Genomic DNA, 121,916 nt, shown 5'->3' with positions numbered 1-121,916 from the left:
GCTGCAGTGTTGGGAAAGTTCTTGGTGGGTTCGACTGGGCAGCTGTCTGGGCTGCGTGTAGAGGGGGCGAGGGCCCTGAGCTGATGATGAGCTTTTCCAGCCTGACTGTGCCATGATCACCCAAACCCTCTCTGCTGCATTTCAGTTCTAATCTGTAAAACATCATAATAACAACAGTAGCAACAACATTAACGTAAGTAGGGACAAAGTGTTGAAAGGAGGGGGTGTACCAGTTGTGTCGTCATTGTTGGGACAAATTTGCGCGTTTTCAAGGGATATTTCACGAAAATCCTGTCCATGTATTAAACCACATCGTTGATTTGTTGGTAACGTAATATTAACTCGGCGAGTTAAAGCTGCCCAAGACAAGCAGTTATATTTATCAGTGCATGCATCTAGACCTGAGTCAGTAAAGTGGTCAATACAACATGTGGGCGATATATTCGATCACTCGTGCTGATGTCGGAGTCATGCTGCGCACACTGCACGCTGCACACGGCACACAACATCTGACACCCACCACATACCCGGACTGTACCATGTGAACAAACCAGCATGATTAGGTTAATCCATACCAAAATGAAAACTTTTTTCAAATTATTTTTTGTCAGACCATATATATTACCGTACATGCTGTTATTCTCGTTGATTAGTAACTAGGATGTTTCGTGATTGTATTTCACGAGATGCGGAACTGAACACATTTCTAGTGCTGCGGTTTCAGTTAACCTTGTACACCCTGAAAGACCCGGATTGGGAATGATCTTCAGCAACCCATACTTGTAATTGGCGAATGACAGGACCGGGTGGTCAGACTCACTGACTTGGTTGATGCTCGTCACTGTTTCCCAGATGCTCATGATGTCAATCACTGGATTGTGTGATCTATGCTCGGTTATTGACAGACAGCCTGTATATAGCTCAAAATTCCCGAAAATTGGCTTCAGTAAGCCATGCTTGCTAAGAAGCGACTAACAGGGGGTCAGACTCGCAGACTTGGTTGACACATGTCATCGGTTCCCAATTGCGCAGATCGATGCTCATGCTGATGATCATTGAATTGTCTGGTCCAGACTCGATTATTTCACAGGTCGCCGCCATATAGCTGGAATGATGCTGAGTGCGACGTAAAACTAAACTCACTCATTCCAAAATGCGTAGCTCGATGCTCATGTCAATCACTCGATTGTCTGGTTCAGACTCCATTTACTTACAGACCGCCGCCAAAAACATAAAATAATGTGGCGATAAAACAAACAAAGAAGGATAAGGATGTAAACATTGTTTATATGTATATTCAATAACACTAGTAGCAATAATAGTAAAGTTAATAGCGAACTCTTGAAATGTTTGAAAAATAACATTTCTCCTGTAGAAGTGTTTCGTTATCTCCCCACTTCGCATCTGAACCTATCCCCATCTGGCACAAACGTGCACCTGTGTTCAGGTGTGTAAGGCACATGCTGATACAGGCAAACCGCTCCCCGGGACTCACCCAGCTTGTCATACGATCAGCAACATATAAACAATAGTACATCACGATAACGTGCAGATTCAGGTTGAGGTGTTATCAAAGGGTCACCTGAAACAGACATCATAGCAGACAGTGAATTTGTCGACACATTTGCTCACTTCATTTGTTATATATCGAGACTGAATGAAAAATATAATACTCAGAGCAATTTTAGAAGTTCTACAAGTTGGATAGATGAAGAATGAGGACTATTTTTTTATGGATATACAACTTCTCTGCTCTGTGGTAACTGCCGCGTCTCCATGTAGGCGACGCGTGACTTCTTTAAATGGCATTCTAGAAGTTGGGTAGATAAACAGTGAGAACTATTTTTTAACGATACACAACTTTTTTTTACAATGCGAATGTAGCCCTTGCTTTTTCCTTTTTTTATCATACGACGGAAATAGCATGGTTTATCATTTTCCATTTTCTACCGTTTGCTATATTTTTTAAGAAATCAATAATTCTGTAAAATATGTTCCTTTATACAATGTACAAATTGGATAAAGTTTGTACTGTAATGCATAAGCATGAAAAACGCACGTTTTATTGTAAAATAAAAATCACGTGTAATATGCCATTTGAGCCAACGTTTCCGAAATCTGTGTTTTCAAGAGGCCTGTCTGTAACGTGTCTGGTACTGGTATTCTTGTTTTCCACGTAATGTGACCTTTGGCTTCATCTTGTCAGAGTAAAATGAGTGCATGAAATGGGTGTGGTTCTGGATGAAGTGGCCCTAAAAGTTCTACAGTTACCAAACCTGTACATGACGCATATTGTTCGCTCACAGCAAAAACGTCCACCATTATAGTAAATATATTTGATTAAAATAGTGAAAATGTAAATGAAAGACATTCTGATTTAAACGATCAAAAAGTCAGCAAATTGATCAAAACAATGAAAAAACAGTCTGTTTAAAATGTTAAACAAAGTTTTGACATTGTTAAAACAATCAAAATGTCAACACACTGTAAAAAGCGATCAAAAAGTCAGCACACTCTTTAAAACTATACAAATAGGTAAACACGTTGTTTGAAACGATTAAATAGTAGACACTGTGATGAACACTCATTAATTCAGCACAATTAAAAACATAACAGACCAAGCTTGAACATCAACCTCCGTTATCAGTAAACTCTGTTAAGTAGACAGCCTGGTGTTTATATTATCGCTCCGTGCCTTTATATACCATTACCCATTCGTAACTATTCTTCTCCCATGCACTTTGCCGGGATGACACGAGTAGTTACGAATGTAGCAGAACCATTGATGTCGGCCCGAAACGTAGATAAGCCAATTTTACGTGGTTCCGAAACGGCACACAATTAAATTGTCGAATCATGGGAGCATGATTATTGATCGATTAATCGCAAATGTTTTTAACTTGACGACACACCCTTGCAACGTCATTATCACGGTACATCGTATCCTTTCCTGTCCCTACCAACCCATTTCCGTCACATAACTTTCCATCTCAACCGCGTGCAGTATTTCTGAATTCATCTGTCAATCTCCGTAAACATTCGTCCACTTTCCGTAACCTCTAAGACGATGTACGGCTTGAACAACACGAGTTGGTCGCGAATAGGTCACGAATGGCTGGTCAGGAATGATTTCGGTGACGGACTAGGCCGAATGTCACCGAGCGTTGCTGAATGTCCGTCAGTACGACGATTCTGCTGTTTCGGAATGATACGAGTGTTAACTAAATAAATGTGTATAAATTGATTTATTACATTTGGACGCGATTACAATTTACAATGTACAAACATTCATCTTATCAGTGGACACATTATCTTACCTGGGCAATAGCAGATCAAAACATTGTCCTCTTACCAGTTTCAGTTATTCTGAGAGATCAATCCGCAATCTAAGGCCAGGTTAACCCCTGTCGATACGATAACGCATGTAAGTAAATGTTGATCTTAATTTAGATTTAGAATAACTCACACAAGTTCAACATAAATGTCATGCCTACTGGAAGATCACTTGTTTAGTATGTATCTACGCCCCTGGTGTATGCCCATGACGTCGATGACCTACGGGTAACACGGACTACGATCGTAGAAAACAATGACGGCGTTCCTGGTTATATCTAACTGTATTCTAACACTGGCTGTGTTTCTAAAGGTAAGTTATTGTTGTCTGACATTTTCATCCGTAAATGAAACGCATTAATCTTATGAAGGTTAAGGGGAAAGAAGATCATCGGTCTTATATTTCTATATGAAAAGGGAACCTGACAATAAGCTATATTAAGGTTGTCGAATGTAGCTGGTAGACCGAGGGTTTCATTCCCCACATGGGCACAATGTGTGAAGCCCATGTTGGTGTCCCCGCCGTGATATTGCTGGAATATTGATAAAAGCGGCGTAAAACTACACTCACTCACACCTGAAAGCGTTACCACGGCTCGCGACTGTAGTGAATCGGATAGTGGTTCGTTTACAACACTAACACATTGTTTCTGCAGACATGAACAGTTTGCATATTGTATCGGAAGAGTTCGCTACTACAAGAAATGGATGTGAACAATAACAGCGACATCTCAACTAGCGACGATTACATGGGAGGTTTCTCCTTCCGCTACGTCTGTCATATGTGACGTAGCACATAAGCCCCGCCCACTAATGATTATTCATGTTCAATCGGGACTTAAGACCTGTCGGGGTTTAAGGGCCGCACAATTATGTCGGTACGCCTGCCTGAGTACGTCTATCCGTACTACGTTAGTACGTCTGACAGCGGGCGACTCCATTTTACTATAAAGAGCTACCGGGCTCTTCACAAAAAGATCATTTAAAGGGAATCCCATTCAATGTCAGTGCGGCACCGAATATATCACGGCGTCCCAGCTTAATGTGACAGAACATCCCGAAGCAGGTCCGATATTTTACCCTTTTGTTGAAACTGTGTGGTGCATTCGGGACCAACTCGTGTTATTCCGGGACAAGTCGAATAGCTTGGGGATTACGGAAAGGAGCTGTTCGGCGCCACTCGCCTCTTTCCGTAACCGCCAAGACAGCTATTCGGCTGGTCCCGGAATAATACAAGTGGGTCACGAGCAGGTCGAGTGGTGACGATGAATGGTGCCGACAAAGCTTGAAACAATCGGGGCGAACCGAGATTCGACCCGACAGTCATAGGTTTCTGTGTGCCAAAGGAAGGCAACGCTCCACAACAACCGTATTCCTTCTATATACAGACCCACCCAAGACAGTTTTTTTTTCCTTGGAGTAACTGTAGAAAGAGCGAAAGAATACAATACTATACTGAACAGCAAAAGAAACGCATTTTTCGAAATAAAATGAAATCCCTTACAAGTAACCGTTCATGTTTATATCTTGTATTTAAAGACTTGACAAAAAGCCAGAGTTGCTGTTAGATACAGAATTAACTGCCACGTTTGTAATATGATGTTGAAAAGTAATGTTTATTTACATACTTAAACATTAGGCAACCTAGATAACGTTGCGTGCAACGTACGATTGAACAAGTATATCGGGTCTTGAAACCAAGCCGTTTCGATTGACGTGTCGCATTGATAACGCTGTCCATCAAATGATAATTAGAACTGTCACAACTGAGTGAGATGTGATGAATAGAATATCATCACATTGGTTCGGGGCACCCAACAGTGTGTATTTATCGTCGGGTTCTCTGATATTTTATGCACGCTTCAGTTATTTACTGAAAATCGCATACCTCTTTTTCTAGCCTCGACGTTGAAATACGAGCGTGATGTTTGAGTGAGTGAGTGAGTTTGGTTTTACGCCGCTTTTAGCAATATTCCAGCGATATCACGGCGGGGGACACCAGAAAATGAGCCTCACACATTGTACCCATGTGGGGAATCGAACCCGGGTCTTCGGCGTTACGAGCGAACGCTGTAACCACTAGGCTACCCCACCGCCCCACGTGATGTTTGAAGAGTTACTTCGGCAATTACTGTCTGAAATACTGCATCGACCGGGACGACACCTTCGGCCACTTCACTTGCGACGACAAGTGCAACGTCGTATGCATGTGAAGCACACGGTGCTATAAACGGTGTTGTTTATCGGACTTAACAAGATGCTACATAAAGACATTCTGCATTCAGTTGAGTCGAGACTTAAAAAACCCGTGCATGACATATTGAGCTCAGGTCGACGCAATCAGACTGCGGGGGATAGCCTAGTGGTTAAAGCGTTCGCTCGTCGCGTCGAAGATCCCGGTTCGATTCCCCACATGGATACAATGTGGGAAACCCGTTCCTGGTGTCTCCAGTCGTGATGTTGATGGAATGATGCTGAAGTAGGCGTGAAGAACAACTCACTCCCTTACTCCTTTCAGTTGGGATAGTTTGTTCGTTGTTTAATGCCGTAGTGAGCTCTTTCCGCGCTTTATGTCCGCTGTCTGTCTGTCAGACAACCCAGTGATCGACATCATGAGCATCTGGGATACGATAGCACCGATATTTATGGGATATGATTGCACCCTGACCACCCGATCCCGTTAGTCGCGTCTTACGACAAGTATTGGTTGCCGAAGACCAGTTCTAACTCGAATTGTTAAGGGCGCAATAGGACGACATGCAATCACCGAAGTCTTCAAGACTAAATTCTACACAGCGCTGGCTACTGGAGGCTTCATTCTTGCCTGCAATATCCACATATGGGCAGCGAGAAAATTCAATATAAGGGTGTGTCGGTTACACTAGTGGTCAACAAGTTGTTTTATTTGTTTTTTTTTTGTTTGTTATTACTAATATCTGCATAAACATTAACTCATTCACTTAATCCATAACTTATAAATGTGATAACAACTTTACTAAACTGACAGAGGCGGTGGGGCAAAGCTTTCTTTCGTCACGCCAAAGCCCTGTTCAATTCCCCAAATGAGCACTTGGTGCAAGCGTTAGAAGTGGAAATGTTAAAGAAACGACAGTAAAATATCAAATGTCGCAATACAAATATCTTTTCTATCAAAGGTAATCTGTGCGATGTTACTGTCAAAACACCTTTAACGAATACCACAGCAAGAACAACACAATTTCAACAAAAAATTGAAATATCATACAACGCAATTCAAACGCCTTTTGCATCATAAGGTAATCTATACGAGATTCCAGTCATAACCCCTTCAACAATAACTCCGACTACTACAACGACCACTACGACAACTGCACCAACAATATCACCACTGACAGTCCAGAACGTCACAGTCTTTCAACCAGAATGGACAGAATCTGTTGCCAGCGTGAACTTACTGAATGTTTTTACATTCAACAGCTGTTTGAAGTTGATGTGTATTTACTGGTATTAAACACTGGAGGATCTACCTTTATTCTTCCTTCCTTTGGCAGTAAATAACGGTGTATTCTTCACGATATGCGGTTCTGACTGAGAAAAAAAATGTCAGAGATTATTTTTACTATCTATGGCATCGTTAGACTATGGGTTTGTCAAAGTAAACTCTGTAGAAATTTACACTTTAATTTCCCTACGATTGCACTTAATGAAAAAGCAGGGGTAAGTATCAATTTTATTTTTTTAAAAAATTAATTATCTCGTTACTCGAGGGTAATTAAAACGAACCCGTCAGCTTTTGGTACCGTGTTTTTCACAAATTACCTTTCAACTAAAAACTGTCTCAAAAAAGTAATTGTGCATACGCTCTGTATGTCTTATGATCCGCCTAAGGTTTCAATTTAATAATTTCATGTCCATTATTAGAGATTCTTCATAAGAAGCCACCATACGAACATATGAAAAATGAAATAGTTATACAAAGGAGTACATTGATATGATAGAACAGCCAAAAACATGGTGTTACAAACATGCATCTTTTTTGCATTGTTATGCCTTCAAGCAAAGTTATAATCACCATAAATGCATTTTAAACAAGTAGAATTATTGAAGTCTTTAAAGGTCCGGGATGAAGCATGTGAATACATGATTAGAGAATGTCAGTATTCACCATCCCATCCTGACGTGCCAGATACACCTAGTCCTACTTATGTGCCATAGTCTGGGTTCAAATCCACGATCACTGGGTTAACACACCATTTTGCAAACCATATGTATTTTGAGACGGCCCCGATTTAACTGCCATCAAAAGGGTCTGAAATTGTCACGGGAGATAACTGTTTGCAAAGTTCTTTTGCAGACCTTGGGGGCATTTATTGTTCTTTAGGTGAAACGATAAATTCTAATAAGGGTTTTTTTCACTTTGCCTCACGCTTAAAAAAAGTTGTAAAGTCTTTTGATCATTTGCCAGACATCCTCAGACAGCATCGTTTTCATCTCAACACTTATATAGTGACGATCGATGACATCTCGCGTGAAAACCTGTGCATGTACATTTCACGCTGACACACACTTCTCAAAGTTGTTGGCTTTTCCATCACGTATGGTGTGAATGTCACGCAGTCACATAAGCTCCACCCACTGATGAAAATTAATACTTTCTGTGCACTTAAGACTATTGTGCACTTAAGGGCACCACACACGTACGTTAATCTCTTACGTAGGACTTAGTATCTGCTACGTAGGAGATAGTAAGTCCTACATAGGACTTAAACAACTCCTACTTAGGACATACTGACCGACTGTTGTACTTTACTGCCCCGCGTTCGGTTTGCTCTATTGTTACGTGTTGCAGTTAGTTCACTGTTACATGTTGCACTTTGTTACACTTTTCTATTATGCGCTGAATATTTCAGAGGGCGTTGCACATTAGTCATAATCTACGTGCACAGACGTGGCTTACACTATAATGACAATCTGTGTGTACGTATTCCCTTATACGTATACAAACAACTATAATGACAATCTGTGTGTACGTATTCCCTTATACGTACACAAACAACTATAATGACAATCTGTGTGTACGTATTCCCTTATACGTACACAAACAACTATAATGACAATCTGTGTGTACGTATTCCCTTATACGTACACAAACAACTATAATGACAATCTGTGTGTACGTATTCCCTTATACGTGCACAAACAACTATAATGACAATCTGTGAGTACGTATTCCCTTATACGTATACAAACAACTATAATGAAAATCTGTGTGTACGTATTCCCTTATACGTACACAAACAACTATAATGACAATCATTTGCCTTTTTAAATTCCGTATTGCTTTACGCCGCACTCAACACTTTTCCAACAAGTCAACTTCCACCAAGAGAGAGAGAGAGAGAGAGAGAGAGAGAGAGAGAGAGAGAGAGAGAGAGAGAGAGAGAATACCCATAACCGCAATTAGATCCAGGCCCACGTCACGCAGAGGTAACACACACACGCACTCACGCACGCACGCACACACACAAATATATATATAGAAAAATAACACTGTGTAGTAACACTGCGTTAGAGTCATGAATATGCACTGACGTGCATTTCTCAATTAATAAACACAATTCATATATATATATATAAGGATTACTCCGTGGCAGATAGCATGTCCTACGTAGGGGATAGTAAGTCCGACGTAGAAGGCAGTATGTCCTGTGTAGGAGATAGTGACACCCAAAACTTTTCACCGGGGCCCTACTATGCTTCCCTACAATTGTGATATGAACAGAGTAATGGTTTAAAATATTCAGGAATTTTATGTTGTGTGTGCCAAAAGATTGATCGACTTTAGTTTTGCTATGAGCAATAGAGGGTTAAGAGGGTTAAGAGGGTTAAGAGGGTTAAGAGGGTTACCTTTTCTTGCATGAGGATATAATATAATGATAACATTAATCAGTCATACACACAGATTAGGTAACCACTGCTGAACCCCACACAGACCACCCCATCTGTTGTAGACTGTAGGATAATAGGTGCAGCAGTTGATTCTGTACTTCTGTTCCTGTTCATCATGAGAGTGCCCACTGGAACATAATACAGGTGAGATAACGAGAAAACATGCAAAAATTGTTTAACTTGTTTAATGCTTACTACATGTATACAACTACTGGATGAGATAACATTCAGGCTTACAAGCAGCTATGTCTGTATAAACTCATCTAGTTAGTCATATGTCATTGGTGGTGAGGCATTTGGGGATAGTGGCATTTCTTCTGAATGATGCAGGGGCTGTGAGGTAGCCTAGTGGTTAAAGTGTCTGCTCTCCATGCTAAAGACCCAGGTTCAATTTTCCCCACATGGATGAAATGTGTCCCTCACCATGATATTGCTGGAATATTGCTAAAAGTGGCATAAAACTTCGCTGACTCACTTTGTGTGCTGGCGATTAGGTGCCTGACTCTGAGGGTGCGGGTTCGAATCCCGAATGGGACTCCACCAAAACAGTACTAGAATTTGTACTTTACTAAGAAACTGAAATCCCAAATATGACATATGTTGCATTTGACCACTTTCTAAATGGCATTGTGTAATCATAGCTTTCGACCATGGGAGCCGAGCCAATTTACACCTATCAGAGGGGTACACGAAGTATGCAGTCTAAACTACCAGTTGTCTGACTTTCATTTTCATGGAAGTTGTGGTGGCTAAGCGGGCTAGGCGGCTGACTTTGTGTGGTGGCGATTAGGTGCCTGACTCTGAGGGTGCGGGTTCAAATCCCGGATTGGACTCAACAAAAACAATACTAGAATTTGTACTTCACTAAGAAAGTGAAATACCAAATATGACATATGTTGCTCACTTGGAAAGATGCAAAAGTTTCAAATGAATCCAGGGTATCTAACACAAAAATACTGACATAAACTACCCTGCATTGTCGAGGATGGGTCACCCATTGAGGATGATCTTTCAATTACAGTTAACTTTTTGAAACAATGCAGCTTGTCTTCAGAATCTTTATGCTTGTGTTCAGAATCTTCAACACCATGAACTGATGTGATACTTGTTTCAAACCACATGCTGTCAATATTGCCTTTCTGGTTGAGTTTACACTGTGTTTTGAAAATGTTTCCTTAACCTTCACTATTAGTTTTTTACTGAATGAACATACTCCTTTTTCACTGGTAAAGTGTATCTACAAAAAAAAAACACCCAAAGGATCTTTTAACAAGGATCTTTTAAGTACAACCTGGAAAAGTCAAATCATAAGTTAGCTGAGTCATCTGTAACAAGAGACACCTGGTCTTGTACTGGAGGTCACAAGAGAGACTTTCAAGACACATGTGGTCTCACCTTAGGCAAGTGAGCTCGTTTATCAATTGCGTGAAAACAGACTCATTATTAATAGTCATTATAGTATTATTATTATGAGCCAGCTAGGTGATCCATATATTCCTGTCTGGTGTCGTCATCCTATCACATCATGTTGGATTCAGAAACAAATGGGTTGTTCCATGGGTAGTGTGTTCAGTTATCACATCATGGTTGGGTTCGAATCTCACATGGGTTATACGAATTTGATAAATATAAAGAAGCATGGCCAAATTCAGTCACATCTGGCATGTCTAGAATACAATCGCACAAAACCTTAACGCTAAGGTTGGTAAAGCTTGTTTGGACAACTGCACCATGAGGAATACTGACATCTAAAAAGTGCACTGACTTGTCAGTAAACAGTTTCAATTCCACTTTTACAAACATAGGACCATAATCACGGATTCAAACCCACCCCTCTACCCGGGAGCTAATGGACACAACTTCACACAATAAGTTGCAATATCACAGAACTACCTGCTTCCCCTTTCACATACAATGGAATATCCAGTTTCCGGATAAAAATAGTTCCTGTGAACAGTCTCAGTGTGAAGTTCATCTATCAATAATGCAGCTACAAAAAAGACAAAACAGGGAAAATTGATCGTTTATTAGAAGATGACAAGAAGAATGATATGATATTTACAATGACCTCATACGAAAATGGTAAACATAATGTGTGTATCATATATAATATATGTGCATAACGTGATTATTAATATCATATACAGACAGACCTGAACAGTTTGACCATCTTCATCTCCGTGGTCCAAGCAGCTGCTACAGCTCAGCACAAGCGTCCATTACACTTACTCTTTCAGTTCTTAGTACTGGTTAAACATGAATTCATAAAATGATTCCAAAGCATACATTTTAAAAAGTATTTTGAAAATTGTATCATTTGGTGAAACAAAGTTACAAAAGTACATTAGACTTCATTCATTAGTCCATGACTAATTCCTTTTCTTCTGTTGGGTCTTTGTTAATTTTTTCTAATCAGCATATTTTCTAAACAAGGCATTTATAAGTACCATAAACTGGTAAAACTGAGATAAACATACGAAATATGTTTAAACATTCACATTTCATACTTTCAGAGTTTTGTATTCCTTAGATTAGTGACAAGACTGGAATTGTCTCAAAGTATCATTTCTTCTCTTTATTCATTTTCTTTAATTGGTTTGAAATATACAGCCCAATTAGAACACAATGAAATACATGCTGGTGCATTATCTGTAAGATTAACAAGGATTCATAGGTAGAGAATGACCTACTAATGAACCAGTATTAGATGAGCCCTGACCGGACAAATGATCCTGTTTTGCATATACAGGAAGGCCCTCCTGAACATTCCATTTGAAAAATGAGTGAAACAGGTTGTTGGCCTACAACTTGACAAATTCAATTTCCTCATGCGAATTGTGTCTGCGGGACACATGTTTAAACAGAAGTGGCATTGAGATCATGCCACGGTCGGCGTGCATTGCACGTGCTTAATCCCCAATCTACCTCACGTACCTGTAGCAACCAAATGTATTTGTCTACATTCCCTGCCCCGCTTACTTGTCAAAAAGATGGTCACTGCACAGGTTCATCTAATACATGTCAAGCAGTAGGTCATTAGTTGGAAGTGAAATACCAGTGTATGATCAAGACATATCAATGAATCAACTGACACTACAAATGAATAAACATTCTACTTTACATATTAATATTCACTCACAACAGAGAAGAAAAATGTATGTTTGGTCCTACTTTTCATGTACTCCAGTGCCAAACACACGCTGACTACCAATCTAAATGTAAATATGAAAACAAGAAAAATCCCTGAGGTGTAACAGTTTCTTTACATAAATTCAGGATAATTCATCTTCAAAAGGCCATAATAATTATTTAATAATTATAACATATATTTGCTCAGCTGACATAAAACCCAACAGACACAAGCAACTGGACAGACATAAGTGAGACCTTTGCGACATACAATACATGCAACAAAATAACCGCGATGAACATGGCAGGTTTTTTGCTCAAGCTAATTTGATGAAAATCTTAATTCATTTATAATGTCTCACATCAAAATACTCCAAGAGAACCATCGCAATTGATATGTCTACTACCTGTATGAAAAAAGTTAGAGAACATGTAAAACATGAAAGAAAACATAAGTCAAAGGGATTTTGGTCCATCTCTACATCAGATATATCCATTTTTATAAAAATTACACTTGTGATCAAAGACTATCGTAAAAGTATTCATGTTAACGTTTATTGATATTAACATCTTTGGAAGCATAACTGTGAACTCCTTGTTTGAAGATTTTGGTGCACTGGTTTTAAATTGGATTGAAGACTGACTTCACAGGTTTTCTGAAATGTAGTTATTAAATTCAGTTTTTCTGATCTTTTTCTGATGAAATGTCTTGTCGTCTTCAGATGTACAGCAGCTTAAAGCGGAATTCAATTTGAGAAGAACATCTCCTTTTGTCTTGATATGTTATAAAGCAATATCAAGCTTTACTATTTGTTAAATATGATATGTTATGTACACAACTATCGATCAGTAAAATCATTTATTCCAGATTGTACTCAAGCTCTTTTTGTGGATAACAATAACGTTTTTGATTGGCATTCTACAGTTACTTTGTGTATGTGTATTTAAATATCTGTTTCATGAAACAGTTGTATGATGGAACTGTTGTATCATGAAATGTTTGTATCATGAAAATGTTGTATTGTGAAATAACTGTGTTGCAAAACAGTTGTATCATGAAACAGCTGTGTCATCAAATTCATTTGTAGTTGTATCATGGAAAGTTGTATCTTGAAACAGTTGTATCATGAAATGGTTGCATTATGAAACCAATGTACCATGAAAAGTTGTATCATGATGAATGTTTCATTAAACAGTTGTATCATGAAATAATCATGTTGTGAAATAGTTGTATCGTGGAACACTTGTGCCATGAAACAGTTCTACATGTATCATGAAATAGTTGTTTCATGAGACATTTGTATCATGAAACAGTTTTTCCCCTTGTTTCAGTCTTGAAAATTATATCTTTAAGTGTTCATAAACAAGGTGGGTTTTTTTCGCCTTTGCATAAAATGAATATAAAATTTATAGAACATGCTGTTCCTTCAAATGCGGTTTTGTACCAAAGAAATAAGTTTCAAGTATCTCTTATCTTCCAGATGTGATACGACCTCATTTGTTTTTAATTCGAAAAATGAAATATTCATAATAGGCACTGTTCAAAATCAATAACATCATCTGATAACTGGTTAAGAGCCAAGCTATGTAATACCACAAGCAGCCATTTCAGTACTCTCACAAACTCGCAACACGTGCATTCTTACTGCGTATAATACATTTAGTAAAAGTACCAATAATAACTAAATTAATAACTTGAATGAGACACATTACAGCTGAAATAAGATTTGTTGGTTTGATAGTACGCTGATAACCGAATATTAATAGCCACTCAACATAGATGACTTCACATAATTTGATAAAGTTTTCAACGCTGTTATTTTGAATGGCTGACAAGCTGTATAGATTTTTCCATCTTGTTAAATCTGGACTAACCATTCTGCTATTTTATAAGCCCCTGGGTAATGCTCTTTGCTTACTGGATATGGAAAATTCAATGTTATCAATGTACAAATATTTGTGACAAGCTTGTCATAAATTAATGTGTGTATCCCTGTCATATTTTGAGTATTATACATCTCAGTCTTGTACATTACAGTCAGCCTCATGAAATGATACTGGGATATGTAAAGTGTGATGAGATTCTTTCTTTTCACATGAATTAGTTAGGAGTGAGTGAGTGAGTATGGTTTTATGCCGCTTTTAGCAATATTCCAGCAATATCACATTGGAGGACACCAGAAATGGGCTTCACACATTGTATCCATGTTGGGAATTGAACCTGAATGGAGTGGACTTCTAACAGCACAAGATAAGGCTAACATGAATGTTTTTGGCTCTTTAATGACGTTTTGTACAAGAGCATGTGACCCTACATGATCTTATCTGGTGATGTTGGTAAAAACAGTACACATGTATGGTAATAAAATCATCTTGATCACAGACTTGCTCATATTTCCATGTTCTTTTCAACTCTTAAAACTCTTTTTCACTCAGTTTGAATGATGATGTGCTCTATCATGTCAGAAGTGAAAAATTAGCCAGTCAAAGGAAAAAGTATAGTGATCTGCCATTTTGAAAATGTCTGCTAACTTTCTTACCCACATCAAACTTCCACTATCATACCAAAGGACCTCAAACCTACCTCATACTTTCATTATATGTATAATACTACTTAAAATGCAGTTAAATAACATTTAACATGAGACATGCAAAACACGGGGAGTTCTTTTACTTTTTCTTGCATGTATAACAGAGATGGGTTATGCTATGAACACCAAGCCAAATTATTTTTACAAGTTGTAGATAAAACATTAACATCAAAGCAAGTTTATTACTCAGATGTTCAAACTGTTAAAATTGTCATAAATACGATAACGTGACTTGTAGATATTCTATCGGTTGTCCCTGAGATAGTCAACATTTCAGCGTTACCAGTCTATCCGACCACACAGTACAACCAAGACTTCTGCCAATAGTGCTGAAACTGTTACATAGAGACTACAAAAAAAGTGTCAAGATTTTTTTATAGCATTTACTTGGTTAATGGAACCTCAAGACTTAAAAATTGTCTCTTTTTGAAGTCTGTTAACAGGATGTCAAGACAAAAAAAATGCAAGTAGGTTGATCTGGAAATAGATGTAACTCGATGAACAGCAAAAAAAACCACTTAAAGTAGATGATGGTTAAATGAGAGCTGTTTTTCTCCATCCATCAATTATACTAATGTACTGAGATGTCTAATTTTGTTTCTAAAAGTGTTCACAAGTTTAAAATGACACTGGTATTAGCAGATTGATATGTCTTTTGAAGAAAAACCTCAAAACACAACTGTTAATTAAGTGAAAAGTAATGTTCATGATCACTTTGTGGAACAGATGTCTCTCTGTTGTATTACTTTGTGGAACAGATGTCTCTCTGTTGTACTACTTTGTGGAACAGATGTCTCTCTTGCATTACTTTGTGGAACAGATGTTTCTCTTGTATTACTTTGTGGAACAGATGTCTCTCTTGTATTACTTTGTGGAACAGATGTCTCTCTGTTGTATTACGAACAGATGTCTCTCTGTTGTAGTACTTTGTGGAACAGATGCCCCTCTCTGTTGTATCAACGGGGTGAAACTGGGTGTAATGTTGGGTCAAAGATTATTGTATTTATATGGAGATATGCAAGGATGCCTACGTATCGCTTTTTACAAGTGTAGACTCATGGAAGCTACATAGTACCAAAGTGAGTGTAGTTTTACGCCACACTCTGCAATATTCAAGCTACATGGCAGTGGTCTGTAAACAACTGAGTCTGGACCAGTCACTCCAGTGATCAACAGCATGAGCATCAATCAATCAATTTGGATATGTTATGTCAGTCAAATTGGCGAGTCTTACCACATGAGATCCCTAAGGCACCAAGCCTCTGTACAGAATGATATGCAGACACAACTGAACATTTCAGGAAAAAACATTCCATCAAATCAGCAAAATGCATCTCAACCAAACAATAATTCATTAGATCACACACATGTGTTCGATAACATAAGAAAAATTCTGCCAAGACCATGAACATACAATATGTGTTGTATAATCACAGCAATCATCCAGGTACCTTCCAGTTACCTTAAATAATCAACTCTGGAAAGAGATCTGGTGATTGATAGTATGAGCATCAGTTCACAATATCCTTATACATTGATGTATGATTGTTACTTACCATGGACACTAACCAATAAGTTACCACTGCCATGCACTTCAGCAAACCATGCTTGTTATAAGAGGTGATTAATGGATTGGGTGGCCTGGCTTGCTGACTTGACTGACACATGTCATCATGCCCAAATTGTGCAGTACAATGATTGTGGTGTTGATCACTAGATTGTCTAGTCCAGACTCGATTATTTACAGGCCATCACCATATAGCTGGAATAATGAGTGTAGCGAAAAATTAAACTCACTCATTCACTCAGTGAAAGAATCCTGATAGACAGACTAGAAGACTAGATAGACTAGAAGACTAGTCAGTTTGTACCTCCACTAAGAACAGAAGATAAGCAAGAAATTCCATATGTGATGAAATTCAAACTTCTCATTAACACAAGCAGTTCAGATTCACAGCAATAGAGTAATCCCTCATGACTTCAAGCAAGAAAATAATTCTTGGAGCAAAAACATGTTTTCAATTAGTCAATGGTTTCAAGTAACGGTTTACACAGACACCTTGTCTGACTAGAGTGTCCACAGCATTGTTGCTCCAGGCTTGTTAAAACTTCAAGAGTAACTGACTCATCCAAAGGACATTCCAGCTTTGAAACTAGACATTCTGTACAACACAAAAGTCATCACTATCAATGGCCATGCGAAACAACACATGTCCATCACATGGATGTTTAGATCTGATATGATACCACTCAAAGTTAGATCTGACTATAAAAAATACCTGTACAGGTCTGTCAGGTGAACCTCACAACTCTGATCCCCTCAAAATGAAGGATGGGTTCTTGAGCCAGTCAAATGTCAGTTGTAAAACTAATTAGCTTCATTTACCACCTGGACATTCATAGTTGGAAGTATACTACCAACTAATATAAACATTTGATGGTGTATACTTTCATGTGAAGATGCTATACTCAGACGTGACATGATGTATAATGCATTCACAAATTTGATATGCTTGTCTCCGAAGCCTTAATTCTGACTGTCAGATTGGAACATTCATTTCCTGCAACACCCTCTGAAAGACTCCTCAGATAACACAAGCGAATTTTGTCAGAGTAAAAGATTCTAATTAGACTGTACACATCCATGACGAACACAATCCACACAAGATCTTTTGAAACAATGCTCGCAAAGTCAATCAAGGTAAGAAATAAATACATAAAAATCAAAACTGATTGTCCACGTGATGAAGTGATGATCCAATCTCCAGTTCCTTCAACCTCATTGAAGAAGTCACTTCCTGTCAGCATGGTCAGTAGTAGAAAATATTCCAGAAGATGGCGAACACGACACAACCGAGATACACAGCTAGAGCTATCCACCATACATACTGTTCATGTAACTTCTGCTCAAAGTTCTTGAGCACCACCAGTCCTATAGTTAGTCCTGCTAGCGCCCCCATCAAGTGGGCCACATACCCAACAGGGGGGACAACTTCCTTATGAACATAGCGATCCCATATTGCAAAGCCTACGTCTGCACTTGCTGAAAGAAAAGCAAAAGTACCATCATATATCATTTAGAACATTTCTTCATTTAGAATGTTCAGTAAGTGCAATGGTTTCAGTTGCAATGTGATATTTCAATGATTTTGTTTGAATCAATATGTAAAACTGCTAGTTCACAAATAATGTACCATGCTGGTTTTGAGTTTTCATGTTTTCTTAAAAGAAACATACCATTGTCATCTCTTTTGATAACTGAGATAAAACTGAGTGATAATTATGGTGATCACTTGTATCTATCAAAACATATAACAATAATGTACATTATAGAGAATTAATTCCTGTGAATGGACATAAATGATGGAGAAAAAACCCCAAAAACAACAACTATGCATGTCCCTCCATAGTTCTACACACCTTTAGCAAGAACACTTAATGATAAAAATACTGAAAATTTGTCCAACCAAATTCAGTCACTAAACGGGTGATAAAAGCGCTACACAATAAGACTGATAATGTTAGTGCACTGTTAATGGTGCATATATGTTTTAAGATGTGATTTGAACACAGCAAGACGTCACACAGTTGTGACATATGCCACAACCCTCACTCACCTATAATGAGAATAGCTGCCAGTTTCAAGATTCCAAGCTCCATATGAGTGTAATTCTGTAAAACAAAGAAAGCGACGTAAACTTCATGCCATTCTAATCTATCAAAGGGATGAAGTCATTTCTATAATCATAAAAAGTCTCTGCAGGAAGGAGAGTCTATTGTCTGATTTTGTCTACATGATCAGTGTCCATGATTCACTGTCACAATATGCTTGAAAGTTCTAGGATTCATGAAAACGTGAGCATATCCTGACTTGCTGTCACAAACACATGCAAAGCCAAATCAATTGTTCACCAGAAAATAATACACAAATATAGTAAAGTCTGACTGGGGAAAAGAATTAGACAGAATTGATGTAACAAATTCAGTAATGTCCTCCACATGTCTGCTATAAAAATCCTGCTAAGGTTTGCTAATGTATGGACTGTTGTAGCAAACATTATGCAAGAATCAGTTGATGCTCTTTGAAATATTGGCAGAAAAAATTGCTCAGTCATGAAATGAAGACAACAAAGGCTGGAGCTTGTGGAGCATTGATCAACATAAAGGGAAAACTGACAACCAGTAGATTGAAGTCATGCCTCTTGTGATACATTCTGGAGTGTAGTTACTTGGAAACTCGATGATTTATATACTCGAAGCAAGAGTTCTTGGCCAGATTCCCTCATTCTGATTCTGCCCATTTAAAGCAGAAATTCTGACTGCATACTGAAGATCAGGAAGTAGGAGAATACACACATATATTTCTTGCATGTCCTATTAGGGACGCTGGGGTAGCCTAGCGGTTTAAGCGTTACCTATGAAGTCGAAGACTGGTTCAATTCCCCATACAGCTACAGTGTGTGATGGCCACTTCTGGTGTCAGCCATGCTATTGATGGAATATTTCTAAAAGAAAGGTGAAACTCACCTACACTCACTCACTTAAATGCCCATTCAATCCTCAAGTCCAATGTTTGGTCACCTTCTCAAAACTGTTGTCAGTACATTGTAACTTTGACACGTACAGCCAATGCCAAACAATAGCTTGCCGTAAAACAATATAGTCAAAAACTTTCTTACCTTAACACAACCAAGACCAAAAACTGGCTTACCTCAAAACAATGCAAGCCAAACACTGGCTTAAGTTTACACAACCAAGACCAAACATTGGCTTACCTTAAAACTAACACGCCAAACACTGGCTTACCTTTGCATAACGATGACCAAACACTTTTTCATCATCATACAACCACGGCCAAACACTGGCTTACCTTTACATGACCAAGGACAAACATTTTCTCACTTTCACACAACAAAGATCAAACACCAGTTTACCTTTATACTACAACAGCCAAACAAAGGCTTACCTTTACATAACCAAGACCACATACTTTCTCATCTCCACAGGACCAAGGCCAACCCTGGTCTAGGTTTAAATTCACTCTACCAAGGAAAATACTGACCATTACCCAAACAAGGCCAAACTCTGGCTTACAGTCATCAATCAACAGCCTAAAGTAGCTTACATTCACGCAACAAAAACTAATATTTTACATCTGACAAAATCTTGTCTGTGCAATAAACGTGGCTCAAAAACACATAATATCTTCATTAAAGCAGATGTTCACAAGCAGCTGCGAACTGACAAGAAACAACTTCAAAGGTTATTTCAGGACATGACTTCTTATCCCATTCATTTCTTCAAAACCTGATACTATTTGCAGCTGTTCAAATGAACTTTGCAGCATCAAACCCCTTGGTGAGGAACATGGAAAGTGGCATCAGATACGAAAAGGTCAATTTCATGTTTTATATTCTTTTGCTCTTTCAACAAATGGAGAAGACAGTTCCATGATCCCAGTTCTAAAACAACCAGAGTAACCCTGTGGGGGGGTTTGTGAACATTAGTTCCCAGGGGGCAGAGTTTGATTGAAGAGATGGCTAAATACAGATCAGGATCAGCCATGTGTTTGTCAAGGCAAGAAGTTTAACCTGTCCTAAAAAAATTGTCCAATGACTTAATGTATAAAAACTGCTCATTTGTCTAACCAATTAATTGTGCCTTGCATATATGACATCCAATATGGCAGCATTCTTTGCAATATGATATGAAGGTGCTGGGCATTTATTATCAATCTCACTTGTCCTAACAGTAACAGATGTGATGATTGTGTTCAGCTGACTGGGGTCTTGGAGTGTCTTATTTTATCTACATGACTGTTTGTCAAAATACGCATGTCAGGTTAGGAGACTGAGACAGAAATGTTAAATGTTGAAGAGTTCGGTGTGACATATGTTATATCTGTGACAACACTTTCTCAGTTACTTACTGATTCTACTACTTCTCTGGGCTGTGTTCCATCTGTGAGGCACCAAAATCACCAGCATAACAAAGTTAAGACACCCAGCCACCATGGCTTCCAGTTCTGACTTTGTGTGCCTGTGTGCTGATACTAGCCAGGGGGAACAACAAATACTATCAGCAGTGGACACCAGGGAGTGGGTTTCATGCACAAATGAGTGGAATAGATCCCAGACCTTTCATACAATGATCATTGCAATAACCAAAAGGCTGTCCCACCAGTCTTAACATCTAAAATAGATCTGCTTCATCAAATAGATCTGCTTTCCCTATGTGCTTGTGATATGGTGCTTGGTTTATTCACTTAACCTTAAGCACTAGTAAGGCAACAAGTACCATCAGCAGAGGACACCAGAGAGGGGTTTCACATAAAAATGAAAGGGAATAGAACCCAGACCTTTGACATGATGATCAGTGCTATAACCACAAGCCTATCCCACCGGTCTACATCTAAAATAGATCTTTCCTCAAATGAATAAAACAAGAAAACATCACAAAACATTTTCTTACAGAATTTACCTTTAGTAGCTAACATTCAAAAGTGAACACTTGTTTACATTGTATTTTCTGAAATAATTAATCATTTTTTTTCATTAAATATGTAAAGTAGGTACTTCCTTTTTCTCTATTAAGAGATTTCATGCTGCTTTCAACTTCTGTTATAAAACTGTAGTCCAATAAAGAATCGTGATATTTTCTCCTTGATGCATTCTGGCATCAATGTTGACATAATGGTCATCAAGAGAAGTGGAAATTAGTACCATCTATCCATGTTAATCCCCAATCAGTTAAAAGTGGCTACTACACTCCAAGAATGGAAATTCGGCAACTCCTATTTACTACTCTGGAAATAACACAGAATCCTTTAGGGAAACAGTTTCACTCAGAATTCTCTCCAGGCAGAGACCGAGGACCAAACAAAAATAATGTTTTGAAGAAATATCGACATCATGGCAGTCTCACCTAAGCAAAGCATACACACTTCCCTCTTAATGTAGCGTATTTTTATGCTCCTATAAAAACGGTATAGAATTATTCAAGAGTTGGCTTTAAGTACAAATACATTGTGTTATACACTCACATCCAATCAATATTGGCTTTCATTTCCTATTCCAGTTAACGCTAATGACGGTTTTCATTGCCTTTTAACTAATACAGTTGATGTCCAACTTAGGTGAAGGATTGGAGTTGGTTAATACAGAGTCTCATTTGTCTATTTCCCCACTGAGCGTGTGTTGAACTACTTCACATTAAAATGAGTGATGCTGTTTGGTATGCCAATATTTCAACATTAGACCGAGCTTGTTACATGCGAGTCAACAACAAAATCGCCTTGTCATTTACATAGTTTGGATCTTTTCTTAGTGGCTCTTGCAAAGTCTATTCTTGTTTTGCTCTGATTTTATTCGATGTAGGAAACGTATAAAAGACGACGACATTATTAACCTGCATTGGAAACAGTATTAGAAGGACACAAAAATAAATTCATTAAACAGATTGCTGAAAAAGTTTCTCATAAGCCTTAAATCAATCTCAGCGTAATAGAGTTGGAACCAATTTAAATACGGAAACTCCACCACAGTGTTGCTTTTTGCTTAGGTTAAAAGTGATTAATAAGGTGTTGTTGCTGTGTGGAACTAAGTAAAATACATGAATAATTAGATGGTCTGTCAGTTAGTGCTGCAGTCAGCAATATTCAATCAGTATGGCTGCAGTCTGTTAATAATTTAGTCTGGACCAGACAATCCAGTGATCAACGGCATGAGCTTTGATCTACTCAATTAGGATATGATGACATGTGTCAACCATGACCACTGATCCTGTTATTCGCCTTGTACAACAGGAATTGGTTTCTTTCAGGATCTTCATGGTTCCTGATGATGAGTAAATGGATTCATGTGGAATGAACACTATTTGCTACAAATTCAGACAAGTAAAGGGGCAAGAATATAGGGTTAGTATCACAGCCACATATTCTGTCTTCTACTAATGTGTTTTCACTGAAACATGTTCATGATGATGGCATCCACTAAATTTCAGCATTAAGAAATTTCCCCTTAATTTGTCATGTCCTTTCATGTAGAAATAGAGAGTGCAAAATGGACTCCTTTTGAAACTTGATCATAGCTGTGGGCCTGGTTTCATTGCACAGAAGTTTTTAATTTAAATTAAAAAATGTATTAAAAATGCTTTTGATTTAAAAGTATGTATTAAAATATTATTGTATTTTAATAAGATGCACTGAAAAACTTTATGGATAACGACTTCTTCTGTTTTATGGGTGCAACATTTTGATACAGATTCTTGTGCTGATGTCAAGCTGCTCCCCAAAACCAAAAGAAGTTGTTAACCATATAGTTTGTTCAATGTTGTACTTCCCCACTTCTAAAAAGCCACTGAAACGGCCTTAAATAATATGATGAAAATGAACTGTGAAAAAATGATACTCAGATATAGTGAGCATTTAATTGTTCTTTCATTCTCAACTAGTCACTACCTACTGACACACTAACTTAAAACATTTCCTTATGTGGAATCGTGCCATATTGCCAAGTGTGGCTTAAAACTCAACTCACTCAATCTCTCATGTGGAATTATGTCAAAAAACTGTCACAGCTCTTGATCAGTCCGAGGTTGGCATGGTTTTACAGCTTACAGCAAAGCCATTTATATTTTTTAAATATTGTGACTCTATGTACGCTTGAGTGAAAGTTTACTCTTATGCTGTTTGAATTTCAATTAAACACAGGTGTTCAAACCATCAGGTAACTAAAGACAGTAATTGAAATTTTCTTCAAATGTGGAAAGTTCAATTAAAGATTTCAGTGATTCGGTGTCTAACCCCATTAAATATGCATGAACTACATCCAAAATAGACATAGCCAGTATTGATACCTGTCTCATTAGAGCCCAACTCAATAATTTATACCCGTCATCAACAGACCACTCATTATGTTCACATAGGGAGGTGACATTCCATTCAATGAAAATACATTGATCATTTAAAAATAGGTTTGACAACATTGGAATGACTTCCAAAACAAAAATGTTCAATTCTTCTAAATAAAATGTGTGCTGGCAATTAATTCTAAATTGCCTAAAAATCAATAAAATTCCTTTGAGTGCTCTTCTATTTTATTGTGGTAAATGAGATGGGATTAAGATTGTATTCTTCTTTAACACATATTCTGGGGTTTCAGGAAGACTGTTCAGCAATCTGCTGTGTGGAGTTACATCCCTTAAGCACATCAGGACCTAAAATACTGGAAAAGACTTCTGCCTGTATCCCACCTTCAATTTCATTCTAGTCAAATCGTCTCATCTAAATATATATTTCTCATCTGATAAGGATGAGTTTTGACGTGTTTCTTTAATTGTATCTGAATATACTAAAAGACATATCCCACGTCTAAAAATGCCATGCAAAGAAATTTGTCCTCATTGCTAAAATTTGGGGGATACAAGCGGAAGTCTTACCAAATACAGTGCTAAACTATACACCAGTGGCCATGGGTTTTGTGAAAATAGTGAAGAAACAAATGTGTTAGATTACCTGCGGATTTACTTTATGTTTTATCTCATCAGCTTTTGGAATAGTGTTCAGTGGTGTGCTAAACCCAGGTGACTCATTCATCAAAAGTATTCCAGCACAACAACTGAGGATACAAACACTTGGTCATACATGTTTAACCCTAAGCAGAATCAAACCTGGATCTTCATCATTACAAAAGAACACTGCACCATTCACCTACACTTCTGCCATTAGTGCCAGAGAAATTAAAACAGGTCGTAAACCCTTGTCATTACATCTATAACTTCATCATAAATAAATCATAACTGAATATTAGCAAATTAATCTGATCACGACCTGATTAAAGTTAGAGCAAAATGCAAAAAACAAATCTTAAAAGAAACTACACATCTGTTAAGCAATTCTTTCTGCTATCAAGAACACAGTCGCCAATTTCAGAAAACCACCACCTCAAGAACGTAGGTATAAATGTAAAAACTTTCACCAGATTTAATTTGTAGGCTGTATCCCTTCTTTCAAGTCTCTAACGCAATTGATTAAGGAAAAAATCTTTGATCACTCCTGACATTAACAGTGGGTGGACTAAATTAGCTGGTTATTTCTGGGAGAGAGAGACGTCCAGGGTCTCACCAATTTATTCAAACAGGGACGAGTGAGCGCATTTTCACACATGAATGTTCAGGATGATGTAATTAAAAAGTATTTTTTGCTAAAACTTTTATGTCCTACAGTATCTTTCTGAATATTTTGACTACATTTGACATACTTTACAAATACACTATATCTAATCATATCAGTCACTTATTTTAATAAAGCTTCATCAAAATTCAATGAATTAAAATGAAATAGTGATTATTTGCTTTAATCTTTATTTGAAGTACATCATGCTTCAGATGAACGATTCCCAACATGGGTATAAAGAATGAATCCCATTTCTAGTGTCCCTTGGAATTTTACAAATATATAATAAAATCCAATTCTCTCACTCATCTGACATGAAGGATGGGTTTATTTCCAAACATTACTGGCTAAAGATGGCTGTATATCCAACACATGGCAACTTCAAAAATAAGTAGAAATAATTTTTGTAAACATTCTTACTAGATATTTTTAGTTTTGTTCTCACTTTATCTGCCATCATGTATTTGTGAGATAAAAGTCTGTAAAACAGGCTATCGCTATTTAAACATGTTATCAATCTACTGCCACTTCAGCCTGCTGAATCACAGTTACCTTCTGAGAGGTACTTCTTTCATACAAAACCAATTGAGAGGTTTAACATTTAAATTCTTAAACATGTTCAGAGGTTTTACATTTGATGAAACCTTGTTTTTTCTACCTGAGTTGAATACCACCTTCACAAAGCTGCTTGTGTTTATTAGTGAATGGTGAAATAGTCAAAATGTGTTTGACATGAAATTTGATCATGAGAATCCAATCCGCAGCTTGAGATAAGTTAACATCAGTTTTCCCTCTGAGCAATTGGAGCCAGAGATGAAAGGTTGTCAAATATTCACGACGTGGGTTGTCTTGACACTGAATGTGGTCTTTCTTTCACATGATGTCATCAAATTTATTTTATACCATGACGACTGTGTTTATTCAAGGCATCCCGATGTTATGTTTCCTTCTGGTAGTTCTTGGAGTTTAAACAGATTCAAAGTGATTTGGCATGTTTACTTTTTGCTGACAATGTAAACCTTTATGTCATAATTTAACTAGGTGACACTTTATGTCAATAAATGCTGATTTGTTTTTGAATATGAAGGTACCACTAAATACACAAAAAATATACTGAACATCATTGAAAACGCACCACCTGTAAATTTTGAAATAAGGCAATAGAATCTTTTGGAAATGGAAAATTAATGGTGGGAATTTTTATAATAACACACTAGATCGTAAATAACGCTCTACAGTAAAAAACGGATCGTTTGAACACATCATCGAACACATCACATAAAAACAACAAAATTCATGCACATCACACACGAAGGGCACAAATTGCATGCAGAAAGCATGCTGTTCAGGGGTATAAATGACCTTCGGCACAAAACCGTTCTCATTTTCGCAGTACTTTCGTAAGTAAAGTTTTTTCGCCATGCCAAGATTGTCACCAGAGGAACGAGAACAGGCCTTGGGTATGTTGCAGGTCGGCGCTTCAAGCAGAAACATTGCACGACGATTTGGGTGTCATCATTCAACCATTCTGAGGCTTGCTAACAGATACCAACAAACAGGAACCAGCAGGGACCGGCAACGCCCAGGTCAGGCACGTGTTACCACCCCTCGTCAAGATCGAGACATTGTACGGCGCCATATTCGGGATCGAACCTTGCCCGCTGCCAGAACCGCCAACGCTGTCCAGGGTCGACGTGGTTTGATCAGCGCTTCCACCGTCCGACGCCGTCTCCGTGCGGCAGGGTTACGTTGTCGACGCCCTTACGTTGGACCCATCCTGACTGACAGGCATCGCCGTGAACGCCGACAATGGGCTGAACAGCATCGTGTGTGGTTGTTACCACGTTGGCATGGTGTGGTGTTCTCCGATGAGTCGCGTTTTCACTTGCGAAATGCTGACGGGCGTCTACGGGTATGGCGTCGACGGGGTGAACGTTATCATCAGGATTGTGTTGTGTAAAACCGATCGGTGGGGTGGAGGCAGCATTATGGTGTGGGGAGGGATAAGTTATCACCACAGAACCGCTCTGATTGTTTGTCGTGGCAGAGTGAATGCCGTTTACTACCGTGACAACATTCTTCAGAACAACGTCGTTCCCTTCTTTCACCAGCATCAAGATCTGCACACATTTCAACATGACAATGCACGAGCCCACACTGCACGTGTTTCGATACAGTATCTGGCTAACAACAACATTCCTCTACTTCATTGGCCTGCATTGTCACCAGATTTGTCACCCATCGAACACTTGTGGGATTACATCGGCCAACGCCTCGCACGTCGTCCGCAGATCAACAACCTTGGGGAAAGCGACAATGCCTTGCAGCAAGAGTGGAATGCAGTGCCTCAGGACTTTATTCAGAGACTTATCCGTTCAATGAGGAGACGTTGCACAGCTTGTGTTGCTGCTAACGGGGGTCATACACGCTACTGACTTTCCATTTTGACCCCATCTTTATTTCATTGTCAGCTGCATTAAATCTTCACTGTTTTGCTTGATTGTTTTTTGCTTCTTTTCTATATCAAACATTGGTCTACACAAATATGTAAAATTTACATAGATTGCTCACTTCTGCTCTTAGAAATCCACAATTTTAGGGGTGGTGCGTTTTCAATGATGTTCAGTATAGGTGGTGGGGTAGCCTTGTGGTTAAAGTGCATACTTGTCATGCAGTAGACCCAGGTTTGATTCCCACATAGGAAAATTGTGTGAAGCTCATTTCTGGTGTGGGATGGTGGGGTAGGTGAGTGTGTTAAGCATTTGCTCATCTTGTCAAAGATCCAGGTTCAATGAGTGAGTGAGTGAGTAAGTTTAGTTTTACGTCGCACTTAGCAATATTCCAGCTATATGGCGACGGTCTGTAAATAATCGAGTCTGGACCAGACAATCCAGTGATCAACAACATGAGCATCGATCTGCGCAAATGGGAACCGATGACATGTGCCAACCAAGTCAGCTGTCTGACCACCCGATCCCGTTAGTCGCCTCTTACGACAAGCATAGTCACCTTTTATGGTAAGCATGGGTTGCTGAAGGCCTATTCTACCCCGGGACCTTCACGGGTCTCCAGGTTCAATTCCCCACATGGGTACAACATGTGAAGTCCATTTCTGCTATCCCTGATGTGATATTGCTGGAATATTGTTAAAAGTGGCATAAAACTAAACCCACTCACTCATTTCAGGTGCTCCCCATTGTGATATTGATGAAATATTGCTAAAAGTGGAATAAAACTTCACTCACTCACTCATTCACTCACATACAGGAACAGTATCGACCACACGTTACAGGGTGAATTTGGCATACAGACAACATTAAAAAGTTTTAAATACAAAAGTTTGTTATCTTATATTGAAAAATCTAAATTTGTATTGATAAGGGAAACAATTAATATAACAATATGACATAAACTCTTTACAACCATTGAGAACATAAAGCTGAGCGTTTATGGTTTCCATAAGAAATTGATGACCTTTGTTTCAACTCAGTTTATTTGTAAGCTTTAATGCTAATATCCCTGACATTTATACAATATTATGATATGGAGGATATAAATTTTGAATGAGCAAGTGCTACATGAAACTTTACTCTTGGGCAAAAACATTTACATGACTTGAAGATTTATATCTGAAAAAACGTAAATTTCAGGGCTCTTATATCAAGAAGAAATAGGTAGGTGATGAATTGCAATTTCAAGTCATTGTAAACATCTAACACATAAGCTAATATTTCATTTCGGATTGTAGCATGTTTTAAGCTTCTTAAAATACACTTGAGCATTTCTGATTGACACTTTTATTGAGCATGTATAAGTCTCATGAAAATGTCTCTCAATTATGGGCTATGGTTACATAACAACTTAAGTGGAAGCAATGGAACTGGTTAGACAGGCACTGAATCCAGTATAGATTTTAATCTGACTTAGACACTCATATGATTCTAAAGGTATTAGCTAGCTGATGGGTACCAACAGCACATTAGCTTGCTGATAGGTACCAACAGCACATTAGCTTGCTGATAGGTACCAACAGCATATTAGCTAGGTGATGGTACCAACAATATATAAGCTAGGTGATGAACACCAACAACATATAAGCTAGGTGATGAGTACCAACAGTATATTATGTGATGGGTACCAACAGTATGTTATGTGATGGGTACCAACAGTATGTTAGATAGGTGATGGTACCAACAATATATTAGATAGGTGATGGTACCAACAATATATTAGCTAGGTGATGGGTACCAACAATATATTAGCTAGGTGATGAACACCAACAACATATAAGCTACGTGATGAGTACCAACAGTATATTATGTGATGGGTACCAACAGTATGTTATGTGATGGGTACCAACAGTATATTATGTGATGGGTACCAACAGTATGTTATGTGATGGGTACCAACAGTATGTTTTGTGATGGGTACCAACAGTATGTTATGTGATGGGTACCAACAGTATGTTTTGTGATGGGTACCAACAGTATGTTATGTGATGGGTACCAACAGTATGTTTTGTGATGAGTACCAACAGTATATTATGTGATGGGTACCAACAGTATCTTATGTGATGGGTACCAACAGTATGTTATGTGATGGGTACCAACAGTATGTTTTGTGATGGGTACCAACAGTATGTTATGTGATGGGTACCAACAGTATATTAGGTGATGTGTACGAACAGTATATTACTAGGCAATGGACAACAAGGATGATCTGCTTACCAACAGTATATTAGCTAAGTGAGCTGCTAACAAGGCATAGACTCCGCCAGATGCACCCACCAAGAAGGCATCCATGTCAAACACTGACGTCCCCAGGGAACCTGCAGCCAACAACAAAGGTGTCAGTTGTAGGAGACGCTCCTAGCTCCTGCTGTACATGGCTGTTATAGTGTACGCAAGAAAACATTTTCTATACTTCATGACACAGACAACTTGATTTCTGAGAACATTTTGAAAAACAATTGACTTCATTTATAATTTGAGATTAATATTACAAAAGGGCAAAAATCTCTTTATCACATAATTTCCTTCTCAAAATAGATGAAGGTAAATGTATAGTTTTACTTACTGAGGTAACTTGAGAAGCCATAAATATGAACATACATCATAAACTTTGCTAATGGTCACATAGAGCCCAATAACTAGAAGCTACAATTGAAAGTTGATGTAGACTGTACGTCATAAGAAATGAAAAAGCTAAAGAGAGGGGGCACAAAACTCTCTCTACTCTAATAATAGTTTTGCTTTTAAAATTAAAATGTTACATTTATCATTTAGCCAGAATTATTATTTAGGGGCTAGACATCTGTCAGTAGGAAGGATGGTGCATGAAAAAGCCTTTGATGGATTTGCAGGCAAATGTTATGAAATGAAATGTTATGCAAATTGGAGAGCTTCAAGAAAATGTCATCCTGCTGAAACCAATCCCTGTTATAATACCACTATAATAAATGATTGCCTCCAACACTGTATACAACAAAATCATGACTCGTAGAATGTTTGTGCATGGTGGGTGAGCTGTCTATGGCAACACACTAGTAAGTGAAAGTTGCCAGGACTGATCCCCTCTTGTGACTGGGTATTAAAAATCTTAGCGTCAACTTTGTGTGCGGACTCTTTCAGTGTTGTCACAACCCCTTGTGTGCTGTACACAACCCTGTGCACTTAAAAGAACCCACGAATCCGATGGTAGGTGACCAGATGGTGGACACACAAACACATACAGACATCTAGTTGCATGTATTGTAACGTGCAGTATCATTGGACAAAATACTGTGACTGTGACCCAGTTCCCCACTTTGCAAATGGGTACCTTGCAAGGATGAGGTTGTGTGATAACTCGCTGTGCCTAACAGGCAGCATGGGTTGAATACTCCCTAGGGAGTTGAATATGTTAAAGTATGCCAGAAAAAGGACATCTGTTGATCAAGGGAACACTCCAGTGCATGTAGTAATTTTGTGAATGTGTGCACTGCATAAAAATCCTAAAATAATGACAATGTTCGGTATCGGATACAATCATTTGATGACTGACCTGCCAGCACTCCCGCCAGGTAGACGATAAGTATCCGACATGACCCATGAACCATCTCCAGTGGAATCCCAACACAGATCTGTACCGCCATGTTGAAGAACAGATGTATGTACCTGCATGTATACTCAGTAATGTTAACACTAGATAAATATATAAAATGAAAGGTGGTAAAAGTGACTATAGTTTTATACCGCACTCGGCAATATACCAGCTATATGGCAGTGGTCAGTAAATAACCGAGTTGATGTTGATGGAAGGGAGATAACTCTAAATCTGTTTCTTCTTGTGTCGTCGATCTAGCGACAGCTATGAAAAGATTTGCCTCCCATTCCAAGAAATAAATTTTCACAAAAAGTTACCTGTTAACATTGTGTGCAAGTTAACATTACACATGGTAGTATTAAATGTTCTAACCTGCTAATGTGTAAGCTTAACATTCTGTATGGTAACATTACATGCAGTAACCTGTTAACGTAGTGCACATGTTGACACATCTTATCCTGTGGTAACCTGTTAACATAGTGCACATGTTAACAGGTGAACATGTGCATTATGTTAGCATTGCATGTGATAACATGTTTGTACACATCAACATTACACATGGTAACATTAATTGTAACCTGTTAACATCGTGTACATTTTGATGAAAAAGACATTGCGAAAGACAAAAACTTCCAATATAGAATCTTCACCTATTATTACTATATTATTACAGGTTCACTGAAAATGAAATCTTTCTATTCCAAAATGCCAATAATGCTTGATGCAAAACCCAACACATTCTTAGAATGTCCATATTCTATTCTAGCCTGCATTAGAAGACAGACTATGAAGTATAATATATAAAAATGCTTCTTTTCCCTTGAATACTGCAATCTGTGAACACTAATGTGTATGTAACTTAAAGTCACTGCATAACTCCCAGAGAAAGCACTGTCTGTATCTTTACTGATGGTAAAATTACGATCAGTCCAGCTAAATTGAATCTATCAGTGCCACAGCCTCCAATATATCAAGAAATCACAGCATTATTTACGAGACTGTTCTGTCATAGTTATACAAGTATGTTGAATGACCATCATTTTTTCGAAATGAAAGTCAATCTTTGGTGTCAGACGTAACATTTAAAAAACCCATGATTCTATATTCTGCTTAGCATATCAAACTTAATGATCTTCTTCACTCAGACAACAATAAAACTGCCAACATAAATTCTTTAATGACCTCAAATCCTACAAATTAGTCTGAATATTGAAAGCAAATAGTATCTACGGTGGAGTCGAAAGCAACATGGCGACTGTGTCAAGCGGTTGACGACAGTTGAATAGACACATATATTATTAACAGTTGATTGATGGTGGTTTACGTTCTCAATCTGAAGAAACATCAGTGGTTGTAAATCAATAAAGACGCACATTATCTCTGTGCTTCTTTGCTCAAAAAGTGCTTTTTCTTACCGCAATTAGATACGGTTATTTGAGGTTTGATACAGTTATCTGACTGAAGAATAGTAAATGAGAAAATAGTATCTGTTTCCAGATGCATCCCTGAGACAAGATCATTGTACGGCCATATTGATGTGTTTCCTCGTCTATGATAAACACCTCATTAAATGTCTTGGTTAGCCAAGAATTTGTTCATCAGATACTTGACTGGCATTTTAGAAAATGTTTTTTGATGAACATAAAGAATTTTCTGGGTATCATCTTCTTTGTACTATTTAATAAAAAGAAGATGAACCCCCAAATTTCTCTATGTTCATGTATTCATCACTCCAAAGACCCAGCGTAGATTCCATACATGCATTATGTGTGATGCCCATTTCCGGTGTCATCCACTGTGATATTGCTGGATCAGGCAATGCAGTGATCATATGCACTAATTATGCAACTGGGATACGATGACATGCATCAACCATGTAAGCAAGTTTGACTGCCACTTGACATCTTTTATGATAAACATGGGTTTCTTAGTGTTTGTAGTAGGTTTTGCAGGAGTGTGTGTAGGGAGAAAAGTATTCATATGTAGTCCAGAAATTTTCATTACAATCATGAATCATTTCAAATTTTCTTGTTTCATATTTGTTGCTGTTTTAAGATACTTTTTAAAATTAAATAGATCAAAATCTATGTGTCCATAACACACATGCAAAATCTTCTTGCGTGTTTCTATGAATTCTTTGTATAAAAAATGAAGGTTTCTGTGTTAACGCAAACACTTGTTTCTGAATACGGATGTGGATCTACTTAGGGGAATTATTTTGACAAACACTTAATGCATATGAATTCCAAGGATAATCGTACACATCAACATTTCAGTCAGAAAATCTTACCCAGCATGCAGAAGTGTGTAAAAGAGGAAGCGCCATAGCTCAAGTCTGCGGTCTGGACGGTATATAAACACGGAGTTGACGGGCACAGGGCCATTGGGCTCGATACTGCCGGACTCGAGACAGTAGTAGATAAAGCAACCAATCTGAAACAGAGACAATCAACTCAGACACATCCATAGCACACCCACGGGATTCGGCAGATGAATCCCATCACTGCATTTAAAAGACTGGGATGGCAATCAAAGGATGCAGTGCCCCATGGGAAACCCATCTCCCAGACATTGCAGACTGAAGTACCGCATCATTACAACTCTGTGGTAAGGATCAGTGCTTACACTATCAACCACTAGTTCCTCTAGTGGTCTGCAGTTTACTGATTGTGGTTTATCATGCGATTCATAGTCAGTGCTTACCTCTATATTACGTTGAAATACAACTTTGTGAATCATGACTCTTCAGGGGTGGATATAGAAAGGATACAGAAAGGATGTAGAAAGGAAGGGTTGCACAGTTCATTTGCACCCATTTTCACCAGAGTTTCAATGGTCATTTAATAAACTCACAGGATAATAGGTGCCCATCCCTGCAAACACCCTCTGGATCCACCAATGCATTTTATATATTTAGCCAAAACAAATAAATGTACCAAATTATGAGTTATCTAAATGTGAGACATAACAGAGGTTATAGACAAAAATTCCAAGCAGGTCTTACATTTTATATGTACACTTCTCAGCCATTCTCACTTGTTAGCTGCACCTTTTCGTAGGTTATTCTGGGATAGTGAAAATACACACCATACAAAATCCAGTGCCAGTATGTATACATAATTGGATTCCAAACCAACAACCCTTAGAAGAAAAATTAGAAAACCTACATATTCAGGATTTATGTGCTTAATTTTGGGGTGACCTCTAGAGGCAGGTCTCGACAAAATATGTTATATTTCAGTAAACTTGATCAGCAATGATGATGATGACAATGACAGTGATGATGGTGGTGGTGCTGCTGCTGATGCTGCTGCTGCTGCTGTTGGTAATTCCAGTGTGCCAAATCTATGCCCAATAGCATGCTCCAAGTACTTCATTATTATCCTGGCCAATGGATATGCGAGCATTCGATTTACATTATCAACTCCCTGGAGAGAATACAACCCATGCAGCATGTGAGGTGCAAAAAGGTTAACTACCTCATTACCATCTCATGATACCAGACACCTATTTACTTCTGCATGAACAGAGGCACATTTTAATAAGGTCACTTTCCTGAAGAAACACCATATGTGCTGCAAGTGCTTACGTGGAGGTCGAGACCAATGTCCAAGCACATGATTATTGTTAAAAAGGTTTGGCCAGCCTTGAATTCTATCTAAATATAAAGCTTTGCAACCTGTCAGGCTTAAATGAAAAAATTGGCTTGCTTCGCGTCTGCAAGAAACTCTCAAGACTCCCACTGCCAAATATGGTCAATCCAATTCTTCTGTCCAAGACAACGATGCTTATCTTCACCTGATTTGTGACTTGTAGGTTGTGTGCAGGATGACATGGCACCACAAATGCGATTAACTCATGAAATAACTGTTCTGAGCTAAATTGCTAAGGTTAATCCAGTATAAGTGTAGATACCTTCAAGCAATCCCGGCCCTATAACTTGTATCTCTCAATGGTAAAGATATAGCAGTTCTCCTTGTCAAAGAGAACCATTAGATTGGGTCTATTGAACAGAGATAGTGTTCATGTACAACTAGTATCACTTAAAAATAATTAATATTGTACAGTTTCCTTTTTTAATTGCCTACTTTACAGATAAAGCTCTTAAACTATAGGGTTGCTGTCGAAATATATTAATATTTGAACACGCATGAAGTTTAAAGGCATATACATATAATATCTCTTCATTTGTAACCCACTTGTTTAATATATTTTTAAAGCATGGTTTATTGTTTTGTGTGTATGTGCATATTGTGAGAACAGGATGTTTGGAATTATGCTAAGGGCAACTTAATTATCTCTTTTAATCTGATCACTAATGTTTTAATACTTTTGAAACTAATGAGTGCACCGTAATCTTTCAGTGAGTGAGTGAGTGAGTTTAGTTTCACGCCGCACTCAGCAATATTCCAGCTACATGGCGGCGGTCTGTAAATAATCGAGTCTGGACCAACAACATGAGCATCGATCTGCACAATTCGGAACCGATGATATGTGTCAACCAAGTCAGCGAGTCTGACCACCCGATCCCGTTAGTCGCCTCTTACGACAAGCATAGTCGCTTTTTATGGCAATCATGGGTTGCTGAAGGCCTATTCTACCACAGGACCTTCACAGGTTCCGTAATCTTTCAATTTACTCAGATGACAATAAGATGTTTACATTAATAAGAACTTACATTAATGAATGTGGACAACAGGTACTTTAGACAATCAATTCTAACATTAAAAAAAAGAAATAAACCAGGATATAAGTAATTACAATGTCAAATACTTTCAGTGTGACAAGCATTCACAGAAACACATCAGTGATCTAACCAAACAGTTACTGTGGCTTACAAAATTTTTTTAGTAAACAACTGGTACTCTTTAAGTTGTTCTCTGGTCACAAGGAGAACATGGGTTGATGTACCCTCTGTGTTCCTTCAGGCTCAAGAAACATAAGCAAACACAGAGGGTACATCAACCAATGTGTCCTGAGGGACTAGAGATCAACATATTTGTCTTACTGAACATCTAAGTGTTCATTTTGAACCAAGTGTATCAGATTATAATAAAGACTCTTGAAGTCCGGCAATTTGCCAATACTGAAAAAACACTACTAACACAAAATATCAAATGACTTCCCACAGTCTGACATTTCCAAATGGCAACATAGAAAATGTCACTCACCTGTAAACAAGGTATATTGACTGTCTCAGACAATCAGAAAATGACATTTATGTGTGAGGTAAGAAAATAAATCATGTAACTCGTGTATCCCAGACATTTTCACATGACAATATCATATGTCAATAATGTATTACGATATTAGTTCCCAATTTACTATTAGCTGTACCTGTACATTGTGTACATAACCAATCATGATGATGCAGCTCAGAATAAACAATCCTACCTTTCAAGAGGATTTATGTAGTGAGAGTAAGAATGTGAATTTAATTTGACGCCTCTCTTGACAATATTCAGGCCAGTGGGATAGTCTAGTGGTAAAGTGTTTGCTCGTCAAGTTGAAGACTCGAGTTCGATTCCCCACATGGGTACAGAGATAGGCTTCACACATTGAACCCATGTGGGAAATCGAACCTGAATCTTTGGCATAGTGAGTGAACCCTTTAACCACAAGCCTAGCCCAATTCAGTGACTAAGTGAGTTTTATGCAATATCACAGCCTGTGTAGTGAGAGACTTGATAGAGCAAACAAACTTTTTACTGCAGATGCTCAGCATACATAAATGATAAATATAGGTTATGACGCGAGTGTGTTTTGGAATGGTTAATATCCAGCATTGGGAATAAACACTGTATACATAGTGTTTATTCCTAATGCAGGATACATCCCAAAACACACAAGTGTGATAACCTATTTATCATAAAATGTCATTCTTACTTTAAAATTTACAAAAAAAGTGATTTCATTTGCCATAGATCATGAAACTAAACTTAATGAGATGTGCCCGCATATCTATGACATCACATATAGGTGCGTAGTAATACGTGACGTCACAAGCTCAGTGACGCAGTATTATTCTGATCACTCATTTGACTGCATTATGTCATGTAGTTCCCAGTCAGCTTTTATGTTAAAGAGCATATTGTTGTCAACAAGTATTAACTTAGATTCAAAAATGACAACAAAAAAAAACGTGCGGAATTTGGGAAAATTTCAGTTAACTCTTTGAACATCAAATGCACTTTCATGTTGGCGTGACATTGTGCACCTGAATTCCTATGCTGTCCTCTCGCTAACACTGACAGTCAGATGGTAAACTGTTGTGGGTATCGTCGTCAGCCTATGGATTTCTATCTTCGCTTTGTAATCTACACCATATATCATAACCAGGCATGCCTTTTCAGGGATCAAACCACTGACAGTGCCGAATTGACACGACATGATCACCAACCCTTGAAGCCACGTTTGTTGACACTCTGAAAGTAGTCCCTATAATTTGCATATAATCTCTCTAATTTGCATCAGTATCCATATATGACCCCAACAGATACTGAAAATATCCATTGGCTTTATCCTGTCGAGATCACTACCCATTGTATGATAATTCAGTATATTTAAATCACACAACCTTAGGCTTATATGTAAGAGTTGTTTGCCTAGCAGTGAAAATACTAACCCAACCAAGTGAAGACCTGAGTTTGATTTCCCTACTGGGTACTATGAATTAAATCTGGTCCCCCAACCCCCAAACATGATATTGCTGGAAAAGAATGTAAGAAAAGTGCTCATTCATTTAGCATATTCATTCTGAATTACCAGTCTACTACAGAAAACAAAATATGATGTGATGCACTTCCATATGAAAGTGATGCTTTGAGGTGTTTGATGACTGTTTGACAAGTGAATGACTGGTGATTGACATTTCAGAACGGGTCAACTGCACAACTCCACACTGCTTGAGGGAATCGATTATCTTGTCTTTTATCTCTATGTTTTCGAGTAACATAAAAAACATACTGATCTGAATAGCTTTGTTCTCACATGATAAGGAAGGCAAGTTTTGAATAGAAATTAATTGATTCTTGCTTGGCTTCATCTCTTTAGATTTATTTGACAATATTTTTTTCTTATCATTTGGATCAAACGATTTTCATTTTTTTCACACAATCAATTTTGTTTATTCTTGTCCAATAGAAAAATTATTTCTTCCAAAGCTAGTTTACTTATTGTATGAAAAATGTACTGGTATAACCATTTAGATCAAGTAAATTGAAGTGTCTTTTTAAATTTTACATGGGTTTGAACTTGTTTACTTTCAACACAAATCATTCATTAGTCACACAATCATAATCAGAAACATATTTCAGAAGATTAATTTTGTTTATTCTTGAAGTAAACATATCCATGGTTCAAACAAGCTATAACAATAAACTTTACTTTAGAAAAACATGTTTTCATTTGTCATTGACAGGGCTTCAGATAATTTTTCAACATCAGGAGTATTCAATCCTGGAACAACTAGAATGGATTAGAGCTGATTTAGAGTACTGAATAGAATTGAATAGCATATCAGAAATCTGGTTTCATTTCACATATGTACCACAACATGCTACTCTTGTGTAAATAGGTAAATGCACAATAAAACATTACTTTGTAAGATAAGCACATCTGTAAATGATTCTAAGACTGTACACCATTGCTGTGTTGCGTATCTGCTACACAACATTGCAACTCTTGTGTAAATAGGTAAATAAACCATAAAACAATACTTTTTCAGATGCGTTCATCTGTAGATGATTCCAAAACTGTACACCATATCTGCTATGGTTTCTAAATTTTTTCCAACCATATTGTGCATATATTTTATCCGTAGATACCCCGATATGGCCATTATCTTGAGCTCTGGGTGACATTAAACAGTCAAATCAAAAGTGTATTTCGTGTTTAGTTCAATGCCTCAATTTTGTTTACTATCAGCAGTTCATAGAATGGAAAATACATGTTTATCTTTCATTTGTTATTGAAATCATGCTCTTCAGCATTTCCATCCTAATGTAAACCATCACACCTACCTCTATGAGTGTGATTGCAGGTATAAGTAGAGGTGGGGGACAGCATTTGTAACGGTCAGCATAATACTGGCGGTCAAGCTCATCTGTGAGGAACTCTCTGGCTACTTTGTGCACCATCTTGTCGTAACAGGTGGTGGGTGGTGGCTGAACTTGTAGACAACGACCACTAGTCCATCCATCCTTCTCACGACTTTCTACCGCAAGGCGGAAACTGGGGTTTCGGCGATTGCTCATCTGGCGACAGAGAATAACGTGTGGCGATTAAATTTGAAAAGGATCATATGTGTTTGGAAAGTGGGTGCAAATATGTGCTTTGGGAGCCTCATCACAAAAACACTACCTGTGAAACAAACAAACAGCCATGTTAAGTCATCGATAACAAACAAGCAAAGGATGGCTACAGTCGACAATCAACATCACCTGTTAAGTCGATAACCCACAAACACAACCTAAACAAACTCATCTCAAGGATTACATGCAATTTACCTCTCTCCTCATTTTTTATCTTTTGTTTTGAATATCTTAACTCAAATGGGACATTTGAATAAAAGAGATCTAAGACATGTTGGATAAAAAAGCAGCATTGTTGACAATATTGCTATGCATGCAGACAAAAACAACTGCTTCAAATTACAACATCTACAAATATTTGCTTTAATTTCAATTAAACCTATTAATTATTAAATCAAAAATCAGTCCAGAAAGTTCAACTAAAATATTTTCATTAATAAAGCATTTTCTGCTGGTATTTTCAAATTTTTTTAAACAATTCAATCACTAATTAAATTTTCAAATTGTTTATTTCTTTAAAATTTAAGCTGGGATTCACATAATTAGACAAAAAACATCACAACAAAGAAATGAGACAATAGTAGGTTTAAAGTACTGCTGCCTTACAATCACAATGTTTACAACTTAAAAAACATTAAAAAATTAAGTTTAGTTTTTAAAAATAAGCCATCATTAATTAGAATAGACAAAAATAAATACAAACTGTACTCTGACCAAATCAATGCTTACCCATCATAAATGTCAAGGTTTTAAATCCTCATGTCTGTATAATCCAAAAAAAAGAGAATACAGCTTGCCGACATCTACCCAAATCCTCAAATGGTCAAACTGTACTCTGACCAAATCAATGCTTACCCATCATAAATGTCAAGGTTTTAAATCCTCATGTCTGTATAATCCAAAAAAAAAAGAGAATACAGCTTGCCGACATCTACCCAAATCCTCCCAAATTGTGATCAGCAATATTCTCATAAGTTTGACAACCGGGAAGATATGATGCCTCTGTGTCCATAGCTCTTATCCTTATATATACCCTGAAATCTCAACTGCAATCTGTTACTGTGAGCTAGCAACGTCATTAAAATTGCAGTACTTTATTTCTATTTGTAGTTTGCTGTCGAATGTTGTATATCAAATGAAGAAATTGAGAAGAATATGCTTTCAGAAATCACACATAAAAAATTCAGGAGTTGGAGTTGGTGCCTGGTTGCAAGCTTCAGCAGCCCACCCGAGTACAGGGATGATATAATTAATCATTCATGAGGCCAAGGCTGTCACACAGCTCGGGTACTATCAGCCCCATCCAGGACCTGACAGCTTGAGCTGAAGCTATTGTCTCCTGTTTCTTGCACAGTCCTTACAAACTCATGTTGTGCAAGACTGATGTCATTCTGACCTTCCTTGGCTCTACTTTAAGGATGTGTATCAAGACAAATCACACACTTAGGTGCAACCAGACAAGCTGGTAATGTACATTGTTAATCTTTGGGGTATGTCTTAATACAAAATTATGCAGGGATAGCTTATGAATATTCTACTGTAAGGCCAATGCAAATTATTTTGTAAAACCAGAGGCCTCAGTTTTATAATTATTTTATAAATATTTATGAAACTAAAAGTGTGTTTATTGATTTTGAGGGCTTAAAATTTCATTTTTCATCATGAACACTTTCATTTCAAGAAAGAGTTTGAAGGAATTATCTTTAAATCAACACAACAAACTTTTCTTTCACTTGTTTAGTTGAAAATTCTTTGGTCACAGTAACCTAATCTACAGGATTTAAGCAAAAATTGATACAAAAATTGTAAACTATACTAGGTTTGATTTGTAATTTGTAAAAGGGTAAATAAAATACATGTGAAATAAAATAAATCTTAATCAGATAAACAACTTACACCTTTTTATATGCACTAACAGGATTATGTAGAAGATTGATAATATTCTTAAAACATAATTTAAAAAAAAAGAACTTCAGTCAAAACAATTATGACTGTGTGAGAGCATTTTGTTTAGAGCATTTTGAGAATACTATTTAATTGGCTTGAGTTTCTTCATTGATGTTTGGTTTGTGAGTTGGTTTAGAATGCAACTTCTCAAAAAGAGAGGCTTTTTATGCAATATGGCCTCAGGAGACGGGTGCAACCTGATATTGTAAATGTAAGCAATTGACATATCAGGTCTTTAAATTTGAAGAAACTGAAGACATCCAAGGAAGTTTTGCAACAGTACTCATTTCGGTCATGACTGTCATAAGAAGTTATTTTATGATGATCCACTGTAAGTATCCTCTCTCTCTCTCTCTCTCTCTGTGTGTGTGTGTGTGTGTGTGTGTGCATGCGTGTGAGCGTGTGTCTATGTGTGACAAACTGCAAGCTAATACATCTGGCTTGTGATTGTCATAAGGAGATATTTCATGACAATCCTATACTTGAATGAGAAAGAGAAAGAGAGAGAGAGAGAGAGAGAGTGAGAAAGTGTGTGTGTTTGTGTGTTACGTAGGCGGATTTCAAGAATTTCAGTAGGAGCATGGTGGATGGAGGGAGAGGGGACGGAAATGTTGAAGGAGACCTAGTCGGTCTCACAATCACTGAACTGCATTATATTCTCTTCTGCCCAGTCGTCTCTGTAATGCTGAAACCTCAAATAGGGCAAGTCTAGATTTCGTCAGGTTCAGGATCTAAAACTCCTTCCCAATTTAAAAGGAACTGTTTGTTTCTATCAAAATAATATATGTGTGTGTGTGTGTGTGTGTGTGTGTGTGTGTGTGTGTGTGTGTGTGTGTGTGTGTGTGTGTGTGTGTGTGTGTGTGTGTGTGTGTACACACACTCACATGGAAACAAATAAGGGAACTATTGAAAGTACAAGTATTATTTATTCTTTTCAAGGTTTCTTCTCAAGGTAGGTATTGCAATATTTGGGTGAAATCCTGCAAACAGATAAAGGAATACTTGTACTTTCATGTGTTCCCTTATTAGTTTCTGTGAGTATAAATATTCAGAGTCTAAACATCGGTCTATGGGAAGCTGTATGTACATACTCTTAATCCATCAGTTAGTATGTTCAAAAGAATATTTAGCGGGTGAGTACAGTTTTATGTGCTACTTTTAGTAACATTCCACTGAAGTTCCCTGGGTGACATTTGAATTTCAGACTGACTCAAGATTTAATCTTCCATCAGGAATTTTAGCATACATTTAATGTCACACGACCACATAGTTGCAAAAAGTAACTGGTAGAAAACTCATAATGAAATTCCGTCATTTTATTTAAAAACCTTTGCATGACACATGCATGCAAAATGTTTGGAAATATAGCCTACAAATAATTATATACAGAAACCTTTTTTACCTGAAAAAACTAGTGAGTGAGTAAGTTATATTTGACACCCCTTTCAGCAATATTCAGGCAACATGATGGCGGGCAAATACACTAACATATACATTGTGAGGAATTGAACGTGGGGTTCAGTGTGACAACAAAATGCTTAAATCATCGGGCTACATTATCACCCCTCTTAAAAACTAGACTGAGTTAGTTTAAGGTTAGTTTTATTTTGCTTTTAGCAATATCTTGGAGGGGGAGTCCAGAAATGGGCTTCACACATTAGGCCCATGCGGGGAATCAAATGCAGGTCTTTGGCATAACAAGCAAATGTTTTAAGCACTAGGGTACACTACCACCCGTCTTAAATTCTAGAACATTTTCAAGTGAATTATGACTTTTTATATCAAAACCTAAATAATATAAGATTCCTTTCTTCTAAAACTTGTATGATAATTTGATTATAGGAAAATCTAGGTGATCATATGTTTTTGATCTTATACATTCATCTGCAAACATTCATGTCATCCTTAAAACTGCCATTAGCAACAGTAAGCCAACACCTTCTTGTGACAAGCAAACTTTCCAGTCATCATCTGTTTGAGAACCAATCACACATTCCTGAAATGTTTTCCTTCCGAGAGATCAAGGTTTAAATGTTCAACTATAATCACTAACAACAAACTTATTTCTGCACTGAAACAACTGTCTTTGAAATTCTGCCATGTCAAACTGACTGGAAAAGTAAATATTATCTTTCATTTCCAAAGGTAACTTAATCTATCATTTGAACAGCCTGGGAAGAAATTGGTATTTGTTTTTGAAAATTGAAATAGATATATCTGTCAAATTCAAGGTGATCTACATTTCTTGAGGGTACAGGTTGAAAAGTATTGAACAATCTCCATTCAGATTCAATCAAATCAGTTCAAAAGTTCTCCAGCTTTTTCAAACAGGTAATTAGTAGTGTTGTAATTCCTGCTGGAGGGTTTGGGCACAAGAAAATACAATGTTTGATTTAAATGTACAGATGTGTATATTACCTATGAGGAAAAAGCTAATGCAAGAAATAATCTTCCTCTGCATATGTGGAATCTAGAGCCTGGTTTGTTGATTAGTTCAAAGAAATGTCACAGTGTTTCAATTTTGAGAAATTCTAGTATGTGATCATCCTATGTCAAACTTACAAATTCATTACAAGTTTTCTAAAGAATAAACTGCTTCAATGAAGTGCCTACATGCAGAGACCCAGACAAAGACTATATTGGCGCATGTATGGATAAGAAATATGCAGGACAGGGAATAATATAGAAAATGTAGCAGATATGCACCACAGCAAATGGCATATGGTCTTAGAATCATTTAGAGATGTATTTATCTGAAAAAAGTATTGTTGTATTGTTTATTGAGCTCATTATACAAGAGAAGTAATTGTTTGTTCCATATATGAAATGAAACTGACACTCCACTCAAGATTACTGACACTCCAGTAAATTCCATTCAGTACTCTAAATGTACACTTACGGTTATTACTCCAATACTGAAAACATATGGAGTATATTGAAATGTTGAAACGTTATCTACAGCCCCGTACAAGGGGTTGAAATTTGTTGCTTTTTCTCCATTTCCCTTCTTAGAATGTAAACTAGTAATATATGGAATAATTTGCTTAAACTCATGATTCATGTTTAGTAATAATGAATAAATGTTTTCAAAACAATGGAATTTGGAACCAACATGATCTATTCTGATGGGAACTGTAATCCCTGATCAGTGATTGTTTTTTTACTAAACCATGTCCATGTTGTCATAAATAATCTACATTTTGCAGAGTCATAAAAATGATTGGACATGCCCTGTTATTGGACCCGATGCAACGGACATTTTTTCCCCTCTCATTATCCATTGTTAGGCAATGACAGGTGTTTTATAAAAAGTGCACTGTGTGCAAATTCCATCACATATGAGATGCAGAGTGATAACATCAATGGCAGAGCTCCAAAACAATCTGCATCCATTGTCCAACATGACTAAAAGTTGATCAGTCATTAATAATTAATCCACTGGCCTATTTTCCTGAAGCTGTTTACACAACAGGTGACGAAGAGGAGACCAGATCAGAGTCGTTCAGGTGTGTCCAACACTGTTAGATCTGTCACTGGTCATGCATGACAAATTAACCATCAGCTGCACGGCAAATTAACCACAGATGGATAACAGTCTTCGTTCTTGTGGCCCGACAAAGAATCCACAGGCTTTCTTTGAAAATGTCAAGGTGCCTTTTCCGTTATCAATTATTAACAAACGGATGACAATATGTGTTATGTGTTGTGTTATGTGTTGACAAATGCGTCTAGTTTGACGAGTTCTCATGGTTTATCCAATTTTACACTCGGTAGATAACTAACACCAGTTGGTAAGCAATTGTGCAAGTGTTGATTTCTTAATGGAGCGTAATTTAAACGTCTGTGGACTGAGCTGATATGAGAAAAGCCATCACACGCCTGTATCTGAAGGGGGCACTCAAAACTGATTGCAGCTTTGAATTCCCTGGAACAAATCCATGTAGACTTTAACAGAGAAAGACATGATGAAGTCCCGTAAAGTGGGGATGAGATTGGCTCTGCACTTACATTGAGACCACACGTGGCCACAACTGAGTCATTCAATTAGTTTGCACCACACCACAATTAGATAAGCTGAGAAAATGGCTTTTTATCATTTGTTTTAATTTCTGTCATGTTCGAGGATAAGTGAGGGGATGTGGGCATAGAAACAGTTTAAATCGCTTTCATGTTGTCGATTTCCTTAGCAATGAAACTCATGCAATTTGCTGACGGGTGTTATAGTCGTGATTCCTCTTCAGGAAGGCGGTTTAGCAAGAAATGGATAAAAGCTGTGTACTGAGTGACAGAAATTAACAAAATATTGGATTTCTAGATTTCCAGCTGAAACTTGGACTAATTTATAGAAAAATATGACTGGCAGTAAAGCTTTTATATGTCAGGTCCCAGTCCTGACAAAAAAATTTTTTTTTTCTTTTTCATGATCTTTATTGATTTCAGTTCCATTATTCAGAATATCAACAGCCCATCCAAACACTGGGATCCATGATTCAAATTGGAGACAAAAATACACCCTGAGATATTCAAATTGATGCTATTTTCATGACTATGCACTGAGTTTTAAGGAAACTATTATTGTCCTAAAGTCTCAGATAAATATCGTGTCTCATAATTTGATAAACAAATATATTCTTTCTTTTCATTTTGGATAACTGTGGTAGGATTATCCATGTCTGTTAATGATTTATTAAATTCTTCAATCTCAAATATTGTGATGTAGTGTGGACAGAGCAAGGATAGAGTGTTAGCCTTGCGAGTGGAAGGTTGTTAGTTTGATCCTAGGTTGCATTATACCAAAAGGAGGGGCGGTGGGGTAGCCAAGTGGTTAAAGCGTTTGCTTGTTATGGTGAAGTCCTGGGTTCGATTCCCCACATGGGTACAATGTGTGAAGCCTAATCCTGGTGTCCCCTGATGTGATATTGCTGGAATATTGCTGAAAGTATAATAAAACCTGACTCACTCACTCGCACTCATACCAAAGGATATTAAGATAAAGTTATCCTGCTCGGTGCTTGGTATCAACAGAATCAGCAAGGTTTGTTTGTTATTTAACACTGAACTCAACATTTTATATATATTGTCATTCTGTAAATAATGAAGCAGACGATCTGGTGATCAACAGCATGAGCATCAGTTTATGCAACTGGGATATGATGATATGTGTCTACCAAGTTAGCAAGCTTGAGCACCTGATCCCATTGGTCACCCCTTACAGGCATGGGTTGCTGAAGGCCATTTCACAGGTCAGATCAAACAAGGGTAGTGAGTGAGTGAGAGTGAGTGAGTGAGTGGGTGGGTGGGTGGGTGAGTGAGTGAGTGAGTGAGTGAGTGAGTGAAGGAGCGAGCGCGCGCGTGCGTGAGTCTTTGTTGTGACCAGCAAACACTTAAACCACTAGGCTACCCCACCATCTCCAGTATACTGTGTCTGTCTGAGGCAGACACAACAAACTGAAGCAAGGCATTTCAGTTGCATTATGGGCATGTTTGTCAGATCCTCAAGCACACACAGGCACAAACACACATGCACACAGACAAAGACCAACAGACTGACAGACAGACATATAACGCACACATATCTTGATCAGGACATTAAATCCCATTTCACCTCGTCAGACCATAAATATTGTCATTACAGGTCACATGTTCATGTTTATTCAGTATATTCAACATGTCCGCACAAGTCACAGGTAAACTGGGTGGAAGGTTGGGGATTATATGGCAGCTTCATGCAATATTCTCAGGTCCTTAAACCCTATAGGAACAGTGTGATGAAAAATATCTCAAATTCACTGGTCAACAGTTGGCCGGCAAACATCAGTAGCTTTAAAACGTAAAAACATTTTATTACACAGCGCAGAAAAGTGAAATTATTTAACATTATACTTTCGAAGTTTGTGTTTCACTGGACATGACTAAAATTTCCAAAGTGAGACTGAAAATATATGAAGGTGATCCATTCTTGGAACCTGTTATCTGACTGGTGCAAGAATCTGTGCATCCTTGATAATGATTGGTCAGTCAAAGTTTATTACTTAAAGCTGACCATCCAATATAGATGCCATCCATTTGTCAGGAAGGGAATGATATACGAGTATCATATGACTGTGGTGAATTTGTGTTTTAGATATTTATCACTTGTCTTGGTAGAAAAATTAATTGAATATAACACTTGACACAATGTTCATGCCCCACAATTCCCTCATTCTTCCAAGTCCATAAATCAATCTTTTGCACACATTCACACACATTCACACACTCACATACACTCTCACACAATGTAACAATACATACATAAATGCTTCAGCTATGTAAAAATATGTATAAGACGTGAAACTCTTCTGAATATTGCAGAAATTCTGCAGTAATCAAAACACAAATACTAATGAATTGTGCTTTTCCCTAACCCTTGACAACTCATACCCTACATACATCCATGAAGATTCAGGTAAGAATTGGTCTTGAGCAACCCATGTTTGTCATAAGAGACAATTAACTGGGCTGATAATAAGGTGGTTCACTGACTGGGTTGACACGTCATCGTATTGCATATTGTGTAGATTGATGCTAATGCCGTTGGTCACTGGATTGTCTAGTTCAGACTAGAGTATTACAGACTGCTGCCATTTAGCTGGTGTACTGCTGACTGCATTAAGCAAGACTAAAAAAACTCTCTCCATAAGAAGACATGACATTGTAAATCACAAAACCACACTCAGGCATGAAAATGTCATGAAGTATTCTATATTCATTCTGGAGATCAAGATGGACTACTACCAATATAAACCTTCTACCACCTTCCTCAAACTCAAGTCTATAATTCCTCAGACCTAACAATCAATCTCATCATATCATCCCTGCATTTCAGGAACCGTACAAGAAACCATTCCAGTCATTCTGACACAGGAATGGGTTGCATATTTGGGATATACCATTCCCCCAAATCTTGGATCCAGCTTTAGTCCCTGATGGCTGCAAACATGTCAGACATCTAGCATTTCACTTTATGATATTAACTTTTCAAAATGGAAAGATCATCCTGCAATCTGATACCACTCAATTTTTCAGACGAATGAATGATGTATATCCAGACAGTCTTTTTAGTGTTATGAGGCATAATTATGTCTAAAAGGATGGAAAATATTTGAAACTCAAAATGGCATTAAATAGGAACACAAAAAGAGATTTGACATATTTTATGAACCATGCCATACCCAATGAAAGTTTAAAATGTCAAAACTGTGATAAAAATACATGGAAAAATATTCTTGACTACATGATTATAAACCTAGAAAGTGAAAAAATCCATATATTTACTGTGTGGGTTATGTTTTTGTGTCTTTTATGAATGATCATTCTTGTGAAAAAAGGCAATGACTGATGACTAAGGTGATAATGTTTAAAGGACAATCTCTTTCTCTGTCTCTCTCTGTCACACACACACATTCTCATTGTCCTTCTTTTTATCATACATTCTCTCTCTCTCTCTCTCTCTCACACACACACACACTGTAACAACATATACATACACACTTCAGCTATCTAAAAATATGTGTAAGAGGTGAACTCTTCTGAATACCACAGATATTCAGCAGTAAACACACACACACTAACACACACACACACAGTAACACACACAGTAACACACACACACACACACACACACACACACACACAAACACACTAAAACACACTGAAACACACTAAAACACAAACACTTTCACACCCATAGTTGCTTAAGTTCAAGATGCTGGTGACTGCTACAGTAGATAAGACAGTAATTTTAAGCCCACATCTTTTCCATCTTCCTCTCCATAGATATACCATAGATACAATGGTTTTCTAAAGCACTGTCCCAAAGTTCAGCGAAATAAACATCTAAAATGTCATTGGTTAAAATAAATATTAACACACTTTAACATGACACAAGATATAGGTACAAGTCAGAGACAATACAGGACACTTAATAACTGTTATACGGACGGGCGGGTACACACAATTAGTTAGTAGTGAGATTAGTTAGCTCAAAGCGGAAAAGTGATAACTGGCAGTTCTTAGCATCCAGCAGTTTTTTTACAACTCCACAGAAAGATCTCCATAGAAACATTTAGCGCGAAAAAACATCTATTTACAAGATGGTATGACAAGAGGAATTATTTCAACTTGTAACTTTCTTGTCTGTTTAGTATCAGCATCAATTTCATCAGTTCAAGCCTTTGGTATATGTTTTCATAATTATTTAGGTGTTTTGATATCTTTCTACAATGATTTGCAAGAACAAATACTCTTAACTTGTTTGACTGAGCTTAATAGATTCACGGTCCTTGTAAAGGTTTTAAAACGTTTTAAGTTAGTCATGTGGGAGACATTTCATGGATTGACGCATGGGTTTTAAAAGGGATGTGTGGTTCCTTGTATCTTTTATGTCAACAGCTGCCATGACTTTGCATGTGTTTGTGATGGATGTTACAGGGGGAATAATTTCATAAAAACATAGTATCATCAGTATTACATAAGAACCCATATGCTTATCGAATATAACAATCATAACATATATCCTGGTTGCATCAGATACTTGGAGTGGTAGGGTGGCCTACAGGTTACAGTGTCAGCATTTCATGCCTACAGGTTTTATTCTCTACACAAGTATAATGTGGAAAGCCCCTTTCTGCTGTTCCCTGCCATGATATTGCTGGTATATTAATAAAGGCAGCATAAAACCATACTCACTAACCCACTCAGCAGAGAGTTCTTACTCTTTCAGGAATGGTTTTGTTGCTTTTACTAATGCACAGTCTTAATTAGCTCATGTGGTACAGTTATGAAAACTATATGTAACTTTAAAGAATACTTCATAATATTATTAAAGTCATTTTGTAAAATAATGACACATAACTGGATTTAATGACACAAGGGTGAATGTTTTCAAGTGTCCAAAGATTTGATTTTCAATATGATTGTCATCGCAACCATTTCATGTTTCACGTCACAAAAATTTCATAAGGAGATTATTGGTTGTATCAGTTATGCAACACTTCACTCACTATGATTGAGTGGTTTAGGAAGAAAAGTAAAAAAAAACAGGATAGAGGGGATTAGTCATGGTTATTTCCGTTGCAAGTGCTGAAATTAAACCTTTTTGTGGCGTGACAGACATCAGAAGTTGGTCATTACAATAACAGGCTTTCACCAAGTAGTCCAACTAAATGGTAAAGGCAAGGCTGGAACTGACATCTGCCTCATCAACCTCCTGCAGGTTCATGGGTCTCTGAGACTTCTATTTCGGGGAACTATTTCTCATTTCTGTTGGTTAATCCCTGTTGGGATTTCTGAGCAGAATGGATTCCTTGTACAACTAATGAGGGTTCAGCCATTTCAATGTGTACTACAAGTGTCTACCCTTTTAATGTGATGAGTTTTGTGTCTGATGCCAGTTATTTGCACACAGGATTTCGATATTTTACTTATGTACAAAATATATTTCGGTTGCAGAATGGAATGCTTTATAATGATATTATTGTTTATGGTCTTGAAAGAAATAAAATAAATTGGCAATTGATTTTATTGAGCTTGCTACTGCTAGATGTGCAACAGCCTATTATTGAAGCCCAGTCACTTGTCAGTGAGCAAGGAGACAAATAGGTGAATAGGCATATAGCTAGTAGGCAAAGCTTTGCATAACAAGCATGGCATGTAAATAGCAGGTGAGTAGGCAAAGTATGGCATGCAGATAAGTTGGTTGGCAGGCAAAGCATGGCATGACATGTAGACAAGTAGATGAGTAGGCAGGTAAGGAAAGCATTCAGAGAAGTAGGTGAATAGGCAAAGCATGGCATGACATGCAGACAAGTAGATGAGTCGGCAGCTAAGGTATGGCATGCAGACAAGCCGGTGAATAGGCAGCTAGCCAGGAAAGTCAAGAAGGCCAGCAATGCATGCTGTCCAAGATGGGCTTTTTTAGTTTGTTCGTTTTAAACATTTTTCATTCATTAAGAAAAGGATTGGGCACAAGTTATCCAACTTAGAAAAGCCCTCTCCCAATAATTACAGAGTTCATCTTACAACAGTGTACACAGTAAGTTTCAGGAAAGATGTATAGATCCTGACAAGACATAGGCCTAGGATGAACAACAGATGAACAACAGATGAACAACAGATGAACAACTGAGAAAGTGTTTTCTTTGAGACATATAGACATGTACACATTTGAACACATTCTGGTTTTCAGTAATTGAGAGACCTGCACTGCTAAGATAAGATTAACACCAATCAGCTTTCTATTGTTAACAATATTTTGACACGCTATTTTGCTCATAGATAGTCAATTTAGAAAAATGACATCTGAGATAGTCTGATTCATTATACAGATATAGATTTAGCTAATGTAACAGATATCACCTTTCAGGACAGGCATTGAGATAATGAACCAATATCAATGTGTCACGGAAGAACTGCAATAATTATATAACACAGATCAATGATGATCAGCTCATAGATATTGACAGGTTTATTGACTTTCACCATTACTGTTCAGTCCACTGTCACAGAAACATGGAACTGAAATCGGTTTTAAGCCAAGCTGGCGATTTATTAGACATGCCAGTTGACTCTCAAGGAGGAGTTTTTCTAAATTCTAACAGTGCTAGATTTCTAAACTGTTAAGTCCTTGGGGAAGGTGATATTGATGTTCTCGCCACAAAATACAAATTAGGCTACACACTTTGTAGGTTAACTGATTTGTTTTGGAATTTTGAGACCAATGGTTTAAATGTTATTACTAAAAGTATGATAAGATTTAGGAAATATATATTATGTATTATTAGATACAATAAAACTGTATTGACATTAATTATAAACAGGATTATAACATATAGCTAAAATGGGAAAGGAAAATATCAAATCCTTCTTCCAAATATTGGAGTCATTCAGTGGTGACACTGATCTTGATATTGATATAAACACAGAATGCTGACAATAGCTGGCAACGGTTCCTGCCATCACCACATGCTGCTGACAATTCCTGGTAAGTTTTCCTACTCTAACTATATAAAGTTGACAATGGCTGATAACAATTCCTACCCTACCATAACTACACGATACTGACAATTCCTGGTAACTTGTCATGCCATAATCATGCACTGCTGACATTTCCAGGTAAGATTTCCTACCATAACTGCACAATATTGACTATCCCTGGTAAGGTTTCCTACAACAAACACAAAATGTTGACTATTCCTAGAACATTTTCTACCATAACTGGAGTATGTTGACAGTTCCTGGCAACTCTCCCTGCTACATGCTACATACTTACAATGTTGACAAATTCTTGGTAACTGATCATCTTGCGTGTTGGGTCGGTGGCCTTGACCTCCAACACTTCCAGCGTGTGCCGGTCCATCTCTGCTTGTATCTGTGGATGTTGGAGGAGACGACGGAAGTCCTCCACATCAATCTCGCCATGATGACCTCGGTCATACTGAAACAAAGGCCAACAAATATTTATTTTATATGACCAGTGATGATGAACGTTTCATCATGAAAAATCAAAGTGGTCAGTTTTAAAAATTTGGAAATGTAATTTGGCTAATTACAGTTCATTTTGGCTCATTGCTGTTGGATACGTTCGTTGGAAGAAAACAATATTCTAAATTATCAAAAAGCATCAGTTGACTACAAGATGCTGTCAGCATAAAAGGCTGCATCACGGAAAATTTCAAAAGTTTCAGAGTTAATGCTGTAGAAACCTCAACTCAGCTGTCATCATGAAAACGAAAATTTAACATCATCACAATAACACTTCATGACTAATTTGTATAGCAGGATGAAAAGTAACTCAGGATTCTGAGCCTACACATAAACATTTATCTTTTCTTTTATTCCTGTTCAGTCAGCAGCCATGTTGCAAGTTTCTCAAAGGGAGACCACTCTCTCCATACTCTAGCCTTTAAGCTATACAGCAGATATGAACTGGATAAGTACTGATGTCCCCACTATCAGTCATTTCATTGGTTTTCACAGAAACTCATACGTAACATTTAATCAATCATATTATCGATCGTTAACTAATATGGTAAATAACTTGGTGCCGCTGACCATGAAATATGCAAAAGAGGCTACAAAGAAAGAACTAATTTTAATATAATCCATACACCACTGCAATGCCTATTTGTTTGGTAATAATTATCTAACTTTGTCAGTGAGACAAGGGTTTCCTGGTGCAAGCAAACAAACATTGCAGCAACTCAGCACACACTACATAATATATGGGTCAGTACCACTTGTATTCATCGGCGCTGTCTAAAGCTGCTCCAACAAATGGCAATATGATTCCATCACAACACATTGAGCGGGGTAGTCCAAGCTCACTCAGTGAATACTACACCAGAGCCAGAAGACTTTAATTTATGCATAAGTCCACTGTCTATACACCTAAAGGGCCTTTTTACTAAGACCTGGGTCTTCAAAAGCACTAAGGGACTGGTAAATCACTAATTAAGGTAACCCAAGTTGAAAGTTAACCTAATGGGTTAATCTAATTAGGGTTAACCTTAGTAAACTTTATTATGTAAATGAAATTATATGGAAATTGTACAATATCTGAGCCCTTTTTTTATCCATTTAAAATATTAGCATAATTAATGTCATGGTGTTAACTTGCAGAGATTTTATCTGTGTATTGAGAAAAAAGTGTAAGAATTAAACAGTAATTATGCTTTTATGCCTCTTTGCCAGTACAAGGAGTGATAACTCAATATGTCTCTATAGTATAGCATATACATGGTATTATAACTCACATGTGTGCAAAGAACGATTCAATTCAAAATGTCCTTTTTTAGAGGGAGGCGAGATAAAATATCAAAGATTTCATGATTACCTAAATTAGAAAAAGTAATATATTCTAAATACAGTAAACTGAACAAAGACATCAAAGGTAGTTGGCTCCAAGTAGTACTTGACTTTCGACTTACAGGCCAATCTGTTGAGCATAACATGCACATTTGGGATGGTTCTTTTTCCACCAACATTGCTACTGTTGTTGGGGTGAGTCCCATCTGTAATTCAAATTCAATCCTTCAGAGTCAGACACTTAATCACCTGCACAGTCAGCCATCTAACCCACTCAGCCACTACAGCTTTCACAAAAATGAAAGTCTGACAACTGGTTGTCTAGACTACGGACTTCGTGTACCCGTCTGTTAAGTGCAAATTGGCACATCTCCCATGTTATTGTGCATTCACAATCAGATGAAGTGTGAAAAGTGTGATTAGTTTTGACTTGACCAAAACTAATTTAGTACTGGAGCCAAGTGGGGATTCAAACTCCCTTCATGTGTCACACCATACATAATATGTTTGACCATCCGCCTACAGTGAATTAATCAAGCATCATAGCACCCAATGAGCTTGTTTTGACTGCTATATCCCCCCTGTTTATTGGTTTCATTACCTGTGCTAATTCTTGTTCATTGTCCCAGACCTATGAAGATATAGGTTAGAAGTGATCTTCAGCAACCCATGCTTGTCGTAAGGAGCGACTATCAGGATTGAGTGGCCAGACTCAATGACATGGATGAGTGAGTGAGTGTTAGTTTTACGCCACACTCAGCAATATTCCAGCTATATGGCAGCGGTCTGTAAATAATCGAGTCTGGACCAGACAATCCAGTGATCAACAACATGAGCATCGATCTGCGTAATTGGGAACTGATGACATGTGCCAATCAAGTCAGCAAGCCTGACCACCCGATCCTGTTAGTCGCCTCTCACGACAAGCCGCGTCGCTTTTTATGGCAAGCATGGGTTGCTGAAGGCTGACATGGATGACACATGTCATGGTATCCCAATTGCATAAGATTGCTCATGCTGTTGATCACTGTATTGTTTGCTCCAGACTTTATTATTATTTACAGACTGCCGGAATATTGCTGAGTGCAGCATGAAACTAAACTCATTCTGAGTCCAACTGCCTCATGCAGTTGTGTGCCTTGTATATATACTTCTCATCACTTGGCTGTGGCCACTTTTATGTTGAAGACAATGTAAGAATCTACATCAAAATGTAGCTGTACGCAATATACATGAAGTTGTCCTCCATAAAGTTAAATATTTCATTACTGACTCACCAACTTCTAGAATGCCAATCAAAAATTCATACCTTGGGAGTCCCTTTATGACTTAAGACTGCATACCTCTACTTCCTGAAATATGTCTGTTTACTGTCTGATGACAAAGGTACACTGTGACTTGCAAATTATACTTAAAGGGACACTTTGCCACAAACCTGCTACCCATGTTCAGTTTGAGCCTAGAGTTTGTATTTCATATCCTTTATATGTCTAACTTGGGCATTCATATATGACTGAATTAATAAACTCCATAAAAAATGAGATAAACAAACCAAATAAGCTACAATCAGTTTGGGTGGGACTGCCATTAAACTCAAGGGGAATGTACCTTTAATTCAGTTATGACGTACTGGTTGTTTCAGACACTTCAAACATAAATAATAAAGCAGTTCTGTCCATGGTTGAATAAGGTCCGTGTCTTCAACCATAAATTATTTGCCTCATCTGGGATTTCAATGCTTAAAGTCTGAAAGTGATGCCAAGACGATAAATATATATGATGTAACTTCTAAAATAAATGGCTCCCTGCATCTCTGGCTACAGTAAACGCCACTGATGAAACCCACCATGTTAATTCTCCAGGGGCTACATCACACATCAGTGATCGAACACACTGGAAAGTTAAGAATATCTTAACTTACAATGAATCACTGATTATCTTGCCCAAGAGAGCCATACTAAGAGGACTTTTTCACACGTTCATCATTTCACACATCTTTTCAAGACAGATCATCTGCACTTCTGTGTTAAATGTAATAAATGTATATAATAACTGTGGACTTTTTTCAAAATAAAAAGTAGACGATATGGCATGATTGTTTCAATGAGTGCAGCAGAGTAGAGTTTGATGGAATAATGAGTGAATATTATTGGCCTATCTGTGTAAATCAGATAATATTTGGTCAGAATTTTGAACGTTCTTATACAAGAATATCTGCAAACTCTCTAGCATTTGACCTGAGACTTGTGCATATATTACCCATGCCATGCTCTGACTAGTTTCGCACCACCATATTGCTGGAATATTGATGACAGATTTCACATAATAAATAATGGAATAAAAACCAGTTAAAAGTCGCAAAAATAGGTCTGAATACTAAGTATATCATTTTAAGTGACTTTCTAAGAATGGAATTTCCTTCAGAACCTTGATGGAGACCCTTGGATCCTAAAATTTCAAACTTTGTTCTCTCTTGGTGTTGTAAGCTCTGGAATTGGCAGGTGCCCTAGTCATCATCACCACTGTAGATAGACACATGTTGATAGACATATGAGACTGTAGACACATGTATACGTCCAGTAGTGTTGTAAGTTGTACAAGTCCAATCAATGCTGCATTCATAGGCGCTAATGAGTTCTGTGAAAGCTCAATACACTGCATGGCATTGAAGAGGCAGTGCTGTAGATAGCCAGAGGGCTATGGTACATCACACAAGACCTGTGTAATAACTATGGTTGACAAGTGGCACGGTGAAGATGCCTGTTATGCTAAGTAATGTGTGCTACTCATGAATGTAAAATGAGCTCTGTAAAATGAGTTTTCTGTATACTGTTTCATGATATGGAACAAACAGTTAGAGAAGATAGACACAGTGCTCAGGCACGTTTGTTAGATGAAAGTTACTACCCACGGGTTAGAGCACTTCTTTTAATGAGAGGAAGACAATGATTTCATATGAATACACAATACCATGTAGAAAGAGGTCAAATTCAACACACGTTATATTTGGCTAAACAATTCCTCAGTAAAAGGCATTGTGTATTCATAGCTTTCAGACCCTTGAGAATCCAGGTTAGAACTGATCTTCAGCAATCCATCTTTTTCGTAAGAGGCGACTAACCAGATCAGGTGGTCAGGCTTGCTGACATGGTGGACACATCTCAAAATCTATCAATAGTGTAGATAGATGCTCATGCTGTTGATCACTGAAATGTCTGGTCCAGACTTGATTTGGCGCCATATAGCTATAATAACGCTGAGTATCGTGCTGAACAACGAACCAAATCATATACGTTTCAGCCATGGAGGCTGTGCTTCCTCATACTTGTCAAAGTATGGGTTATAGATTGCAAGCTGACCTCACTCCTGTTGAAGTTATTGTGGGTGAGTGGGTTAGATCACTGACTTTGTGTGCTGGTAACAAGGTGCCTCACAAAGAGAGAGTGTGTTCAAACTGAACTGATTGATGTATAAACCCCCCAACTCCTAAACTAAAATTGTTCTTAACAATGAAAAGGTTATACCAAATAAAACACATATTATAATGAGTTGATCTGCCGGCTAGTAATTACATCTTTGCCGTAAACCGAGTGACAGAATATCATAGTTTATAGCGGAAGACTAAGTTAACTTATGTCACCATAGTGATAATGTGTGCAAATAAACCCAAAAATATTTGCACAAATTTATATAAAAAATAATCTCAAATCATTTGTCAAGAAATACCATAAATATATATGGGTGTCTTAAAAGTGGACCTTATGTCACCATGGTGATAATGTGTGCAAATAAACCCAAAAAATATTTGCACAAATTTATATAAAAACTAGTCTCAAATCATTTGTCAAGAAATACCATATATATATATGGGTGCCTTAAAAGTCCTTTTTTGGACACTTATACAGTGGAAGCTGTCAAAACCAGTATCTGTCCAATCCAGCAAGCTGTCCACACCCGCACAAAATCTCAGTCACTTTGGTGTCTTGTACATTTATCATCAGCTCTACAATCCGGCACATTGTCTAAACCAGATAATTTCTTCAGTCCCAATGAGTACCGGTTTAGACAACTTCCACTAGTACTGTACTACTTTTCTATTATACAAATTTCACTTACAAATGTGAAAAAAAAGTGAAAAAAATGGACAAAAATACAATCAAGTTGTCCTCACTATCCCATATAATACAAAAACTAGGAAAATGTTTCAACACTCATGACTCTTTAAAAGTTTAAAATTAGTAATCTGAAAAAGGCTTTGAACATTTCCTATATGTCAAATTTCAAGCTCAAATGAAATAACACCACCATCGTGTATATTGTCAAGGTGATTCATGCCCAATCATAGTGTCCCAGCTTTCAGTGATCAATATTTGAACACTACAGATGCAAACATAAATGGCTTATTCAGTACATATCTTTTTATCAAAATGAAAAATTAGAAAAAGAAAAATCCATCAGAAACAGAGCAATCAGGCAAACAGCAAATATATGTTATTAATATTTCATTTTCTGATAGTGGTTACAAAATGGTAATAGACATTTACGCTTAATTTGTATTGCAACTTTCTCTCCCATACTAGCCTTGACAGAGTGATTTTGTTAATTCAGTGCACAACTTGCTCGACTGATGCTTGAGATCACTTAAAAATACACATGATTCAGTTTCTGTTACTCATTCACAGCCTTAAAATTGAGATCTTAAGTCAATTTTGAAGAAATATTTTAAAATGTGCAAACATCTTTAGGATGACTGATCCAAATTACTCGAGTGTATTGTTTCTTTTATCTTTTTGATCAGCTTTTTATCTCTCTTTCCAGATTTGGTTGATCATGGAACTATAGTACCAACTGCACAACTATAACACTGCTAGTGAAACAATAAATGTACAAATGGCTGTTGTATTTCTCACTGTACAACTAGTGGGACAAGGCGAACAGTTTGCACACAGTTTACAGTGGATGAGTGAGTGTGATTTTAGTGAGTGAGTTAGTTTAGTTTTACGCCATACTCAGCAATATTCCAGCTATATGGTAGCCCTCTGTAAATAATCAAATCTGGACCAAACAATCCAGTGATCAACAGCAGGAGCATCAATCTGCGCAACTGGGAACCAACGACATGTCAACCAAGTCAGTGAGCCTGACCACTCAATCCCGTTGGTCGTCTCTAACCCTACATTCAAGCATGGGTTGCTGAAGACCAATTCTACCCTGGACCTTCAGGGGTTACACATGATTTTATGTTGCTTTTAGCAATATTAAAGCAGTATCATGGTATGGGACACTAGCAATGGGTTTCACAATATGCCCAGTGGGGAGTCGGTCTTCAGGATGAAGAGCAGATGCTTTAACCAACAGGCTTACCCACTGCCTCCACTTACACTCAGAGTCGGGCGGTGGGGTAGCCTAGTGGTTAAAGCATTCGCTCGCCACGTCAAAGACCCAGTTTTGATTCCCCACATGGGTACAATGTGTGAGGCCCATTTTCTGGTGTCCCCCGCCGTGATATCGCTGGAATATTGCTAAAAGCGGTGTAAAAGCAAACTCACTCTCTACACTCTGTCTGACAAAGACTAAAAGGGGAAGGGGAAGGTGGTGTAGTGCCACTGACATTTGGACAGTATATGTACTGGACTGATTGGTCAGTTTGTCCTTTCCTGTCCCTCCCTTCCTTCTGGTTTGTCCATGCTTTTGTCCCTATCTGCCAGCTTTCTCCTATCTGCCTGTCCCTGCTTTTAAAGGCAGATGAACGACCAACAAACTGTTTTGGCTGGCAGTTCTCAAAGACATAATATGCTTAGTCATTCATATTTTGACAAGCTTGACATGTGCACAACAAACAGTGTTATACAGCATAATGTAAGTGATAGGCTGCGCTGGCTACTCAAAACAAATGATTTTCATTGGATAATGACAGAAAAATTTAAAAAGCTTTTTTGGGTTGTGAAAAACTTGGGAGATACAAAATTTGGTTTGTGAACAGAGAAAGAAAAACACATACAGCAGAAAATGATACGTGTCAAACTAATGCACCAGTAATCTTGACATTGGTAAACTTTGTCTCAGACATATTCGACTATGATCTATAGAAATATTAGACTATTTAATAGACGCACAGCTGCGCTCTGCTTTGTTGTTGGAGAACATAATGCTTTTCTGTTTTATAATAGACCATTCAAAAGAAGTAGGACATACTGTCAAGTCCAAATGAATCAAATGCTCAAATCTTGAATATTATGCATAACCTGAAGCACCTGCTTGTCCTCACCACATTGTCAACACTCATAGACATACAAATGTCTCAAATACATTGATAGGCCAAATTTATTACTTAGTCCCAGTGATTCGCCTCATCAGGACTTGACTGTATTCCATTTTGGTGCATACCACTAGCCACAGCCTATCAGAAAAAATATATATCCATACAGATGAAACATTTCCAAAAGAATGGAATAAATTGTCAAATTTTCTCTTCATTTCTCTCCATCATCTGTTTCCTCCTACTGGCTTTATCATTTGTATTGTATCAGTCTTACAGTAAATCCAATATCCCCCACGTTTTTTAGTGGTAATACAATCTTGGATATATGCAAGGAATAAAATAATTGAAATTTGACATATTCCACTCAATACTGTAAACTTTGTTTATAACCAACATGATGCTACAAACTGTATTTTTGTTATGTCAATTTGCTGTTATTTTACCTACATGCGTTATGAACTATGGCTGTAAAGAACTAGAATTAGCGGTCTTTTTGTATTCGTTACAAAACATAATTCACTATAAATGACATGGGGCAAGAAACGGATCAATATAAATATCATCAGAGTGATTAGAAAATGTACTGAACCATGCAACATAAGGTGTAGGCCAAACTTGCATTAGATCACACAAATAAGTGATTTGTGTTTTTGTATAAACTAAATGAAACATGTGATTGGATGGTTAACCTCCCTTACTTGGCTGACACATGTTATTGCATCCTAATGCTCATGATATTGATCACTTGACTGACTGGAAAAGACTTATCCTAATGCTCATGATGTTGATCACTTGATTGACTGGAAAAGACTTATCCTAATGCTCATGATGTTGATCACTTGATTGACTGGAAAAGACTTATCCTAATGCTCATGATGTTGATCACTTGACTGACTGGAAAAGACTTATCCTAATACTCATGATGTTGATCACTTGATTGACCGGAAAAGACTTATCCTAATGCTCATGATGTTGATTACTTGATTGACTGGAAAAGACTTATCCTAATGCTCATGATGTTGATCACTTGATTGACTGGAAAAGACTTATCCTAATGCTCATGATGTTGATTACTTGATTGACTGGAAAAGACTTATCCTAATGCTCATGATGTTGATCACTTGACTGACTGGAAAAGACTTATCCTAATGCTCATGATGTTGATCACTTGATTGACCGGAAAAGACTTATCCTAATGCTCATGATGTTGATTACTTGATTGACTGGAAAAGACTTATCCTAATGCTCATGATGTTGATTACTTGATTGACTGGAAAAGACTTATCCTAATGCTCATGATGTTGATCACTTGATTGACTGGAAAAGACTTATCCTAATGCTCATGATGTTGATTACTTGATTGACTGGAAAAGACTTATCCTAATGCTCATGATGTTGATCACTTGATTGACTGGAAAAGACTTATCCTAATGCTCATGATGTTGATCACTTGATTGACTGGAAAAGACTTATCCTAATGCTCATGATGTTGATTACTTGATTGACTGGAAAAGACTTATCCTAATGCTCATGATGTTGATCACTTGATTGACTGGAAAAGACTTATCCTAATGCTCATGATGTTGATCACTTGACTGACTGGAAAAGACTTATCCTAATGCTCATGATGTTGATCACTTGATTGACTGGAAAAGACGCCATTATTGCTAAGTGTGACGTTAAACAACAAACATCATGAATATTAATAGTGGAAAGTTTAAGTGAAAACAGTGTGCCATGTCCTTGAATAAACTGGACAAGGACATCATGAATATTGATAGTGGAAAGTTTAAGTGAAAACAGTGTGCCATGTCCTTGAATAAATTGAGAAAAGATTAAAAGGAAGATACACTATCAGAGATGCCAACCCTTAAGCGTTGCAAATGGTAGTTTCAAGAATCAAAATTAGCAGATTGATGGCCGAAGTCAAGATAATATGACACTAAGCAAGAGTGAAGTTTTAATTTCATGTACCGGTTTCATATAATTGAACAGGAGGAATGGTCACGTGGTTAAATCATTCCAATAAGATTATCATTTTTCAAAGCTACACAACAAATCAGTTTCAGATTTCTGATAGACAATTTTGCTAAAATTTAACTTCTGTTACTTGCAATGATTCCGGTTCATACGTGTCATTTTATGAATGGAAGGTAAGTGAAGTCCAAAAATGTATTTAATAGATCAAAATATACGCTTTTGTCTAAATATCTGAATTTCAATGAATTTTCTCCAAATTTTTTAGAATTTGTAGTGCAATCGTATTGGCATAGTTTGAGGCGAAATTTTGTAGCGGCCTGAGAAAATTGAACAGGTTGTCACTTTTGCACTATTCATGCACTGTAGGTTTGTGGTATCCTTATGAGTACTCATCCATGAGCTCCCCTGGTTGGTCATACTAATATATCAGGTAACACAATCAGTTTCAAATTTATATATATCTTGATAGTGATTGTCTAAGTATCAGTGTATACAGCATCTCGGATAAATGTTCATACGACAGGTCATTCAAGAGGAACAACCTAGATTGTGTTTCTCCTACAAATGCCAAGGTATCATTGAAGTAAGAGAATCAAATTTAAAGTGTACAAGTTGGTTCTCGGATATATTTAGGTCATGTTCGGAAACTGTTGGTCTTGTTTACTGACAAACGTAGGTTCTGTTTGATGTTATGATCACCATTACAAAATATAATTAGAAAGGATCATTGACTTTGTTGACACATGTGTAGATCGATGTTCCTGATGTCAATCACTAGATTAATCATTTGATAATCATTTGAGTACTCTACACATCATTGATACAATCATGAAGCATACAATTTTATGAATAATAAATTCTTAGAGCAACATTCTGGTGTAGACTCTTACACCATTATCAAGCTAAATGTTACATGCTTCAAAAATCACAATTGTTCGGTCCAGATTTTATTATTTCCAGACTGCCACCATACATCTGTAATATTGCAGCATCAAACAACAATCAAACACAATACATATTGTCAAAAAAATACCATGTTTAAAAAAACATTACACTGGTGCAAATATTAATTCACATGCACCACTAAACAGTGTTCTGCATCTGCAACATTGTTTGAAAGAATGCCTCAACTAAAAATCATTGACATCATTAGACAATGAGGTTTTCCTAAGTAAGGACATAATCAGTGTATCAAACTTAAGCTATTAATGGTGAGGGAGTCTTGTGGTTAAAGCATTTGCTTGCCATGCCGAAGACCCAGGTTTGAATCCCCAAATATGTGAAATCCATTTCTGGTGTCCCCTGCCATGATATTGCTTGAATATTGCTGATAGTGGCATGAAACTAAACTCACTCACTCACTCGTTATTCAACAACATTAAGAAATAATGGTGAAATATTTTATTATACATATGATATACATATTTTATGAAACTCACGTAATAATTGAAGTATTACCCTAGCTAACGCATTTGAAACAGAATCCTGTAACCAGTTCAAGAAATAAGTATGACCCACTTGGTTATATAATGGTATCTATTAATGTATCAAGGTCATATCAGGACATCTTCAACAGATGTCCATGTAATTGGTGCATGTACTGTATAAACATCAAATGTCCTGATAGGGAAACATACTTGATTTTGTGTTACTGAAAAAAATAATAATTGTAAAATGATAGCTGCAATTAATTATGTAACTGCTACTATTCATATTAAGTTAATGGAGTGAGTGAGTTTAGTATTATGCCACACTCAGCAATATACCAGCTGTATGGTGGTAGCCTGTAAACAATCTAGTGATCAACAGCATGAGCATCGATGTACACAACTGGGATACAATGACGTCTCAACCAAGTCAGCAAAGCCTGACCACACAATCCTGTTAATCACTTCTTACCACAGGCACTCAGAGTTTCAACTCGGGAAGAGGGGTGGGGGGGGGGGTGTGTGTGTTCATCTCAAAAACTTATATATTTTATTAAAAAATCTTTGATCCTTGCAATCCATGAGTGCCTGTGCCTCTTACGACATGCATGGGTTGCTTAAGATCAATTCTAACCCAGATCCTCTCCAAGAAGTTCATGGAGGAAACCCTTAAGAATGTTTATTTGCAGCATTATTAACAGAAATGAAAGTGACAAAACTCTCCATCTTTACATTTTGCCCCGTCTTAAAGAAAACACTTTATCATAACCAGAGGACCATTCAGTAATTGATGCAAGCAAAGATGTTACAACTTTTCCAACTAGAAGTCCTTAATGGTCACCATGTTAGCCATATTGAAAATCCACTTTTTTTAGGCATTTAAGAATGTAACTTTCAAAAGAAGTGGGTGATACTCCATTTAGGGGTAGTCTTCCATTTGTATGATTGTATAAGGATTTAGAAAATGATCACTCCATTCACAACAAAAGCTTTGAATTTTCTGCAGACATGCCAAATTTATGCAAGCATTGATGCTTTTATGACGGTCACGAGAAAACTTGAGATTTACAGTGAAATACATCCATGTGTTGCTGACCATTTTGGTGACAAAACATTGACAAAGGTTGTACTGTTCTAAACTAAATTAAATGCTTAACGGCCACGTCAGGAATGACAACATAGAAATGACCTGGCAGAAGTTGGAACACAAGTTCTAACACTACTGTGGCATGAACTCTCAACATTTAAGGGTCACTAATTAGCAGATTACAACCACAATACTGACAAATATTGTTGTGAGACATCGAAATGGTCAAGCAACTGGCTCACAATGTCATTTTATCAGGACATCTATGTTACAAAACCACTGTCTTGAATGCTGTCCCTAAGTTTCAAACTGTTATGAAGGGGTTAATACTCCTGGGTGATACAGGTGACAAAACCATTACCAATTTATAATAATTCTCTGCTAAAAGAGTCAAACCCTGAAGATCTGGGTAAGGACTTTCTTCCACAGCTTGTGCTTGGGGCTTATGGGAATGGGTAATTGCTGATTTGGTTGAAGCTTCTTATCTTAATACAATAGTGTAGTTCTATGCTGAGATTTATAAAATAACTAACACAATATCCACAGAAAAACAATGCTGATGACAGACTTTGATCTGGTCAGCCTTTGCAGACAACTGACACACGGGATTGTTTCATCAGAGCTGGTTTGTCTGAAAAAATGGTGAAGGTGCCTCTCAGAGTATAGTTCCATGATAGCATTTTAAAAATAACAAAATCAGCTTGTGATGAAAATTGTAAAATAAACAATGACATCATCGAAAAATGATTTAATGTTATTTAATACAATGTATGAGGAACCAATTTCAACATTTAATGTTCATTATGTTGTCTGGCCACATGATTGAGATTGTTTGGACTGACTTATTAGTTGATTAACACCCCATTAACGCTATATTACAGCTATATGGGAATAGACCAGACAATCCAGTGATCAACATAATGAGCATCGATCTATGCAATTGTGATAGGACGGCATGTGTCATTCATGACAGCAAGCCTGAGGACCAGATCCCAGATCACCAAATACACTTGCATGGCAGATATGACAGGATGTCTCAGCTGTGATCTGTGATCTTGGACCTATTCCTAGTCCTCTTTCTCAGCCTGTCACGCCATATCTATCAATTTCTGAATCAATGAGGAGCAAACATAATCTATTATTCTGATCCTATCATGGTCACTCCGGTCTTCTATCATCCTGCATACTCATGCTGTCATGGTCACTTAACATCATTGCGTGTCTTAATCCACAGATTTATGGAACAACAAATCATACGATTTAATCGAAAACATCTTCTTGTTTATTGCATGTACAAGCTCATAATGACATTTTGATGTAGCATTGCGATCAAACAATTAGATTCATGGAAGTGCCTGCTGTAGATGTACTTGCATCTTCAATGGACACTTGTGACGTCTGCTACCAACAAGAAGAGCAGACGGTCACATCAATGGAGTTGTGAGAAAAGCAATGTGTTATTCATGGCACTGCTTTGTTACACCTAGACATCTCATTGTGCTTGGTGTATCAAGCAAAAACAGTGTCCATTCATGGGCAATCAGAAATGACATTGTGATGAGACAGTGTCTAATCTGTAGTTGTCGCACATGCAAGAACAGAAGCCATATTTGATAGCTTTGGTCACACATCCTCCAGCTTTTTAGACTTCAAGACAATGGTTTCAAGTGGATGTAACTTGAGTCACCCAGTAGAAACTGAGAAGTGAATCACATCAGCCCCAGGGAATAACTGGCTCCCTGGCATCAGATGTCAAGATTTGCTGCACTGATTCTACTTACTGGTACATGGTAATCATTGACAGGTTTTCCTTGGTAGTATCCAAGGAAAGTGATCAAATGTAACATGTCATATCTGGGATACACTTTCTTTGTAAAGTACAAACTCTAGTACATGTGTAATCATGTAAATACTCAAGTCTTGAGCTGTCAATTCAGTGATCAACAGCATGAGCATTATTGGGATACGATGACAAGCATGAACCAAGTCAGTTAGCCAAACTAACTGGTCCCAATAACCGCTCTTAACAAGAAGCAGGGGACCCGGTACTGAAGAACAAATCGAACCCGGATCTTCAGTGTCTCAAATTACTATAGCTATATGAAAGTACCGGGGAATATAGTTTTAGTAGTATATGTCTGTGAACTGATTACAGCAAAAATTACAGCAAAGTAGATTTACTACTTTGGTAAAAGAGTATGTGAGTATGGTTTACACTCCTTTCAGAAATATTCCAGCAATATCATGATGGGGACTAGAAATGGGCTTCACACGTGGGAGAAACAAACCATGGTATTCAGCATAACAAGTGGATGCCTCAACCTCTAGACTACCCTGCTGCCTCTTGGTAAAAGACCATTGGTATGGTGCTAATAAACCAAGAATTGTAACCAGGATGAATCTGAGATTTGAACCCATAATCACTAGATCCTGACTTGTTTCATGACAGCAATTTTGGAAAACATACAATCCAGACCTTTACCCAATATACCCAATTCATCAGTGCCAAGTTTCACTTTTGTAAATTCAAAAGAGTTCTATTTCATTTTTGGAAAACAATTTCAACAACGGTTAATGGCACATTAAACATGAATGTTGAAAAAAAACAGATTCTTAATTTCAAGTTTGTTCATATTAAAACACTTTACTTATGCTTTACGAAAAAAATATTCAAGAATATTTATTAGTTATATATGGAACGGTCTGCCCAGTGCCTGCAGAATAAAATTCTATTTATTCTTTCCGACCTCTACACTATGCAGTGTGTAAGTCTATAATGGAATGGTCACCTCTGGACCAGCCAAACCAGCAAAACTTTCAACACTGTAAGTGCACGACACTGTAACGACGTCACAGAGCCCCATGAACTATTCCAGCCCCGGATCCCCAGTGGGTTTCTCTCAAGTTCATCCAGTAACTGACATATGGACATACTATTTATATGAAAGCATTTCTGCTGCTGTACTCCATCAACACAATACCATCTACAAAACTGATGTCATTCTCGGGACACAGACATAGAGATTGAGTGTGGTCAAGATGACATCCATTGCTATTGGAACACATTTGTAAATCAATATATCTATATATTTAAATACTATATCAAAATAAAGTGTTCAACCTTTCACAGTATTTCATTTAAATTGTGTTTCAAGCCTTTAAATTGTGTCTCAAGTCTCGACTTATTTGGTTACAAATTTGATTTAATCTAAACGTTTGCATGTTATGGTAAACTCGAGCTTCATTGTGGCACCTTCAGGAAAATATCTCAGTGAATAATTTTTGGCTTTTATTGTCATGTAGATATGGAAAGAAGACATGAATCATGTCTGGATGAGAAAGAAGTCTGACACCTTGCGTCTGGTCAATAGAAGATAATCAACACTGCACTGTTTGGACTCTATTAGGTTTGAAGAGCCTATATGAATGAAGGCTCCAGTTCCTTGCATCCAAAGTAGGATTCACTTTTCATAGAAATCACCATGTTATATGCAGTGTGTGAAGTAAGCAAATATCTGGCAATGTTTATATATTTTCTTGCACTAAGCATAAAAAGAAATGGACTATTGGTGTCCATACAAGACATCTATGACTGTTTGTTTGTCTGTTTATTTTTCAGACTCAAGTCTGAATCATCAATAGATCGACATGATGAGCACTGATGAGTTAACATTATAAAATACATCAATGATGTCATCATGTCTAACCACCCAATCCCATTTGTTGCCACCTATTGCCGCCTATTACTTTATGACAAGCATGAGCTGCTGAAGGCTAATTTTAACACTGATTTTTATGAGAGTGGATAAGCATGAATTCACGGTTGCAGATAAACATGGTTTCTGCAAGACCTCTTCTAACAGATCTTCACATGGAAGATGCAGTGCATGTGCAACATTTGAAACTCTAATCCTCACTGCTACCTTAGTGAGATCCAGCAAAGATCTTTACTGGATATACTCCCTCTGACCAACTAGAGCGATTCTGTGAAAAGAATTTGATAAAGATATTTTAAATTTGCTTTGAAGAAACTGTGCAAAGCATTAGTGGATTTTTAACAGCATGAATATTTGGTTGTACTACATAGTATATGTTATAGTCAGATTGAGAAATCAAACATTTCATGAAAAGACTAAAAATTTCAGCCACTTCATGAATTCAGTCATTTAGTGAAATGGCTAAGAGGGTCATTTTGAGCAACAATCAGCACACTTCTTGAAATTTCATTTAATAACTTTATCCACAAAAGTGGATTACAACTTCAACGTCACTTATTGTAGCCACCAATTAAAGCTACTGTGGCAACAGTTCAACTTAGACTGAAGCATTTACACCTGCTGACACTTGCTGTGTCCAGAACAATCACGCCTCACAAGCCTGTGTCCACCACATACAGATGACATGTTATATAGCTGGTTATCCTCTACAGGACTGGAAACTAATCGTCAGGTCCCCAAGTGAACTTGCACATGTCTGATGCCATGTGTTTCTGTTGTATGCGTGCAAGTTTTAGCTCAGGATCGGTAAAGATGTCATTAACAGCACTGTATCATGCATGCATATCCAGTAATCAGGATCAAAGATAATGACCTCTTCAAAACCTTGTATACTTTCTTTTGCTGGTCAGTTTAGTACATAATCAGAGAACAGTGATGAGTGCAAGGAGCAGTGATGTGAGCCAATGCCTTGCCCCTTGACGACCTGTGAACCAATTGTCGGCAGCTGCACTCAGGAAGCTATTCAATCGAAAACAACAATTCACCCATAATTGCCCGCCAATACCCTTTGTATGTCATTATTTTGTTAGATTACTGCTATTAAGATAAAAACAATTGCATTTTTCCTTGTCAGATAAAATGCTCAATTTATATTGGACATGTTGAATGTCCATTGCATTTCAGCAAAAAGTGTGCCTGTCCAAAGAAAGTTCTACATGGATCCCCGGACGAAAACAATAAAAAGTCTCCTTGGAAAATGTTTTTGACTTGGAGTCCTCTTAAGATAACACCATTGTTCTATGACCCTTAGGCCAGACTTTTTCAATAATGATTAAGCTATAAATGAAATCATCTGGAGCTATCTAAATATACTGCCATGTGTGCAGAGTTAGTTAAGCTTGTCTTGCTGTTTGAGCTATTGATTCCCTGCTTATCCCACATTGTTTAACTCATTGAGTGTCTGTTTATAACCGACAGACTGTCGGTTTAAGATATTAGATGTCTCTTAAACTAATTGACTGTTTAACCTACCGACAGGCTGCTTGACCACTGACTGGATATTCAATATACTGCATAGATAATTTACTTACTGATTAGCAATTTATATTTGCATAAAGTGAATTACAAGGCTCTGAAATTCACTTGAATTATCAGGAACACTAATGCTAATAATGTAGAATATAACATGCCTTTCAAGGCTTTGTATCCTGTTCAAAGCACACAAATATCTAATTCTTACTACCTTGGATAACTAAAGCTGCCTGAGGCCCTACAAGGCTAATAGTCACATGACTTATCCCACCGGGTACCCATTTTCTGCCAGAGACCAGAGGCAATTTTGAACAAACTCATCTACTAAAGCTAAGGCCACATACATCACATGTGCTTTGTTGTGGGGTAGGACCAAAGTCCTAGAAACTCGTCTGAGTTGAACTGCTATACACATCACCCATGTGGACCATGGCCTCTGAAGTCCTAGGTATAGGTGAACATGCTTAAAATCCAATGGGAATCAGTAAGCCATTTTTGCGAATTCATATTTGTCCTTTTATTCATACAAATAGGTTTGTAGGTAACAACTGTAAACATTTCTAATGCCAAATATAGCTACATAAAGAAACAAGAATGCTGTTTTTTTCGTTTTTGTCAGTCTTTCATGATAAACTATTTCCCAACACATACTGTTCTTGTGATTGTGTCCACTGAGTGTGACTGGAACTTCAAAATCTATATTCTCATCTCCAAAATTTCTGATGTGTTAACGTTCCAATCATTGACTTTTCACAGCAACAACTTATCTGGTAACATTCTTGCACAGAATGGATTCCTGTGTGTTAGAAAACTCTCCTCTGAAAACAGCGATAACTCTAACATGAGGACAAGAAATCACCTTGTATCACGATTTGGCTTTCAAACTGATGCATTGCTCGGAAATTGGTGACTTAGGTTTGTAAGCACATTTCCATTTCAACATGTCATACATTAAGCAATGAAATATTGACAAGAAGAAAACAGTTATGGATCTAAAATAAATTGATTTTGTAAGAAAATATGGAACTGCACTTAACAAAATCAATAATCACAGCACAAGTCTAAATGTCACAAAAAATGGATGATTATGGTGAAGATTAAAATTGGGATTTTCCATCTTGATTTGTTTATTACAATTCCTACAGGGGACGTGTTAAATGTCAACAATAAACCATAGCGTGTTGCTGTCACTTATTAAATCTTCTTGCCAAAACAAACAGTACCTCACGAAAGTAATGCCCCAGTTTCCAATTGCAAGTTAGTTGACGAACTGTCTATTTGCCAGAAAATTGTATTTATTTGATTACGACTGTTGCATTGTAATTTCAGCAGATTACAACTGCCGGCCTTATAACAAATCTTGCATTGATTTTTGCTCGAGACACCAAACTCAGACCATAGAACTTGCTTCCACTTCAAACAAATACTGCAAATCAAATTCAGAATTGGCGAAAAGATATGATCACAGCCACTGATGACAATCGGTATGCTTGAGTTTATGATGGCCTGACACGTGAGTCAGTGTGGTCTGTCAAACACTCAGTGCCCTGATTCAATGCCCCGATTCAATGCTCTGGTAAATGTGATACAGAAATTGGTTTTTGTGAGCCAGTATACTGGTACATGATGGATATCCATCAAAACATATTGATGAAGTTTCATAAAGTTTTAAGAAGTCATAATCCATAAACAGATCGCATTTTCTTTTGCGTAAAAAATGAGTCGTGGTTCACATGATTTACTACCAAGAACAAAATCCTTCCGAGACATGAAGGCACTTCAGGATACTGAGTGTGCATGTGTGTTGATACTGAGATTGGTCAGATTTCAGAAACTATAATATATTCTTTATGTAAACATATCTCATCGGTGAAAAAACAAACTGATACAGTAACTGGTAAATAAGTGTGGGTGATGTAAACATCAGAAATCAATGGATGAAATAAGTAAACTGAAAGCTTTCAAAATTTATGCCTCCATGATGAACTGGAGTAAGTTTTCAAACATGATAGATCGATCTAGTGATGTAGATGGATAAGTCACGATGACGGAAGAGCAGTTCTGAATTATATGTATTCTGTGATGCAGTTGAAAAAGAGATATTTAAGTCAGTTGGTCCATGATCCCACACGAATATCTGATAATGAGGGTAGTCAGAAGGGACTCTCACGTACTGGTGGATGTTTGCAGCCATTGATCAGCACAGTAACTGGGGTTGGTAGTGATGCTCTGTTCCAGTTTCATGTCCTTTGTGACTCTGGTGTCACCCATTGTTATGGACTGGTGTAGCACCAACAATGCCAAGTGACATCCAACACCACTAAACAACATCCAGCAACACCAACAAGATCCAACACCAACCATGGCAAATTACATTCAGAAACACCAACAACTTCAAATGCTATCCCACAGTAACCAAACAGCGCCAACCAATATCCAACATCACATAACAACCCTTAATGAACCCCGACAGCACCAAATAACAATTCCAACAACACCCTTGTTTTCTGTGGGATTGTTGGATATTTTGTTCCTATTTCACAGAATTCACTGACAGACTTTACCAAGCTGCAGTTTTAGGGAAGAATCAGAATCCAGAATTATATAAGGTTTTCACTACGTAAAGAAGTGCCAGTGACCAATGAAATGACAAGCTAAAGAAAACAGTAATTCTCAAGAAAATTACCGAACATTTAATACCCTGTTTACAACCTAGAAAAAACATATTCCATCTCTCACTCAGACACTGATATTCCCTTATGGGTAAGAATAAACATTCACTCATATCCCTCACTTCTTCATTTTCCATCACTAACTCACTCACTCACACTATGCTGTGGCATCTTCTGCCAATTCAGCAAACATTTGAATCAACTATAGCTAGTGAGACTGATGGTGATCGTTCTCCATTTAAGCACATTATACCTATTCCTTGATTAACTGTTGATTAAGCCTTTCCTCCACCACAGCATACATACATCCGATTGCTGAAAGCCAGCCAATTCCTACCATCTCATGTCATGAAGATTTCAATACATCTACAACTATTCTGAATGTTTATGTCTCACTCAGTTTACACTGTCAGTTTGCAAAGCTTTGTTATTCCATTGTTAAAGAGATTACTATGTCAGTGAGTGAGTGATTAAGTCATTCCACACTATAATGTCTCAGGACTCAAAAACAGGCTTCAAAAACCCATGTGGGATTTTACTCATGTGGAGATCTCAGTTTTCACACACAAGGACATCTGATATATCCCTGAAGTTTACATTGTCAGGGACACATGAAATCATTACATGGAACGAGTGAGTGAGTGAGTGAGGTTGGGTGGGTGAAGGAGTGAGTGAATTAGTGAGGAAGGAAGTGAGTGAGTTTTACCCCGCTTTTAGAAACATTAGAAATTAGAAATATTCTAACAACATCATGGCAGGGGACACCAGAAATGGACTCCACATCATGTGTTAAATTTACAGACTGCTGCCATGTAGCTGGAATATTACTGAATTTGGGGTAAAATTAATCTCACTCAATGACGTCAGTATAATGAATGAACATGTTAACCTTGTAAAATTGTAAAATCACCAGAAGTTCTGTCTGGAAGCTGACTGGCTGTTCTCCAGTGGGATTGGATCCTTTTACTGCTTTACTGCCAAAGCATATTGATTTATGTGTATGTTATATTTTTCATTTCTCAGTTTTGATTTGAACAGAATTGATCATTTGGGAAAGTAGGTACCACCTAATAAGAGATTAATTTGGATGAATATAGTTATTTGGGAACTTTGTTTCAGTTGCTGTTACCATCATAATCCCACTTCAGACCAAGGTCTTGTTTTATATTAAACACATTTTATCCTAAAATACAAAAAGGAATTGGACACAAGTATCTTTGAAATATACTATCCCAAAAAAGAAATACATAGGCGAGTTGTATTTGTAAAAGATCTGTTAATTACCTAGTGTGTTCAAACAATCATCAAATTATGTAACAAGTGTTGATAACATGATTTTACAAAATTGCATGAGTACAAAATCGATTTTACCCGAAAATGTTGATTTTGATGAGATTTTACAAGGATTAGAAAAAAGGCATCTCCAAAACGCAACAGAAATCGCCTTCCAGCTGGACTTGTGCAGCAAAGAGCATTCACTGCCTAGCAATAAAAATACAGATTACTTTCAGAAATTGGCATTCATTTTGAAGGAGTTTCAAGGGCAAATCACTACGTCACGTTTTGACTCTGCGACATGTCTCATCTCCATCGAAAGAATGCATGCTGGAGATTACCGATCTTCTGTTGCCTTGCGTCTGAATGTTAGTCTGAGCAAGATATCATGGCGTGCAGATTGTTGCAACTAAACAGGTATAACAAATGACAGTCCCCATTCAGGCAGACCTCGTGTTACCACTGCAGCCCAAGATCAGTACATCCTGGTACTACAGTTGTGTGATTGTACTGCCACGAGTGCCTGGACTTCGGAGGATATCTTGTCAAACAGTATGGAACTGGCTGATAGAGATTGGTCTGAGAGTCAGGAAACCTGACGGTGGGGTCGTGATACGTTATCACCATCGCCCTCAATGGCACCATTATCTAAAAGTATCCACTTGGTTGTATAGACATTACCTTCTTCTAAACTGGTGTAAAATTTCATGCACTAAAGTCTATTTGTGGATGAGTGATACATGTTTGAAAATACACCATTTTCGCAACAGATTTCTCGTCTATGCATGTCTATTTTTGGACAATATATTTCAATATGGGGAATGTGATGTTGGTAAATTTAAATGACCATTTAGATACTTTGGTTTTTAAAGTGATATAAATATATTTTAAACATAACACAGTTCATAACATGGTATCTACATATATATTTGTGTCATAGAATTAACAGACTGGAGGGTCAGTCAGATGAATAAAGTGTTTACAGGTCAAAGACAAGGGTTCCCTTCAAAAAACATGGATAAAAATATGAGGCCTGGTTTTTGTCTTCCCATCCCCTCATTAACATTGATGAAAACGGACTAAGAGTGGTATAAAATCCTTTACACCCACTCAATCACTTGTTTATTCATTCATTGATTCATTCATTCATTCATGTGTTCATTTACTCATTGGTTCGTTCAGTTTTGTAGACATAGCACTATCATGTTACAGAAATATATGGGAGATAAACATGCTGTGTTGGAAAATCAGAGGTATATTAACAAATTAATAATAACTCTAAATTTCATTTAGAACTTCATGTGTATTTCTATTTTATCACAATTGTGTCAGTAACATTTTGAAAAATACATACTGTATTGGGAAATCAGAGGTGTGATATATACAGAGAGATAATCTCATCCAAGCATCTACTGATACTACTGGTATCAATTATATCAACTATATCAAAGTGAAAAATATCCAAGTCTTGCCAAGCCAAAGCAGTGTAATGTCCTCAGGTTTTTGACGTCACAGCATTGTGAGTCATACAATTGATTAGATAAGGGCACTGTACAAAATCTACTGTCAAAACGATATCTCCGAGTAGATAGGAGATCTCCATCCAATTGATAATTAAACAATTCAAACAAAACATGAAGCAATAAATTCCAAAGCCCAAAAAATATAACCTTACAAATCAGGTCAGAAAAGATCAGAAACATTAATGTTTTCATTAAATCCCAATATACTTATCATCTTCTCAAACGGCAGCATGAGAGGGCTGAGGATCAGATTATATTACTCACTTCCAATATGACTTTTAGGTTTTTCACATATAATTATGAAATATAATGTGACAATCTGTTCTATCTGCTAGATTTTCCCACAATACTAAACTAGTTTTAATTAGATGATAAACATTACATGTTTTCAAATTTCAAATGATCATATCAATTGCTCTAAAAAGTAATTGTATGCACTGTGATATTTTTTTGTAGAAAGAGCACGTTCAGTCACAAATCAAAAGCTGGTTAACGGAGATGCCAAAAGTTGGAACTGATGAAATAGTGCTTGTTGTGGACCAAAATTTGAACACTGGAAAGTTGAAGCCATCATGCTTGTCACAGTCTTGATTAGGGGTCACTACTGAGGAGGAAACAGCTATTGCAATGGCAACATACTATTGTGATAGCGATAGTCTATTGTGACCAACTACTGCAATGGCAACATACTATTGTGATAGCGATAGTCTATTGTGACCAACTACTGCAATGGCAACATACTATTGTGATAGCGATAGTCTATTGTGACCAACTACTGCAATGGCAACATACCATTGTGATAGCGATAGTCTATTGTGACCAACTACTGCAATGGCAACAAACTGGTGTGATAGCAATAGTCTATTGTGACCAACTACTGCAATGGCAACAAACTATTGTGATAGCGATAGTCTATTGTGACCAACTATTGCAATGCTATGGCAACAGTTTTTTCTCCTTGAATTATCTCATTTGAAGTAATTTCCCACATGAAGGTATAGTTCATGTTCATATCAAATAAAATAAACACAAGGTGTTTAATAATAACTAAGAAGAAACTTGAAACCCAGATCAAGTAAACAGTTAAAACATAAACTCAATGAAAGTGCAAATCTGCACCCAAACAGTTTAAAAACCTGAAAGTGAACGAATCCCATACTGCATGTATTCTGAGCTGCACGTTTATCAATAGAAGTCAATTGCTAAACTATTGATGGTCACACATACTATCGCTGCATAGATAGTTTTTCATTTCTACCGTTGATTAATTGCTATGGGAGACTCAACAATTGCAATCCATTGATAGTTCCATGTATCTTTACAGCCCTACTCTTGATACACCAGAGGCATTTTGTCAAAGTTATTCATCATCATTTAATGTATATATAATCATACAATTGTTCTAATCATAGAATATGTGTTTATTTCATTCGAGGCTAAATTTGTCCAAATTCAGTCACACTCGTCCTTACTGGCACTCATTTTAATAGTGGACTAATTGATGATCGGGGTGTGGCAAAGTCAAAATTATTTTTAAATATTGTAATAAAAAGCTGTTACGCACACAAATAGTGGTGATGCGCCAATGCCCGAGAAACATTTCACTTTTTTATTTAGCTTATCAGGACGGTAAATTCAGATAAAGTCAATGCAGGTAACCAAGGTACTGTATGTTTTCTATGTAATATTGTTGGCTACTATAGCTCATTTCTTTATTGTATTGTTGTGTGAAAAATTATTGCTATTTGGCAGCATGCCAGTTTTACTTCTAATCTGATAGTCTAATCTGTGACAGCCAAATTAGTTTACTGCCACTTGTCGACAGATATTTCATTTGTCAAATTTTGTTTTGATATATATGTTCCCATAGTCAAGATATATTGAAATATTGCAGATGTGACTTTAAATCTTCACTTGCTCACTCTTTGATTCTGAGTTTTATGGGATGGGATTTTTTTTACCTATATCGGTTTCATTTTGCAGACAACACGTTTGGGGCTTTGTATTATTGGTATTCTGTGCTCCATCACTTCACTCTTGCTAGACAACAGCATAGGAATCTATACTGAAATGTCACATCATAGTATAATAAAAAAAGTTGTCCATAAAGTATTGTCCCTTTCTTACTATTCATCAACTTCTAAAATGCCAGTCAAATAGATCAAAACATATATGACATAGCGTGTACTTACGACCTTTTAAATGCCAAAGTAGGTACCTATAGCTCCCATTTGTCATTTTGCAATAGGTCTGGCATTTCAAAATTGTTTCAGAACAATTGTTTTTCTGCACTTTTGAACACTGCAAAGAGTGGAAATGAAAACTGTCTGGTTGTTTGGACTTTCACAGTGAACATGGTTGACCAGTCTTCTTGAATACATTGTATGTCATACTGCAAATATAATGCCATCAGAACAGCACTGCTGCTACGCTTCTTCAACCATTTTAACACACTTTCCTTGGTTCCAGTACAAAAATACGTTCCCATGATTCAATGTCACAATAACTTTGGAGTCTGCATGAGTGTGTAATGGGGAATGGACAATGTCAGTGAACATTTCAACTATACATTGACATTTGTTGATGACATTTCCCTCCATGATGGCATCTACAGGTGTTTTTCAGGCCTTTTAGGTGCGGGAATTTCTATTTGAAATTAAATTTGCTAATGTTTCAGGTAAAAGGCATTACCATTTTCTTTTGATGCTGACACAAACACCTCTGAAAACAAATGGCTTTGTCAAAAAATGGGCATGGTACTAAGAATAAGCACAAGGTCAGCATGATATAAAAAGGTCAATATGACAACTCCCTAGAATATAGAACTATCAATGCGTACATAAGTTGTGTCGATTGGGGAATAGCTCATGATTAAGATGAACATTATGTTGACAAAGACGAAGGCAGAGTTGATTTCAAACTTCTTTAGTTGGTTCCGTAAGACATAACAAACAAGCATATGTGAATGGGGTGAGCAGAGTTCCAGCTCAACCCCAGGGCATTTCCAATGAGTGGCGTAATCCTACTCACAAGCATTCCTTGTACAGTTCATGTGATGACAGACACAGCCTACGGGGAATACCAACAAAGGCCATATATGTCATCTACAGTAGTTAATGGAAGTGACTAAGAGGAACAGGGTGGTTGACAAGACAATGTACACTGCAATAGGGATAAAGTTTAAGGATGCAGCTTAAATAATAACAAATAAGTCTGATATGGCTTGGCTGCATAGTTTTTGGTTTTAAGAAATATTTGGACAATGGTTGTCCTGAATTAGACACTATAGCAGAACTATTACTCAAGAACAGATGAAACACATAAGTACTTGAAGACACACAAGACTGGCCAAATGAATGACAGACCAGTAAAGAGAAATGACTCTTCGCTACATCGCTGAACTGGAAAAGTTTACTTCGCAATGGAAATTAATTAACACCCACAATTATTCCAAGGTGTTTTTATAATCCTGTCAAATATTAAGTTGACGAGTCTTGCTAAATAATGACCCTTTTTAGGACAAATCACAGACAGTGATGGCCTTTTCATTGTAAAATGGTCAAAAGTGGCTTTTTCAAGTCACAAACCCTGACAACCCTTTGTTTCAAATTCATCAAGTTGTATGTTCTAAGTATGTTCGCGTGAAACTTGCGAAATGTTGGGTGGTTTTGCTAAAGAAATTAAAATTCTTCAAGATAAAGCTATAGGCTCTGTAGCTCATAACAAAACACAACTGAGACACTTCAACCTTTATCTTGAAGAAACAGAAGTGCTGTGGGTTCCAACACCTCAAGCCATAGATGTTTCTTATAATTATGCCTCACAATGGCAGACTGACACTGGTTAAAGGGGCACTGATGCGGAGCATTTTCCGTGGACTGGTGTAAACTTTTGTTATTGTTTTTCTCCCGTGAGTACCCGGATGATATCCCAGAATTCGTGACTGGTTCGTGACCTCTGCTGCGCAGTCCGTAAGCGCAATTGATAGTTTAATTATAGACAGATCAACTGAGGTGAAGTCAGTTGTACTTCATTCCAAATGTATTATGAAAACAAATGAAACACTTTGAAGGTTAATCATCTGCCAGTGGTAGAAATGGTAAAAAATTATTAGGACGGAAAAATAACGAAGCCAATGTACGTCTCTATATTTTGTCTCATAACCCTAATTAGTTTATTGTCATATTTGTATGATTCTGAAAATTAATAAAAGAACACACGATTTGCTTATACTCATAGTAAATTTCTAACTTAACAGCAACATTTATACATTGTATAGATTGCCAATGTGGATCCTATTTCACACACATACGCGATCTAGTGTGTGTTTTCTGTCATACAGATTCTGCTGAATGCTACAACAAATAAATTAAAACAAAATGCAAATAATGAACGTAAAACAGACTAATTTTATAGCAACAGTGTCAGGCTACTACCTTGTTCAGGAATGTATCCATCAATATCCACGTAAAAGAAATCGTATTCCATTCATCTGCAGCTGGTAAATAATCCTGCTCTGTGTCGAGTGTCTTACAACTGTCTCATTTGCGAAAAAGAAGCACATCGTTTCACGTCTTTCGTTGGTGAAAACTAGATAAACCTCTCATTGGTCTCCCAAGATAGCACACCTGGCAACTAATTGTATGATGTCCACTATTCTAAGTAATTTAGTTGACCAATATTGAGCAATCAATCAACGCAAGGGTGGTTAATTCTTTGAAGGGAGGATGTTGTTTTTGCACTCACACTTTACGACAGGGTGTTGTCTTCTACACACACTGCCTTTTGACAAATCCGCTAGAAGAACAAAAGTAATTAATCAATCAGTGTGTTATCGGTTAATCCTTTGATCGATGTTTGTTTTTGTAACTCAGCTGATAAACCCTCTTGCATCACTTACATGCACATATTACATAACATACAATACATTTGCCATTACAGACCTTAATTTATAATGTTGAGTATTTACTCCAGACAGGAGAAATGCCAAATGGGAACCTTTGTTGAGTAACCGAAGTGGTGTTGCTACTAATTATACCTGTTATAAATTCATGAATTGACCATCAAGAGAATGATGACAAATAACACGTGTAGGTTTACACCATCAAACGCGAGTTACAGCAAGGAAGATGTAATCTTTGCGTCGCATGCAGCCTGAACACACTTATGGGCCGAAACTGTTTTGAGGATACCAACGGAATTTCGTTACATAAGGAATACACACAGGCATTTGCTGTGTACTTTGGTAAATAAGTGAAATAAGTTTTTTTGACGTAAGACAATTTTCAGATTTCTCTACCAAAGCCAAGATCATCGTTTTTTTGTTTACGAATTCAAATAAATCAACTGAGTGTTTTATTATCATAAATAATAAACCATTGTAGCTACCATAGCTACCAAAATTTACGTATGCTATTTGCTATCACAGCTCAACCAACACTCAAAACTACCTAAATATAAAGCTTTGCAATCTTCCGTACTGAAACAAATGGCTTGCTACGTGCCTGTAGACATCATATTTTCATGTAACATGATTAAATATCGAGGTTAAAAACACAGAAATAGGATGAAATTGGATCAGTAAGTATACCATCCAAGCATCCGAAAAGAACTACACTGCTGGGATATATGGTTACGATCGGACAAGGAATACCATGGATATATTTAAACAAATGGCATGTGATGGGCATCCGGCCTCCTGACTGTTTAAGTGAAGAAATTTTGCTACTATGGACAGGAGCCCAGTTCCTTTGTCCGTCACGGTCGAAGGAGTGGGCGCTGACCAATTTGCGGTCTGCTTTCGTAATTAGACCGTTGGCGAGAAGCATTATTCGCTCCGCATCAGTGCCCCTTTAAGTGGCCAAATCACAGGTCCAATACTGGTCCACGGACAGTCACCTGTGAAGATCCGGATTAGAATTGGTCTCCTACAACCCAGGCTTATTTCAGTGCTTCAGGCTCCTAACGGGCACGTGACATTGAATGTGTAGATCAATGACCATGCTGTTGATCACTGAATTGTCTGGTCCCGTCCTGATTATTTACACATCGCCACCATATAGCTGGAGCAATGCTGAGTATGGTTTTTGATATTTTCTCCTTTACCACATGGTACCAGTATTTTATGGTGGAGCTTCACCTGGACCATTCAACCAACATTCTCTCTCAATGGTACCTACAGAAGGGAATGCATCCATGGCAAGTATATGAAATTGTTAACTTTTTTTCATTGCTCGCAATAGTCCATTTGGCTCAAAAGAAGACCGATGAATTGCAATGTAACTCAAAACTAAGCATAAGATACTCAAGGAAACACTGATTGTAATCAAAACATCATACCAGCTCTGTGCGAGAATGGCACAGCCAGGTGTTCGAGAAGCACATGCACAAATGCCGAGAAAGATATTTATTCATTGACCTGTGCTGTGCTGTCTCCATGCTTCCTTGCACACCTGGCTGTCCCTTTCTCTGCACTCCTCCCTTGTAACAAATAGTGAACTGTGTCAATATTTTTAATGATAGTTTGTTAAAGAACTTTTATATTTTAAGGAAAAATATTCTGCAAAAACCTCACAGAGTTGGCATGATATTCAGATTATGATCAGCGTTTCATTCAGTAATGTTATGTTTATTAGTTTTTGAGCTAGACGGCAATTCATCTATCAGCTTTTGAGCTGACTGGACTACAATATATGCAGATAACTTATAATCATGACCTATAGTGGGGTCTTCTCAGGACTAAACTCACTGACTGACTATCACTGACTCTCTCATTTATGGTACTGTCATACTGAACATCTCATACTACCAGGTACCCACTCACTGCTAGGTGACCAGATCCATACGCTAAGTCATGTGACTGATATGAATCATGTTTCTCTACATGGAAAGAATACAAAGCCATGGTAACACATCAATACACAGCTTCACTTGTCTTCCCACAAACAATATGCACTCGCCCACCTTATGATAACAGAAACAGACACAGTACTGCTTATTAAGCATTGATCTGTATGCCCATAACGTTCTGCAGACAAAGCAATTTGTTCAGCCGTGCGTTGCAGAGCAAAACAAATTCAGACAATGATTATTAGGTGGTGAGTTGGAGGACATTGATGGTTAATTAACAGACATTTGTTGACATGCTCATCTTGATTGGTTGACCTTAAACTTGACCTCCTGGAAATACACAGTTGGCAACTCATCACTAGAAATTTGTGTTGACTTATGAAAGTTTGATGGAAGTCAAACCCTTAAATGTCAAACCATCAGATATATTGATATGTGTTTGATGGTGTTTAGACAATCCAATGGAAGTGTCTTTTGCTTGTAAATATATCTCTCAAACATAAATATTAAGGATAAATTAAATATTAAGAATATATGAGAGTCTGTATATTTGATATTGAAAGACATAAGTGTGAGCATTTATACTATCAAATATGAAGTGGAGGATAATCAAACATCTCTTTAAATTCTCAAATACTAAGAAATATTAGTTTCTATTATAGGCTGCTTGCAGGGAAAACGCTACCGATGAATTTCACTTTAAGGCCAGACCAATTCTATTTCTTGTTTTACAGAATTTTGTCCTCTGAAAACCTAAAGGCAGGCAGTAGAAAAATAAAAATGAACTTTCCAAGAATAATAGTCATTCTATGTACTCTATGTACTCTATGTACTCTATGTAAAATTGATCATTTTTGGATCAGCAGTATCCCCACAATTTAGTCTGAGGTATACTGACTATGAGTTTCCTAAAGGTGATTTGAATTAGTCTGTCCCACTCCTCTTGCAGAGCCTGCCCATGTTCTGCTAACATGTCAGTCAAAGAAGTTCATCTCTCTGTGTCTGAGACATGTTCAAATGGGTAATGGTTTGTGTTCATTGCTTGTTGTGTAATTATACGACTAGTGTGCTGCCAGAGGTGACCACTGATGATTCATGGTTTTTCTTCTTGGAAAATATTCTCAAGACATGTGCCTTGCAAACAGAACAAAGGGTGATGGTTTGTCATATTGGTAATATGGTCCTGTGGCCCTTCCTTGCCCAGTAACAAGCACGCTTGCTCTATTGTAGTGAGGCCATGCCACAACATAACTGATCCGTTACCAAATCTGGAATGAGGTCTGACATTGGACTGATCTTCAACTTGATGACCATGAAAACTAAGGAAGTGCAAAGTGAATGGGGACTCATCCGAACACATGACACATGACCTGTGACGATTACTCCAGTTACAACATTATATACACCACTCAGTTGAGGGGTCAATACAACCATTTATAAGGAGTAGCACTACATATGGCTTTCCAGGAAGGAAAGGAGTGTATGTAGAGGATTTCTGATCACCTTGAATGCAGTGTCTTCCATTACCCTAATGAATGTTTCCAGCATTTTCACAGTTTCAGCTTGATTTTCGTGAGCCTTGTTTCAGATCTATCAATCTTGCATTCTCATGGACATGGAATGGTGTGAATGATCAATGTTTTGTCTTTCATTACATATTCCATAATCTCTGATCACCGACAAGCACACTGAATGCACTAGCCACTACACTTCTGCCTGTTTCAAGCATGTCAATAGTACGGCTGCAACGATTCACCCAGATCTTGATTCAATTCAGTTTTCAATATTGGATCCTCAATTTGATCATTTTCGATTCAATTCTTCATACAAGTAAACACATCGGATTTCATTTAACTCTCAGATTGGCCTTTTAGCATGCAATCCATCGTCAACGGGACGATGTCTAAAAACAATTCTTATCTGATAATTGTCTAGGCATCAGCCAATCATGTTTCATGTTACTCCATCACTCGAAACTGCTTGAGTTAAGTCCAAATTGCATTCTGACTGTGAGTAAATATTTAAATTAGGTATTCAAATATCAAATTGAAATAATGACAATGGTTACTGAAAATCAAAACTAAAGTGTCAGGTTCCATTTTCTATGATTCAAACCAAATCATTGCAGCCCAAAGTCACTCGCCTGCAGATGCCCTACTTACTGAAAACACCATACTGCAAGTTCTGATACAAACAATAAATAAAATCAAGTAGGTCACAGCTGTGTGATAAACAGAATCAATAAGACTGACGTTAGTAGTGATCAACACAGACCATTGACCTTCTTTGAAACTGTCAAATCAAGAATAGCACACTACAAAACGATACATGTAGCACACTCAAACAATCTGATTTATATTGGTGTTAAATGTAAAGGCATAAATACTGTAAATTGACAATATTTTGCAGGCAAGAAAATTTTGCTAGCATTACGAATAAACTCCAGGTATAAAACTTTCCAGGAGTAATGACATCTCTCATTTTCAATTTATAAAGCAATTATTCCTGCTCCATGTAAAAACATGACGGCCACATCGCTGTTGTTCTACTGGTGATTCGTTAATGGCAATGTACTTACTTCAGAGCAATCACTGACATATTCGTCAAGTCAGGTCTAAATGAAGTGTAGTTGACAGTAAATTGATATGCATATATATTTTGTTTCACCAAGAGTCATAATTAGTATAGCTGTACGATCAAACGTCAACAAACAGCTTTCTCAGCAGTTAAATCAGAAATAGCAGGATCACGAGAAACCTCATCCGTGACAGGTTAAAAGCTGTCTCACAACCTTAGTTATGATTATACATATTTCACATTTACAGAGCACAACCTGCTATTAAAATGACACAATATTAGAATATATTTATCTTTATAAAACATTTGTTTCAGATACATTATTAACAATAGTTTCAGATACTATATACTTAAGATCACTTTAAGAATTCATCTTGGTATATTATCAGGTACATTTAATTCATTCACTGGTAGGGGAATGTCACAGTGCACAGCACAGGTGATAGCTATTCCCAGTGCCATGTATGACACAATTACACACTGTAATCATAATTCCAGCATATAAGACAATGCCTTACAAAAACAAATTAGAATTGCATAAGATAAACAATCTTGAGTAGCAATGTTTAATTGCATGTTTTCACAAGCGATGGACACACAAAACAAAAACCACAAAGAACAACTGGCTAGGTTGTTGATCGTGCAAAACTTTGACGATTGGGAACTTTGCTGACTTAAAGTATTAGGGGTACATACTGAGGGGAATCTTATGATACTGAAAGTCTTTTACAGCATATTATTGCAACAGCAAAAATCTACTGCAACAAACTACGGAAACAGGTCTTTCAGTCTTGTTATGAAGTAACTGTCATTTGATGTGTTCATTTAATGAAACACATCCCTTGTTGGTAAGAGCACTTCTTTTAATTGGAAGAAGACGGAGATTTGATGTGCTTACTAGGGGTGACTCCTGAAGGGGTAACACGTATTGCAATAATGATATTGCAACATACTGTTGCAAGCAGTTGCCACAACACTATTGCAACCGTGATATTGCAAAATACTGTTGCTATCAGCTGTAACAATACTACTGCAATAGTTTTTCTTCTTGAATTGTCTCATTTGAAGTCATTTCCCAAATGAATGTATGGTTTAAATAAAAAAAAAAAGTTGAAGTATTTTCAGCCTCATTTAATAACTGACAAGAAATTTAAAACCCTGATCCCATTTGTGTAAGAGGTAACAGTGGCGGATTACTCTAAACCAAAGCGAACGAATCTGGTACTACCTGAATTTTGGCACTGTATATTTATCAAGTTAATTGTTAAATTATAGATAGTCACTCATGCTATCGATGCATGGATAGTTTTTCATTTCTACTATCAATTCATTGCTGTCAGAGACAAAATTGCAATCAACTGATAGTTGAATGCATCGTTACAGTGAGTGAGTTTTACACCAATATTACAGCTATATGGCTGTGGTCTGTATATAATCAAGTCTTAACTAGGCAATCCAGTGATCAACAGCATTAGCATCGATCTGCGTAACTGGGAAGCGATGATATGTGTCAACCAATTCAGCGACCCTGACCACCCGACCACGTTAGCCGTCTCTTACGACAAGCATAGTCGCCTTTTGTGGCAAGCATGGGTTGGTGAAGACCTATTCAACCCCAGAATTTCATGGGTCAAATGCATCGTTACAGCTCTAGTAAGTATTCCTACACAGGATGCTTGTCCTCAACACTTGTCTTTCTTCTTATACTTGGTACTAGCATTTCTGTTTCATTGGGATGGTTGTGTAGCCTAGTGGTTTAAGTGTTTGCTGGTCACATCAAAGGCCTAGGTTCATTTTCCACACGTGTGAATATTGCGGAAAGCAGCATAAAACAAAACTCACCATATTTTGTGGTACTCTACATTTTTGTAAGACTGTATCATCCAAAATCATATATCTGAGTTTTCTTAATTTGCAGACAGTAACACAGATGGAATCTCTTGAGTGAGTGAGTGATTGAGAGTGTTTGACAATGTACTCAGCAATATTCCAACTATATGCCAATAACTAAGTCTGGAGCATACAATCCAGTGGTCAACAGCATGAGCATTGATCTGTGCAATATTGGGAACCGATGACATGTGTCAACCAAGTCAGCAAGCCTGACAACCCGATCCGGCTGGTCACCTCTTATGACATACATGGGTTGCTGAAAGCTATGGTTATCTCTAGACTGAAAAATACAGTCAAGTCTTGTTAATCCGACATCATCATTTGCACAGCAAAATATCGGATTAATGAGGATGTCAGACTAAATGAACAAAACTTAGTTACATATATTCAATTTGTTAACAACAAAAGCATCAGATAAAGCTGACTGTCTATTAAACAGAGGTCGGATTAACAAGACTTGACTGTACTGGTTATATCTTAACTGGCAGAGAGATTCATGATGTCATTTGATTGTGATGTCACGTTATTAAATCATGTCCCATTGGTTTATAATGCAATAAAATGTAATGCACTGATGCAGTAACTCCAGGATATCTCACCTATTCATATCTCTTTTCGAACCAAGTTCTGGATTAAAGAAGTAAAAATTCTTTCAATTTCAATTAATTTTTATCAAAAAGAAAGAAGAGAGAGTGAAAGAAAAGAAATTAAAAAGCATATCTAACATGTGGTCCTCTTTCAGCGTCCCACACACCAAAGACACATAAAATGAAAATGTTAATGATTAGGAAGCTGGTACCGTGAGTTTCTTATTATATTTTCACTGGCATCAGTATTTTATCTTTGACAGGCATTCAAAGATAATAGATAAAGCTTTGTGATCTCTCTTCTACTTGACAGATTCTCTGTGAAGAATGGTCAAGACCATACGAACTCCAAATCCAGAAATATCCACTACCATGATACATGTCTTGTATAATTTTCATTTCAATCTAAGCGCCAGCTCAAGATCATGAGACAGTAACAATTTACATGTGACAGATGACAGCTAAAAAAGTAAATGATGATTAATATTTCATGTGAACTTGAAGAAAGGAATATTTTACTTCCTTTACAGGATTACCATTTTCGAATTGAAAAAGGTCACAGAAACGGATATCACCGTGATGAAAGTGAATCTTTGGAACTGGGGAGAAGGAAGTTCTGTAAAGTTTAAATTATATATGACTGGGGAAAAAAAAAATTGATGCTGAAAACATTATCAGGTCCCAAAGGAAAAGACATTATGGTGAAACTACATGTGATTAAGAATTAAAAAGACATGATTACAAATGCATTAACATCTCCCATGGGGAAAAAAGCATCATAAAGAAACTACATATGACTTGAAATGCAAAACACTTGATCACAGAACCATTACAAGTTCTCTTAGTAGAAAAGCCTTTGTAACATTGCAGCCTTTCCTACATGGCAGAAAGAATGAAACCCATTTTATATTCGGCTTGTGTAAGAAAAGTCGTTCTACAGTTGGTGTATAATGGTGTGTTGAGACTCATAGAAAGTGTTTGACTGAGCATTGGTAGCCACTGCTGTTGGCCTCAGCTAGCACTGCACATGTCTTGGGAGGTAGGCTGGCAGAATTCCACTGGGAATTGTGGAGGCAATTCTATTGCCAACATGCGTGCCACATCTCAACTTGGTGCTTCAGCAGCTCTTCTTGAGGGGAAAACTATTGTTGAAGATGGAGATTTTATTGATCATATTAAATATTTCATGCTGCCATACTATGAACAAATTGCTGAAATATGATCCGCTTTCAAAGTGAAAGTTTCGTGAAAAATGCCAAATCAATCTATTCTTTTGGTATGGTTAAATATCCATAGTTCCAGTTTTGCATGGTTCAGATCTAACAGAAAGAGTTCCAGCATGGCTGAAGATGAAGATTGGTTGTCAGGAGATGACCCTTGTTCAACTGGTGTGTCAAAACATCACAACTTTTATTAAGAGATATTTCTTTCATTCTTTAACAAACCCATAGATTGTCAACAAGTTGCTATTATTGGCACTGAAAAATGCAAATTTATTGTGGGTTCACAAAAAGGCATGGTCACCTAAATCACTGTGCAGAGTTGCTTCCCTTTGTTGTGCCAGAACCTGATGATTTACCTTAAAAGTGATGTTTGGTTTGTCAGCGCAACCATCTCTTAAGGTTTAGAATTGAATATTTTAGACTTAAGGTGACGGAACAAATTTTATGGATGATCAACTTCTTTATTTTCACAATAGCGACGTTTCAGTATGGATTCTTATACCGTTTTCAAGCATGTGTCCCTCATTCGCAAGCTCCATATGCACATGCAAATGTAAAAATACATAAGAGCCCACCTAAAGCCACATGCTTGAAAACAGCATAAGAATCCATACCAAAACGTTGCTATTGTGAAAATAAAGAAGTTGATCATCCATAAAATTTGTTCCGTTACCTTCAGCTCAGCAACTTCTAAAATGCCTCTAAAACAGTTTATTTTAGACTTGTCACTGTTATATTTTGCTTGTTCAAAAGAGATTTCCTATACCTTTTGTCATGGCAAATTATCAACCGTCAGAAATGGTAAACTTAAATGAATAAGTCCAGGAAAAATATAGGATTCTATACAAACTGTAGGATTCTCTTACTTGATTTAAGATATGTTAACCTAACTGCACTCAGTTTGTTACGGTTAAGAATTGTGGCATGACAAAAGGTTAACGAAATCCCCTGTGAACCAGCAAAACAGAACAAAGTCTAAAACATTCAAATACTATATTACTAGCAAAGAGCAAGTCATACAAAGTCACAAGTTGATTTCACAGCACCGATTTCAAACAATACAAATGAGACAAAATCTTAGGCAGTGGGTCACAAAATATATAGCAAACTCACAAAAGTCTTAGTGCAAGAGAGAAACAGTCATGCAGAATGTAACACAGTGAGCGGTCTGGCAGTGTTGATGGAGATTGATGATGCCTATACTCCAGTAATTGTGTGTCCGTGTCCCTCACAACATGACAACTAGCCTTTATATATATATTCAGTCATTTCATGAAAGCTCGAGCACATACGACCATCGTCACTCACGTGGTAAGCTCAATAGTCTCCTGGAAGTCAGCAAATAGAGAGCCAAGGGCAGATAACTCCAAAGTACTTCCGGAAAGCCTGCTGCCAAAATCTTAAAAGTGCTGACCATCTATTACACGAAATGTGATCCATCATAATAATTATTCATAACACTAAACGTTGTGACCCAATAATAATTATGACTTAATTAATAACAAAATATACAGAAAATACACACTTGTCACAGGTGCAACCGAAGATAAAAGCCAAGTTGAACCAGCCAAATTTCTTCTTACTGTGTTGAAACATCAGAGGTTTTGGTCGCATAAACATATCTGCGACAAGTGATTTGCGATTCAAAGGAGATGACCCTTGTTCAACTAGTTATTTGCGATTCAAAGGAGATGACCCTTGTTCAACTGGTATGTCAAAACATCACAACTTTTATTAAGAGATATTTCTTTCATTCTTTAATAAACCCATAGATTATCAACTAGTTGTTATCATTGGCACTGAAAAATGCAAATTTATTGTTGGTTCACAAAAAGGCATGGTCTCCTAAATCACTGTGCAGAGTTGCTTCCCTTTGTTGTGCCAGAACCTGATGATTTGCCCTGAGCAGACAGTAACAGTCAAAGCACCTACTGCTGAAATGTTACAGGTTTAGTCATAAACTAACGAACAATCGAAAAGCAATGACCAATTGAACTACTTATTTTTTAAAGAATACTTGGATCTTGTGTGAAGATGCTTTGGAGTGTAAACTTTCAAAAATTTGAAAATCAGTATTCCCTCCTCCAAATGTACTTTGAAGATTGACCATGGTTACAAAAAGTGGTGATTAATTAGTCTTTATGATCAAACATTTCTGGTACGAATTTACAAAGGCAAAAAAATGAATCGACCTATGACCAACAATTAGTGTATGTATGGTAATATGGCCCTAATCAATCTATTATTTACTCCTTAACCCTCCATGTCACTTGCTCAAACCAATTCACCTAGTGCTCCTTTGATCAAAGCAATTCATCATCTATTCCCAGCTGACCAGGATGGCAAAGGTAGTTCAAGACCCCTCCTTAATGACGTACCCAGTAACCAGAGAGTGGTCTTCTGAAACACACCATTGACATCCACCTCTGAATACTCAGTCTTTCATCCAGCCATATGAAGAGCGCCTTGATGATTGGTCTCATCCATTACTCAACCCATCACATCCTCAAATACAGACTGACTGGTTGTCTTGCATCATGTCGCCTGATGGAGCAGTTTTGCTTTCGACGGACATGGTCGTAAGTTCTAAATCTCATAACTTTTCGCAATCCATTTAAAAGGTGTTTTTTTCTGAATATTTGACAAAATTTGAATTGGTTTTTGAAGAAAGATTTTTTTTTTTCAATTTTCCTGGTTCCCTTCATTTAATTTGAATTGCTTGAAAATTATATGTCATCCATTTTGTTGACAGTGAGCAATCGGTGTTGGTGATTGATCAGATGTGCGGCACAGACCTTGGATATATAGTCTAATTACATCCATACACTGAATACTGGAAGCACTAAAAACCCACTCTGACACCCACCTTACTGAGCATAACTATACATTATAGTGTACATTGCTACACTTCACATTATACTGAAGATAGCTACACTTCACATCATACTGAACATAGCTACACTTCACATCATGCTGAAGATAGCTACACTTCACATCATACTGAAGATAGCTGCACTTCACATTATACTCAACATCACTATACTTCACATTATACTGAACATAGCTGCACTTCACATTATACTGAACATGGCTACACTTCACATTATACTGAAGATAGCTACACTTCACATCATACTGAAGATAGCTACACTTCACATCATACTGAAGATAGCTGCACTTCACATTATACTGAACATCACTATACTTCACATTATACTGAACATAGCTGCACTTCACATTATACTGAAGATAGCTACACTTCACATCATACTGAGGATAGCTACACTTCACATCATACTGAACATAGCTACACTTCACATCATACTGAAGATAGCAACACTTCACATCATAGTGAACATAGCTGCACTTCACATCATACTGAAGATAGCTACACTTCACATCATAGTGAACATAGCTGCACTTCACATTATACTGAACATCACTACACTTCACATCACACTGAAGATAGCTGCACTTCACATCATACTGAACATAGCTACACTTCACATCATACTGAAGATAGCTACACTTCACATCATACTGAACATAGCTACACTTCACATCATACTGAAGATAGCTACACTTCACATCATAGTGAACATAGCTGCACTTCACATCATACTGAACATAGCTGCACTTCACATTATACTGAACATCACTACACTTCACATCATACTGAAGATAGCTACACTTCACATCACAGTGAACATAGCTACACTTCACATCATACTGAACATAGCTACACTTCACATCATACTGAGGATAGCTACACTTCACATCATACTGAACATAGCTACACTTCACATCATACTGAAGATAGCTACACTTCACATCATAGTGAACATAGCTGCACTTCACATCATACTGAACATAGCTGCACTTCACATTATACTGAACATCACTAAACTTCACATCATACTGAACATAGCTGCACTTCACATTATACTGAACATCAATATACTTCACATTATACTGAACATAGCTGCACTTCACATTATACTGAAGATAGCTACACTTCACATCATAGTGAACATAGCTACACTTCACATCATACTGAAGATAGCTACACTTCACATCATAGTGAACATAGCTGCACTTCACATTATACTGAACATCACTACACTTCACATCATACTGAAGATAGCTGCACTTCACATCATACTGAACATAGCTGCACTTCACATCATACTGAACATAGCTACACTTCACATCATACTGAAGATAGCTACACTTCACATCATAGTGAACATAGCTGCACTTCACATCATACTGAACATAGCTGCACTTCACATTATACTGAACATCACTAAACTTCACATCATACTGAACATAGCTGCACTTCACATTATACTGAACATCACTATACTTCACATTATACTGAACATAGCTGCACTTCACATTATACTGAAGATAGCTACACTTCACATCATAGTGAACATAGCTACACTTCACATCATACTGAAGATAGCTACACTTCGCATCATAGTGAACATAGCTGCACTTCACATTATACTGAACATCACTACACTTCACATCATACTGAAGATAGCTACACTTCACATCATAGTGAACATAGCTGCACTTCACATTATACTGAACATAGCTACACTTCACATCATACTGAAGATAGTTACACTTCACATCATAGTGAACATAGCTGCACTTCACATCATACTGAACATAGCTACACTTCACATCATATTGAAGATAGCTACACTTCACATCATACTGAAGATAGCTACACTTCACATCATAGTGAACATAGCTGCACTTCACACTATACTGAACATCACTACACTTCACATCATACTGAAGATAGCTGCACTTCACATCATACTGAAGATAGCAACACTTCACATCACAGTAAACATAGCTGCACTTCACATCATGGTGAACATATAGCTGCACTTCACATAATACTGAAGATTGCTACACTTCACATCACAGTGAACATAGCTGCACTTCACATCATACTGAACAAAGCTGCACTTCACATCACACTAAAGATAGCTACACTTCACATTATACTGAATACAGCTACACTTCACACCACAGTGAACATAGCTGCACTTCACATCATATTGAACATAGCTGCACTTCACATCAGACTAAAGATAGCTACACTTCACATCATAGTGAACATCACTACACTTCACATCATACTGAACATAGCTGCACTTCACATTATACTGAACATCACTACACTTCACATCATACTGAAGATAGCTACACTTCACATCACAGTGAACAAGGCTGCACTTCACATAATACTGAACATAGCTACACTTCACATCATACTGAAGATAGCTACACTTCACATTATACTGAACATAGCTACACTTCACATCATACTGAAGATAGCTACACTTCACATCATAGTGAACATAGCTGCACTTCACATCATACTGAACATAGCTGCACTTCACATTATACTGAACATCACTACACTTCACATCATACTGAAGATAGCTACACTTCACATCACAGTGAACATAGCTACACTTCACATCATACTGAACATAGCTACACTTCACATCATACTGAAGATAGCTACACTTCACATCATACTGAACATAGCTACACTTCACATCATACTGAAGATAGCTACACTTCACATCATAGTGAACATAGCTGCACTTCACATCATACTGAACATAGCTGCACTTCACATCATACTGAAGATAGCTACACTTCACATCATAGTGAACATAGCTGCACTTCACATTATACTGAACATCACTACACTTCACATCATACTGAAGATAGCTGCACTTCACATTATACTGAAGATAGCTACACTTCACATCATAGTGAACATAGCTACACTTCACATCATACTGAACATAGCTGCACTTCACATTATACTGAACATCACTACACTTCACATCATACTGAAGATAGCTGCACTTCACATCACAGTGAACATAGCTGCACTTCACATCATACTGAACATAGCTACACTTCACATCATACTGAACATAGCTGCACTTCACATCATACTGAACATAGCTGCACTTCACATTATACTGAACATCACTACACTTCACATCATACTGAAGATAGCTACACTTCACATCACAGTGAACATAGCTACACTTCACATCATACTGAACATAGCTACACTTCACATCATACTGAAGATAGCTACACTTCACATCATACTGAACATAGCTACACTTCACATCATACTGAAGATAGCTACACTTCACATCATAGTGAACATAGCTGCACTTCACATCATACTGAACATGGCTGCACTTCACATCATACTGAAGATAGCTACACTTCACATCATAGTGAACATAGCTGCACTTCACATTATACTGAACATCACTACACTTCACATCATACTGAAGATAGCTGCACTTCACATTATACTGAAGATAGCTACACTTCACATCATAGTGAACATAGCTACACTTCACATCATACTGAACATAGCTGCACTTCACATTATACTGAACATCACTACACTTCACATCATACTGAAGATAGCTGCACTTCACATCACAGTGAACATAGCTGCACTTCACATTATACTGAATATAGTAACACTTCACATCATACTGAACATAGCTACACATCACATTATACTGAATATAGCTACACGTCATATCATACTGAACATAGCTACACTTCACATCATAGTGAACATAGCTGCACTTCACATCATACTGAACATAGCTGCACTTCACATTATACTGAACATCACTACACTTCACATCATACTGAAGATAGCTACACTTCACATCACAGTGAACATAGCTACACTTCACATCATACTGAACATAGCTACACTTCACATCATACTGAGGATAGCTGCACTTCACATCATACTGAACATAGCTGCACTTCACATCATACTGAAGATAGCTACACTTCACATCATACTGAACATAGCTGCACTTCACATCATAGTGAACATAGCTGCACTTCACATTATACTGAACATCACTACACTTCACATCATACTGAACATAGCTGCACTTCACATTATACTGAACATCACTATACTTCACATTATACTGAACATAACTGCACTTCACATTATACTGAAGATAGCTACACTTCACATCATAGTGAACATAGCTACACTTCACATCATACTGAAGATAGCTACACTTCACATCATAGTGAACATAGCTGCAGTTCACATTATACTGAACATCACTACACTTCACATCATACTGAAGATAGCTGCACTTCACATCATACTGAACATAGCTGCACTTCACATCACATTATACTGAACATAGCTACATATCACATTATACTGAACACAGCTACACTTCACATTATACTGAATATAGTAACACTTCACATCATACTGAACATAGCTACACATCACATTATACTGAATATAGCTACACGTCATATCATACTGAACATAGCTACACTTCACATCATAGTGAACATAGCTGCACTTCACATCATACGGAATATAGCTACACTTCACGTCATACTGAATATAGTAACACTTCACATCATACTGAACATAGCTACACATCACATTATACTGAACATAGCTACACATCACATCATACTGAACATAGCTACACATCACATTATACTGAACATAGCTACACATCACATTATACTGAACATAGCTACACTTCACATTATACTGAACTTAGCTACACTTCACATCATAGTGAACATAGCTACATTTCACGTAATACTGAACATCACCATACTTTAAATTATACTGAACATATTAATACTCTACATCATACTCAGAACATAGCTACACTTTACATAATGTCTGTCCAACTCTGTCTCCGCCAGACACTGGACTCTACGACCCTAACATTTAAAATCTGTTTCTATCACACAAACACACTCTAATCCTAAAGCTGCATACATATTGATTTGCCAGTCTCTTGGATGCTTATGGCTTAGGGTGTAACAATAGATGGAAGTTTCGACAGATCACAATTGTAAGTACCTTGATAGCAAGTACCTGAAACAATCAATACCACTGATGTCAGTATCAACTGTTAATGGTACTATCATAAGGTCTTCTTACTTTCTTAAGTATAGTGTGCATATATTTTCTAAATGCAGCTGCATAGAGTGGTGTGTGCACCAGATGCACCATGTTTTAGGCTACTTTACAGATAATGTCAATAAGTCCATATTGAAGTGTATTGTTAAATATGTTTATACTATCACTTTTTAAAGGTATTCTTTGTATATCTGGACTCATATAATCTGTCATTTTAATTGGATTCTAATTTTATTCATATCACAGATTAATACAGCAATTATGTCCAGATCGTGAAAATTAAAATATATCATGAAGCTTTTACCTCCCTACACCGTGACACTCAAAATTATCTATTTCAGGACATGTTTCATTCCATGCTTCCAACTGATTCTGTTCCTTAACTTTCTTTACTGGACCTTGGCACTCCAACCTGATCTGACCATACCACTACCCACTGGACGGATCTTTACAAGACCAAGAAAATATAAATCTATCCATGGTGTTCTTAACCTATCTATACCAGATCATGACACAAAAATCTGTACTTACAAGACCAAGAAAATATAAATCTATCCATGGTGTTCTTAACCTATCTATACCAGATCATGACACAAAAATCTGTCCTTAAAAGACCAAGAAAATATAAATCTATCCATGGTGTTCTTAACCTATCTATACCAGATCATGACACAAAAATCTGTCCTTACAAGACCAAGAAAATATAAATCTATCCATGGTGTTCTTAACCTATCTATATCAGATCATGATACAAAAATCTGTCCTTACAAGACCAAGAAAATATAAATCTATCCATGGTGTTCTTAACCTATCTATACCAGATCATGACACAAAAATCTGTCTTTACTAGGCCAGGGAAATATAAACATCAGTCCATGATATTCTAAACATCTCTATACCAGACCATTATACACTGAACATATCTTTACAACTCTAGGGAACTATAAACCTGTCAGTGATGTTCTAAACCTGTTTATAGCAGACCATGACACAAAAAGCTGTGTTTACAAGACCAAGAAAATATAAACCTGCCCAAGATGTTCAAACCTGTCTATACCAAATCATGTCTTTATTAGGCCAAAACAATATAAACCTTCCATCATACTCGAACCAGTCTACACCAGACAGACTCTCAATCTCATAACATGTATATACAAATCCATAATTCTCTAAACCTATCCAAGATGTTCTAAACCTGTTGATACCATGACACAATATGCACACGAAAATGTATACCTTCCAAGCTGCTTGAATCAGCCTTCACCTGACTAAGCTCTAATAAGCTGTGTATACCAGTCAATGATTCTCTAAACCTATCCATATTAGTCCACAAAAATCTAAATCAGTCATGAACTACCAGACAAGGACTCTCTTAACCTGTTCATACCAGTTCATACAACGAACCTTTGCATACGAGGGCCTCACTGCACAAAGGTCTCATAAGCCTAAGATCTCTTAAATTTTCTCAAAACAATCATACTGCCTATGGTGTAACATTGACTTACTATAGTCGTAGCACTACGAAAGCTTTGTGGAATGGGGCCCTGGCTAAGAAAATCAAATTCTCCCATAATACTTGGCCCTGCCTGAAAAACATGGCACTCAAAAACTACATCCACCAGATTATGACCGTTAGAGTATGTCTAACACTTGTACGTAAACCTATCAAGCTGTGTATCACTGTGTCAGGATTTGTCCTCCTACCATCAATCAATCAAGCCACAGTTTCCTGAATCATCAATCTTTGATTACCTTCCGCAGCCAAACTGTTCTCTGACATGCAAGAAACCTGCCTCAGTCATCTACGGAAGGCAATTGATGATGTGAGATAACGTTTAGAATAATGAAACACAAGGGTTGAAGGTTATGCTTTGAACACAGATATGTCCTATATAGTCAAACATGTCGTATTACAGACACAAATTGGACATGAAATTAGATGTCTACCTCATGAGGCAACACACAGCATAGAAACTGTTTCTTTGATCTGACGGGTTCATTTTCTCCGGTTTGAAGTTATCACCTCACTACAGTGGTCTAAATAACAGAGGGACAGAAACACATTCACCAAAATTACAATGTACAATGTATAGATAATACAACGATAGGATCTGAGTTCATGTACAATATGTGTGACATCTGACCATGCACATAATGCAAATAAAATACAAGTAGACGTTCACTGATTCAGTTTAATGGTGTTATATATTGTGTACTGCATCCCCACCTAAAAACATGACACAAAATTTTATTACACTTTATGACTCATGACTGTTCCAAACTTCAAACTGACCAATAGGCTCAGAAATGTTCTCCATTCTTGTTATCATAAAATCCTACCAGGTACCCATCCACTGATGGGTGAACAGTGGCAAGAGTTACCAACACAATGAATCAGAGTGATTTTCAGAAACTGTTGAATTTGATCCATGCATTCTATAATCCTTGGAGCTCCTGGAACCAAAGTTTACAGGCATGTGGTTCCAGAACTTTCCACCTTAGCATCCAGAAGCAGTTCAGGAGCTGTTGAACTCTCAAAACCCCTGCTTGCAGAGTGCGCCATGCAGGTCAGGAGCCAAAGAACAATAATCAGGACAGGCAAGACAAAGCCAGAACCATTTTACACTATATGATTCTGTTTATCATGTGCATGTATAAATCATAAATGTCATCATGACTTCACCTGTATTTGAAGAAAGATGATCTTTAAGCATTGTCCTGTGCTACCCCACTGTCCCTCAACTTAAATGCGTGGTTGTATATTAAAAGATGCTTAATACAGGAGACTGCTATTGATCAACACAAGGGGAAAGTTGGGCATTAGGAAGTCAGAGAATTCCGTTTTTCCACACATATGCATACATAAAACTGCTGATTCTGCTCCATAGGTATCATGTGTTTCTTTGCTGGTTGGTAAATCAGGAATTATCCTGTAGGGCATTTCTGTTTAAGTCACAAATTCATTTAGTACAGGAGTTAGTCAAATCTGGATTACCTATTATAACCTATACACCAGGGCTCCTTTCACTAAGCTCTCGTAAGCCTAAGATCTCGTAACTTTTACTGTATACTGTAACATAGGAAGTAGGAATGCTACAAGAAAAGTTATGAGACCTTAGGCTCCTAGGAGACCCAGGACCGGGACCACATGCATTCAAAAGACTTAAACAAAGCCTGAAATAGTCTTTGAGAATGTTTCTAATATATTAACCATTTTCAGTATCTCTGGCACTATTCTTCAACCTTACACTAGCAAGCTGCCGCTTTGACAGTCAGACAGTTGATACATTCAGGGCCATAACATGTCTCAGAAGGTCTGAAAAATATGCTTGACAAGATGTTCTGCAGGTGTGCTTTGTGTTTTCATACACTATTACTGTGGTGTGAAGTCTGGTGCTGATGTCCCTTGGGACTCACAGGAAAGACAGAACATCTGATAATAGAATGAGAGCCTTCAACTCATTACCCAGAACAGGACAGAAACAAAACGTGGTGGTATCATATAAAATAATGCACTCCAAACCAAACTGATCCGTTGTCAATCCTGTTATCTTTACAAACACCAAAGTTTCCAGATCATTAATAATTTCCTCTCAACCCATGTTGTTTTCTATTTGCTCAACAGACCCATGTATTAATCTGTGAAAAGAGTGGATCTAATCCCAAAATTACATATAGCTTGCTATTTTATGTCGGCTGTCACATTAACAGCCTTAAAAATATGATAATGTAAAACTAGTAGAAGATAACTACTGCAGAATATATTTCTCTAATCGTCAGAATTTGCAGCTGGTCCTTTTGTGTCGTAAAATCAAAGGACTGAGTCCTGGCAAAAGATTCTTGTAGACACATGTCACAGAGGACTATGATGATTAGATTGTTAACTGCCCTTTGCATGGTTTTGCAGTCTCAGGCTTGACAAGAAGCACGAATTGTAAAGGTTGTGTTTGTTGCATAGAGAATGGGATTCTAACCACTAAATGTTTGTGAGCTGCCAGGATTCAGCAGGTCAGTAAACAAGTAGGTCAATCATATATTTCTAGTTCAATGTTGATAATGAAATAACTTTGCCATAATAACCTAATTCATCGCACAAATCGGAGCCTATCCCCAAAAGCCACCCTAAGATGACCATAAATTCCTGTCTTTAAGACTGTCTTATGATAGCACTAAGATTGCCATGCAAGAACACATTTACAGTATGTAGTTCATATCTGAAATTTTTAACTTTCAAAAAATATGTAATGATGAAGATGGAGAATTGATCAGGAACATAACTGTTCAGTGTCATACATCAGTATCTGAAGTAAGGCCTGACTCCCAACCACCTGAATGGGCTAGATTTCTGATGGACGGCCAAAATTTACAGCTAGCCTGATAAAAACTGTAGATAACATATTCAATACAGGTACGTGAGTAAATTCACCATATCCTAACATTAATTTTTCAAATTGAGAGTTACTTCTCAACTGAATGAGTACTGTTTGAACACTGAACTAGTGAACTGAACTAGTGTACTGTAAGATAATGGCTGACATATATTATCTATGAAAGCATGGAGTTCTGCAGTACATACATTGTAGGATTCATTAAATCATTCATTGCAAACTAAAAATTACAGTATTTTCATTGGTTTGTCCTGTCTGGTTAAATCCAGTTTGGGCAGGTAACTTCAGTATGTTGATAGCCTTAATATCTGGCTGGGTTTGGGGCTAATTTCATACACTGCACTCATGATAAACAAACTGGGTGTTCAGAATTTTAAAAGCTTGAAATTAAGTCTGAACAGCAACAACCATGAACAGCATGATGCTTAGTTCAGACAGCGTCATGCTATTTAGCGTCAGTTCAGACTGTTAGTACTTGATGCAAAGCCACCAACACGGGAATAATTCCTCACATCAACATGACACAATACATTGTAAAAAATGACAAAGTTGAATAAAATATCAGGTGAGCTACAAGGAGAGGATTAATATGTTCTCAAGGTGAGGGAAGTAGAAAAACGCTATGTACTCACCTGGTCAAACAGTGGCTTCCACCTCTGAAACAAAGACAACAGATAAATTATTATTCGCTCGAGATAATGAATGTATTTACAACTTTCTGCACTATCAGTGAAGGAGATGAGTGAAAGTTGTAGCCCTCCTGGCACCAGTTACTCCTTTCATAAATTTGGGGTTGACACCATACAAGGGTTAATGTAGGTTTTGATCAGCAGATCCTGGCAGCAAAGGGACACCACTCTATACAACAAGCTGTGCTCTAGCAGTCTTGTGTTCAGAATGTTCAATATGAAACTTATCATATTCCTCATTCCGTGATATAACTTTGAACAGACCCATGGCATTAAGTTGCCATCATGGATGGACTAACTACATGAAACTTAATGCATGACCTTGCACAAGCAAAGAAACATGTACACAATTTAGGCACAGCAAAATCCATTGGTTTACAACTGGTTCTTGAAGAAACATTCCTGTCTATGACACAAATTGTGCCAAAGTTCACAAGGTAAGATGAAGAGAGAGCCTGCATCTGCATTACGAAACTGGATGTCATCATAGTAAAAGAAACATCCACAACATCCAATAAAATCTCACCGTAAACATTATACAGATGTACAATTGCAGTGAAGAGAAACAGCCAAACTGTCCTCATGACCTTCACAATGTCATCTAATGAGCAGAACAAGAAAAACATGTCTGTTTTCTCAAAACAAATTGAACAAAAACGTACATTAGATCATCTTTTTTTCGCCTTTGCCTCATACAAGGATCATCCTTTCAAAGAAAGGTTGCAAGGTTTTACTCTATTTGAGCCATTTTCCCATATATCAGGAAAACCAGAGGTGGTATTATTGGATTTGTAAACAAGATACTTTAATCAGTTTAAGTACTGACGTATAACAGTCATATTATCCACAAAGTTCCCATTCAATTGAACAGTTCTGTCATCAAAGAAGACGTAAGCTTTTTAAACGCTGAACTATTTGATCAACAGTCGTGTTGAATGTGAGATGTTCTTCTTTGGACCCTCTGAAGCATCTTGAAAACAGTTTTAGTTGTAGCAATCAAATGGTTTCAAAGATGTTAGACATTTGAGAAAATGGTAAACTACCCAATAGTGTTGGCAGAAAGCCAATAGAGTGACAAAGATCTTATCAATTCCACATCTAACACATAACAAAGAAGTCATATCTGATAACAATTCAATTTCAAGGTGGTGACAGTTTGTTACATAATTCCTTTAAGAATGAATGGATTACGGTTAAGGCAAATAGAATATAAGATTTTCTTTAATATCCCAAAAGCAGTTGGCTGGTGTTGTGATTAAAGTGCTTCCTTATTGTAGAATATGCTGGTTTGATTTCTTACATGGTTTCTTGGGGGTGTCATCAATATTGTACATAAAGATATATAAACTGTTTTAGAGGCATTTTAGAAGTTGCTGAGCTAAAGGTGAAGAAACAAATTTTATGGATGATCAACTTCCTTATTTTCACAATGGCGATGTTTCGGTATGGATTCTTATACCGTTTTCAAGCATATGGGAGGACAAGGTGTAACAGTTTATGTGCAGGTACATGAGATATGCTGAGGAGATTAACGACAATAACAACAACATAATTGAGGAGATGAGATAACAAAAACCGAAGACATGAAAACGATACGTATTGCGATATGCTGATTGGGAACTGGATTTTTGACATGCATTTGGAAACCTTCATAACAGTCAGAAATCTTATGATATTTCCATTTCTCACACCAGAAGTGTGAAATGGAAAACCCCCAAACAAACGATTTAATGTAGTGCTCATCGATACTATGGCAAAGGCTTCGGTATGGCAGCATTTTGGGTTGGAAACGTTTGGTTATTAAATCTTTTTTTTATTAAAGTGTAATCAAGCATTGCGGTTTTGTTGCTTTTTGCTATATAAACAGAGCATTGTCAATTATGAGTAGTTGTATGTTAAAGAACTTCTTGCAATATATTGCAATACATATCACAATATATGTTTTTGCATTGCAATATATCGTTATACGATATATCACGTATAGTACAATCAATGCTGCGATAAACTATGAACTTAGGACAAAATGTCAAGATACAATCACCTGTAACTGACTTTCTGATTCAAGGAAACTTGAAAGAAACAATTAGACTAGACATTTCCGTGCAATGTTACTTAAACAATCTAAAGGTTACAGGCATTTGGCTAACTGCCTGCTGCTAATTATAATTCTGGATGCTGATGACCCATTCTAACCTCAAATACCTGCTTGGTATATTTTAAAAAGGTCCTGTATGATCTGTTTGTTTGTTGTTTAAATCATTGTCAGCAATAATCCATCTGTATGGTATCAGTGTGTAAATAAATTAGGTCTGGACCAGACAGTTCAGTGATCAACATTATGAGCATCCATCCACCCAACTGTGTTTCGATGTCATGAGTCAACCATGCCATGGGTTGCCAAAGCCCTGGCTAGCTATTCTTGAAATGTTTCATAGCCCTGGAAACTTCTTAAGTCTATTTCAAAGACAATGGCTATGATCGATGTTAAGAATTCTTAGGGCTACGAACACTTTGAGAATAAGGGTCCAGCAGAAACATTTATCTTCATAAGCATTAAGCATTTCTAGAGGAAAGATTCACTAACCCGTTTGTTCACACACCCAGTCAGCTACCCACCCACCCACCCAACAAACCAAACACCCACCCACCCACTCATCTAACCACCCACCTAACCACTAATTGGCAACCACCAACCCACTCACTCATTCACACGGAAAGGCAATATAACATTGAGGTAAATGTGAAATGACCTCAAAGCGGACAAACTCACTTACTCAACCCTGCCCCCACTCACTCACTCGCAGTGAAAAGCAATATAACATTGAAGGAAAGGTGAAATTACTTCAAAATGTCCGCACTCACTTATTCAACCACCCACCCCTCCACTCGCTCACTCACTCACTCACTCTGCAACTACTCACTCTTACAGGACAATATAACATGAAGGTAAATGTGAAATGACTTCAAAATGTCCTCAGAATTCTATGGAACAATTCCTTCTTGATAAACTTGAAGCTAGAACACATAAATCTTTTGAATCATCGTCTTACACATTTCAGAACTAAATAGTTAAGAAAGGACGGACATAAATTCCATGTCTGACACAGCTTCACTCGCCTTTCTATCCCAGCCACAGGGGGACCTAATCTGACATTCAAATTACCGCACCTAGAAGGCCTGCAATAATCAACATTATAGCCACTACCGAAATGAAATGATTAATCAATGATAGGGACGGCCATATGATTGGGCCATAATGCAACAAAATTACTTCTTATTTATGATAAGCTTGAGAACTTGGAAGAGTGGGTGTTTTATTACAAGGCCCCCATCCCCGGATCCTCGTAACTTTTCGTGGTCTCAGCGGAGATGTTATTAAGGTTGGTTGACGTTGCTGAAGGTGGCGTGAGTGACCCATAATGGGCAAATCACATAGCGTGACAGATGTGGCTAGGCTGCAGGTCATGTTGGTTGGGTCAATATCTCCTCTCGGCAATGACCACTAACAGATTTAGTCATGGTCATGTTCTCTAACAAGTCAATCTGAAAGGATGAATCCTTGTGCAACAAAGAAGTGGTTTGCTGCAATATATCCCACTGTCATGTGTTTATAAAGGCTCTTGTAAATGCAGTCTGGTTACAGAAGAAACACACACACACAGTACTAAGACACAGGGGACTCTTTCACAAAGTCATCTTATCGCTAAGACAAGCATAATTCCCATGATGCCTGCAATTTCCTGGGGTCACAGCACAGATGGTATTTAGGTACTGTTGATGTTACTGTAGGCATACGTGTTAATGGTCAAATCACATGGCGTGTAACAGGGGGCTGTGCTGGAAGATGTATGTGTAGGTCGGTCAATACTTTGTCTCAGCAGACATCAGCACTGACCACAGATTTATCCATGGCCATGTTTCTTATGTTAATCCTAAATGTTAAAACGTTTTGTACTTGTAATACTGAAGTTGATGTCTTGTCCATAGGTCCTGTTTCACAAAGTCATCGCAGTATTAAGATGAGTGTGGCTTCCACACTTTAAGATTTTTCACAAACTTGACCCAGGATACAAAAGTAATGTGGGAAGTGGTTAACAACATGTATTCAGGAATCCTTTATGAGTTAGAACTCTGTTGATTTCACCAATATGTTAAATGTTTAGAACACTGTGAGTCTGAGCAATACAGGTAGAAAAGGTGCCCAAACTGACTGACCAACTGATTTTGACTAACTGGTGACACCCTTGAAGCATGGTTTCATCACGTCATTTAAAGAACATCATAAAAGCGTGGTAACATCATGCCACCTAACAACATCACAGAAGCATGGTAACATATCTCACCTGGGAAATAACATTGTGTGGTAACATGTCACCCAAACAACATCATAGAATCATGGTAACATTATGTTATCCCAACAACATCACTGAGGCACGGTACATTTATGTCACCTAACAACATTTTAGAAGCATGGCAACATTATCTCACCCAAGCAACATCACTGAAGCATGGTATATTCATGTGCCCCTACCAACAACACTGAAGCATGGTAACATCATGTTACCCAAAGAACAGCTTCGAAGCATGGCAACATGTCACCCAGAAATAATAGAGAGGCATGGTAACATTATGTCACCTAAACAACATTAATGAAGCATGGTAACATTATGTCATTTAAACAAACCTTGTGGAAGCATGGTAACATTATGGCACCCAGGCATCACAAACGCATGGCAACATAACAGTGGGCATTTGAATCATGCCAAAATACAAGACAATTACCAGATTTAACTCCACAAATATGAGCAACTAGCATCCTCTCTACCTAATGAAGTAATGTTGTTACCACTTGAACAACACATACTCATGAGAAGCGCTTCCTGTGAAGTCTTCCAAAATGCCAAATTAATATTTTGATAGAAGACAGCAAGTCAGAGGAAGGATTTTTAACCCTTCCAGCACTTATGGAGGATGACACCAAGACCCACTTCAAACACACTATTAGCAGGCCAGCCTCTCAACACACACAGACTGATGGTCAATGTATACACACTATTAGTGTGAAGACTAATTGAAACCATCACAGACAGGCTGAATCGTTAGACAAACATGTCATCAAACAAGTTTCCATAATCGATTATATCCAAACCAATGGCATCAACCCATAGAATAATGACTATTGTATAAATAGTATATATTTCAAGAAAGTTTACAAGATACAAAGTTTTTTACAGCATTAATTATTGAATGAATTGTGAAATGTCAGGGTGATCAACAAATGAACAAGTCTTTCATTAGCTACCATTTTACAAGTTTCTTTAATTCATATAACTGGGGTTCAAAGAAACACAAAACAATATGTTCTCAAGGATAATTTCAGACAGATTTCCAATACACTCTTGAAAAGATATTTTACAAACCAAAAAATAAAAAGAATGCTAATAGAAGCATATTATCAGTCAATCACAGGACTCCCTTATCTTGCTTTATTTTAAACATAAAAAGCCTGAAAGGTTAATATGATCGTTACCTGTGAAGTATCGAAACTTTGCTCTCAGTTGAACTCTGATACAGTGTGATGAACTAACTATTGATTTTCAGATTCTCACAACTCTCAACATTAATAACTTCAGATATTGTAATAAAAAGCAGATAAACTTGATGAAAGTTTCATGGTATGATCCATATTTACCAAAATTTATGGATTTTGATCACTTTAATTACCACTGTCTGATGAGGCATGTATAAACTTCTAACACAATCTTATGACAGTTAATTAGTAGTCATTCAAGCTGTAAACAGTGAGAGGAAAATGCTTTAAAAGAAATATTTCACAACCAAAAATTGGAATGATTTATCACAATTATGAAAACATGCACGTAGGATTTCGATTTGGAAGAAATAAAATAATTCAGTTTAATATTCGTGGGAAGAAAAGAATGGAAAAGGATTGAAAGGATGATCAAGTACTATACTCACCAATACGACCTCAATCTCCGACATGAGTTCTATTGTCACGTTCTTCATCCTGCTTCAAGTTTTTATAATCAAGGACAATCAACTCATTACATGAAAATTCCAATATTGTCAATATGATTCCAAACTCAAATGAGCTGAGAAAAGTAATGTCAGCTATTATTGACGACACATATCTAGATAATCGTTTGATTGCATATGTTAGAAAAATTACAAACGAGCTATATCAAATGTGTTGTAAAAATTGCTGGGCTTCACAGAGTCCAAAAGCTGAATTCTAATTCAATTTTGTCTACAAGAAAGTAGACTTCCTGGAATCAAAAATCCAGAATTTTGAAGTTTTCGTTTCAAAGAGCAAGCAAGTATCAGTCCTCCAGTCACATCTGACACGTTAGATCGTACGAGTCATGACAGCGGAAATACAGCAGACATGCACAAGGAGTAAAAACTTGAAGAGAAAACCAACAAAATCCTCCTGCCAGTCAAAATGACACCTCTTATTGCACTGAGTAAGATGTGGACTGTCAGTCTAAGTCCCTGTGCCGCGAGACCGAGATTGGATTACTGCTGATACCAAAACCCTCCCCTGCTTAATTTCTTGGTTCGATTATCAGATCAGCTTGGGCCGTATATTCACAAATATATCTTCCATATGTCACCAAAATAAGCCACTTTGCATGAAAAACCAGACCTAAACTTGAAGCTGTCTCAGTCTGTATTCTTTGATGCTATTCCTGACACTGCAGGATTAAAATCACAAAATGTCTTTGCGTCAATATTCTGACAACAAGCAACGCCCATCAAACCATGTGTAATTCTCCACAACAGACGTCACATATAATTCTCCATAAAGATATGTTCCATAAAGTCTAGTTGTCAGGGAAGCAGCTTGAACACTGAGCCAGTTTCGTCCTCCTTCAGACCCCGAGGTCCTGAGGTCATCTGTTCTTCATGGGTGGAACGATAACAAGATCCCGAAAGAAGTTGGGAAAAAAAACTGTGAATGATTAGTCTTGGAGGAATCCACGATCGAAGTTACAACTGGCTTTGGATGTTTTCATGGTCTTCCAGTAAATCTCCCGACGGAGGAATCACTTGACGCAGGCAACACCTGACATGACAGGCTGTGATTTCAACCACACTATTTCCATCACTGTCGTCTACAACAACCCCCAATCTGACTCACTCGGCAAGCCAGGTAATCTGTGCATTCAGGTAAAGATTACTTGCGTTCCAGAAACTTCCTACACTCTTTGGGTCAGATTCATATCTAATCCCTTCGAGACACTATCACATCAGCTAAATGACTCAGGTGTTATATTTCAATTAGAATGTCATTACACTTCAAGTTACAACAGATATCGTAAGATCAGTGCATTAAAACTGCAGAATCCACTTACATTTTAGTCATTTAAAAAGATTTATGTCAGTGTTATGTCTTTCGTGCCAAAGTCACAACTTGTTATAAAAAAGTCTGTTGTGGGTTGTTCATGACTACCAAGCAATAATTGCTTCACAGTTCTTTGATAGATTCCCAAACAAATTCGTGTTAGAGAGTTGGATCGGTTCCTGCGACTAGGTAATCAGTCCATGCTGACTCTCCTGCCCTGTCTCAGTATTGCAATTTCAATATACTCCGCCTGTCTCTACAGACTGCTCTACACCCACAGCGCCAAAAGCAGAGAGCGTCAATATGCTTCCTCTCTTATTCACCAGCCAAGATGATATACCTCATATTGCCAAGTCAACTCTTATCTTGTCCTAGCAGACTTCCTCCTCAGGTAGAGGCTATGACCTTTGCTGACCTAGGGTCAGAGGTGCTGCCCTGTCTGTGTATACCAAACTGACAAATACCAGATGCTCCCTCCCTCTGCAGTCTCAGCGAGTGTCACTTCCATTTGGAAATTGCTGTAATCCGCATACAAACACCTCTCCTAAAATTTTGTATTCTAAGTGTGAAAAACTACAACCCCTTAAACTACTCTCTCCAACAAAATACCTCCTTGATAGAAAATGACCATCTTACCAAGTTATTTAAAATTCCTCAACAGCACTTTTCTCTGAGTGATAAACTCTGGAAGAAACGAGAGCATTACAGAGGTTAATCAAGGGATTGATTCAATTTGTCTGGCATAAAATGATTACAATGTGTATCAACTACAAATTGCTCCAAAGAGTTAGCAATGCTATCACAAGGCTCACTACCCTTATGAATAAAACATACCATACACCAGGAAGATGGAATCAGACTATCACTTCTTCCCTCCTTCAGACAAGTCACATTTGACTCTATAAACATATATGTAGAATACCTATAAGCCCTCTACATATTTACGGTCACATGGTACTGAACATCTACAGAGACATCTGTTTGTGCTCAGAAATTCACTCCACTTTAATTCAATCAGTTAAAGTTTAGACTTTTCACAAAAAACAATTCAGACATATATTATATATGCATATTGATAAAGATAAAGTTTCAATGTGTGGGAGGGAAATTCATGTTGTGTTGTTATTTTGTGACTTTTTTATATATTTATATATGCTTCTGTTTATCACAAGACAATCTACATTCACCTTTGAATGTTATTTCTGATATTTGCATAAAAATCTATCATTTATATTTCAACTAAATTGTGCATATCAAGTCTTTGCAGATATATCATCCAAAACATATGGGTTACAAGCTGGATAAACGGTTCCTTGCAAGAAAGTTCTTTGATTTATTTTGAAAACAAATCACTGGGATTTGATGCCTGTATATATAAGAGGACTGAATTACCCATGTTTCAATAATGCTTAGATTTTTTCGCCAAAAATATGGATTACAACATCTATTGTTTTTTGCATTAAAAGATTCTTTACACTATTTTGAAAACAAATTATTGGTAACTGTCTCTTATATACTGGACAAAATAAATTAGGGATGTTGGTATTTTTATGATTGATAGCTCATCAGCATGTCATTGAATAAATACATCATTACTCATCATTTCAAAATTTATATATATCCCTAACTACTTTTGTCCAGTATATATAAAAACATATTGTTGCTGATGATGTGTTTACACTGTCATAGCAAGGGGATTGAATTATGTTTAAATCTCCATAATCTGGACAAATTGGCCTAGATTTTTTAAGTTCTCTTAACCCTAAGATAGTTGTAAGAGCCATACATATTAACTGACGACCAAGACAGTTTAGACATGTAGGTCCTAGACTATACATAGGGAACTTTATAAGACTGAATTAATCATAGTTTACCATGCTTACCATTCTACCAAGTGGCACCATAATGGCACCATATGGTGCCATGTTACTGTGGTATTTGTGCTCTGTAGGTGGCCAAACCCGTCTTCAAAACTGACTCAATGGGGGCTGTTTCTGTTCAAGAAATCCTACAACTTCTGATGTTTAACTTTAGGGAAATAGGATCCTAACAGTAATTGATGGCCAAACATGTAATATTATTGATTAATAATCTGATGAGATGCTTCTTTATTACTGTGAACTCACTGACATAAATCAGGGTTTTAGAATTGATAAGGTTTAATCTTTTTAAAAATGATTTCTATGTAATGCTCTCAGTCACATAGATTCTTGTTTGAGACACTGTCTCGGGAATCAGGGTTCCTGCTACAAGACAATTCCTTGCATTAATGTAGTAAACAGTGCGGGACTTAAAAAGGATAGCTCTCCATCAACTGAAATATTCTAGGAGTGAAAAGTCTAAAGCAGCTCTTTCACACTCTTTTAACAGGACAGGCATTAGCAGTGCCATTACTGAACCATTCTTGTACAATCAATCGGAATAAACCTGTCTGCAGAAAATTGAACTCGGCCCCGACATAATAGGAATTGTGCTGTTAGCCAGTCTGGACACAACAGGGAGTGTCTCCTGGCTTGGTGAAGAACAAGAAAAATCATGGCCGAAACCAAATGCCCATTTCTAAAATATACTGTTACCGCACCAGATTTCAATTTTCATACCAGTTTTCTGTGGGCATTAAGAGAAGAATGTTTCATATCAACTATAAAACAGATGATCTCAATTCACATCTGTGTAAATAGCATCATATAGCAATACTTCAAATTAAAAAACTCACTTTGATGTATAAAACACAAGGATATTCATAGAATCTACTTGTGCGGGAATAGTCATTATGTTTATCTGAGTGTCCAGTGCTGAACATACTCTTCAAAATAAGTAGGGGAGCTGTACTTTCAATGCACGATTGTCGAAATTGGGAGATATATGGGATTGAATCAATGTTGATACAATAATAATGGATGTTGTGTGAATGCATCACCACATGGATTTTCATTCAAAGAAAAGCTGTTCGTCTACTAGGTTCCCCTACTTTTTTTGAAGAGTATATTAGGGCTGCAATATTATGCTTTAATTCATCATGAGTCAAAAGTGACACCTTAGTTTCGATTTTGATAACCATTATCACTATTTCGGTTTGATATCTGAAAACCTATTTAAATTATTTCCCTGCGACCAGAACATAATTTTGACTCCAACGTGAGGTGTTTCTAGCAGTGGAGTAAGGCCAGGGTATTAGTAATTATCCACTGAGAATTGTTGTTGGTAGACACTGCCAAGTTAATGAAGGATTTCACAATAATAAACCATTCTCTGAGAGTTAAATGAAATCTGATGGTTTTATTTGTATGGAGAATTGAACTGAAAAAGATCGAATCGAGGGTCCAATATTGAGAATCAACTCGAATCGAGGTCTGGGTGAATCATTGCAGCCCAACTTAACATATAACCTCAAAATCACCATGTGACTCACTGACAGTATCACCTTGTATTGAATATATTATCTCCTTATTTTCATATGAGTCTCTTGCAATAGCGAGTCGTATTGAATATATGATCTCTTTATCTCTGAATCTTTTGAAATAGTGAGTTATACTGAATATATCATTTCCTTATCTCCATCAGAGTCTCTAGCAATAGGAAGCTGTACTGAATATATCATTGCCTTACTTATGTCTAAAACTCTAAAAATGAGCCCAGGGCCCAATTTCACGAAACAAACTTTTGACTTAAGTTCGAGTTTTTACTCAAATTTGAGAAAATACATTTCCCTAAATTTACAGAAATTGATACTTACCTCAAAATAGTAGACAGTTTCATTTTTGTGAATATATTGCTTAAGGTGTTTGGGCATTATGTACTTAAAAATTTGCATCTGAGTTACAAACAAAGCAGTCTCAAATTGTCAAACTCAGTTTGAAATTTGAGCAAAAACTTAAGTTTATTTTGAGAAATCGGGGCCAGGTCAGAATTGATCTTCTGTAACCAATACCTGTTGTAAGACACAACTAAAGGGGTCAGGTGGTCGGGCTTGCTGACTTGGTTGACACATGTCATTGGTTCCCAATTTACATAGATCAATACTTATGTTGTTGATCACTGGATTGTCTGGTTCAGACACGATTATTTACATACTGCTGACATATAGCAGGAAGATCGCAGAGCCCAGCATGAAACCACTCTCACTCACTCACTCACTCACTCACTCACTCACTCACTCACTCACTCACTCATATTCTCCAATCACTGAAAGTCGGCCCTGGGATATTACCTACATAGTGTCAAGTTCAACTGCTTCAATCAACCCTGATCAGGCAGTTTCTTGGCGTATGTCCATGAAAGCACAGTCAATTATGCTGCTTGCAGCACTATTATCGTATCCATCTGACTTTAGCGATACAAAAACATGACACAGTTACATTATGCGATTAAAGTACACAAATGCAGATATGATACACACTTTCTTTTCCAGTACACTTTATACCAGCATTTTTCAAAATGAACATTTACAGGCCTACCATACAAACTGTGAACACATCATCAAAACTGAACTTATATACACCAAAACTGAACAAAAATCACCAGACACTGGAAAGTATGAACACAGGTTTGAAGCTTAATACAATAGGGGGGTTGATGCGCTACATCCTGATATCAAATATTCAATATTAAACTCATGGTGACGAAAAACATTATTGACAACAGCATGTTAGTCTCCCCTTGCCACCATCTTTGATGATATTCATGCCGTTTTGGGATGCTATGATTGACGTTTTTGGATGCTGTGTCTCTCCCGTTTTGTGTGCTCAGCGAGCATTCTCGGGTGCTGTTATACCTGATATGTGAGTTTTGTTTCCATTTCAAATGATTAGTTTTCTGTTACAGGGGGTTTGTTTCGGCTTTAGAGGACACTGTGATAGTTTCTGGTGATTTGTGTTCTGTTTTGGTGTTTATGAGTTCAGTTTTGGTGTATATGAGTTCAGTTTTGGTGTATATGAGTTCAGTTTTGATGATTTGTTCACTGTTTGCATGGTAGGCCTGATCTACATGTCTGTCCTGTAGAGCAAAACTCTAAAACGCCAAAGTATCTAAAAGACATCATTTGGGTATCCTAGACATATCACCTGATCAAGAAAAAGAAGGCTGAACTCCTCCCACCAGCATATATAATATTCTTTGGGTTTTCATTCTCTTGTTAACAGTAACTGCCATAACTCCATGCCTCATAAACACATAAAGGTCAAGGTCACAGATCACCCGATGTCTACATTTGACATTCCCTGTCATTTAAAAATATATGTTCACATTAAATTGCCCCTTAATTATCCTTCATTTGCTGTAGAATCATTTAAGACCATTCTTTGGAGTTCATATAAAAATCTCAAATTTCAGCATCTCCATTCTCTAATGATGTAAATCTAACCAGGTGCAACAACTATGGATAAACTGACTGGTTGATTGTATGAGATAAACTGTATCTGCCTTACTACTTATCAGATATCCTGCATAATTTGCTTAGAAATATGCAGTGTTCATAACAAATTAACCAAAATGAATCTTAATGATTTATTTCAGAATATCTTATTTCATATTCTTAGGAACAGATGTGTTTCAATTGAACTATTTGACTGTCATGGAATCATCGAGTAGTTGGATTGTGCTTTAGTGAAATTCTGGAATTAAGGAGCCTCTTTGCCTCTTACAACAAGAGTCATCAGAAGATGGCATATTCCCTCGGCCCACACATTTTTGAAAGGACAAACCATCTGACAGTGACTAGATGATTTTTTAGATTAAGTCGTTTCCAAGATCTGTTGAAAGATATCAAGAAGTTTTCGAGCTGTGCTGCGGAAACAATCCCTCTCTTTTGAGACTAAATCCATATCATTTTCATGGAAAATCAGAAAAAGATAACCCACAAATATGTGTAAGTTGCAAAAGGCAACACTTTAGGATCTGCCTCATGTGCCTGTCAAGTTTTGCCAAAAGCCATTCAGAAGTTTTTGAGTTATGCTCCAGAAATAAAGCTCATCGCCCCCTTTTGAGACTAAGTTCAAATTGTTTCCATGAAAACTGGGGAAAAAAATGACAAAAATCTGCAAATGGCAAAAGGCAACACTTTGAAGCCTAGCTCACATATCTGTCAAGTTTTGGTGAAAGATATTAAGAAGTTTTCGAGTTGTGGTCTGGAAACAAAGACCGTGGGATAAAAAGGGTGCATATGGGAATCTTTTCTACTTTTAAAGATGATGGGTAATAAAAACAATAAACTAGAAAGAACGGATTATCTGTCATGACAGACTTCAATATTGTATGTCATAAGCTCTGGCACATTCTTCCTCATCCTTAATAAGTTATTATTGATAAATCTTACATCCATCTGAGTCTAACAGTTGTTAGTTGTGTTGAATATATTATCTTATCATCATCTGAGTGTCTGAGTAGCTGACAATAGTAAGTTGTATTGAATACATCATCTCTTTCTCTACATCTATGATGTTGACAACAGTAAGTTTTATTGAACATCTTATTGTCTTATCTCTATCTGAGTCTAACAGCTGTGAGTTGTATTGAATATATCATCTCAACACCATCTGAGAAGCTGACAATAACAAGTTGTATTGAACATCTTATCCTGTTATCACCATATGAGTAGCTGTCAGTAGTAAGATGGGCTGAACATATTAGTTCCTTATCTCCATCTGAGTCTAACAGTTGTGAGTTGTATAGAATATATCATTCTCCTATCTCTATCAGACTCCCACACAATCGTCAGTTGTAATGAATATATCATTTACATATAGACTGTCACCAATCACATCAACCCCCAAGGGAGTAATATTACTAGTCTGATGCCTGATTTCAAGTCTCGGGCAATAGTGATTTGTACTGAATATATCATTTCTTTATTTCCATCTGAGTGTCTGTTAACAGCACTTTATATACCAAGTATATCAATTTTTATCTCCATATGACCCAAGGGCATGAGCTGAAGTGAACATATCATCTCTGCGTAGATTGTCACATCAAGCACAGAGGGAAACACATTTACATTAACACTGGCATTCAACTGCGATATTCCAAGACACATTATTCTTTTCTTAAGATATAAAAAAGTATATGACGCCAGTAAAAAATCAATGTGAGGCTTCAAAAGGCAATTAAGACTACGATTCCTGACAATAAACATTCCCAAGCTTTTTATTTGCAATAAAACCTGACAAATAAATATTTTTCCTCGCTAGGTTAACTACAAAATCATTACTGAGCAGTCACCTTCACACAAAGAGCTCTGGTTCACATTCCTTGTGCAATATGAAACAACCCAGTACATTCAGAGTGATCATCTATTTTTTAATGGAATCCAAATTAAAGGTTGTTAATTATCCGTATTTCTCAAATAAATACTCTCACACGGATCAAACTAACAAATAAACACCTACCTCAGTGTCAGAGTCCATGATTAGCTAATGAAAGATTCGACAGTTTGACAATTAGTTCAGCACTAATTAAATCAATATCATCCTTTATGTCGGTAACTCCAAGGGAGAACATGACACTAGTCACACATGGGCGAGTCAGAATGTACATCGCAGCTAACTGGCTCCAACATGGCCTGTAGGACAGAATAATCAACGATATTGTCTTTCTGGTGTGGAATAAAGAATCTTATTGACTGTGGGTTCTTTGATGCATGTGCAAGTATTGTGGCTATGGTTCACCAATTCAACCTGACCATTTTGTTTCCAAAGTCAAAGGTGTAAATGGTGGAAAGGAAACAAAATGATGGCCTTCATTGTATTCCTAAGAGACAGGAGTGAATATTGTATAGGACCGGCGCAGGTGTTAATATCCATGATTCTCCTGTCTCTCAATATAAGATAAACTTAGGTATTCATTTGCACTTACATAGGTGTCTGAACTGATGAAAATATATTCTTTTCTGTATATATAAATTGTTGTCCTTCATGTGTGAGATCAAAAAAGAAAAGCACTGAGTATTGTCCATCCAGGCTAATACAGTGTCACAGCTGACAATCTTGTCTGCCATACAGCTGCAAGTGCGGTGTTAAACAACCGACTAACCAATCATAATTTTGTGTGTATACGTAAAACCTCAGTCTCAGGAAGAACATACCAATATATTCAAATCATTTCACAATAGCATGAATGGGTTTCAGACTTGAGGAATCAAACCCTGACCCTAGGTATGACAGGCTAACACTTGAACTACTGACTCAAACATCACTTCCAAATACAAACACACAAATAAATAAAATGTGGTCAAATGTAACACATACTGTGTTTGAGATTACACCTTTTAAGCATAGCAGAGATTTTAGTAATTTTCCTGGGTTGAGTTGCATCCGGGATTCAAACACACATCCTCAGAGTCAGGCACACAAGGTCAGTAATCTAACATACTCTTTTACATTTTTAGATTCCCACCAACTTCTTGACAGATTAGAAAGTTTTTTCGACAATCACTCACAAAATATGAAGATGAATGAACATTAAGACATACTGTCAGTGAAAACAAGAAAACTCCATAGCTACCCTAAAAACATAAACAGTTTCCCCAAACCTTTCACTTCATCAAGAACACACTAACACAATAATCCTTGAACCTTATCTAAAAGACCAATTCCATAAATCGGTAAAAAAGCTATTTAATTCATGTCCACATGAGCATAAATAGTTACAAAAACAAATGAAGATGTTTCTTTAATTCATCAGACCAGATTGACCATGAAAATATAAGTGGTGAACCCACACCTATTCTTCATGTTACAAAATTAAACCAACATTACCAGTGTTTTCTAACAACACAAGAAGCAGGCTACGACTTCCTGCTACAAGGCAGTGTGAATGTTCGGCAGCAATCAGGCTTGAACGTTCCATTACCTTATCCCCGTGAACAGCAATAGGAACTCTATGATGCAGTCATTCTATCTCTATAGAGTGGCAGAAGTTCTGCACTGTTACGAGATTGTGGTCCTGCCTATGTGGCAATTACTACCATGGTGACAACGTACGGATGCTACTCAACGTTCATGCTGCATCCATGCATCAGAAAATGCATTATCTGTTTTTCATGCAATATTGTACTTTGGCCCCATTGCTTGCACAGCATCTTTTCACAGTCGTTTGGGATCGCTGTCAAGTTTTCCATACACAATGGAATTCTGCGATCATATATATCTTTCATAAAGTAAATATACGCTCTAACGAAAGCAAATGATCTCATCAAAACTATATTTTCAGCAGGAATATTTAACAGGAATGTTACATTATTTTTCCAAATACATTTTCTGATTAGGATTGGTAAATATTGTTAAGTGGGAGTAAGCAATATATTAGTTATATAACAGCAGTCTGGAAATACTTCTAATCTGAAGCAGGCAAACAATAACTAAGAATATTAATAATTCACCATTCCAGACTTAAAATGATAAGATTATTATTACCCTGGACAACCCAAGCTACTTATGAGGCACTTGAAGGTTAATAGTTACATGAATTATCCCACCTGGTACCCATTGTCTGCTGGGTGGACAGGGACAGTTTTGAATAAACTCACTTGTCTAATGTGTACTCACATGTATTTCATGTGCTACACTGTGAGGCAAGACTCATGTCCCCGACACTCTCAGGGGTCAAGCTGCCAAACATGGTCACCCTTTCAAGGACTCTCCATGCCCAATGTTGCTTAACTTCAACTGACTTGTGACCTGTGATCTATTCACAGGACCATACACCACAGCAAGTGATCAACAGCATGAGCATGAAGAGATACAATCAACTCGGTCAATGTATAATCATCTCCAAACCTGTATTGTAAAATGAGTATATTCACATTGTTGTTTGGTAGTTTTGTAAAACATGTAGTGTAGTTTTATGAAAAAACACTTACATTGTCCTTAAGGATATTTCATATTTAGCAAATTTTTGGGAATTCTGACAGGATCAGTTTGAAGGTTATTGTTCCTATTCAAGGTTTACATATGCAATCTACAATACACCAATGGTATTTGTGTACTCAACACCTTTCTCATGTATGTATTCTTTGACATCAACGCCGCCATATAGCTGGAATTATGCTGAATGCGGCGTAAAACTACACTCACTCACTCTTTGACATCAGTTTGTTATACCATACATATCACAAACAGAACAGCCTGAGGAAAACATGACCGGACAAGTGCTGACTTAAGCTCAGAGTGAGTTAGCCTTACGACGGTCTTAACAATATTCGATCAACATCACTGTGGGGAACACCAGAAAGAGGCATCTCATGTTGTACCCATGTAGGGAACGGAACCCAGGTCTTCGTCACAGACTTCAGGCTGAACCAGAATGATAAGGTACTAGCTTGGAGCAGTGATGTTGACGACTTCATTCAGTGACTGAATGACTTCCTGGTTATGTCATGAAGATTTACTAAGTACGAATGGCACTGTTGTAATGTGCTATGTCATCAGTACCAAACCTAAAACTTTAGACATACTTTCATATTGATCAACAAGGTAATTAGGCATGGTTTCACTGGGTGTAAGATGGTTTCAACTCAAGCCCTGTCATATATGTTACTCAACAAATAATAAACTGATGACTTGACTTATACAAAAGCTAAATATATGCCTTGATAAGTAAATGTATGACTGTATGAATGATGAAACAAGGAACTCTAAATGTCTAAATGTATGATTTTAAAAAGTCTTAAAGCATGATGAGACTAGCGTAACATGTAAAGAGACATTTGAATATTGACTTCAGGAGTGAGTGAGTGAGTGAGTGAGTGAGTGAGTGAGTTTAGTTTTACACTGCACCCGGCAATATTCCAGCTATCTGGTGGCAATCAGTAAATAATCGAGTCTGGAGCAGACATTCCAGTGATCAACAACATGAGCAATTGGGAACGTGTCAATGACGTGTCAACCAAGTCAGTGAGCCTGACCACCCAGTCGCCTCTTATGACAAGCATAGTCGCCTTTTATGGCAAGCATGGGTCTATGACTTCAAGAAAGACAAAAAGGGTGAGAGAAAGAAAACAATGGTAATGGCATACAGAAACCAAACATGTAACTTTAAAAAGATTAAAACTATGACTAAACGAACATGAAACCTGGCATAAAATTAAAAGTAGCATGTTCACATGTACATGGATGTACCCTTGAAATACTGAGAGAAGGAACTCACATACCGCCATGTTAATCCTGGACGCAACTAGAACGATGTAGTCCCATATCAACACAGGAACTTAATTGTAACTGAGCATTACGGCAGCAAACGAGGGTTCCAATCAATGACCTTTAACTTCTTGTTCACAGAAAAACATATTTTGATCGTGCCATTATGTAACAGTCACTATATGACGATTTATTGCAATTTCTTTTTGATCTACAGACTAAAAATTGATCAATGGATGGGCCCACAGATGCCTAATTTCAAACTAATCATTTTCCTTTGAATGAAGAGAAATTTTGGAGCTCTTATCCCTTTTGTTAGAAAGGGATTGAGTGGACAAGGTTCAATAGCAATTGTAGAAATGGCATAAAGGTTATTAATCACCATGTAATTGCTAGTGGAAAATCCATTTAACAGTCTAGACCTGTTAACAGGTACATTACGACATAGGAGAAAAGTAATATGTTCCAGAAACTAGCTATTAGTCAAAATAGTCATTTTCTATCGCAAGTCTGAATCAGGAAAAAAGCTCATTCCTATACTACAATCTTGCAGACATTGTGGAAAAAATATCAGGATTTATTGGTTAACTTGGGTAACTTTACCTTATGAATTTTTTTTTCTAACTAATATTGAATCTTGTTGATTAATAACACTTTTAAAGAAAAATGTCATTTTTATGCTACTGCTTCAGAATTTTGTTCATATATTAAACGATTAGAAAAACAGCAGAAATTCTTTGGAAATGATGTTGACAGTAATTAAACGGCAGACGTGCCTAAGAAACTTCTAGTTGGTTATGTGAATAGAAAGTATCGATTCAACCAAGTATCAGTTTCACAGCAAATGTTAGTGTAGTTTCAAACAAAATGTCTCGACAACTCCAGGTAAAAGGTTTTCAACATCAATAATTAAAAGCACAACATAAGCACACCTGCCACTTTACCAGACAGGTAGAAATACCTGTAATTATCTCACCTGTGCCAGTAGTTGAGTACCAAGGGTATCGCCACATATAGTCAGCTCTGTGTTGAAGACAAACAGCGAAGAGGACATGGTTGATGCCCTGCCACTAGGGGGCATGATGCTGTCCGAATCCCCGTACATAGTTCGTCAAATTCCCAACTTCACTTCATCTGTATCATTAACACAGCAACGCAATATTCCAATGCAACAGACAGAGGTTCCTCAGCTTTGAAAAGCTGCACAATTTTTCAGTTGAGTGAATCGTTCTATAGTGTGATCAATATCATTGAAGCAACTCAGCAAATCTCCAATTGTCGTCAGCATGCGTGCAACTCGCCTTTACCCAGAGGGAGAGAGAGGGCAGTGCGGGCCCTCTCTCATCCCATCTCGTCTCTCCGTACACAGTTTTTTTTATCTATCACCAGCAGAG

The 121,916-nt window shown here is 37.2% G+C and overlaps 1 protein-coding gene across 1 annotated transcript; it reads right to left on the bottom strand.

Annotated features, from left to right (window-relative positions):
- Positions 1-17,564: 17,564 nt before the first annotated feature.
- LOC137284779 (rhomboid-related protein 2-like) lies at positions 17,565-121,627 on the bottom strand. The gene is made up of 9 exons (XM_067816758.1): positions 121,499-121,627; positions 101,971-101,994; positions 52,807-52,971; positions 39,261-39,494; positions 33,530-33,672; positions 31,198-31,310; positions 29,883-29,983; positions 18,599-18,653; positions 17,565-18,024 (listed from the first exon to the last, which is right to left on the bottom strand). The coding sequence occupies exons 1-9, from the start codon at positions 121,625-121,627 to the stop codon at positions 17,792-17,794; spliced, it is 1,197 nt and encodes a 398-aa protein (XP_067672859.1). The 3' UTR covers positions 17,565-17,791.
- Positions 121,628-121,916: the final 289 nt, after the last annotated feature.

This window comes from Haliotis asinina, chromosome 5 (genome assembly GCF_037392515.1).
Source record: "Haliotis asinina isolate JCU_RB_2024 chromosome 5, JCU_Hal_asi_v2, whole genome shotgun sequence".
NCBI classification, from domain to species: domain Eukaryota; kingdom Metazoa; phylum Mollusca; class Gastropoda; order Lepetellida; family Haliotidae; genus Haliotis; species Haliotis asinina.
Note: the sequence above shows the minus strand (reverse complement) of the source record. Positions and strands in the feature narration are given on the sequence as shown.

Excerpts from the sequence above, each read along its gene's own strand:
- LOC137284779 (XM_067816758.1), bottom strand. The coding sequence starts at position 121,627 with ATGTACGGGGATTCGGACAGCATCATGCCCCCTAGTGGCAGGGCATCA. Across the intron at positions 52,972-101,970 it reads GGAAGCCACTGTTTGACCAG|TATGACCGAGGTCATCATGG; the intron begins GTGAGTACATAG and ends CCTTTGTTTCAG. Across the intron at positions 39,495-52,806 it reads ACCAAGAATTTGTCAACATT|ATGAGCAATCGCCGAAACCC; the intron begins GTAAGTATGTAG and ends CTCTGTCGCCAG.